The sequence below is a fragment of the Chlamydotis macqueenii genome, chromosome 5 (genome assembly GCF_036417535.1).
Source record: "Chlamydotis macqueenii isolate bChlMac1 chromosome 5, bChlMac1.mat, whole genome shotgun sequence".
NCBI lineage: Eukaryota > Metazoa > Chordata > Aves > Otidiformes > Otididae > Chlamydotis > Chlamydotis macqueenii.
In genome coordinates this window covers 3258732-3360388 of record NC_141560.1, presented here as the reverse complement: position 1 = coordinate 3360388, position 101657 = coordinate 3258732, and the positions used below count along the sequence as shown (strand labels likewise).

Below are 101657 nucleotides of genomic sequence, written 5' to 3'. Positions count from 1 at the left end.
TTAGCCATATAAGTGTAAAAAAAAACGTTAGCCATTAGCCATATAAACGTGAAAATATTGTTGCCTGTCTTGTTGTAACTGTTCTACACCTTGTGCTACCTGTTTTGTCTCACAGGGATGGGGGAAAAAAAATACAACTCTTGCTGTTAAAAATGCCAGGGAGATGCTGTTAAGCAGTGTGTTTCCTGGTAAGTCTAGAGTTAATCTACTGTACTTGTCTGTCAGCTGAGAATGCCCAGAGTAATCCAATTGGGATAATTAGAGGTGGCCAGAAGTACAGGCTAGTACACAACTGTTTCAGTCCAACATTTAAGGAAGTTGGACCCACAGTGCAGTCGGTCAGTCGGCATACACACCCTTCCAGGTGGCAATCATTGTAAAACAAAAAATAAGGCATAGTGACAGCAGCCCTTAACACCACCAACACCTTCACCTCTACGTTTTTATGTCCATTTCAATGATTACTCCAAGGGGGCACAGAAGCAATGCACACATGGCCGAATTCCAACCTCGTGAGGTGCTCTGTTCAGAGCTCTGGATTAGGTACGCCACGTCACACGCCTAAAGCGGCACAGGCTGAAAGTATATTGGACAGTTCCTGTCTATGTAGAAAGGGGAACACGTAATTCAACTCTCTCCAAGGGTTACAGAGAAGGTACACCAGGATAAGTAGATTTAAACAAGTTTTATTCATAAAGTGTTTGAGGGAAGGGAATTCACCGATATAAAAAAGTCAAGACATGAACTGACTTTCTGCTAACCCGTTCAGGCACATGTATAAATTCAAACCATAATTGCTCAGAGAACACATCTCCACACATGTTACTTAACCTGGGCTGTAATGAGTATTGTCTTTCAGAATTGTACAGAAAACACACTGCTGTAGCCAACTTGCAACTAGTGTTATCAAATTACTAGCTACACATTACACAAACACCTTACAGTGATAATCAAGAGGTACATATTTTTTTTTCTCTTTCTTTTTTACCTTAACCCAGTATGACGTGGGCAGTCAATCACAAATTACATGGTTAATTTAAACAGGCTTGTAGTCGAGCTTGGACTCCAGCTTCTTAGAATCAGCCACTTTTCTAACAGCTTTCATGAAGTCTTCCTGAACCACAAAGTCATGATCGGCACGGATGGCAAACATACCTGTGAAGAATAATTTAACAGCAAGAATAAGTCGGTGCTCCTTGCAGCAACAGTCAAGAGGAGACAGTACATAAAGATTCACTCAAATTCAAGTGAAAATGGAGCCAAATTACACTGTCTGCACCTAGATTGTTACATGCAGCTCTTGGGAACACGAGTAAACGCCAATGAGGTCACCCTTCTGAAGCAGGCGATCACTAAAGAAATTTGTAACTTGTTTTATACTCTGAGTGTGTAGCTACTGTGTTACTCAGCCTTCCCACGCAGGCAATGGATTCCCTAAGTGTACAATGGATTTATAATGTGGAAAAAGCATAAAATAGTATTAACTCTCCAGTCATCCAGTTTCTGAGACTTGGATTCTCTGCGAAGATGAGAAAAATGTGTATCATCGCTGTTTCTGAAATGTATCCAATTCTTCTGAGACAGTACGACAGATGTCACGATGCTCAGACATAAGTGGTTAGAGCTCCAGCTCAGAAATGGTACGGCTGTTCTATCCCCGCATCGTGCTGAACCTGAACTACCGAGATCTTTTATGCAACACGTCACAGGAGAGTGCCCAAATCCACCTAACTCTGCGCGGATGCAGCTTGTGTACGGCAGGGGTTGCTAGCAGGTGTAATGTCACATGAATGCAGTGCCACTGCTCCTAACTGGCAGCAAATCCCCACCTATCAGCTGGACTGGTTCACCTGCAGACCTTGTCTGTAACCTTAGAGGGAGGACGGAAAGAGTTCTGCATGACTGTAGAGGTCATGAGGAAACTTGGAAGAAAGAAAAGGGGTTTTGTTGAGTTGTACCATCAAGTTTCAGGGCGTATCACTGTGCTGCTGCTTATGTTAACAGTCCAGACACGTGTGACATGCTGTGAAACACGTAACCGTTTGGGCATTTTGCTACTCTCCACCGAGAAAAAGCTACCTAGCCCTTAAGAAAGGGATACAAAAAGGGAGCATCAGTGAAGCACCATGTTCCAGCAGAACTTTTTTGACCTCTTGATTTTAATCCACTGACAGACGTATCAGAGAAACAGCTCGAACGTGCAGCATTTACCAAGACTTAGCACGTAGAAATTGAGTTAAGAAAGTACCTGCTTCAGTGCAGACATTTCTCAAGTCTGCTCCGTTAAAGCCATCTGAAAGCTTCACAATTGCTTCATAATCTATTCATAAAACATGAATGCCAATTAGAAATAAATTCACACTTCCCATTATGGATGCCAATGAAATACACATCCAGCTAACAAATAAACACTTGACTTTTATTTCAGTGCAAACAGGTAGCTGTCCACTAGACTGATAAATTAAATTAACTGAAATCATCAGCTGTATTACCCTTTCCATTAAACCAGAAATGTATTGCAGCCAAAAGCTCGTATTATGTAATTAAATCCCAAAGTTACTAACTTGTGGTTACACGCATCAACGTGAAAAGCAAGAAAAGCTACATCAAGGCAATGCTCTTATCATTTAGATGATATAAAAAAACCCAGAAACCTTATCTCCAAGCAATCGTAACTCAGTCCCTTTCCACTTCTAACTGCATCTTAAAGACATTTAATATCCTGATACTAAGCCTGATAATTTATGCACATATATTTACTAAAAAAGTGTCTATGGTTATCGTTTCTAGAATCAATTTCTTAAACACTACGGCTGTTGAGCCTCCAGCAAGTTCTGATTTTTGCAGGGCTGCTTATTAAAATAATGATCAACTTTCTGCAAAGCTTTTCAAAACGGTTTACCTTCTGTACGGAATTCAAAACATCTGAACCGAAAGTTTTCACCTTAATAATCAAAATCCCCCCCCCTAGAGATTAGAAATTCTTCAACTTTATTTTAATTCTGTGTAGCACAACGTGCTATAAACAAGTCTCCTCATAACTGGAAAGTAAAAAAACAAACAAACAAACAAAAACAAAAAAAACACACCACAAAAAAAAGTGAGGGGACTGAGCAATGTCAAACATCACAAGGTTTCCAAGTTTAGAGTTTTCAGTGGACACCAGTACTACAGCCACAGAATCTCATGCTGGAACCTGGCATTATCTTAGGATTTTAAAGCAATTCACACCCAACCTTGTCGATAAGTTCTGGCCTTCCTTTCAGGATATCAAAGCTGAGCATCACAGTCTGCCCACATGTTCAGAAATACAGCTAATACCCATCTGACAGCTCACCTTGCTAAATGGTGTAAAGGAATGATCCCACCCCGCTTCCAGTGCCCGAAGATACAGAGAAAAAGGATGAAGTACTTTACCTCAGTTTCACTATTTGCTTTGGAGCTTCTCCTCTTAGCCTATAGTCACACGCAAGTCTGTTTAAGCCAACACTGCTGCTAAGAAAGGCAATCCTCATCCCTCTCGCCCTCCCCCAGCTCATCCCCGCTCCTGAGCCACCCCCTCTATTGAGCCGCAGCTGTTTATGCGGCCAGATGGTGAAGGAGATCAGTTCCACTGCCCAGACCGTGCTGCCTGCTCGCATGAATAGCTCCTGGCAGCACAGAGGCGGGGGCGGGCCGCATGGGGCTGGGAACAAGCGGGCAGGGTCTGCGGGGCCGTACTGAAATAAAAGGCGGCCCACGTCATTTTAAAGGCAAATCACAACTAACAGTTTTCTCGAGGAAAGCTCAAAGCGTCGCTGTGAAACTAAGACTCTGGGCAGCTCAGAGTAACAGTTATTAAATAAACCTCCGTTTTCTCTGATAGACACTTGTCCCCCTTCCGCTCTGGAGAGAGCTCTTTACTCCACTAACCAAACAGAAGCTTTGTTTCAGGCAACAAGGTTTTCATTACACCATCTCCGAACTCCACAGTAAGTTTCTCCACGACTTTTAAAGACTCTTCACTGTTTTCAGACTTCTGCAGTAACAATTTTTTCTTTGGAGGGGCTACTGAAAATGCTGTTTACTTGCATTAAGCTATTCCTTTAGAAACAGGAAACTACCTGATGAGAATCACGTTAATTTTCCAGTTTCCAGCTGTGCTCCAAGGGTTTATATTCATTCTTCCTTTGCAAAGGAAGACTTAGCGACAATACAATCAGGATGTATTTAAAAAAAAAAAAAAAAAAAAAGTAGAATTCCAAGAGAGTGAAAGTTGTCTGACCAGTGTAAGAGCAAGAATTAGAAGGGCAGAGTCATCATAACAACTCACCCTCCTCACATTTTACAGACAGAAGTAGGAAGAATAGCCAGGTAGCTTCCTACTTACCTATTTCACCATGTTTAGTGATAGGACCTGCATGAATCTTCAGGATGTCTAATCTGGCTTGTTCATTTGGTAAATCAATATCTAGAAAGAATTACAGCTTTAATAAAAACAAAAAAACCCACAATTCATATGGATAATATCCTCCTTCCAGCCACTGTGGAGTAGTAACTCACGGATTTTTCTATCCAGCCTTCCAGGCCGCAGAAGCGCAGGATCCAGCGTGTCTGGTCTGTTGGTAGCCATGATCATTTTAACTCTGTGCAGAGTATCGAACCCATCCATCTGATTCAATAACTAATAGAAAACAGAAGTTTTTTGGGTTTTTTTTGTTTGTTTGGTTTTTTTTTTAAACAAACCAAAACCTCCCTAGTGTGATCTACTGTATTTATTTTCTCTGTAAGTATTTTCACCAAGATGTAAAAATGGTAAAGATAAATCAGAAAAAAAAAAAAAAAAAAAATCTACAAGCCTTCTCATGAAAGGCCACAGCTCCTTGCAGATTCTGTAAGCAATAAAGGAGAGCTTAAGAGAGATACTGAAAATGCTTCGGCCAGTGGAAAAGATGCTGAGCAAAGCAGAGCTCAAACGTGAAAGGCTTGGCTAAAACAATCAGGCAGTGAAAACAGTGCAAGTACTAAAGGAGCTGACACATTTTGAGTGCATTGCACAAAGTCCAGGACATTCCAATTAGACTTGGAGAACAGCCTCTAGAATACTAATACCCGCATACGAAGACATTTCATTGTGAAGACTCAAAGTAATTGCTCTTTGATCACAGTGATTTAATTCTTTATGTAAGGCAGACACATTGTTTTGAACCGGGCAAACTGTTTGCAAACATAGGCCGATGAAGTTTCCCATTAGCTTCAGAATTCTTAATTGTCACCGGTGGCTTTAAAATTCTCTTCACACAACCCAGTTTACCAGAGCAATTAGTACAGAAACAGAAATACAACTACTGCGCCTAGTTTTGAAAATCAAACTGTTATCAGTTCTAAAATTTTATAGAGTATGTCTTTGGGACTAAAAGAGGCAAACCTCACCTTCTCTTCTTTAAGAGAGGGCTCTCCAAACCTTCAAAGAAGGTCAAAGCAGCATCTAGTTCACTTTTAGCTTAAGATTATGAACTCAGAAAAAAATTACACCAGGCCAGATCATAATGTAACAATTCACACCTGTATTATTATTTAACGTGGACTGTACAACACGGAGTCGGGGTTTAGACACTCACCTCCATCAGAGTCCTCTGAATTTCTCTGTCAGCCGAGGTGCCTTCAGAAAAACGACGACCACCTGCAGCACACCAAACGTGGTAAGTGACAGTACTTTATTTTTGCCTCCATATAATATTAAGCCTGAAGACAAGTAGGTATCCCTTTTAAACTGGAGGGAAGGAAAGGTGGTGTTTAGAGTTAAATGCACACTTTCTTAAAATGCTTTTTCGCGTAGTCAAAAATATCCAAGTGAGATATGAACAGGTTTCCAAGCTAGCTGTAATAGCTTCAGGAGGAAGGTGAACCACTTGTTCCGTTATGTTTCTCCCGAACAAACATGCATGCACATTCTCTTTTGAGAAGACAGACTGTGGCTTTATAGCTGATTTCAGTGCTAAAAGGAGACTCTAGCCATCCTCCAGGCCATTAGCCTTACCGATAGCATCGATCTCATCCATAAAAATGATACAGGGCTGATGATCTCTGGCATAATTGAACATCTCTCTGATCAGTCGAGCGCTTTCACCAATGTACTTGTCCACTATCGAACTCGACACCACCTTTTGAAAGGCAAAAAGACAGGTGAATGAAGAGACTGGAGCGCAAACAGAACACGCACACAAGAGTAAAATTACACTACCTTTAGGAAGTTGCAGTCAAGCTGGCTAGCAACAGCTCTTGCCAGAAGTGTTTTCCCTGTACCTGGACAGACAAGAAATTTAAGCTGTTTCGCTAGTAACGCAACATTGCATGCTAGCAACTTTAAAAAAAAAAAAAAACAAACAAAAGAAAGAAAAAGAAACAAACAAGGCTATTGCCGCAGTTCGAGAGCGACAACTAAGCATTCATTAACCCTTTCGTGAGACTCACCAGGGGGGCCGTAGAGCAAGCAGCCTTTTGGAGGTATAATTCCCACACGTTGGAATAACTCTGGGTTTGTAAGTGGCAATTCTATTACCTGTGAAAAGACAGATCAGAGACGGAGTTTTAAAATAGATCGGCAATCCCAGAAAGCTAACGATACACTTGCCAGCCTGGTTTCTTCCAGATACCTGTGTTCTCATCTGTACAGCACATCTTGTAAGAGAAACAGGTAAGTAAGAAAATGCCAGATTGATCTAAGGGATCGATCCACAATGCTGCCCTTGTTGTTCAGACTTCAGCTCTGCGACGGCTTGTTTTTCTCGACACTCTTTGCTCAAACCATGTTGTGCTACTGTCATAATACACCATCCCAAAGGAATTCCAACAGCTTTTGCGCAGAATTTGAGTTTGGTTTCTTGGTTGTCAACCCTAACTATACCCTCCCACTTGATTTTATGGCATTCCCTTGGCCTAAAGGGTGTTGGATCCTCCAAATCATCTTATTTAGGGGATTTTCTTAATTTTTATCTCAATCCAAGCTTCTGTAGTATTAGAGATAAGTTATAACCCGGTTTGAGAATTGGGCTTTGATGTTTCGAATAATCTTTTGCTGCTACTGCAAGGTGTGTGCAGAGCACACAAGTGATCTCTGTTACAGTCAGCTGGCTCACAGCAGCACAAATCTGCCTTCAACCCTCGCATTCCTGGGCAGGCTTGCACAGCCTGCGGCGCTGATGCCCAAACTAACAGGATTACTTCGGTACGAGCGCAGCAGCACCCCTCAACCGCATTGCTGCTCGCCACAAAGGCAATTACAAAGCTGGAAAACATTTAAACACCACTGAAGTTATCTTCCAGGATAGGAAAATGTAGTGTAAGTTAATGAAACATGGAAAGCACTCATCTGACAGGATCCTTTAACAGTCTGTCTCATGATGGTTTAGGAAAATCACCAGTAGAACATTTTTGCACTGAAAAACTTCACTCAGAACATAAACTACTGTTGGATAAGTGTTTGTGAGACGTTGGATACCTCTCGCAGCTCTCTGATTTGTTCTGACAACCCTCCAATCTCGGAATATGAAACATCCCCGGGATCTTCGTGAGACATATTATAAACCAGTGGATCCACTTCCCTTGGCAAATATCTGGAAAAAAAGAGTTGAGTAAGTATTTTTCATTCTGCAAGACACATTTATAAGAGTTATTGCAATACATTCTAAAGCAAGTATGAAAATGATTTCTTCTCTTCCCACCTTGATAACAAGATAAGTATGTTTGTTGAAAAAAAAACAGAACAAACCACAAACCCAGCAAATTTTTTAAAGTTTTAAACCGAAGAAAAGTTTAAAAAACTGCTGAAAACGCCGAGTTGCAACCGAATTATTTTTTTAAAAGAACAATCAATTTCTTTTTAGACCATATCTAATAGACACATAAGTCTTCCCTCAAAGTAACTCTCCTTACTTAAGCACTGCTTTGCACAGAACATTTGCAAAACATCACAGAACCGTTTATTCAAACCCTTCTGTAACCTGCTTAGAACACTATTTTCCCGCTTTATAAGATGAGCAGAAGAGCAGTTGTAGAACAGAAACCTACCTCATAATAGTCAGAGTGGTCATATCCAGAGCAACTCTTGTCCCCGGCTTCAGCTTACTTTTGTCGAGCTAGTCAGAAGAAGATATTTCTGTTAGAACCACGCTCCAAAGCGACGTTTGGTTTTAATCAACATGTTTACTGTAGAATGTTTGCTAACATTGAAAGAGATTTTGAACAGCAAGTCACTAACCTACCTCTGCCACTTTTGAAAATAAATACTGTTTTCTAGACTTTTTTTTTCTTTTTTTTTTTGCTGCCCACTGCTGTCAATCTGACTGGATTAGTGAGAGATCTAATCCTCCCCTCTGCTCAACACAGTGCAGAACCAGCTGCTTCAGAAGAAGCAAGCGATCCTCCTTCAAGGACACATAGAGCAGCCTGCCCATCTGAGTCTGAACTTGCCACCCTTCTCCTCAACGCCTTTCTCAGTTCTGGACTGCCAGAAAGGGTGAATAGATGTTCCCAACCTATTTTCTCCAATCCTTCCAGCATTTGCACATTTTCACATACTCAGTTATATCCTCCATCTTCAAAGTCAGCCAGCTTGAGTTGTTATTATTCTTTTGCTATCATTTACCTCAAACGCCCTACTCATCTGTCTCAGCAGTTTTTGTCTGCTTATTCCATTTTTATGAGATTTTTAAATACAATAGCAGTTCTATTCCAGTCCACCCTGCTAAATTCTGCTAGGATTAAAACAACTAACTTGCATTTTTCACTTTGTTTTTAAGAAACGCGGTCTACGAGAGCAGTGTCACCTCTCACACAACACAACATTGAACAACGATCACAGAGATCACCTCACCACTTGAATTTCTTCTCTTTTTTTTTTTTTTTTAAATTACTCCATCTGTATTTGAAGAATATGAAACCTATTTATTCTGAGCTTTCCCGACGTGGCCTCTGAACAACAGAGATTTTGACAACTGTTGGCAAGCACTGCCTGAAGCTTCCCACCGCCCCCGCTGCAGGAATTTATAAGGTCCCTTGCCCACGTGGGTTCTTTAGTCTCTGGTAGTGTCTAGGATCAAGCTGTCACTCCTCCCTTACTGGAGTCACTAACACCACCTCTTTTCAGCTGGCTGATCTTAAGAAATCTGTAAAAGCTTGAAATTCTATCAGATTCAACATTGCCCAGTAGAGTTAAGTTATTCTGCAGAAAAAAAAAACAAAGAGAAACCACTTGACCTTGACTTCCTTCGGAAATGCACTTTTGATAGAGAAGTAATTTTGTTTCAATCTAAACAGCGTCACTCCCCTTGCAGCACAGCCACAAGGACTTTGATCAAAAACTAGTTCTTCCAGTCTGTGAAACACTCCACGGGAAATTATTTGCCTTGATATTTTGACATTTTTAAAACAATCATGGATACGGTTTTTTCGTCTCTGGTATCAAATCAGGGATCTTTTAAGATCAAAGAATGTTTTTACCCAAGAACAAACCGCAATGCCAGACTCATCCAAGCACAACCTATTCCTTAACATTTATCTCTGTTCCAACACAGGGCATCAAGACTACCTCGTGTGCCCCAAAGGGGAATTAAGGATACTTATTTTCCAGGAAAATATTTTCTTCATGCCGGTGAAAGAAAATAGTGAGCTTGCACCATGATATCTTGGAAGAGATGAAGCTTAAAATTATGTATTTAAAGAGCATTTGAAGACTAGCAATTCTTGCAGATGCTTTATACAAGCAAAACCATATCGCATCGGTATGCTTGAGGAAAGTCAAGGAACTCTGTACATATACTACATGAACTAAGACACTTACTGGCATCTACATTTCCCAAATAGTTTGCTTCTAAAAGAAGGAGATAAGGTCCATCCTTACTGAAAAACAGACCCTCCACTGGCTGAGTCAACACTGGAGGAAAAGACTGGCTGCATGAGTTCTGCTCAATGCTTAACGCTAAGTAACGTTAATTGTGGGACTTCCCCGGAAACTCCTCTGACAAACAGAAATCCCTCCTCCCGCCCCTCTTTTTAAATTACAGCAGACTCCTCACTCTGCTATTTCTTCACTGCCTCTTGGCTCCTGCAGCCACCACACCACTATTACAAACAAATCATCTAAACAGAGCTGGTTAACTTTTGTATGTTGGAGTCCCACTCTGCTATTCTTCAATTTAACTTCCACATCCAAACCTTAAGCTAGAACAAGCAAAACATTTGCAAGTTAGTCTTGCAAACATTTTCTTTCTTTACATAGAATCAGTAAGGGTTCAAAATTCTGTAATGAGCATCAATTTCTCTTCAGAAAGATAAAGAGAAGAGCCTCTAACATCAGTACCACATCTGTGCTCCTTTTACTGAAGGAATTTCTATCTTTCAGAATTTCCATAACATAGGATAATTTGCTATAATCATGATGTGTTAGATAACTGTAGTTGCACTTCTTTCTCCACCACAGAGGAATCAGTTCCAGATGCACTCAGAGGCCACAGCTGTTAAAAGATTTTACGCCTATTTGTGCATTAAAATAATGGAGTAAAATGCCTCTCAGGATACATGATCCTTCCCTGGGGCCGCTATTTGCTGTTCAGAGACACCTTACAGCCTCACATTTCATACACATTCTTCTTGGCTTCCATTTCTCAAAGTCAGGGATGAGTATAATAAAATCTAAGCAGAGATTCACTTTTGCTCCCCTGATGATTCTGCAGTGCTGAACACTTTCAGCAAGTATTGTGGTTCCTCCTCAACGGGCAGCTTTTAGCCTGTCTATGGGTTTTAATTACCGTGAGTGGGTCACATTCAGTGCTCAGTTAACCAACAAGCCTTTAAACCATGTCTGCAATAGACTGCTTTACTTTTTTTATTAAAAAAAAAAACAACCTCTAAGTGGTTGTTGCTGACTACAGCAGATGGATTATGTTGTAAGCAAGGTTCTGTATTAAAGTGTTTAACTTCCACAGAACTTGGTGTAGGTAAAAAAAAATTGTCATCCTGCGGACTAGAAGCGTTTGGGGTTTGTCTTTTTGTTGTCGTTAAGATCACTTAGGACAAATAAAAATCCCTCAAAGTGTTTAGGACAGAGGCCTTGCCTACCATCATTATTTATCGGAGTGTAAAAGCATTAGAAAAATACACATAAAGGTACATAGTTACCGAACATTAAATCTAAAGCTCAGCACTATGACAGTAACCGCCACATGCCATGTTCACAACATAGCAACAGAGACCTTACACGGATGATTAATTTTCATAGTGATCATTAATTTTCAGAAAGTTCCACATCAGGCAGAGAGACAAGAGCTTCAACTCGACGATAAAAAAACCAAAACACATGCAAGGTTCCAGGAATGTTGTGGACTGCTTTGTCTTTACTAGGAATTTACACTACTGCCAGCTACGAAGGGAGAGGGCAAGCAGATAAAATAGCCATAAACATCTTAAAGAAGAAAATACTTAATGCCACTAAGGAGCCGGTTTATGAAAAGCCATGCTAACACTCAAGACCAAAGCAAACTTTTAATGAACATTCGCACAGATCAGCTACCTGACGACGACAGCCAACCACGTATCTTGGTCCGTTTGTAGCCTTCACGATGACTGGAGAGAGAAGATCAAAGAAAAAAAATCAAATTTCCTTAATTCACTGCTCTGAATTGTGCTTCCGAACTACCCAGTACATGATATTTCTCTAATTCTTTAATACTACAAATCTTTAGCCAAATTTTAACTACAAAAGCTTATTTTCAAGACCTCAAAGCACGGAACAGTCCAGCGTACTTACACTTCTCTTCTGTTAACTGTTTAAGAACCTCGCCAACAATCTGCAAAAGAATAAATACAATATTAGCCCACAGATAAATTACCATTGCAAAACAACATTTAACGTGTTTCAGGACACAGAAGGTGACTGTCAGCTTTGAAATTCTTTCTCTCGCTTCACGCTGCTTGTCAGTACTTTTATTTCTTCAACACATCTCTGTCAACCTGGACAAACACAGAAAACCTCTCTAACCCATGTGCCTGGTGTGTCTGTTCCTGATGGTAAGGTCCCTGACAGCCAGACTGCTCCCACTTACTCTTTCTTGATGCCAAAAATTACTTAAATGCTACTTCCAGGCAAGTTCACCGTCAACCCCCCACCGCAGGCTGCTATGACCTCTTTTCTCTTACGTACCTGCCCGACACTCTGCAAGGCTTTGAGATCATTTTCCGATTTTTCGTATTGCTTGGTGAGCTCTTTCAGCTGTTCCCTTACTAGGAAAGGAAAGGAACACAGAAGTTTGCCAGCTTTCAACCCCAAAAGCACTGAGGACCAGGCCCTTTTAAAGCAGAAAAGCAGCAGGCAGAGATAAGACTGTGGGAGATCTGCACACCCGGTACGTCATCCTCCTGCAAGCACAGCGGAGCCCCCGCGGAGCAGCTCCAGGGCCTGCGCACCCTCACCACAGTGGTGTCTCTTATTAGTGAAAACACTCTGCAGAAGGCAGCTAAAAACCCAATGCAGGAGTTAAGAAGCTCAAATTCAAAGGTATTTGGAATTTGTACAGCACTGACAGTTGCAAGGGGGGGACATGCCACTGCCAGAACGATATAACAGAGGCCGCTTGCAACAGGGAAATAAAAGGCTGACAGAAAAAAAAAAAACCTTAGGGGGGGAAAAGGCTGAGCAAAAAGGATCGCCCGGCTCGATGTGGAGGCGGCAGGGCCTGACCCCCCCCTCCCCCGCCCACCTCCTGACACGGCTGGGGGTCCCAGGCTGCCCCCGGGGAAAGGAAAACAACCACGGCGCTTGCAAGGCCCTGCCGCCGGCAGCGCTCAGACCTGGCCCCTTCCCTCCTCCCCTCAGCCCGGCCGCCGGCGCTGCCCCGCGGGGCCCGGCCAGGCCCATGACGAAGCGCGGGCAGCGGCGGCCGGGTTCCCTCAAGGCTCCTCGGGCGCTGAAGCAGCAGCAGCGGCGGCGGCTGCACCCTCCCCTCCGCCCCGGAGACGGGCGCTCACACTCCTTGAGTCGCCCGTCGATCTCTTTGTGCTCCAGCAGCTTCTTGCGGTAATCCTGCAGCGCCTTGTCTCTCGGGTCCGCCATGATGAGCAGCCGCCGCTCATAGGGAATGCCGGGAAGGGCCATGGCCGCCGGGGGCAGGGCCGGGCCGCGCGCCCCGCCCCGCCCCGCCCCGCCCCCTTCCCGTGCGCGCCCCCGCCCGAGCGCCCGCAGCGCCCCCTGCCGGGGGGGGGGGGGGAGAGCGGACATTGAAGCGGGCGAGGCGCATGCGCGTTGTGAGAGGCGCGAAGATAGGGCGGGGCCCTGCGCGCCCGTACAAAGTACGTGTGTATATTTATCTATATGTGCCTATACGTGCGTATAGCCGCGCACCACAGCGTCTGGCGAGAGTAACAGCCAGGCCGGGCCTCCTCAGGAGCCCCCAACGCCCCCTCACCTCCGTCACTGTGCCGGGGTTCCCGGTCAGAGGCCTGGGCCTAGGCCGTCCAGGAGCTTTGGAGATGCCAGCGAGGAAGACAGGTCACTGGGCCCCAGCCGAATTATAAATTCCAGTAACTGACTCAGCGAGGATTGGTTTTCAGTGCTGACTGTTCACAGATTAAGGACCTGCGGGCACCAGACAACCAGGATGCATCTCTTGCGCAGCCAGAGCCGGGGCAAAGGGCCTGTGGGTCTGTGAGGAAATGGGGCATGAGTGTGGGCCGAGGGTGCTGTGGGCCATTTCCCGTGCCCCCGCTCCACGCGCCCTCGCCCTCCCGCTGCGCCCCATTACCAGCACCTCCGTGGTGGGCCTGGCTGCTCTGTGCAGGCCAGGGAACACCGAGGGCCCTGCCGGGAGACAACCAGCCCCGGCCGCATCTCTCCTCCGGGACGCCGGGCTGCTTTCTGTGCTGGCAGAGGAGGCAGAACTCGATCCAGCACCCGCACCGCAGTGCCAGGCTGCTGCACAGAGCCCCTGGCTCTCACCGATGGCCAGGGCCACCTTCGCGGACATGGGCTCTCAGGGTAGGGCCACCCCATCCTGGCACGAGTGAGTCACCGAGCAGCTTCCCCGGGCCACCTCCCCGCTGCTCGGCGAGGATCCGGACGCCCTTCCGCAGCGGGCAGCCCCGCGGGCCGGGCCGGGGCTGGCTCCGTGCGGCTCAGCTCGTAGCCGGCGGCGGCCGCGCCCCCGGCGAGGGGCGGTGCGCGGCGCGGGGCGGCTTCTTCAGCCGGCGGCGGCGGCGCTGGCGCGGTGAGATGGCGGCGGAGAGCGGGGTGCTGCTGCTGCGGGCGCTGGGACTCGCTGTCCTGCTGCTGCCGGTGGTACCTCACGGGCCGCCCGGTGCGGCGGAGCGACGCTGCTTCTGCCAGGTGGGTTCGGACGGGGAGACGGGACGGGAGACGGTTCCCTCTCTGCATGGGGTTCCTGCCCTCGGGGTGCGGACCCTCCCGTGAGCACGGCTGCGTGCAGGTCTCCCAGTGCTTCGACTCCTCTCGGAGCAGCGGACAGCCTGCTGGGAGTTGCCTGGAGGAAAGGGGCTCGGAGGGTGGCTTCTGCCCGCTGAGCCCTTGCCTTCTTAACTCTCCCTGCCCCTAGCAGGGAACGTGTTCCAGCTAGGGGAGCAGTTCATCCTTAACCACCCTGGTGCCTCTTGTCGCATGTTTCAGGAACGTGTGTTACTAGAATGTCTGGGAGCTGCCTCACCTCTCTCCTGTGCCTTGCTGTTCCTCCCGACTCCGCTGTCCAGGAGAGAGTGTGGCTGCAGCAGGCACCTGCTACCCTGCCGTGTGCAGGGGTGAGCTGGGCTGTGCTGCTCGTTAAAGCTCCTCCAGGGTTAATCAGAGAATGGTTTGGGTTGGAAGGGACCTTAAAGACCATCTTGTTCCAACCCCCATGCCTTGGGCAGGGACATCTTCCACTAAAGCAGGTTGCTTAAAGCTCCATCCAACCTGTCAGATTCTCCTTGCTGATACGCCAGGTGTGTTACTGTCTGGCCCGGCGCGCTTGGTGCACGTTCTGTTGATGTACGGCAGTGAAGGAACCGGGTATAGTCAGCCAGGAGATGAGACCAAACAGCTGGGTTTGGGGAAGTGGTTGCTCTAAAGACTCCTTTTGACTTAACTTTGCACAAGCCCATTCGCAAGATCAAAGAGTGAAGAAGGTAGAATGTGTTTAGTGCTTTATTTTTGTTGCATTTTTTTTAAAAAGGAAGCTATTGCAGAGCCTACTCTTGCTGTATTAAAAATCCAGTGCTTAATTGTGAGTCAGAAATTGAGAGTAGAGAAAAAAACAAATGCAGTTGTGCACTTGGCTTTAGCTTTGCCTTCTGGGTGGCTCTTGACACTTCAGCTTCATGTGGAAATGGTAGATACAAGCTATGCTGATAAAGAATCAAAACCCACACGTTTTGATTCTATATCTCTGCAGGCTTTCTGCTTGTACGCTTCCTGCTTGGTAGTGAAGTTTGTCGCCTAAGGATTGACATCTGAGCCAGGAGCGTGGCATGGGATAAGAAGCCCGAACCACAAAACGAACTGGCGTTCTGGCACTGTAATGGCTTGCAGGCTTTTTTTTTTCTCTTGGGTAGGAGGAACTGGCATTGTGCTTCTTACAGCGTTGGTTTGTTGCAACGCACTTGTTGTTTATGGGGTAGCGTCTGCTTTGGTTTGGTTTTCAGTACAAGTTTTCAGGTTCAGGATTTTTCCAGGCTTTGTTGTCTTCGGGGAAAGTCTGTTATGTAGGGCAGCATTTCCCAGCCTTACTTACCACTCAACCTTTTAAAAACACACCCGAGGGCTGCCTCTTCTTTTTGTAAAAAACAATCTGCTGATCATCTGGTGCGGAACTGGTCTGGTGGTTTGTATTTACCACCAAATGAAATACAGGGCAAGCCTTAAATGGTATGTTTTACTCTCCTTTGTTTGTATACTTGAAGGCCTGGGTACAGCTTTTTATTTCCTCCTTTGAACCACCTCTTGCTGTCTCAGGGGCCTGTTAGATTAAGAAACCTTGACACAGGGTGAATGGAAGAGCTTTGCCTTGTCCGTCAGCTCGTGTCGGGACAGCTGACACGCACCACTTCTGAGAGCGCTCGCCGGAGCAATATTTCAAATGCTGACTTAAGCTGGCCGTAATTCTGGAATGGGTGTTGCGCTCTTGTCTGTCTGCACTACTGAGAGCAATGCTTCACCTGCTTTTTTTTTTTTTTTTGACTGTTTAGCTCTTTGTTTACTTAGAGAGGTTGCTAACCAGTCCTGAAACTTTTATTAGAAACATCCCTCTGTTACTAAAACCACTTAAGTTTCACACACCGTTTCTGCTTTCCGATGTATCTCAGTAGCGCTGAATAACATTTTGATATCAGAGTTCCCTTGAACTTTACAGCCAGGTCGTCCCCCACCCAGATATTCCTGTTTGCAGTAGTGCTTTAGTCAGCCGTGAATCAATTCTCTGTATTCCTAGTAATTATTGCTCATTCACTGTTTACAGACTGATTTAGCTGCGTTAAGCACAGGTGCCACGGGTGTTCGGCAGACTGGGATTTTGCTTAGGTTTCCGGTCTGGCAGAGGACTGCCTTCCTTCGGGGGCATTTCTGTGGCCAGTACGCTGCCATTAGGGGTGAGTCTGGGCACTGAGAGTTACCTCGTTGTTACCTGAACAGATTTTCAAGCCGTTCTTGCGTTCTTGTTGAATTGATGTTCACCCAGCGGCCTTTGGGGCAGGAATTCATACCTAGCGCTGTTCCTGGTCTGTGTCAGGAGGTAGCTCCCAAGTGCGAAGCAGCTGCAGATCCTTTACTAACTGATGCTTGGAGGTGCCATCTGACAGCACTTCGGCCTCTGCACTTTAACCTCACAGAGCCATCCTGAGGCTCCCGTGTGGGGTTTGCTTCTGTGTGAGCTCTGGAAGCCCCAGTCCTTGTTTTCTGGGCTAATAGGGGAAGAGCACCTTCCAGGGCTCATGGCTCTCGTCAACTGGCTGCCAGCTACTTGCTCCAAGTGTGCTGGCAAGGACGAAGGGGAGACCTAGCTGGACTGAGCGTCACAGGCACAAGTCACTTGTGCAGAGTGACTGTGAGGAAGCTTCTGCTGGGGCAGCAGGGAAAAAGCACTGGCTTGCCATCAGCCTAGGACTGGTGTGGCTTGTCGACAAGAGGAGGCAGCTGCCTCTGAAGGTGGTACAGGCTAAGAGCTCGCTACAGGCTAAAACTCCTCACCCACTGTAGCATTCTCTTCTTTGTGCCCCACTGTAGCTGCAAGTGGGAGATGCAGAAAAGAGTTTGCCTTCTTTCCTGCCCGGCTGTGCGGTAGAGGGTGGTGTATGGGTCTGGGACAGAGCATGCAGCAAGAGAAGAAAACCCTAAATCCACTGCCCAGGGGACGTTTCTGTGACACTGGGGGTAGCAGAAGGAGGTGGGGAGAGACAGACCAGCAGTACAGGGCACAGCTGACTGCCAGGAGCCTGGATGCTAAAGGAAGATGAAACAAAAACCAAACCCAAGGATTATGGAGAATCCACGTGTGGCGGTGTTTCAACCTGCGTTACGCACACAAGGCGGGTACATCGGTGTTAAGGGATTGAGAGCGGCGATTGCGGAGGGCCATCCGAACGCCTTCCTCGGTGCTTACTCAGCAGCCGGAGCCGCTTGTGTTGCGTCTGTCCTGGCGGCTCCGTTGCATCTTTTCCCGCTGGGCAAACCCAGCCCTGCCCGTCGCTCTCATGCCAGGCTCTCACACCCCTGCTAGGTGGAGCGGATCCCATCGCTGTCGCTCAGCTCAGTGATTCACCGATGCCAGCAAGCACGTGGCACTTATTTGGGACCGGATCAATTTATGTTTCGTCTTAAACAACTGTTCTAATTATTACAGGATGAAGATGTAGATAAATATTTTGGGGAGGAGGAGGGAAAGTGTTTGAAGGCAGCGCCCATTGCAAGCCACGTCTGACACATGCTGTAGCTCAACTGCTGTGACAGCAGGAATTGCGGTCCAAAACAAGTGAGTCTCTGGCTGCATACGGGGCTGGAGGAAACGGGTGCTGCGTGGCAGGCGGTCATGGAGCAAGAGGGAACGTCTGGGGTGAAGAACATGCCCTGCTGAGTGGTCTGATACTGCCCGCTTCCCTGTGTCTTAAAGCGAGTCAGTGCTGCTTGGTAGTAGCATCACTAGGGCTTAGACTGTGGTCTCTGAGGAGACTTGGCTCTTGATCTGTCTGCTGTACTCCTTTTGCCTCTGAATTTTGGTAGGTTGGGCACATACGGGTGGTGTTGCCAGGCCTGGCTGAGTTTTCTGTCTCAGCGGCCTGATGGCTTAGGAGCAGGAAGGTAAGCCGGCCAGCGATGCCTCATTGGCCGTGTGCAGGTTAGGAAAATTGCCCATTTCTGCACAATCTGACTGAAATCCTTTGCGGAAGAAGTTGTTTTCCCTGTCACTCAAGCAGAGCTCGAGTTTTCCCAGCGCTTCCCCTTTGCCTGTGCCTCCCACATAACCGTGTTTTTGGTGGCTGCTGGCATCGTGGCTGATCTTCCACCAGGGCTTTTGTAAACCGCGCAGCGGCTATTTGGAGATCTCCGAAGCACGAACCCCCTCTGCTCCTCAGCGTTGTAGGAGCATCTGCCGTGCTTCACCATGGATTATTTTCAGGATGGTGTTTTGCCAGGTTGGTTCTGGCTTGAACTGGTCGCTAGCCGTAGCAAAGACAGGCCTGGCGCTGATGGTGCGAGCTGTTTCTGTGGAGGGCTGGCTGGGTGCTCCGTGTTACCTCTGCCAGGGATGTTATTCCCTTGGAGGGACGTGTTTGTTTAGCATGGATACAGAGAGCAGCTGAAGATTCTCCACAAATCTTTTTAGGCCGCTTTTAGACCCAATCTATAAGCTGCCTGTCTCAAAGGATGCCAAGTTTCCAGGAAATAAAAAAATGTGGTTGTTTGGAGGGGGTTTTTTTTTGTTGTTGTTGTGGTTTGTTTGGTTTGTTTTTTAAATTTTGAAACAGCTTTCAATTGAGTAACTGGATTAGCAAATTGGTGCTGGTTTTTACAAGGGTGATTCAGGTTAGTGGAAAGCTTAATTGCGATGCTGTTAATCTTCATTACCATGCACAACGCATGACAGAATACGGGACATGCCTGAGGATGAGACGAGACGGTGGGCTTCAGTGTGACCAAAAGAAATAGAAGTGAGCCTCCAAGTGATGGTGTGTTGTGTTGGTTTTGTTTAGTGAGGGGGGGCTACGGTGGCGGCTTCTCGCTAGAAGTTTTCTCTTTGGACTCGGACAGGCCCAGGATGGACCCGCTACTGGCCAGGGCTGAGCCAATTGGTGATGGAATATTGAGTGGTAACACCTCTGTGATAAGGTATTGAAGAAGGGCGAAAAAAAAAACAAAAAAGGACGAAGTGAAGAAGTGGAGGCAGAGAGGGGAAGGTGCGAGCCCCCACGCTGGGCAGGGGGAGGCCTGAAGGAGGCTGTGGCCCGTGGAGGACCAATGCTGGGGCAGCCGTTCTGGAGGGACTGCACCCGTGGAAGAGATGAGCCACGAAGGACTGTGGAGTAGGGGTGGGACCCCACAACGGAGCAGGGGAGGAATGTGAGGAGTTCTTCCCCTGAGGAGGAAGGAGCGGTGTAAAGTGATGTGTGATGGACTGACCGTAACCCCCATTCCGTCTTCCCCTCTGTGCCACTCGAGGAGGGGGAAGGAGGTAGAGATAATTGGAAAGGGAGTTAAGCCCAGGAAGAGGGAGGGGTGAGAGGAAGTTATCTTGTTCTCTTTCTCATTATCCTGCTTTGGTTTTATTAATAATGATAAATGAATAGTTTTCCCCAAGTCGAGTCTGTTTTGCCCGTAACGGTAACTTCAAGGATATTTCCCTGTCCTTATCTCAAACCTTGACACTTTTTTCTTATCTTGTCTTTCTCTGTTCCCTCAGAGAGTGGGGAGAGCGAGAGAGAGACTGTGTAGCTTGGTCCCAAGCGGGGCTAAACTATGATGTGCATTAACAAAAACGGTTTGTTCAAGTGGAGTAGGGCATTCTGGCAGGCTCTGATAGATTTCCCTTTGCTCCTCCTTTGGTCACTGTGGCTGAGTCCAAAATATCGAGGCCTTTTTGAAAAAAGCTTATTTCCAAAATACTAATTCCTGCTATGGAGCAGTCTGGGTCTAGAGCCTGGATTCCTTCCCCCGCTGACCAGGGTGGCAGGAAGAAATTTGCACTTCCCTTTCAGGTGCTCTATGCTTAATCCAGGCTGTCCTTCCCCGTTTCGTGTGACTGTGCTCTGAGGGCAAGTGCTCCATTTCTGCCTTCCTCCTCAGAAGGAGGGCAGGGCGTTTCATTTCCGTGGTAGTAATTTAAATGGTTTTATTTAAGTTGATGTGTAGCTCTTGCTGAATTATCTGAGGGCTCTCAGGAAATGCGTCAAGGCGGGTGGCTCATGTTCCTCACGTGGCCCTCTCTCCTCACCCTCATTGCGAAGGCTGGAGTAGCGCCTTTGCCTTGGATTCAGGGAGGCTTTTTCTTGAGGCTTGCGGGATTTTCCTCTCGTTTGCTGGGTCTGACTGCTGTACCTTTGGTCATCTGCTGCCTCTCCTGCAAGAGGGGGGCTACCTGCTTCTGTTTGCTGTCCCTTAGGCTGGTTGAGTGCTTTAAAAGCAAGAAAAGGAGGAGCCCTTTAAGTACAATCCAGCGCTTTCTTAGGTCTTGTGCATCCCCCATCTGCCTGCTCCTGGCCTTCCTTGGGGAGCTTTTATGCAGAAGGAAGGCAGAGACTGGACATAAGCCCCTACAACAGCGTAGCGTGGGGTACATCATTTCTGTGCTCTCTGCTGCCAGAATTTTGTAGGCTTTCTGGGACAGAAGCAGCAAGAGGGTTACTTGTCGTGAACTGTGGCAAACATCCCATTCTTTGCTTCATAAATTAACGATATCAATTTAAAACTGATCTTAAACCGGGGAATTTATCTGATACTGGGAAATGGCAGCTTGCCACGTGTTGTGTTGCTACATCAACATCCAGGAAAAATCCCTGGTGTGCTGTTGAGAGTGAATGAGTAGTAATGCTTGGTTTTGGCCAGGGTGATTTCCCCACGTACTCGTCAGGGGGTGTGGGGGAAAGCAAAACTACTTCTGAGTTGTGCGACTTTGTCATCCAGACGGTAATCTACGTGTCAGAAAGCCATAGCTGAATTTGTGCTGCCTTTTTTTTTTTTTTTTTTTTTCCTTTTCTTTTCCTTCAGGGCTTGCACACAGCCTGTTGAGTTGTTCAGGATGATGCAAGAAGTATTGGCTTTGTACATCAGATTCAGAACAAATGTTTTCTTGCCAAATGGCTCTCTGAGGCGAGGAGAGAGACAGTTGCAGTTGCTGTGGTTCTGATTAAACCAAACAAATGGCGGCAGTGGAGTTGATTAACAAGAAGGACTTCCTTTGAGCGCTGTAATCTTCGGTAGAGTTGTTGTTGCCCAACTGGTCTGCTTATGCAAACGCCAGCTCTCACCTGTATGCCATCCTGAGGGAGCGATGTACTGGGAAGGCTGGTGTGAACCAGAACCTGAGCCAGCTCACAACTGTTTCAGCAGCCGCTATCCAGTCTCTTGCTGGATTTGGGCCTGACAGGAACATCTGTGATCCATGTAACTGTTGTCTGATGTGTTGCTTTGTGGTTTTTCCATGTGTGTGACACAGTCTAGTTGAATGTGTCTGTCACCTCTGCTTTCTAAAGAGATGGAAGTGTCCGGCTGATGCCTGTTACTCTGACATCAGCGAATTCCAAAATATCAATGTATGTTAGAGGAAAACTGCCTGTCCCTACTTTCCTGCCTGCCGCCAGGAAACAAGCACAGAACGCATCCTAAAGGATGCATCGAAAGAAGTTCTCTGCCAATTCAGCACAGTCTGGTTTAATGTTGTTTAGTTCTGGTTAAACTTAACTACTTGACTCACTGGTAAAAGGAAAGAAAACTGTGAATTGTTTTATTGCCTGCAGTGTTAAAAAGTACTGAGTTGTTTGGGTTTTTTTTTTTTTGTTTGTTTGTTTTTTTAATTCAACAGGTTACTGGTCATTTAGATGACTGCACCTGTGATGTAGAAACCATTGATGCCTTTAACAGCTACAAGCTCTTTCCTAGATTGAATGAACTTCTGGAAAGTGACTATTTTAGATACTACAAGGTAAGTTTCTCGTGCAAGAATTGCATTTATTTTGTGTGCTGCTGGTTTTGGGTTTGGTTTATTTGTTTGTTTTTTAAACCTCCTTTGAAGTTATTGCTGATCTTTTAAATCAAATATCTACATTTTAATCCTGATCTTTGAAGAGCTGCAGTCAGTAAGTGGGCCTCTTGTGTTATCAGGAGAATCTCACAACATGCTTATAAGAGGCATGATTTTAAAGGTATTTTCTTCTGCATTTTTACCTGCTGCACACAGATACTGAACAGTGACTGTTGCCTGATTGTTTCTGCAGACAAAACAAGTATTTATTCTTCTGTAAGAACAGTTTAAAAACTGCACTGCACTGCAAATTAGAACAGGTCTATAGATAAAAGCAGTGGGGTAGAGCTGCCTCTCCGTGCTCCCTCTTTCCCCTAAACCCACAAAGTCTTGTTAGACGTTAATTGTTTAGGAAGAATGATACCTGATACCAACAGAAAAAGACTGGGGTTTGTTAAAGAATTTGGTGTTGTTTCCCCTTCCACCTTTGGGATTTGTAACAGAAATATTATCATTGGTCTGAATGAAGCATGAATGGAGACATCTGTGTGTGAATGCACTGGGAGAAACAGCAAAGCAAGGGTTAAAAGAATAACCTGTACTAATAACAAGGACACGAGCGATAGCAATCAATCTGGTAAACACCAAGGAATTATTTGTTCCCCGAAAGGCTTGCACACCAACAAGTCCAGAGCCCGGGTGACTTGGCAGCAGAAGACCTGCGCTCTGGCCCCAGCACGTCCTCTTCCTGCTCCTCTAACGGGGAGGCAGGCTGTAGTCCTAAGGTGCCCAAAACAAGGAAACAAACCCAATAGGTAGCAAACATCCCCCAAGATTCATGGAGAATGAAATGAACAATATTCTGAGGCGGAAGGTTGCCCCGTAGTAACTGTTGGCTCCTAAAGGCTACAAATCACCTGGCCAAACCCAGTTTGTCATTGCTCACCAGGAGCCTGAGGATGCGATTAGGAATCCGTGGCCTGCGTGTCCTGTCTTGTGTTGCGCAAACATCCCTGGCCAGGCTGCACGGGCGCACACATCGCGTATCAGAGACAGGTGACCGAGTGTGATCAGCTTTGTTTAAAATAAACAACGCTGCTTCCGCTCTCACTGCACTCAACCCTGCACTAAATTGTGTTGCTGAAGTCTTACACGACACCGCTGAAGATGTGTGTTGGTAAACTGGTGTGGAAGCTTGGCTTATTACACAGAAATGTTTAATAAGGTGATATGTTATTTGTAGGTAAATCTAAAGAAACCTTGTCCTTTTTGGAATGACAACAGTCACTGCGGAATCCGAGACTGTGCTGTAAAGCCCTGCCCGTCTGTAAGTACAAAATCTGTTCTTTTCCCTCTGTTCTATGTTTGTTTTTTGCTGACTAAGAGGAAGAAGCAGGCAAACCATTTGCTCTTCTCATTATTGTAACTACAGCAAAACTGTGGCTCTGATGGAGCTTTCCTAGGTGCAGGAACACTGGTATCCGTGAGAAAGACCAAAATGCTACATTCTGAAAGCTTAAAGAAGGGCTAGGCTTTTAATAGCTGACCCTCCACAAACAGCCAAAAACTTGTCCTGGTCCCTCTTTTATTTTTGGTATTGGTGAGATGGGTTTTGGGCAAATCCACTGTTGTTACCAGGGGTGCCTCTTGTGTTAATTGCCAGAATATTCACCCTGTTGGCCCATGAGTGACATTGGGATTTGCAGTTTTGGCTGATAAATTTGACCAGGCCCTTTCCAGCCCTCTCTGGAACAGCTACTTGTGAAACAGCTCTTTCAAAGTCCAATGTTTCCCAGTACAAAAGCAGACACTCTTGTCCCTGCATCCTGGATTAAAGGTATTTGTTGACTGAGCTAAAATAAAACATCTTGACTGCAGGTGTCTGCCTGAAAAGAAGGGGAAGAGAAAGTTGGTTGCTGGGTTGATTGAAGTGGTGAAAATGCCACCCAGCTCCGATTCCATAAATTCTGAGATGCATATTAAATTCATTTGTCTTCTCCTCAGCCATCAACTACCCTACCCCTCAAACAAGTGTCCTTTGCTTCTCTAGTCTTCAAAAAGCACCTATTGTGGACCCAAAATGGAATGATGGTTTTTCTTTCCCTCCCCAATTAAAATAACCCAATTTTTTTTTCCTTAAAACAGGTGTTTTTGTTAGTGATGACGACCAAAGGAGCAATGTTACAATTACATTAGTATTAGCTAAAATTATTGTTATTTTAAGAACTGACTGTGTCACTGCTGGTTTTAATTATTTTGATTTAGGTTCATTTCATTCTGAAAGCAACAAAAATAACTCTTATTCATTGCTTAATTTTTCTCTTCCTGTGCTATTTGCCATCATAGTATTTGCTCCTGCAGCGTGGAAGTGGTTTTGTTGCCTTCCTACTGCTGGAGGAAATGGAAGTTGAGGAGAATTTAGAGCCTGATTTTCTTCTGCGTACTGCTCGGGTTGTGAGGGGCTGGCAAGCCTGACGTTCCGTGCTGGGCTGGTAAAAAGGAGGTTTTTGAATGGCGTTTATCAGGGGCTGGGAGATGTAATATCTGAGGAGAGGCGCCTGGGCTCCTGCCAGGAGCGCCGACATCAGCCGGAGACGGGATGTCAGACGTGGGCTGACCAGAGGCGACTCCAGCTCCTCTGAAGTTTATATTGGCTTCCCCAACCTCACGCTGGGGCAAGCAAAACACAACCTGACGTAGCGCCCGTGGAAGGCTGCTGCTGACCTTTTGAGAAGAAGAGTCTTGCGAAAAAGCAAAATAAACCACCAAGAATATTGCTTAACGTTAGTCTGTGGAGGAGCCAGAAATTAGATGTGTTGTAAGCTGAGCTGAGCGCTTTGATTACTTTCTAACTTCTAGAACCTGTGGTAACCTTCCTAACCTTTCTCAAAGATTAAGCGGAAGGGCCATGTCGGCCCCACGTGTAACACGCACTCAATTTTGTCTTTCAGGATGAAGTCCCTGATGGAGTCAGATCTGGAAGCTTCAAGGTAGGCGTGCCTGTGCGCACAACATGACACTGCTTATGGGACCAGTTTCGTGTCGCTGCAGCTGATAAAAGCTGCCTTAATCAGATGGGCAGTATCTGTCAGGACGTACTTTGTGGCTGAATTTTTACCCTCTTCAAGTGTTTGGCATGCTATAGAGCCTTTGAGGTGGCTGTCCTGAAGTCAAATATTCCCCTCTACTAACGTAGAGCAGTTTAGGAGACTTCTCCAAGAGCTGGTATGGTCAGGCACGAAACATTCCTACGGCAGTGCCAGAGGCTGCTGTGAGTCTCTGCAACAATCCTCACAGTTGCATAAGCCTCTGGATATCTGCAGACATCCTGTGGAAATACGGGGTGGGATGAATCATAAAAGTGTTTCTGATGCTTAAACTGGTTAGTGCATTAAAGGCGGAATTATAACAGCAGCAAAACTGCTTTTAAATCCTCCTCTCTCCCCACACCTTTGTTTTTTAACCCAGTATTCTGAAGAAGCCAATAACCTTGCTGAAGAATGCGAAGAAGCCAAGAGACTTGGAGCTGTTGATGGCTCTTTGAGGTCTGAGTCCTTTTTCCACAGTCCTTACTTGTCTTGAAGGAAACCTAGTATCCCTGCTCTTTCTGATAGTCTTTTTTTCCCACTTTCTTTGCAGCAAGGAAACCCAGCAGGCAATGCTCCAGTGGACACGGCACGATGACTCTTCAGACAGCTTCTGCGAAGCTGATGGTAAGGGACCTGTTTGATCTGACAAGTCTTGCAGTGGGATTTTAAGCACCCCTGCAGAACTTCCAGGCCAATGTGTAATATTTCAGCGAGCCTGGAGCACATATATAGCGTTTATTCTCTTGTTTTCCACTCCCCCTGCCCTCAGTATTTTGAAAGTAATAGGGTTGGATCAGCCTTGGGAGATGTCATTTTCCTTTTAGAAGTTTTTGTGACTGACCCAGTGCACTGCTTCGCAGATATCTATTCTCCTGATGCAGAGTACGTGGATTTACTCCTGAATCCTGAACGCTATACTGGCTACAAAGGACCAGATGCCTGGAAAATTTGGAACAGTATTTACGAAGAAAACTGCTTCAAGTAGGTGCTTTGGGAGACGAGTTTCACAAGCCTGCGGGTGCTGGTTTTTGCCGAGGAGCCGCGTGTGCAATGTGGGCTGTCAGAGGAGGGGACGAGCCATGTGGCTGGCCCGTGAGGCCCCCTTGGGTGCTTTTTGGACCACAGCTTTTTCTGTTTCTAGGTCTCCTTAGGCTATTTGACTGCAGAGAAGTAACTACTTCTGCTGTGCTGTGTCTCTGCGGCAAGGAGACAGTCACTTATTTACATATCTCATTTATTTTTTTTTTTTTTTTTTTCCTCTTAGACCTCAGAATGTAAAAAGACCTTTGGCATCTGGTAGAGGTGAGTCACTTATTTATCTCACCGAGTGGTTTAATAGTGTACTGATCCTAGCTCCAGGAACGGTAACTGCTCTCTGAGCTTCTTCTGCTGAATAAGAAATATGTTGTAGCTCTTGATCCAGTGTAGATTTTAGGGCTAATGCAAGGGCATCTGGAAGGGTGGCTTTCTTGCATCCGTGAAGATGGAAGTGTGATCCTCCACTCCTGGAAGAAATGTGAGCTTTGGAGCAACTGGGAGCAGGACTGAACCCTGAGCTTCTTTCTGGGTCCCTGGCTTCTGTACTCAGCAATGCCAAACCATCTGTGACGGTCTGAAATGAGAACCTGGCTGGGATCCCCTGTGGAAACCACCCAGTAAGAGAAACTCTGCCCTAGAGGCTCAGGCTAAATGTGTAAATGAAACCAGGGGAAGGCTTTGGAAACATAAGAACTTCTTGCCCAAGGCTGCTGAGAGTCCCCATGACTCCTGGTGCCCCATCCTGCCCAGACATCTAGAACGTCATCGATCTCACTCCCTCTTCCTTTGACCTGGACACCGCTCCAGCAGTATGCTCTGAGGCGGTCTCTGGATTTTCCCTAAACTGTGTAGGTGCTTCTCCCTCTTTTGCTCCTTGTGCAAACCAGTGGCGCTTCGGGAGCAACACTGGTGAAGGAATTGTGGAATGTCCTTTAAAATATCAGTGCTTCCCTTCAGCACCTCAGTTTAGGGCAAGATCTGAATGAAATAACACCGGTACGTTGAGGGGAGAGGGAAGGGCTGCTGTTTTGCAGATGAGGAAGCAGGAGGACACGTCCCCTGTTTTCCAGTCTCTGCTTCAACTGTGCGGTGGTTTTATTTCCTTTGCAAATATTGATCCCTCCTGCGTTGGTCAGATTATTCAGTAGCATTGCTCATCTGGCGTGTTCACCGTTGCAGTTTGAGATGATGTTTTCTGTGTTTAGAACATTTCTAAACCTCCCTGGAGAGGCTTATTCTCTTGTCAGAGCAGATTAACAAAGCAATCTTAATGCTTGTGCTTTGGAGTTTAATTTTGGTCGTGTGTAATTTTTATCTCCTTTTTTTTTTTCTCTCCCTCTACTACCCGTGCTTTTTTTTTTTCATCAGGAGACGATGGAGGTGAGTGGCACTCTGGTTTTCCTGATAACAGAAACAAATGGAGCGTCTTTATCGTGCTGTCACAAGCTGTACCATTAGATAATGCACCTGGTTAGCAAAATCAGAATTTAGCTAACCAGGCAATTCAGAACTTTGTCTTGAAATTCTGCTGTGTTCGGGACCCCGTGGAGAGATCCCTCTGAGCTCCTTGTCCCTGAGGCCAGCCCAGCCTTGTGCAGAGGTCTTAAAAAGCACTGCAATTTTAAATTTTAAGAGTACGAGCCCTGTTTGAAGGGAGTCACTGAAGTGTCGTAAGCCTTCAGGAACAGGACTTGTAGTTTTTTTTTCAGTGCTTGATATTGCTGCATGTTTTTATCTCCAAATCCACATTTCTGTTCTCCAGATTACTTTGAAGTATGTAGTAGGGGTAGTGTGATTGTACACGCTTGGTTGCACTGTTTTATTTTATTTCTACTAAAAATACCTGTCTCCCCATCCTGGCCAGAAGAGAAGAGTGATCCATGATCCTTGTTTCCCCTTACGTTGTGCCGTTCTGCAGCGCTTCTGCCCCCCTGGCCCTTGCTGAGATGGGTGGGAAAAGACTGTGTGCTGTGTTTAGCTGGTGCCACACTGTGTTGCAGAAGCAGTAATCAGAAGGGTGGGGAGGAAAACTATTTTCATGCTCTTCTAACGCTCCTTTCCCTGCTTCTGCAAACTGGAGTGGGCTGAGGTCCTCTGTGGGCTGGTTTTGGGGTGTCAGGCTTGGGCAGTACGCTCCCCTCTGCTGTTGCCCTCCCGTGCTGCAGAGGGGAGGGTACTGTCCTGTCCCATTCGTGTATCGAGCCCTCCTGCTGCTGCAAAGCACCTCAAACTGACGTGCTTGTTTTCCTTTTGTTTCCAGGGCATACGTTTTACAAGTGGCTGAAAGGTAATCCATTTTCTAAACTTGATTACTCTTCCTGGGATGAAAGGAAAATGGCCAGGGAGTGGGTAGGAGTTACCTGCCAGGCTCAGGTGGGATTAGCTTTGTCTGACAGCCAGGAGGGGAAAATTCAACCTGTGCTTTCTGTATCTTGAAATACCCTTTTCTTTTCAGGTATCTGTGTAGAGAAACGAGCTTTCTACAAACTCATTTCCGGTCTCCACGCAAGCATCAACATCCATTTGAGCGCCAGGTACCTTTTACAAGGTAAATGCCGCTTTCTGCCTTAGTTCTTCTGCATCAGTCCTAACCGACGCTTCTGGGGCTCCGCTGAGTGCTAGCTGGAGCCCGTTCCTGTGGGGTTCAGGCCTTCTGTGCTCTTCTCTTCCCTCCCTCAGCACACAGGTTGTGCACGCAAGGGCTGTGGCGCGCCGCTCCTGCAGCGTGGGGTGCAGGTTCCGACTGACTTCCTGACGGGTTTAGTCGTGGTACCTGTGGACCAAGCCTACCACCTTTTATTCTGCTACAGCTTACAAAAATCAAGTACAGATGTAGAGATAGCTGCTGGAATTTGGATAAGTAGTTTAGATTTAACTAAGTAATTATACTGAAGTCTCTACAGCCTACATAGGCCTCACCTTGATGTGAGTTAGACTGCGTTAGAGTTGGGAAATAGCATAACAGACACATCAAAGGCAAGAGGTGAGTTGGGAGTCTGCAGAGAGGATTAGGAAAATCAGGTTGGCTACGGACTGCCAAGTAAGTGTCTGTGCTTGGCTTGTGTAGCAAGGGATAGCTTCTGCCAGTGAGAGGCTGCAGAAGATGATCTCCGCTCTGAGGCGTTCCTCGGCTGAGCTGGGATCCACGCAAGGACTCCCATCTGCACGTGCCGTGGTCGCCCTGCAGAGAGCCTACATCAGCTCGGAGTTGGGAAGGAGTCCTTTTCTGCTGGGCTTTGCTGATTTAGAAGATAAAGCTTCTCTCATTTTCTTTCATTTTTATCTGTCAGCTTGACATGACTGTGTTATCTTCCACTACAAACTTCATGTAATCCTAAGTACATGATAGGATGCGCAAACAGAAATAATCTTTGTGAAACCGATGGGCTTGATAATGGAAAATGGAGGCCAGTCTCCTCCGATCCGCGGCTGCTTTTGTTCTCTTGCGTTTCCACAACAGAAGGAATTCTCTTAGTATGTCCCTGTTCATTAGGGAGCCTCCCAACTTCTGGCCCCCCATGCTGCCTCCCAGTGCCGCGTGAGCAGGAGGCCTGCACTGTCCACCTCTGCAGACCCTCAGACCAAAGCAGAGACCTCTTCCCAGTTCTGCGGTACGTCGGTGGCTTTTGTGGGCAGGAGTGAAGGAACGAGGGGACCTTCACAGTCTGTCTGGTACATCCATCCAGCCTTCTTCACTTGCAGGCTGTTGAGCGATCGCCAACTTACGTAGAACTGCTCACCTGATGAGATGCTCTTCAACTGATTTTAAATGTTTTAGCTTTTGCTTGTGAGCCTGGGTGATGTTTTAAACCAACTGACAAAGCTCTGCGGCAGTTCTGCATTGCAGTTGGGGTAAAAGCATGCCTCTCTTGACTCCTGAACAATTTACGGTCAGCGGAAGGGCTGTGACTGTTGCGAAGCTTGGATCTCCCTGGTCAGAGACGCGTTTCACCATTTAGCTTGGGATGGTGGGAGGAGCTGAACCAGAACCATACCCCTGCGCCTCATGTCTTTGGTTTTTTTTTGCTCTTAGATACATGGTCAGAGAAGAAATGGGGCCCCAACGTTACAGAGTTCCAGCAGAGATTTGACGAAGTCATCACCAGAGGAGAAGGTCCCAGAAGACTGAAGAACCTGTATTTTCTCTACCTGATCGAGCTGCGGGCCCTTTCCAAAGTGCTGCCCTTCTTCCAGCGCCCAGGTTTCCAGCTGTACACGGGGAATAAAAGTCAGGACGTGGAAATGAAAAACCTACTGCTGGAAATTCTCCATCTGGCCAAGTAATTACATTTGGTACCCGGGGAGAATGGCTCTTTCAACCCTGGCATCTCTGAGCGGGCTTAACTTTTTGCTTAAAGCGCCTGGAAAGGCAGGTTCTGGGTTTGTTCTTGTAGGGGGACAGAGTGATTTGTGCAGTAGGGTGGTATTGCTGGGAGCACGTTGGTATCTGTATTCCAATTGCAAAACAAGGTAATTAAGCTCACAGTTTAATAATCTAGGCTGCCTGTTTGATTTAGCAGAATTGGATTTAATAACCGCCTATGTGTCAGCCCTGAAACCGGCTGCCTGTTTGACTCAGCTGTGGAATACCAGTCCTGGCTTTGTGTTTCTGACTGGAAAAAAAACCCTAAACATGCTGGTAACAGAGGGTTGGGCTGTTGGAGTTTGGAGTAAGAGGAATGGAAGATACCGGAACCACGTGGAAATGGATGTCTCCTGATGCGATCAATGTTTGAATTTATCTTGCCACGCTCCCGTACCTTCAGCGCTTACGTCTGTTAGAGAACAGATACAATTGCTTAGAAACGGTAGGGCGCTTGCTGAAAATGTCTCCAAGGTGAGATGCAAGCTAAAATTGAAAGCCTCCGAGAGGTTTAAGAAACAAGCAGCTTGCATTTAAAATCCATCTAGCGATGTCTAGTGTCTTAACACCTTTCAGTTTCATTCGCACACCTAGCCAGATACCTCTGGATTCGGACTTCGGCCCTCCAAACAAGCCGTGGAGAGAGAAAACTCTTTTTTCTTTCTATTTCAGGTCTTTCCCGCTGCATTTCGATGAGAACTCGTTCTTTGCAGGGAATAAAAAGGAAGCCGCTAAACTAAAGGTAAGCGGGCAGCCCTTCCCTTTGGGGCACGTGGTGCCTAAAGGGTGTTCTCGGGATCTGAAAGGCACCCCAGTGCGCGCAAGGTGCCGGGTCAGGTATTTCCGATTTGTTTTCTTTTCTGCGTGGTTTGGATGGTTGTGGGTAGCTGTGGCGGTTTAGCCCGGATCACCACACAGTTACTCGCTCACCCTCCCCCTACCCAGCGGGACGGGGGAGAGAAATTGGGAAGAAAGGAAAACTTGTGGGTTGAGATAAAACCAGTTTACTAAAATACTATAAAACTACAAAAATAACAGACTATAAGAATATTAATATATACAAAATGTACAATGTACGGTTTCTCACCACCCGATGTCCCAACGACCGACGCAGCCCGTCCCGAGCAGCGATCACAGAAACCACACCGAGCAGCAAGCAAAGGGGGGAGAGCGAGCCAGCAAGGGAGAGGGAACGATGCCAGCGAGCAAGAGAGAAGAAAAGGGTGCCAAGGGTGCCGGAATGGGTGCCAGAATGGAATGGATGCCAGAAAGGAATGCCCCCTCCCAGGGGCAACCCCCACTTACATGTTGAGGATGACGTTTATGGCACGGAACACTCTCTTTGGCCAGTTCGGGTCAATTTTTCTGTCCGTCTTTCGCCCAGCTTTCCACATCTGCACGTTAACGAGACCTTAACGAGACTTGGAAAGCCAGACAGCGTCCTTGGTCTCATTCACAACAACTTGTATCATCAGAGTGTTTTTATCAACGTTCTTCACACACGAAATCCAAAACACACCGGCTACTGAGAAGAAAATTAACTCCATCCCTGCTGAAACCAGGACACATATTTAAGAAGGGGAAAACAGGAAAAAAAAAAAAGAGAAGAGAAGATGTGAAGAAGCTGAGCAGGGGCAGAGGCGCAGAGGGGGAGGCGCAGGCCTCATGGGCCTTGCAGGCCTCACCCTCTGGCCTCTCGCCAGGCGGCCAACTGGGCCCGACTCAGCCAGACCCGGCTGCAAGAAGTGGAGAGGAGATGAGCTGGATGATGCGAAGAGATCCTGAGAGGCGTCTGCCTGCCTGTTGTGAAGAACTTTTCTTGTGAGAGGAACGGCTGCAGACACCAAGGTCAGTTCAGAAGGAGGGGGAGGAGTAATGCGGCTCCTGGCCAAGATTCCCCTGCAGCCTATGGTGACGACCATGGTGGAGCAGGTTGTCCCCCTGCAGCCCATGGAGGTCCACGGAGGGGCAGAGATCCACCTGCAGCCCATGGAGGACCCCGTACCAGGGGAGGTGGAGGCCTGAAGGAGGCTGTGGCCTGTGGAGGGCCCGCTGGGACAGCCGTTCTGGAGAGACTGCACCCCGTGGAAGAGATGACCCACGCCGGAGCAGTTTCACGGAGGACTGTGGCGTAGGGGTGGGACCCCACGATGGAGCAGGGGAGGAATGAGAGGAGTTCTTCCCCCGACTATGAAGCAGAGGCGTAAAACATCGTGTGATGAACTGACTGTGACCCCCATTCCCTCTTCCCCCCCGTGCCGCTCGGGGGGGAAGGTAGTAGAGATAATGTTAGGCTCAGGAAGAGGGAGGGGTGCGGGGAGGTTATCTTGTTCTCTGTCTCATTCTCCTGCTAATTTTAGAAATAAATGAATAGTTTTCCCCAAGTCGAGTCTGTTTTGCCCGTGACGGTAACTTTAAGGATTTCTCCCTGTCCTTATCTCAAACCTGGAGCCGTTTTTCTTATATCATCTCCCCCTGTTCTCTCGGAGAGTGGGGGGAGCGAGAGAGAAACTGCGTAGTCTGGTCCCGATCGGGGCTGAACTACGACAGTACCTACAGGCCGTAGCGTGCGCCTGCAGGAGAGGGGGGATTGCGGCCGAGGACCCCACTTCAGGAAGCGTTTCGTTTCCCTAACTCAGTCCCACTGAATTTAACCCCAAGTCCACAATTAATACGTTATTAGGTTTGGATTAACACATGGAAGTCCTAATTAGCGCACAACCACGATCAACTTGAATGTCTTTTCCCCCAGGAGGAATTCAGGCTCCACTTTAAGAACATTTCGAAGATAATGGACTGTGTTGGCTGCTTCAAATGTCGCCTGTGGGGGAAGCTACAGGTGAGCTTTGGCGGGAGCCGGGGAGGTGTCTGGAAGCACCTCATCCGGTGGGAGTCCGGAGCGCGGATGCAATTGGGAAGCGGGTGAAGCCGCTGCAGCTGCGCCCGGGGAGAGGGGAGGGGGCGCAGAGCCTCTGCCGAGCGAGGCTGAGGGCGCTGGAAAGCTGGCGGTTCGGCGAGATGCGCGCTGAATTTTACGCGCGGTCAAATCCGGACAGGAAGCCTCTGCTGGGTGGCTCCGCTATCACGGTAACGCTAAATAAATAAAGCGGCCTGGCTCTGTTCTACTCCCTTCTCTGGGCTGTGCTGCGTGAAATCCAGGTCTTGCTCTGTGAGGATGTCGAGAGGAATCCTTGCAAAGATGAAGGAGGGAAGTAAAGCGAAACGTGCGAGTCGGGCCCTGGGTGTCTCCCTGCTGTTAAATGATCCTGTTTATCCTGCACAGACGCAGGGCTTGGGTACGGCGCTGAAGATCCTCTTTTCTGAAAACCTGATAGAAAAGATACCTGAAGGCGGCCCTTCCTACGGGTTCCAGCTGACCAGACAGGAAATCGTTGCCTTGTTTAATGCTTTCGGAAGGTTAGTTTGACACTTTTTTTTCCCTCTATTTTTACACAAGCTGCTGTGTTACACCCCGTTTAACCTTAAACAGTCAGTTCGCATCAGTGGTACTGGTGTTAACTCCTGCTCTGCTCGTGCTGTCTCGTAAAGAAGCTCTCGGATATTGGATCATGCTAACGTGGAATGCAGCCTTGAAACAATTTAAAACAACTTCTTGATAACTCTTCATTTCTGTAAGGAATTCAAGGAAGCACTTGTATCAAAATACAAAGAATTTGGTAATTTTAAAGAAACTTTGTGACGCTGACCCCAGACCGGGGTTGCTGTCTTGTTCTGTGCTCACTGTAGAGCTCTCCTTCACGCTTCTCGCTTCCACCGGTTCCTTCCCAGATCTGTTTGCAGCGGTTGCCTTGAACAGGAATCCACCAGTCCAGCCCCTGTGGAGAGCTGGAGGAGGAGTTTTTGGCAGAAAGGGAGGGTAACCAGGCCTTGAGGAGGGGGAGGAGATGGCAGGACGCTCCAGTTACGCATTCCCGCTTCGTGGTGTTGACAGACCTGGAGTTTGTGGCCGCTCTGAACGTCTGTGTTCGGAGGAAGCTGGGGGCTGGCAGGCAGAGAGCTTTTTCCTTTTCCTCCCCTCTCCCCCTCTGCTGCCCAGCTGAAACCTGGCCCTGGGCTGTGTGAAAAGCCTGGGGCCAGGCAGCTCTTTCTCAGACTCCGCCTTCATCTCCCACCTACCTGGGTTAGAAAAGCCTTTTAAAACAGACCTCCACCTTCTTGCTTGCTGTCCACAAGTGATTTGGGTTAGTCAAAACCTCCTCAAAAGGGAAATTTGTCCTGGCTGGGCAGGGCAGAGCTCTCCTCTACGGAAGAGGCGCTCACAGGCCCTGTCCTCGGAATCCGATCTGGCATCTTCACTGACGCTCCGGGGGCAAAATGCATTCAGCAAGAAAATCAGGTAGGTGATTAAAAAAAAAAAACCCTTCAGAAGAAACACGCTTGTGTTGCAAGGAGACTCTGTGACCTGCCTGCGCAGCTGGTAATATTATGGTCTGTTTCTTGACCTCTCGTTAATGGGTTTCTCTGATCACTGCTGAGCTCTCTGAAACATCCTGTTCCACTGCGTTTGCTGTAAAGAGAGACTGCGAAATTAGTGAATTCTGGTTGTAACCAGAACCTCATTGAGCTGAAATCCTAAATTCTCTCTTCCCGAGAGCTGCTCGAAGCGTTACTGGATCGCAGTCCCTGTCTCTTGAATTTTAAGTAAGGTGCGATGCATATGTTGCTCTAATATTTCCTTTTTGCTTTCCTTGCACGCAGGATTTCAACAAGCGTTAGAGAACTGGAAAACTTCAGGAACATCTTAAAAAATATGCGGTGAATTCACCAGAGAAAGAGAGACTTACAGTTTTACTGTTTGGCTGTTCTGGGTCCTCTAAAAACGGACAAACACCGTCATTCCGTCACACTCCTCACCACCACACGGTGAAGACCACGTGCTGGGCCTCCTGGTCCCAGCTGATTGTAACCTGCTGATGACAAATATTTTGTACAAGGAGAAAAAAAAAAGCTATTTTTTTTTGTATAAAAGGTAAAGTTTATTTTGTATATTGGAAGAACATTTGGAATGACTCCTTTAAATATTGTGTATTATTTTGATGGATCAGACTCACCTCCACCTTCCAAAGGCAAAGAGATAAGGGCAAAAACTCTCCTGCTGAATAAACTTGGGGAAAATTCCTTGTCTGCTGCGTGCTTCCAGCCTTCCTCTTCCTGGTGAAACTTCTTCTCGTGGCGACAGGCTCTTGATGTGAACATCTCTGCTGCAGTTAATTCCCTGCGCCGACTGCGTGTTGTGGGCTTCAGGGATGGCTTGGTGAAGGCGAGGGGAGATGAACCGAGCGGCAGCAACTCACTGGTGGCCACCTCGTGCCTCCGTCTTGGCTAGAACCTTGTCCTGCCGCCTGGTGAGGAGGAGGAGGAGCGCCTTTTGAAAGGTGGTGCCGGGTTTTGGGGCTCATGGGGGTGGAGAGGGTGGGTACATGATGAGGAACAGCCCTCTTGTACCTGCTCTGCTGTTGGGAAACAGAGGTGTGGCAAAAAATGGTTCCTGAAGGACCCCCCCTCCTCGTCCTTGGGGAGCCAGCAGTTGACTGCACCCCAATTCTCCACAGGACCAGAGTTACAGCCTCTCTCGCTGGGCCCCCCAGGCCTTCCCATCCCTCCCAGTTTGTTAAAGTGGGTTTGTCCTCTTTTGGGATCCGCACCAGTAGCCGGGCAGAGCTAAAAAAGGGAAAGGACGCACCCGCCGCGGGGCTGCTGCTCCTCAGAGGCGGCGCGGAGATGCTCGGTGGCTGAATCTTGCTGCTCCAAGGACGAGCAGCGGGGGAAGTAGGGCAGAGAGCTGCTGCGGTAGGGCAGAGGGGCTCCCCCCACAGCAAAGGTCGTGGGTCGCACAGGGATAGCGCCAGCGCTGCCAGTGACAGACACCCCCAGTCCAGCGAGGGGGTGCCACAGCCTCACGCTGCTTTTTCACCTCAGAACGCGCTCAGGAAGACGCGGTGCGTGCCCCAGCCAAGCCACGGCGAGCTCAAGGCCGCACAGATAAACCCGTGCGAGGAAACGGCGAGTTCCTGAGCTGGGGTTCTCGGCTCCTCCGCAGCTCAGCGCCACGGAGGAGCCTGGAGGGACGGCGGGGCCCGAAAAAGGGACACAGCATCTCCTGGCCCATCCTGGGAGCCACGCAGAAGGCAGCAGCGAGGTGCGGAGGACGCGGTTTGAGCATGTTGTACCTCACGGAGCTGGCGGGGAGGAAAGCCGCTCTGCCCTCCCCAGCCCCAGCGAACCGCAGCGGCGCCGGCTCAGACGCAGCCCCGGGAGCTCAGCGAGGAGCAGCTTCACCCAGGCCACCAGCCCTGGGGAACCACAGGACCACGGCTGGAGAGCAAAACGCAGCCCTGCCTCCAGCAAAGAAAGGTGGGGTTTTTTGTTGTTGTTTTTTTTTTTTTTAATTATTTCAACATAGTAGTGCTCGGTTACAGTTTAGTGAAGAACAAATAGGTACATTCATTGGCCACAGCTTCCTGTTGCAGCCAGCTGCTGCCTGACTGCAAAGCCAAAACACTGTTAAACCCTACCAAAAAAAAAAAAAAAACCCACACCAAAAAAAAAAAGAGAAAGTTTAATGAAAGGCAACTATGCATTAAAAAAGTCATTGTACTTCTCAGCTATAAATTACTTCGGTAAAACACGGGACCGGCCCCAGGAGGAGCGGTCAGAGTTTTGAAATCAACGGCCATCCGTACAAACGAATAAAACCAAAAACACTTTTGCCAGTCACTCACAAGGACGTTAGCGACGCGCCTCACTGCCCGGCCTGCCATCCCGACGCCAGGAAGCTCGTGGTGGTGGTGGTGTGTGCTTCAGTGCAATATGAACAACGAGCCTGTAGCCCTTGAATTTTTTTTATTTTTTAATTTTTTTTTTTTGCACTACACTCCTTTCCCTCCAAAGAAAAAAAAAACTTAAAGTGCTCCTAGTGCTTTGGAATTTAAGCAAGAACAGGGGCCACTAGCGTCACTTACTGTCTTTGGTGACTTACGGGAGAAGAAAGAAGGGCAACGCACCCGCTCCGGGTCCTTCGTGAGCTTTGCCGTAAGTCAAGCAGCCACTGAGATGGAGCTCCCTGCTTCTGCAGCCCAGCCGAGGGAAGCAACGTCCCTCACGCCACGCGCGGTGGAGCAGCCGGGAGAGCCGGGGTGCAGCCCTCTGCTTCAAGTGCAGAGGGAGGCGCTGAACGCTGGTGAGCCTTCTCTAAAAAGCAGCAGGAGTTGCTCCTTTTTTTTTTTTTGGGCCAGAGTGAAGCAAGGGAGGAGAGGGAGAGGCTCACAAGGCAGCGCAGGAGAGCACACAGGGTGTTCTCGCTGTGACAAGTGACATCCAGCTCAGCGCAGGCGAGGCAGGTGACGGGGTGACACCGGTGAGCACACAGGGGCTGCCCCAGCGCCTGGGGGTTCCCTCACGCACAGCTGCGGACACCGAGGTGGCCTCAGGGTCCCCTCCCTGCACCAGACCCCAGCCCTGTGTCCCACAGCATGGCACCACGGGGCGTGCTGGTAGATCCTTCACCCCAGCTGGGTCCTCCAGTGTCAGACTGGGGTTTGAGCAGCAGGAACAGCTCGAGGCGGGCTAAAAGCAGTTCCAGTTCAGGTTGGCACTAGCTGTGACAGCGGAGCAGCGCCTCCATCCACGCCTGTACCCAAAGCTGCTTTGCTCATCCCCACATCAGGCCCAGGGATGAGCCAGGAATAACATCCAGCCTCAGCCCCAAGAGCTCAGCGGAGCCATCGGCCGGGTCAAACTCGGCTCTTTTGGTTGAAGAGAGACAGAAAAGCTCCCAGACTGACCCAACGTGTGCACCACTACGCCCTGCTGACACAGCTACTGCGGCAGCGGGAGGACTCCAGGCCCACAGCCCTGCCCCACAGCAGAGGAGGGCGAGGAGCCCAGGGCCCAGACCTCCCCAGTGCTGGCAACCACCCTCCACAACCAGACACCTCCAGCACCTCAGTGGGACCCCCCCAGTTCACATTCACTACAGCTTAGAGCTCCCAGTGATCTGCTGAACGCTGTTTAATACTGAGGGGCGAAGGGGAGCCCCGCCACGGGTGAGGAAGAGGAGGGAGCAGGACTGCGCTCACCACCCACCGGTTCAAGCAGCCCTCGTTTTCCACGCGCTTTGGGCCACGCAGGTTCCCGCACGCGCGCTCTTGCCGAGCCAGCTCCAGCTCTAAGCTCTCCCCGAAGGCAGCAGCCTACAAAATCTTGTCCCCCCGACTCCACAGCGGCTGCCGTCCAAGCCAGCCCTCTTCCTTTTGCCATAAGCTAGTGGGTTGGTTACGACAGAGCGATCTTAATGCCAAGTAGGAGCACTTGATCTCACCCTCAACAGGCCTCCGCTAGGATACGCCTTGAGCTCAGCTTTGAGCCCGCAGTTCTAGGTAGGACAGTTCAAGCAACCAGGCGAAACGAGGAGCGGCAGTCAGAGCAAGACCACACTCAGCCCAGAGGCCCGAGCGCCGCCGGGCGCGAACGCGGCACAGGACGCTTCAACATTCACCGCAGGAGGCCCTGCCCGTAACGCGCTGGCTTAACGGAGCTTCGCGCTCCCAAGTGAGTCAGGATGCAGAGTACTTCACGGAACACGTCTTTGCAGGAAGACAGTGCCTCTCCCAGCTATGGATGTGCAATTAAAAGAGTAACTAGAACAGTCTCAGACCAAGCACAGCCTGAGCAAGATTCGTTCCTTCCAAGTGTGCAGATAAAAGTGCAAATATGCATTTGATGTTTCTTTTTCTAGTGAGGAAGCTCTGGTGCATTTAGCTGCCAACATCTTGAAGACCAGACCAAGGAAAAAAAAAAGCTTCCAGAGAGTTCAGCTTCACTTTGCTACATGGTACCTTAAAGTCACAGTTCTCTTGCTTACTGCCTGCAGCCGTCGGCTCAGTCCCGCTTACGGCTGCGGCAGGTAGTGGAATGTTTGTGTCGATGAGTTAGATGCTTCGGGGAAGAAGGAAAGAGAAAAAAAAAAAACAGGTTACAATCCTATACATGAATGCCACTTCTGGGAAGAAAGGGAGCTCACAGCCTCTTCAGTTCTGCGGTGCGGGGCGGGAGCTGTGGTGATTATTCATCTCCGAGCCGCCTGCGGCAAAGAGCAAAGGGGCACTGTCCGCAGCTGTTGCGCCGAGATGGGGACCCACCGCGTAGCTGTCGTTCCCAGTCAGGGACCCGTAGCAGCCAGAGCACTGAGGGGTGGCCAAGCTGGGAGGAGAGACACAAAAAGCAGACACAGGCTCAGAGATGAGTAATTTGGCTACAGCTAATCTCCACTGCTAGGAAAGACTTCCGCTCCCAGCACGGATCACGGCTATGGCAGGCAGGCACAGCATCTCCAAGGAACCTGGCCTTGACAAAACCAGTACAAGAAAAGCACCAGGCCCAGCAACGCTGGTCAAGAAGAACCAGAACCTCTGAACCCCTCACTAAACCCCTGGGCAGGGTCAGGGCTGTGCCTCCCCTTACAGTTTCGCAGGGGACACCAGACCATCCTCCCCCACACCAAGTGTTCCTGCAGAGCTTTGTCCCAGCTGGCTCCCAGGGACCACATCCCTCCCTGCACTTCACCACCTCTCACTTTCCAGTGGAGAAACTCCTCTGGAGGTCATTTAAGAGCCCTCTGCCCCCACAGCTGAGGCAGGATCCTGGCCAGGTCAGGCCTCCTGTCTGTACCCACTGCATATTTCTACCTGTGAGCACCTGGTCACTTCTGTCTAATAAAAACAGCTCCTTGTAAGCTGCAGAAGGGAATTTTTTTTTTTTAAGAGCAGAAGCCAAGAGCTCTGTTGTTTCCACACAGGGCAGCAGAACAGCAGCCGTGCTTGCTCTTGCCCAACAACGCTTACCCTCCTTCTCTGGCCCCAAGCCGCGACAAGTCGTCATCGCTGTCGTAGCGCCTCGGATTGTCAAAAAAGTAGGCTCTGGAGCTGTAACTGTGACTATTGACCATCCCCGCTGGAGTCTGGCAAAGAGAAAGGAGTTAGGCCAGAAGTGAGATATTTAACAGGCTTCCTGAAGGCCTGCCCCCACCCCGCAGGCACCTTGGGGCTCCTCAAGCTACAGCAGCTTGCTCAGACCTACCAAGTTCTGACTCAGTCTCTGAGCCCGGAAGAACAGCACCACGAAAGTCGTTGGCACCAGCTCCCAGAGGAAGAGGACCACTCCAAACACCACGTACTCTTCGCTGCTCACTTCCACGTGCATCTGTGGACAAAAATTAGAGGTCTCTGAATAATTCTAGCCATCAGCAGAACGACACGGCTCCCAGAGCTGGACACAGCACACAGCTTGGAACTGGGAACGTAGAAGTCCCTAAACCAGACTAGTGACCCTTACCTGACTGCTGCTACCATTTTTAGTGAGATAGTTCTCCTCAGCGTGCGACCAGAGTATTGTTAGCTCCCTCCCCACACCACCAACTCCTTGTCCACGGCCACACCTTGCCTGCGGGACCACTGCTTTTCTGCTCTAGTTGACTTCTTCCTCCTCTCCCCCCAAAAATGGGCTGGCAAGATAAAATTGCACAGCACAACAGGGAATCCCTCCTGAAGAAGCAGCCAGACAGAGGAAAATTCAGGCTTGCTCTGGTGAAGAGAGCAAGCAGGGCTTCTGAAGACAGAAATCCGGTTCATCTGGGGATCCAGAGAAACAGACACCCCCACACAGACCCCTTTTCCCGACACGCGCCCTCACAGGAGGGCAGAGGAACCGCCTCTCCCTTGACCAGCTCTGGATTGGGGGTGACAGCCACTCACCTTGTCGGAAAGGTTGTCCCAGCCGTAGTTAAAAGGACCAGGAACACTGTCTGGAGATATGGCCACAGCTACCAGGTTATAGCAAGCCCTTGAGGAATACAGGAGAGCGACTACAGATCCCACGAGAATAGCCTGGCAGACAGACGTTCCCTGCAACGGGGAGAAAAACAGCTTGAATACAGACCTTCCTACCAAGCTGGGATGAAGCTGTGCAAGCAAGGGTGACCTAGAACATTTGCACATTGTTGCTAACATTTGTCTAGAAAAAAAAAACCCTAAATATTGGAGGTGGGCAACTCGGAAGAGGCAGAAAGGACCCACCACCTGAACCCCAGTGCTGCTGTGGGACAAATCAGGCTTCACTGTACAAAGCAGCGTGCTAAAGGGTGGCTAGATGTTGTGGGATCTCTGCCTCCCGCTAGCTGTCCTGTGCTGAAGAGCTTTCTCCACGATGTTTCAGACACAGTGCAGTCAGAGGGGTTGCTGCATGAGGCACCTGAAGGTCACGGTACCTACCTTTCCTGGAGAGCTAGCCACGGGAGAAGAAGATACTTGAAGATCTGCAAGCATCTCAATTTCTTTGCTAAGTAAATGGCTTCACGTGTGTAATAGCTACCAGTAGGTACCCAGTCAGTGAGTGGGCAGACAAACATCTCAGCAGCTGACTCGCCTTTGTCTTTAAGCAGACAATTTGCTCAGGGAGCACATCTCACTGACCTGCTCCACACCCAAGCTATGGGTATGCCAGCTCTCTTGTCCTAGCTTCACAGCGCTTGCTCAAGACTGTGCTTTGGAAGAGTCCGTTAGCAGCACTTTGATGCTGACAAGTCCCCGTGACACCAAAGCTCAAGAACACAGCCTGCTCTAGAGCTCCTGGGTACCCAGGAGAGCTCAGGAAGAGGCAGAAAGGCTAGTGAAGCAAGTTTCCAGCCGACAAGGACCACAGTACAGGATCTGGCAGCAGTTCAGTGGCACAGCCTCCTTTCTCAAGTGTCAAACAGCTCAAACCTTCCCACCTTCAGCGGTGGAGGCAGCCCCTCCAGCCTCGCTGCACTGTTTCCAGTCAGCAGGTTCACAGCTGGAGTTCAGGAGGCAGGACAGCCTTTGCAGGCATTTGTGTAACACTTCTGCTCATCCCCACCCTATTTTTGCAGCTCCTCCACAACACAAAGACAGAGGATGCCTCCAAGGCAGGGAAGGGAGACAGCATTTGAAGGCAAGAGACCTTCACCAGACACTCAGGTGAGTGTTCAACCTGAGAGCAGGCTTCTCCAGCACGTTGTAGGAGAGCAAGGCCCCACAGGCAGCCTCAGGCTCGCAAGGAGAGGAAGCTGTGTCCATAAACCAGCGCCGGGTGAACTTGATAGGTTAATCAGTGTCCAGGGCCAGTCAGAGCTGGAAACCCAGCCCGTGCAAGCAGGGATGTGAGCAGGTTCTCAGCTCAGCCACACACCCTGGATGCTGGGCAGCCACCGATGCTCTCCTCTGCTTAAGAGACAAAGTTCTCCTACAGAAAGCCTCAGCTTCAACCTTGACAGCACAGCTCTGGCCGCCTTCTCGGCTTTCCTCTCTAGAAGAGGGGGCAGTAGGCTGCAGGCACTTGAGTGGCCATGCAGATGGCCTGCTAAAAAGCAAGGAGATGCCTCCAGCCAACGCAAGGCAGTTGTCTGGATCCAGAATGTCTTTGCAGCAGTGTCTGCTGCAAGGTGGCTTGTCACCGTCTTCATCTGCTTCCTGAGGGGGGATGGAGCCATCCAACAGCCTGCAGGAGCTCCACACTCCGGGCAGCGTCTCACCTGAGCCAGGCATGAGAGTGCTTTAAGCCCATGAGTGAGGGCACATTGGAAATCAGGTCTCTGCAGGAGACCAGAGCCCCACCTTCTGACACCTGGAAGCAGCGATTCAGAGCACGTGGGGTGAGGAGCTGTGCTACTGGGAAAAGACAGTAGTTCAGAAGTACCAGAGCCAGGCAGCTGGCTTCCCCGAGCCTGGCTCTGCTCAGGTGCTCAAGTTTTTCCTACAAATGTTTCCAGGCTCATCAAGAGACTGCTGTCTGCCCCTCTCAACGGGCCAGGTCCCCACAGTGGAAGGAGTATTTGGTGAGAGTAGCTGAGGTGCCACCAGGCCAGCATTGCTCTAAGCACACACAGATCCAGTTGAGGATTCAGCTAGCGATTGCGCAGTTCCAGTGTAGCTGACAATGCGTTTGCCTACCTTAGACTCGAGGTAGACGTTCGCTGAAGACATCTTTCCCAGTTTGCACATGCAGCAAGCCAGCGAGATGGCACAGAGGATGAAGAGGCTGTCGTTGACAAGGGCACGGGCCAGGACTGTCCACCTCAGCTGGTTCTCCGGAACCTCGCCATGGATTAACATTGCACAAGTTAAGTTCACAACTAAGAAGAGGAGGCTGGTAAATATGGAGCCCAGATACAACAGGACCCTGGAGAGATAGTAGGAGAAAAAAAAATTGAGTTCAAGTCAGACATTTCTGGGGTCATTCTCCACCACCCTCCTGTCTCATTAGGCAAGAGGACCTCCCAGCACACCCAGTGCTTTTCTTGCTGTGAAGATCAGCCATTCCAGCAAGTTTCAGTGCTTGTATTGAGAGCCCCAGCCTGCAGAGTATTTGTTTGAGCTGCTCTCGTAATGCATGAGCAGTGTAAGTAGTCATGAGTTACAAGACTCATCTTCTGACAGTCAGGTTCTTATCTTGCAGATTTTAAGTGTTGCTCGAGCTCTGCATCAACTTCAGTCAATAAGCTATGAGTCATCACAACCACTGCAACTTCTTTATTGGAAGCCACTGGAGCTTGCATTTTCCACCATGGGTTTCCCTGGAAATGGCTAGGAAGCACCTGGGCTGCACAAACACAGGTCCCACCTACTGCTCAGCCCTTATCCTGCAGATCTTTTCTGGGGTGGGACAGCTTAGAATGACCTCAAGAGCTCTTCTGGTTTGCTAGCAGCACCAGTACTGGGATGCTGATGACAGGGACGGAGGCATGCACCTTGTGCTTTAGGTTCCTTGGCACCCTTGGAGCTCCCAGTCCTGCTCCCAGTCACACTGGCCCTCTGTTAGAGCACAGCCAGGAGTGGCGTCAGCTCTGCTCACTCGTTGGGGTCTGAAGCTCCCGCAGCACAAGTTCACCTCTAAGCTAGCTTTGAAGGTACTGTTAGGAAAGTATCACTTACTTGTACTTGTTGAATTCAGCTGCACATTTCACTTTGAATATGACCTAGAGGAAAGATGTGCACAGTGTTACTTAACGTGACCGACAGTTCTCCTTTGAGCTTCGTAAAGATACACACAACAGCGGAGCCAACGTCCAGTTGCACATCCTGGAGGACTCTAGATGATCTGTCAGCACCAAGTCTCGCACTGGACCCACTTACAAAAAAAGACCAGTATTATTTTTGTGAGAAGGACTTAACACCACACCTAAGGACTTCAAGAAAAGCAGGGAGTTCAGCACTCAGGAGTCACTAAGATCATTCAGAAACACATCTGTTTTGCCCAGTGTTCTACGCCGCATGTTTTAGGACCTCAATCACGCTCGATTTCCCTGTCACCACTTCAGCTGCTGTGCTTTAGCAAGACAAATAGCTGACCTAAAATAGCCCTCTGGTATTGGATTATGGACCCACAGGCTGTAACAAGCATTTGGAGCTCACAGCTCCTCCACCCTGAAGACATTTGTGGGCCAAATACACCTGAGAAGTAGCTCCGAGATGGTAGGAAGTCCCAGCCTCCCAAGCTGCATGACATCAGTGATTTACTGACGGTTTCACTCTTCAGAGCAACACACACCCTGTCCAAGAGCGGATCTGGGTTCTGCCAATCTCCTCACCACACATGAAGCCATGCCTGCACCCCTAGCCATTGGGGTTGGGAAGGTTGGAGGAGAACCATCAGCTCACGCTCAGGCAACCCTACAGCGCTTTTTTTTTTTTCCAGTATAGCAGACAAGCTTCCACATCCCTTTGGGCTGGAGGGTGGCTCGCGCTGAAGCACACAGGGGCAGGACTTCCAGCCTAAGGAAACAGGGACAGGTCAGGAAGGTGCAGACACACTCCCAAGTCACAGCTCAGACGCGAGCACAGCGGTCCTGCTGCAAGAGGACAGGTGCTCACGCGCGGTCAGGACAAGCGGCAGGAAAGCAGCACGCTGGTAGAGGAACTGGGTTTTGTCCTGTGAAAAAACGCAGATCCTGGTACAGACAGGAAGGATCCCAGAGCTGAGGTCACATTCAGTCTCAGACAAAGCTCACGTCCTGACTAGAGACTTCAAAGGAGCTTGGGAAGAGGTAGACAGCAAGCCAGCCAGATCCAGCAGACTCGTGGTCAGCACAAGGCCACTGTGGGATCACTGCACAGGTGTGGAGGTTCAGGTTCACCGCTTCTGCAAGGAGCCCTCCCTGTCAGCTGCCAGGCTGTGGCTGCAGTGAGGGGTCAACTCATCTCTTAGAAGACACCCTTAGTCAGCTCTGCTTTTCTGACGGGCTTTCTTGGCTCCTGCCTTCCAGTCAGCACTGAGGTAGCAATGGCACTCAAGCTTCAGAAATCAGGCTCCTGCCAACAGGATTTCCAGAGACACTTCAGGATTTGAGGGTTGTCTGGTCCATTACGGTAGCCTCAAGCATTTGAAAGCCCTCCCACAGGAGATCAAACAGCTTCAGCAAGCCTGTTCTGAGAGCTGGTTTCACTGTCTGGCTCCTCTCCTCCAGTCTGAGGGAGGATGAACTCAAGAAGATCTTACAAGTGGGGAACAAGACACCGTGGAGGTATCCCTCGCAGCAGAGCAAACGACAGTCCCTGGCTTGTACCCCAGCTGCTCACCGTGGGCGAGAACAGCCCCTCAGCTGAGCAGGGAAATGCCACTGGCTAACAGAAAGACGATGCTGGCTTCCACAGCTGCAGTAGCCCCACACAAAACAGTCTCCCAAGACTCTCCCCTACGGCCTCGAGCCCTGGGGCCTAAGGGACACAAAGCTATCTTGGGGTTAAGAGTGCAACAGCAACTCGAGAGTAACTTCAGGAGAAGGACAGGCACTCAGTTTACCGTGGTTTTCGTTACTAAGAGATGATAACTCATCTGAAGGTTGCTTTTTCTTCGTAGGGACTGGTCAGTAAGCGACACCAGTAGCATTCACAGCGTACCTTTAAGTTCTTATCCTCAAGACAATCTTGCAAGCCTTTCAGCACTGGGCTAGCTTTCAGTTGTCTTTCTGGAGCCACAAATCCTTTGAGCACTTCACATCAGCCACAGACTCGGGAAGAAGGCAAGGCCAAGAAGAGCAAAGTCCCCCGTGATGCTGGAGACTTTTGTTTTTGTGATGAGAGTGGATATATTTCACAAAAATGAATGCCTTGCTTATATCACTGAGCCTGGGAAGTGAAGCTGCTAAGGGCATGTTGTCAGGGCATTGTTTGAGAAACACATCTGCCCTCAGAATGCGTCACAGCTGCCAAGAGAAGATGACAAGTGACAGACCGCATCCCACGGCTGGCTCCAAGGACCACTTTCAGCACCTATCCAAGCCAGGACCTTAGCCCTAACATTGAGCCTCAGCTAGCACTTCAGCTTGGTTTTGATACAGCCATTCACAACAGATCCGAGATATCCAGGAGAGCCAGAAGCTTGGCACTGTCTGAGGGAATCAAAATCTCTTTTGCTCCGTAGAGAAATCACGAGTTGGGCTCTCCAGATGCAACCATGTCCTGCCTTGACGTGAACACAGTCCTCACTCAGCTGCAAGAGCATCCACAGACAGATTCCCTCTGTCACCACGGTCACTCAGCAGCGAGTATCGGAGCAGAGCACAGACTATTTTGGGACTACACCCCCCCATAACAAGTGCTGAAGCCCCCACCTGCCCCTCTGAGGAAACACTGGGACGATCTGTGAGGAGGATCTCTCACCATCCCCACTAACACTGACACCCTGTGCCATCACAAACCCAGGGTGCAATGTGCGTGTACCCTGATTTCCTGGAATAGCTGGTCGCTGGCATGGCCACCTGTTCATTTGGGAACCACCAGCTACTGGATGGAGCAGTTTGGAGTTCAAGTGACCCTTTGCCAGCTGTCCCCCTGAGGCAGAGGGCACATGTAGGTGCCTGCTAGAGAAGGAAGGTGGAAAAGTGAAAGAATTGATGGAGGCTGTTCCAGTTTTCCCACAGAAGAAGGCAGGAAGATGCAGGAGAGCAAGGACAAACAGCTCCCAGGCTGGATGCTCTTTCCATGCATGTCTGCTGCAGTGCAATTAGAGCAGCAAAGGATGAAAGAGGCTGATGTCATCTAATCAGATGCAGCACTTAAAGAAACCCAGACAGGTTAAGGGTTACGGCCACACCAGTCTGGCAGAGCCTCACCACTCCAGCAGAAGGCCTTGCTCGTTGTTGCACGGAGTTGCTGACTCCCAAGTGAGGCAAGGATGCCAAGTGCTGGAGAAGGTCTTTGAAAGGGTCAACGTGGAGGTTGTTGTGGCTACATTTCCATCTGCTGTGCTCCTGACCACGACCTGGGGGAAAGCAGCAATTGGGAAAGGTAGCATTACTCAAGATGTCTAGCTGGCAGCAGAGGAGCAGTTCCAAAAGCAAGGCAGGGAAGCAGCTGGGTCGGATATCTGAGCCACGGTTCTGCCAGTCTGAGGCAAGACTAGGAATGGATCTGAGGCGTTTTGACCCGATATACTGCGGACTCCAGATTTCCTGGAAAAGGAGCTCATGTGTTACAAGCTGAAGCAGAGAGGAAGAGATGCTCCCAAACAAAAGGCACTATGCCTTTTCGTGTTCCAGGTGGAAACAAGGCAGTGAAAAGAGAAGCTGTCACCACCAAATAAGCAGCCCACACGCATTTTGCCAGGCCTCCACGTCTCCTCAGGAACCCCAAGGGACAGGAGGTGATAGGAAGAAGATAACCTCTCCCCACAGAAAGGAGGAATACCAGGTAGTTTCATGAGTTTGAGTTTCAGCCCCAGAACAGCCTGGAGTGCAAAATAATGCTACCTGTTCATGAGTATTTGTTATTTCCTGGACCTCTTCGCCCCACCCAGCACCACTTCATCCTCAGCTTGCACCCAGCCTGAGGAGCTCCACAAATCAAGCAAGATGAGCTCAAACAATGTAGTACAAGCCACATTTTCCTCCACTGCTCAGATGCCACTTCTCCAGCACCTCCACAAAGGAAGCACTGTGTACAACGACAATCAGCCAGGCCTTCAGCACAGCAGCAGCCCCTGCTCTTATCAGAGGACGTGTCAGACCAGGGTGACACCCTCAGAGCAGCAGAAGCCCGGTGCTCTCTTACAGGTTGCTACCAACTGGCCCTTGAAAACTGGGAACAGACTGGCCCTCTGCAGCAAGTTCAGCTTGAAGTCACGCTAGTAAACATAGCAGTCATCTCCAGATCTCAACCCACTTCAGCTCAACTGCTGTGGTTCCACCACAGCTTCTCTCCTTCTCCCAGGTAGCGACAATTCTTGTTTAATATGCCCTGAGCCCCCTTACTACAACTCCTGTGCTTTAAGAGAAGCACAGAATACAGCCAAGCCAGGCACCTCTCAGTTAGCTACGAGCACGACACCCTTCTGTCACGAGAAGGGTGGGCTGGTTTTCAACCCGATATCCAAGCAGAGGACAAATATCACTACTGGGCATCACTTCTTGCATTAAAATGGAAGCCAGAAAAGCGCCAAAGGCTTTCAGTCCATCCAGCTGCACTCTCCCCAAACCTCTGGAGCTGCAGGCTTCACCACCTTCCACCACTGCGAGATCACCTACAAACACCACGAACTGCTGGACACCCATTCTGCTTGCGACAGCCAAGCATCAGACCCTCTCTGTAACTAAGCATGCACACCCATTTTAATATTTTATCCTTCCCCACTCTAGATTCTGAGCTCTTATTTCCTCAGACAGGATTTCCCTTGGCTCTAGGTCTTCAAGGAGAAAGAAACAGGGTATATTCAGCCAGAGTCCACTGAAAAAAAAGCAGATATCACGGGAGGAAGGGAAGCCTGAGAACCTATTTTAATTTACTTCGCCGTTCTTTAAAGGAGCCTTTTAACAAGGAGGATGTTAAGTCTGGTGACTTAAAGAAAAACAGAAATCCAGCCACTTTGTGGTAGCAGAATACAGGATCCCTTGCTCAGTTTGCCTTTCCAGGAACACAAAAATACCTATGGTTGGAGCAATTGGTAGGTCAGGCTCCCTTTAACAGACAAGATGGATTATGCACACTGCAAATCATTTATTTTGCTGCCACTCCATCGGCAGCATATCTGACACCAACAGCTTGGAAAACAGGCAGTTTACCCCAGCTTCCAGGTGTTTGTGGCGGAGGGGGAAGAACCAGAATAGCTGAACAACCCAATTGCTCCAAGTCTCACGTTATCACGTGAACGTTGGTGTCCTCGGGAAAATGAAATCATAACTCCCATCGGTGACACATCGGAGCGATGGAGCGATTTCACTGTGCGTTAGCGATTCCTTTGTGAGGCTGGCGAACAGCTGAGAGCTGCAGAGCAAAGAATCTGAACAACAACAACAAAGCTGGAAGGAAAGTACTGCCTATTTACGAAACAAGTCACCAAACTGGAAGGCAGGCGAGCAAAGGGCTGCTCAGGAGAAACTGGAGCAGAAACAAAATATTCAGGGGAGGAAGGGGAGGGGACAGCCAAGGCTTTAAAAGATAAAGACTAGTGAAAGGACTAGAGAAAGGAGGATAAAAATCACAAAACAAGTGATGGGAAACCCAGAAAAGGAGGAATACAGCTCAGCAACAACAACAAACAGCTCCGCGCTGTCCGGGTCGCGATCATTGTGCTAGGAAGGGGCCCACCTCTCCAGCCCCAGGCTGTTGTCTGGGGAGGCAGAGGGATCTCAGGGTTGGTTGTTTTTTTGTCTGACAACAAGCTGCAGAACACGAAGCCCGGTTCGCAGCGGAGCGGAGAGATGGAGAGAAGGAGGGAGCGCAGCAACAATAGCAGAAGAGGCTCTGGCTGGTGACGTAATGGTTGGCATCACTCCAGGCCAGAGCAGCCCCTGCTGCTGCCACTTTCTGGTCCCCTTCGGAGAAGGGGCAATCAATTAAAAAGATGCAAAACAGTCGTGTGTGTGTGTCCCCCCCCCAAAGAGACCCCTGCCTCCCGTGGCACTGCCACCCCTCAGAGGGTCGCAAAGGGGAAAGCCCCACCCGGGAGCAGGGCACATCTCTGCGCTCCCCAACCCCAAATTCAGGGCACAGGCCCGCCTTTCCCCCCCCTCCACACCACCCCATGGGGGGCTGCACCCAAGGCAGACCCCTGCACCCCATTGCAGGGATTCAGGGCACACTTTTTGCTCACACCACCCCCCCTCCATCCCACCCCACCCCCCCAAGCCTGGATTTAGGGCATAATCCCCATGCCTCCCCCCCAAGCCTGGGATAATCCCTGCATCTCCCCATCCTGCCCCAAAGCCTCTATGGAGGGCAGACCTCTCAGCACCCTGAGGGTCTGGGCACACACACCCCCCCAAAAAACTCCCCCATAAGCCTGGCTTCAGGGTGCACCTCCAAGTTTTGGAGGGGGGGGGGGGGAGTGAAAAGGAGCCTTCAGCCCCACCGTCCCGCAGGGTAGGGGCCTGATGCGTCCCTCATAAATAATAATAATTAAAAAAAAAAATAAAAACAACTTACCTCGGCGAAATAGAGGTTGAGGAGGCAGAGGCTGGAGAAGAGCAGGCAGCCGGGCAGGCAGTAGAGGAGCCAGTGGGCGAAGGGCTGCTGGAGGCGGAGGGCCTGCAGGGAGTTTTGCAGGTAGAAGGAGAAGAGGGTGGTCCTGAGGGCTGCCCAGAGCAGGCAGAGGAAGAGGCAGAGCGTGTGGTAGCTCAGCCGCCGTTGCCGGTAGTAGAGGAGCAGCCAGAGCTGCAGGTAGGCGAAGAGGAAGAGGGCGGCGTAGAGAGCGGTGTGGAGCACGGTCAGCCCCAGCTCCACCGCGTAGGGCACGGCGGCGGCCCCCTCGGCCAGGGCCGCCCCCTCGGCGAGGGCCGTCGGCGGGCTCATGGGGTAAACGGCGAGGCAACGGCCCGCCAACGGTCGCCGCGCCCGCCCCTTCCCCTCAGCCCCGGCTGGACACCCCCATGCAACAAAGGGGATTTCTCCCCCCCCGCCCCTCACCCCTCTCTCGCCCGCCCTCCTGGCTGCGCCGCGCTCCCGCCCGCCGCCAAACAACTCTCTGCCGGGGACAATCAGCTGAGCTCGATGATTTGAGGCGCTCGCTCCTGCCAGCGCGCGCTCCCCATTGGCTCCCCGCCGGCCCGCCCCCACCTCGCCCATCCGCCTCCCCGACTGGTCCTCGCCGCTTGTCACTCACCGCCGCCCCCGCTGGGCTCCCCTTTGCTTCTTAGGTTGCCGCCGCCGCCCGCCTCTCCTCTCTTTCCCGCCCCGCCTCCCTCGTGGGGAGGAGCGGAGGCACCGCGTTCCCGCCCCTGCCGCTTGCGGGGCCCGGCCGCGGGGTGCGCGTCGGCATTTGGGGTGGGGGTGCCAGCGGCTCCGGGGGACCCCACAGCAAGCTGGGACAGCCTGGGGGGCGGTGGGGTCCCCGCAACAAAACGGACAGCGAGCCCCCGCCGTGCGGGGCCGGGTCCCGCAGCGCTGCAGCCCCGGGAGCGGGCGCGGAGTGGCTGCGGGGAGCGGGGAACGTTTCGGGGAGGATCTGGGCACCCACGGGAAGCCTGCGTGGGTGTGCGGGACGAAGCTTTTTGGCATCCCGGATTCTCCAAGCTACCGGACGGCTGGGGCCGGGGGGGAGGCCTCGGGTGCCGGCACGCGGGGACGAGGACAGCGGCCCGGGACACGCAGGTGGGTGACAGCCCTGAGCCGCCCCGCAGGCGGCTGGGCCGTGGTCCGCCAGCACAGCGCCAGCTGCTTCCCGGGCATTTTGGGTTTGGAGGGGCTGGTTCGGCAGGGATGGACTAGACGGGGGGCCGCGGGGCAGGAGGAGTGGGTGACACTGCGCGGGCCCGGCTGGGCGATTGGGTGCTGGGAAGTGGGGCCTGGAAGTGAAAAGGAAAGGGAAACTCTCCAGGAAGTGACAGGAGATGGGACGGCGTGGGAGCATGGCTGCAAAAAACCCAGGGGCAGCAGGCCGGGATGCGCTTTGGTGTCAGTGGCTTCCCACCTCCGCACCGTGAGATCCCTGGAAACATCCCAGGCCAGGTTGGATGAGGCTCTGAGCAACCTGATCCGGTTGGAGATGTCCCTGCTCCTTGCAGGGGGGTTGGACTGGGTGGCCTTGAAAGGTCCCTTCCAACCCAAACCATTCCATGATTCTGTGCTGCTCCCACAGCCATCCCTATCGGCGCCCTTGTCCCCGGATTGCCGGCCCGTATCTCGCTGAAAACCAGACGCATCCAATTCAGGGAGGTCGGAGGCTGGAGGAGAGGAGCTCCGTTATCATCCCGCACGCCGTGCCAGATGTGCCTCCAGTCTCGTGAGCCGCCCCGGCATGGATTTATGCCGCGGGCTGATTATGCAGCGATCTGCAGCATCCTTAAAACGCAGTGGGTTGGAAAATGCGCCTGCCTGTGTGCAAAAGGCCTGGCTTGAACCAGCAGGAAGGCTCTGTTTTCTGACTGGGAAGCGAGAACTCTGAGAAGCACAACTCTGCTGCGGGTCCCGGCATTGCAGCCTGACTGGGAGGCTTGTCAGGGCGTCCAGTGCAGGTGGAAACATCTTCCCTTGGGTCACAGCCACAGTGGCACACAACAGGAGGGTACAACTGTAGGGGCCTCCGAATTGCAGGTTGCAACCCCTGCCTCCTCCGCAGGCTGCTGGGGAGAAGGGACAGGCGGGAAGAACCAACAGGTATCTTGGTCCCATGTGGAGAACAATCTCAGCGCTGTCCCTGCTTCAAACGCTGGGGAACTGCAACTTTTTAACATTAATAAAGTCAGCCAGGTCAAAGAACTTGCCTTTGGAAAACTGGGAAGCTGGCTGATGAGCTCCCTGTTCCAGAGAAACGGAGTAGTGATAATTAACTTGACTTGTCTGCTGATTAGGAGAAGGCTGGTGCTGGCCATTTTTTTAAAGGTGAGCAAGGAGGAGGAGGAGCGTGTAGTGAAAAATACGCAAAATAATGCAATATCTGGTAAGGAAGTGTGATTATTGCAGCACAGCCATAGGATTCCATAAAACTAACAGACAACTTCACTCAGGGAAAAAAAAAAGACCTAATTATTGCTTGACATAAGCAATATTTCAACAGTTGTCAGCAGTAAATGTCAACAACAGGCATGTGACTTGGGGCTGCGTGATCTTTTGATGAATTAAAAACTCGCAGGACAAACCTCACCCCCGCCTTCCTCTCCAGGCAGAGAAGTGGCCACAGGGTGACACTTTCACGTAGTGGCTTGTCACCGGAAAGTCAGCGTCATCCAGATACGCTTTAGTGCAATCTCAAGGATGCTTTCTTAGGCCCTGAAGAACTAATTTATCATCTTTTCAGGAGAAAAAAAAAGAAATTTGCAGACGATACAGCGGTTGGAACGGCTTCTGTCTCCGAACAAGCTGGCTGCGAGCAGGTTGGATGGATGCGTTTGGGAAGGGTCTGCTGGTTGGGCAGTGACGTGTGGCTGGAGGGATTCACGTGGATCTGCAAAGCAGGAGGCTGGAACAGAGAGCTTTCCAGGGAATTTTTCTGGATCCCCTAAAGGAAACCTATGTGCAGGAAGACCCGTCAGCGTTATGCTGTCCCTTGCATTTTTCAGCAGCAGGCATCCAGCCGTGCCAGGAAGAGTGCTTCAGCCTGTTCAGCTTGCTGTAGTTAAAGGATTGAGACAACCCTGTGTAGATTTGGGGGCTGTTTTGTGTCCTCTTTGCCAGCAAATTTGGGAGGGCAGCGCACTGGTTAACTGCTGCCAAAAGGGCATGAAAGGCAGGCGAGCACGCTGCCAAAAAACTGTACCAGCTGGGTGCAGAGTGAACGTCCCGCTGCAACAAAAGGCCTGATCTGTGTCAGTCTTCACAGGAGAGGCTGAAGTGAGTCCATTTAGGAGCATCCTAAATGCTCCTGGAGTAGAAGCATCTACCTAGGGAGTTAAAACTAGCCAACAAGAGTTTGTGCCGGGTGTTTCTGGTGTATTTGGTTTCACTTTAGGTCATCTGCAGTGGCCTTAACCACCTTGCCTGGCTCCGTCTTGGAGGCAGGACCTTGAAAACATGATCCAGGTCTCGCATACCATCTATGCCGTGCCAGGCTGCCCCATGGTCCATGGGTTTAAGGGTTTTCCAGCGGTGACGCAGAGCTGGTTCACACCTCCCTGGTATTTTCACACATCCCTGTTAATCCTACGAGCAGCTGCGGTACAGGGTTCTGGCTGTTTCCAGCCCCATGGTGTTAATTTTCCGTTGGTGGAAAAGAGTTGACAGAGGAAATAACCTAAAAGCTGAATATTTGAGTCTTGAATTGGGCACAGAGGGAAGCTGCTGGGCAGGACATGAGAGGATATGAGTAGGGAAGGGATGAGCACACATTTTTGTGAGCACGGAGAGGAGCGGAGTCGAGGGTGGTGGGACAGGGTGAGGGGGCGTGGTGGGGCAGATGGGACTGACTTCGGGAGACCTGCAAGGAGGGAGCAGCAGTCACACAGGGATGGGGAGGGGGCAGAAAGTGGATGTTGAAAAAACTCCAAGAGGCAGAGGAGGCATGACGAGAGATCAGGGCTGGGTAGAGACCGGAGCTGTGTTTGAAACTGCTGGCACCCTCCTCCAGGTATAATGCCGTGAAATCTTTGAGTCACTGGAGGCTGCACCTCTTGCATCCTTGACAGTAAGCTGTCCCATTTGACCTGGGCTCGTTCCCACATGCCAGGATTGAGTTTATTTTTCCATCTTGCTGTAGCCAAGTTTGTCATTTAATAAACATCGTCCCCCTCCGCCCCAGTCTCTGTCCCCCCAGAGGAACAGAGACGAGGGCAAAGGACCAGAAATGCCTAGCACTTCCCCATACTGGCAAGGAGAGAACTGGAGATTTTCAGATGAAAAGAAAAAAATTAATCCCTTTCTCAGCTCTGTCTTTGTTCCTTTGTGCCATTCGGGCCCGACTCAAACACCACAGCTACGTGAGAGGGAGCCTGTGAAGGCTGATCCTGCCTGTCACTAACTCCCCGCTCTTGGAGCAAGGCAGAGGGGCTTTGCCTGCTTGTTTTTGGGCGTTTGAGCTTGGGCGCGTCACAGAGCAGCGATAGTGAGCTGACAGGGTGTTGAAGGGTATGACAGTCCACGGACACAGGGACGTTTGTTAACGAAAACAGCTGCAGCTCACGATGTGAAGCAAACAGCTTTTACATGGCTTCAATTCCAGCTTTGTCTCTTTGTTGACCAGGGACCAGCCACACTCCAGTACACTCAGCAGCAAAAGGCTGCGGAGGAACCTGGCATTAAACAGGTGAATGGAGTGAGAAGAAGGTGTTTTCTCATCCTGTAGTGGTTGTCCACGTGAAGCTCTCCTGAGCCTCTTAATCTGCGTAAGAAGAGTTAAACAGCCGTGGCAGGGCAGCCTGGGCAGGGCTGCTGGTGAACCCTGGCAGCATGTTGCATGCTTGGTCTTTGCTCCGTTCTCTGAAGCATCTCACAAATTTCCTTGGCTTCTCTCCTCACCAGCTCCGCGTGGAGACCTGGCGTGGAAGGGAGACTGCCAGGACTGCCCTGCAGCCTGGCGCGGGTCACGGGTTTTGCTCCCATGCCACCAGTGTCAGGATGACATGGGGCTGGGACCGAGCAAGGTGTGACAAGCCCGAGGACTTTGCACAAACCGCTAATAGAGAAGAAGAACAACCCTAAACTGAAAGCACTGAGGGCCCGTGCACTTGCAGATACTGCTCAAGGAAAGGGAATCGCCTTTACTGTCATCTTTACGGTTTTCTGAATCACCTGCTATTCTAATGACTAATTAATTTCATCCTTGAGATGTTTGTGTCCCATTTGAAAATTACAGTCGTGCTGCACCTACTTAAATAGAAGACACTCATATATATGTTTGTGTGTGTGTATATATTTAATATATATATGTTTTTGGTTTTTTTTTCCCAGTTGTGACTCTCCCGTGCCTGTAGCTGATAGTAGCCATGCCAGCCCAAAAGGACAGATGGGTTTCTTCCTTCTCTTTCCTGCTCTTCTATACTTCCTCCATCCCAACATGGGGAGGTGCGAGGGTGCTGCAGGAGCTGAGCCCCCAGCAGTATTTCGGTAGCCTGCAAGCCGGCAGAGCATCCCTGGCTTATTTCAGCCGTAACGGTATGTGTTTAACAGTACGCGTTTACATCAGCCTGGGTTTTCAGCAAAGGTTTGTGTGAGGGTGTGTGTGTGAAAGTGGAACAATGAAGAGGCAATTCTTGAGATTTTTAAACTCAGAGTAATTTTGAAGAGCTGGTCGAGCTCAGCTGGCAAATCTCTGTTTGCACAGCTCCAAGTGCTCCAAGCAGAGACCTCTTGGGGTGGGATCTTTCCTGACTGTATCCCCAGGCACACGCCTTCAAACCTCTTTGTTAATCTTCTGGATGATTTTCTGGAGGTACCATGGAAGAGAAACCCAGCCTCCTAAGGAGCTGTCCTCTCAAAGGGGCTGGGTTTCTCTTCTGTGGTACCTCCCAGTGAAAGGGGGATCCCTTGCATGCAGGGTAACTAAGGGCTGTCAGGAATTAGAAGGAGATCCTTGGCCTTGCCTTTCTTGTTCTGCTCCTTCGTGACCCCCAGGTGTGGTTTCCCAGAGACATCGGTGTGGGCTGAGACACCAACACAGCTCCCACGTCAACACTGAGAGGCTGGGTGCCTTTGAAAGGAAGGAGGGGAGACTGCAGGCATTCACATTGTCACCTGTAATTAGTTTTGTTTCAGCAGATACTTTGCTGTTTGAATAAGAGCAAGACCACACTGTGTCAAGCACTGTCTCGGTGGGTGGCAGGAGGATGATCTTGACTCTGAGGACTTGCAGCCCAGCACAGCAGCACCCGTCCGACAAAACCAGTCCCAATCCCTCTGTCTCCCCCAGCCACATCCCTGCAGGCACCTCTGCCGGCAACATGCCACAGCTCCCCGTTTGCCCTGCTCTCGTCTGCTCAGATGTCCCAGGGATGTGTGCGTGGGGACCTTAGCGTGCTGTTACCGTGCCAGAGCACAGACAGCGCTTGCCCTGAAGGTGCTCTCATCTGCCTCATCCGTAAGGGGAAGGGATGGAAACCAGCTTTTTTTTTTGGTGTGTTTCAGTTTCTCCTGTTGTCCAGCCCTTCTTGGAGCAGATTGAGAATTCGGCTGAAGCCCTGCAGGACTATGGCATTTCGGTGGTGAAGGTAAATGGGAACAAGGAGCAGGACAGGCTGTTTCTGCCAATTATTTCTGCAGGGCTTCCTGCAGGGTGGACAGAGCCACCCTGGGGACTGACCCCACAAGAAAGGAGATGTTGGCAGACCAGGGCATTCCATTTTATCCCTTGTCCTGGCCTTACATTTGCTGCTTGGGGGATTGCATCACACCTTCTGCCTGCGGGACGCGGGCGGGTTCCTGTGTCCCAGAGAGTCTCGGTGTTGTGCCTGTGTCTCCAAACACGGCGAAGCAGAGGACTGGCAGTGCTGTGGGTCAGGCAGGAGTGGCCCTGAGCTGCTCCTGGCCTTCCAGTTCAGCCCTGGTAGATGAACTTGTGCACTTTGATTTGCATTTGTAGGTTTAGGGGACATTTAGATACTCACATTTTTCCCACAGATTGGTCTTTTTCGTAGGCAACCCCACTTATCAGGCTTAGCTTAGCTCCCAGCAGCTGCATGGGGTGCGTGGAGTTGCCTGGTCACTGCTGTGTACCCATGGGCATGGCACAGGGAAGAATACGACCCCCAGCCTGCTGCGCAGGAGGGCATCAGCCTGCACATCTCACTCAGAAGTTGGGACTTACCTGATTCCTTCCATGGCTCCCTCCTGCCAGTTCAAACTGCAAAGAATGGTGGATGGGATTGGTTCACTTCTTTTCAATTCAGTGCAACAGATATTTCATATAAAGCTGAAACTTTATGCAGTTTTAGGTGAGGGAATTACAAATTCAGGCAAGTGTAATTGGATTATAAGAAGTGCTTATATATGTGTGTATATATATTTAATTTTCCCCAGATACAGGCTGAGTTTAGTAAGCAAGCAGCGATCTGCCCCTTTGAATATGCTGGGCAGATCATAAGATCTCTTAATCCCGTCTGACCCAAATCAAGCCAGGCTGAGCTGGAGAAGTGAAATACAAACTCCAGTCTCCGCCTCTGGACTCCATTTTATTGTATTTTCCCTCCCAGCAGGTTTGGAAAGGCTGTGTTTACACTCCTGAACGGAAGAAAACTGTAGTGCTCTGTGTTTGTAGTCAATTGTGGAGCTGAATCTTTAATTACATGGTTTCAATGTCTAGGTGAATTGTCCCAAAGAGGATGTCTCAGGATACTGCGGAAAAGAAAATACGTTAAGGAAAGCCTACCTGTTCAGGTGAGGGGGGCTTTCTGGGCACCACACTGTGATTGCTTTGCAGTGCAAATGTTTAAAGGAAACGCTGTCAGTGATCAGAGATGTCTGTGTAGGAAGAGAGGAGCCATGAGGACAGCAGTGACATACTGAGTTTAGCGAAAAGTACCCCTGAAAGGTCCAACAGAGGCAAAGTAGATGCTTTGTCCTCAGTGAGAAGCCTCCCATCCTGCCCCATGTTCCTCTGAGCAGCTGCTACATGAAACCACGAGATGAATCCTCCATCAGTGTTCTTGTGGCCTCCTACCACCAGGTCCTCTAGAGTTACACTCAGACCATTAGATTTTGGTTCTAGTCCTAGAAAGAAATACTCTTTCATGCTCCTCCTGTTGGTGTGGTTAGCTCATCTGCCATGGATACGAAGGTTTAGCTCTTGGTCTCTTCATGGGTTGTCAGCTGGAAGCTTCTCCATGTATGGGCTCGGTTCTCATTGACCCGCAGAATCATTTCCTCTGCTGGTAAAGGTCTACTGGGTGATGCTGGTATATGGAGACCTTCTGTCAGTCTGTGCTAGGCTTCTCATCAAAGGTCCCCAGAAGCTGAGTGAAATGGCAGTGACAGAGGTGACTTCACTAAAACAGCATTGCCTGGACACCCAGTCCTACAAAATCCCCAAATTCAATCCTGACATTTTCTTTCCAGCCATACCTGCCAGCAGAAATCTGGAAATATTCAGCGTAGTGAAAATTAATTTATTGTGTGTAGCTCATCTTTCGTAGTTTCTTTGATGATACTCTTTCTTCCCTCCCCAGAGGTAACATGCTGATCAGAGAGTTCCCCACCGATGCCTTGTTTGACGTGAATTCCATTGTTGCGAACGTTTTATTGTAAGTACAGACCAGATCCATCTCCATGAAATAATTTACTTTCCATTTTTACTTGTTGATACAAAGTTTTGCATAAATACAAACTCCACGTATTCCTGAGGCTGCTCTCAGCCAAGCAGAAGGCTGCTTCTGCTTGGACCTTGTTAAATCTGTGGACCCTGTTAAATCTGTGCCCTCGAGGTGACTCACCAGCACACATCTGGGCAGCTGTATTTAGCTGCGGATCTTCAATCTGCCAGCAAGAAGCTGGAATTTTACCTTGTTTTTCCCGTCGTGGTTATGTGGCTGCAAATTCAGTCTTAAAAGAAAGCAGTTGCTAATGAGATTTTTCTGCCTCCTCAGTGCCCTGCTCTTTAATGAAGTTAAATATGTTGAAACCCTGGCAGATCTTCAGAACATTGAAAATGCGCTGAAAGGGAGGTCGAACATGGTCTTTGCCTACGTGCCAGCTACTGGGACAGCAGGTATTAACACTCAGCTTTTCGTCTTTCCTCTCCTCGCAGAGCCTTTTTTACTGAGGTGGAAGGGAGCTGGGTTTCTGACCCAAAATCCTGCAAATGGAGGATCAAGGAAACCTGAAAGGGCCACCCAGGCACGAGTTCTCTACCTCTATATGTCTTGCTGTCTTTCCAAAGGGATCAGTTGCACCGGGAAAGTTTTGCTGGGAGCATAAACTTTCAGAGGTGGACTTGCGAGGGAAAGCAAGCCAATGGTTGCTATCTTAAAGAGTAAATAAACCCATAGGCAGATCTCTGGTTATGCAATGGAATGGATTCACATACACCAGTCTTTACTGGGGATCAGCAACTGGGTCCAGCTCCAGTTACTCCGTTACCTTCACAGTGTGTCTTCAGACAGCTGTGACTTTTTACCCAGAGTTTCTGAAAGCCTGGGCGTTGATATTTACAACTGGGAAGGATGAAGAGGGAGATCTGGAGGGAGCTGAGATGAGTGCGATCTTACCTTTCTCTTTCCAGAGCACAGAGCTGTGATGGAGGCGGCTTTTGTCTACGGGACCGTCCACCAGTTTGTTCTGACAACTGAGGCAACGCTGTTGAAAGACACTGGGTATGTCCAAACACACACCTGCCAGGTAGAGCTGCCCCCCTGCACTGTTTGCTCTGCTCTTGGTTTCTCTGATTCCCAGGTCAAATCTGGGATGGTATTAGGACGTTATGCTGAGGGTGGACAGTCAGATCTGTTCTGCTTTTCCAAAACCAGCTGCTGCTTGTGTTCCTGCACTTGGACTAGCCATGCCATTTTTGACTGTTCATTGAATGGGATTTTGCAGGAGATGAGTCCACTGTCTCCTTTCCATAACTCACGGATCAAACCTTGGCCGTGGGTTTTCAGGAGGGCTGATATCACAGAATCACAGAATGGTTTGGGTTGGAAGGGACCTTTAAAGCCCATCCAGTCCAACCCCCCTGCAAGGAGCAGGGACATCTCCAACCGGATCAGGTTGCTCAGAGCCCCGGCCAACCTGGCCTGGAATGTTTCCAGGGATGGGGCATCCACCGCCTCTCTGGGCAACCTGGGCCAGCGTTCTGCCACCCTCATAATAAAAATATAGCTGATGTTACAGTCTTAAAACACTCAGCCTTGTACTTTGATTATCAAGTCTGGCCAACTGAGAAGGGTGAGAACTGCTACAGTGGGTCAGAGCAAAGCCCACCCAGATCCATACCTTACCTCTGCAGTGGCCATAGGTGCTTCCTAAGGGATATGAGGATGTGGATGTGTGTTGCCTGCAGCCTCTCATCTTCTGGCAGTCAGAGGCTTCGGGACTCTCAGAGATGGGAGCTGAACCTGTATCATGGTGTTAACAGCCACCAGAATTTTTTCAACACGTTTTTACTTCACATCTCCACAACTTCTGGCAGCAGCGAGTTCTGCAGTTCACCTGCATGAGACACCATGCAGGTATTTGGGACTTCTCACCCAACGGCTTCACTGGAGCTGGCCCGCTCAGGCCATCTCCTTCCCGTGCAGGAGGAGCTGCATTAGAAGGGCAGATCCTTCAACACGACTTGCTGCTGGTGTGACCTACTGCAGTCGGAACACTGAGGGGGAGGCAAGTGGGAATATCGCGTACCATGTTGCATCTTCAGCAAAGCATTTCTGTAACGATTTGCCCGCTTTCACAGGTGACACCAGGGCAGGAACTAGAGTGGTCTTTTCCCTAGGTGCCATCCCGTCCTTGCAGAATCGTGATCAGGGACAGCATTTTGTGGCTGCCACTAGGTGGCACGGTTGTCATTTGGACAGGAATTGGCTTCTTTCTGCTTAAAGCAGAGAGGACACCAGCAGGCCATCTCCTTAGCTGGTGAAATGGTGGTAGCTTCGCCAACGTGAATAGCTTTCAGCCAACCGGGGCAGCAGGCTTTGAGGTCTTAATGCTACACTCTACCCTTCCATAGGGAGATCTTAAAACCCTTTGCAGAGAAGATGATCCCTGTTTTAGAGGTGGGGAATGGGTACGTAGGAAAAGGAACATGACTTCCCAAAGTTAACCTGCAGGCCAATGCCGGTGATGGTACCAGAGCAGGAATGACCAACCAGGGAGCCATCCAGGGAAACTCCATCTCACTGCTTACTTTGGCACAGCCGAAACCAGTGGCAAACATGGTCGTTCTCTTGGGGCATTTTAAAACCCTGTGGTGGATATCTAGTTCAGCATGGGCTTTGTTTTCTCTCTCACAGCAGCGATGAGCCCGATGTGTCATCTGCCCGGCTGTTGTTCTGCCACTGCCAGCGGGCCACGGACCTGGCGCAGCCCTGCAAGAGGACAGCCATGAGGCAGGCTCTGACGATGCTCAACATCCACCGGCACCTCAAGCTTATGGGTGCTCCTCTGGTGGTATGATTGGGAAAGAGGGGCCACTGGGGCTGTGGGCATGAGGGCAGCTGCGGTGGATGTGAGGATGAGGGAGGTGTGAGCAGAGGACAAGGCTGAGCGTGAGAATCTGCCCCTTCCCCGTGAAGCTCCCAGGCTGGGTCTAAGCAAGGAGCGGGCACGGACCTGGATGGGAGCGACACTCCATTGTGCTGCTCAGCTTGCTTAGACCTTTCCAGCGAGCCCTCCCACCAGTGTATGCTCCATGAGTGGGAACGGATGGAGGTGCCCCTGGGAATTTGCTGGAACATATAGAAAAGAAAAGAAAAAAGAGAAGAGGAGAAATAGAATAGTATAGAATAATGTCAGTTGGAAGGAACCTACACTGATCATCTAGTCCAACTGCCTGACCGCTTCAGGGCTGACCAAAACTCAGAGCATGTTGTTAAGGGCATTATCCAAACGCCTCTTAAGCACTGACAAGTTTGGGGCATCGGCTGCCTCTGTACGAAGCTTGTTCCAGTGTTTGACCACCCTCTCGGTAAATAAATGCTTCCTGATGTCCAGTCTGAACCTCCCCTGGCACAGCTTTAAACCATTCCCACATATCCTAGCCCTGCATACCAGGGAGAAGAGACCAGCACCTCCCTCTCCACGTCCCCTCCTCAGGAAGCTGTGACGAGCAATGAGGTCACCTTCAGCCTCTTTTTCTCCAAACTAGGCAAACCCAAAGTCCTTAGCTGCTCCTCTGTGCTTCCCACAGGAGGTTCAGCACCCTGGGGAGTTTGATATCAGTCATCAATGTCTTGGTGAGCACAAGGGACAGAAAATTCCCTCCTATCTCCTCTTCCCACGGGGCAGTGAACTTCAGCGAGCCTCCAGTTCCCACTGGTGACATCTCTTCCCAGCTGAAAGGGTGGGTAGATAAGCTGGGAAGTGCCTCCTTCAGCCAGCCTCCTGGGTTAGGCCCACGGAGGGAAGGCACTTCGTTAAGCAGCTCCGTGCTGTCGTGAAGCAGCATGTCCGAGGCAGGAAGGGAGAGGATGCCAGCTCTTGCATGTTGCTGCCAGGGTTTCAAACTGCCCCAGGGGATGGATGCCAGGTAAATAAAAATTAATGGAGATTTGACATCTGGAGTTGCTAGGACACAAAGAACATGCATAATGAAGCTCGATTTTTTAACAGGGAGGGTCATGACAGGTTGGAACAGTTTTGTAGAATCACAGAATCATAGAATGGTTAGGGTTGGAAGGGACCTTCAAAGGCCATCCAGTCCAACTCCCCTGCAAGGAGCAGGGACATCTTCAACTAGATCAGGTTGCTCAGACTTGTGTGGGTTCTGCTTCAACGGATGTTTTAGAGTTGGGGTTGGAGGCTTTTTCGCAAGGTTTTCCTTATTTCTGTGGCTGAGGAACACATGGTGGCTTGGGCTGTGCAGGAGAAGAGCTGAGGTACCTTCGATGATGTGGAGATGTGCTGCAGTATAACTATTGTCTCCTCCAGACAGAGGTTGCTGAGGACCCAGAGAAGGTTTCCACAGTTCATTTACAGCTTGGGCTACCACTTGTGTTCATCCTCAGCCAGAAAGAGACCTACGAGGCTGACAGGAGGACAGCAGAGTTTGTGGCCTGGCAGCTCCTGGGGAAAGCAGGAGTTGCCCTTTTATCCAGGTATTTGCTCTCAGGTGTTTCGAGGTCCTTGCTTTTTGTGGTGTTTCCGAGCTCGGTTACCCCCCCGCCAGGATGATCGTCAGTGGGCTTGTTCACGTTTGTATGAGAAGCAGTAAAATGAGACAATATCCTGCGAGAGGATGTCACGTTTAAGGACTTGTCCAAAATCAGATCAGTTTGGTTTCACACTGGCTGGAAGTGTAGAAATATTTTAGTCTCTTGCTGACTTGGAAGTGGAAAAACGGTCAGACTAAGAGAGATTTTGGAAAGGAAACTTAGCACAAATGGAAGGCGTGTATTTTGCCATCAAATTAAGGGCAGAAGGAGATCCAGTAAAGGAGGTAGACACTGGGTGCTAGGTGCTGGGATGCGATGGGGGTCTCTGCTCAATAAGCAATGCCTCCTCAGTCTATGAGGGCTCTCTGAGTTAGACCTGCCCACTTGTTCCCCCGGAGGACAGGAGACAGGCTTTTGGCTGGCCATAGGACAGCTGTGCTGTGGAGATCTGGCTTCCTCTGCGGTTGACCACCCGTTATTTATCTCTGCTCCATGAGCTCAGGAGCAGCCTGCGTACACCAGGCTGGCTTGTGTTTGCAAATGCTACCGTGGTGTCTTGCCAAAGGAGGCGTGCAGCCCCTCTCGGCGTGGTTGCACGGCCTTTGGGGGTGTCTGCTGGGTCACCTTGCACATTGCACAATCTAATGTTCGCTTTGTATTTTGGAAGGGACCTCGTAGATATGAACATTCTGCGTCAGTCAAACGTCGCTCTCAAGACACCAGATGAGGTTAGATGCTGGATTTCTTTGTTGTACAACTCTTCTTTTTCTGTCTGGGCGTGACGCTCTTGCAAGGTGTTGGGGTGTCGCTTGGCTCCGTTGTTATTTGACAGCCTCCCCAGAAGCTCAAGGGGAAGTGTCTTTCCCTCGATACACGCATGTATTTGGAACAGCTTGACTTTGGTGCTGCAAAGCAATTGTGCCTGCTGGTAAAAATAATATATTAAGTTTATCTTGGGTTCAAAACGTAGCGTGACATCTCCATTACACATTAAGGCAACACAAGGTTGTGAACTACCTAAAGTAGTAGTCCAAGTGCAGATTCTCCCACAATTTGGACTTCTAAAGGCCCTTGCCCTTGTAGGGAAGGCATTCAAAAGATGAGAGAGGAAATGAGTGTGAAACTAGGAGCAAGCTAAGAGCCAACAACCAAAGGTCTGTGCTGAACTGATGTAACCGCGTGCCTCTGGCAGTGATCTGGGAAAAGGGCAGGGTACGAGTTAAACGAGGTTGATCAAGATGAGCTAAACCCTGGAGGGACCTGACCCAGCTTGTGAGGCAAGATGGAATTTGGTGCAGACAAATGCCAGGGAGCACATTTTGCCCCAAATTACCTGAGCTGTCACACTTGTGATTGCAAAGATACAGGATCAGACCTGAAGCTGAGTGTCCCCTGAGGGCTTCCCCTGCCCTGGTGAGAGATGTGCGTGCTGTGTTCCTCCTCTTAGAGCCAACGGGAGGTGCCGGCAGTTTGCAATTTCTCTCGGTTCATTATAAAATTCATTTTCTCTGAAGTGCCTTTCGCTGAGACAGTGCCAGAACTAGTTTTAAGCCAACAAGGTTTCATTTCTGAGAAATACATTTTGCTCTTTTCTTTTGTGGGTTAGCAGCCGGTGTACACTTGGGACTACTCTTCTTGGTTGAGCTCCATGATAGAAACGATTTTTCGTGCCGGTTTCCCAGGCTGTGATGGGCTGCTCTGACCCAGCCTGGCCCCTCTAGAGAGGAGACAGCTGAGTGGACCCTGTACCTCCCTGCTCTCATTCACTGTTTGGCCACTGGGCTTTTCTTTGCAGTGGTGGATCCATGTTCAGATGCTGGGAGGTGGAGCAGGTGTTCACTTTCAGCACTCCAGGCACAGGATCACATGTAGCTACGATTTCTTCCTGACAAGTGAAAAGTAGGTCTGGAATGAGAAAAACTCACGCGCAGGTGAAATTGGGCCAAAGCAACACACCCTAGAAGCTCCCCTGTTTGGCAGCTTTAGGAATTTGTTGACATACTCCAAAAATAAGGAGTTGGGTGATGGTGCCCCATCAGCCTTGAGTTTGGTTTGTGGATGGAATAGGCGGAGGGCGATGTTTTGCTTCCACCGATTTATTCTGTTTTCTTTAGGGAGTGCCAGTCAAATACCTGGTCTTGGAAGACACTGATGAAGTTATAACCCTGGTGGAAGATAAGAACAAGGTTGAACAAATCCAGCAGGATGAGGAGGAGGATGAGGAAGATGAGGAAGATGAGGATGAGAAAGAGAATAACAACCAAGGTATGCAACTAAACAGTGAAAAGCTGATTGTTATCACATGGGGCGTGCAGTCAGCATCTGCTGGACAGAGGCAGGCATATGTTAAAGCATTAGAGAACACTTTTGCAAATCCAAGACAAACCATCACAGTCACATCACAGTTGTACCAAGTGGCTCTGCAGATCACTGGAGTTTAGTGACAGACAGGCAGAGTTTTTAGGGGAAACACCACGGAAGAAAATCAGCAGCTGTTAGAGGAGCAGTTGCAGAGGTGCTGCATGAGGCACAGGGGTTCTTCTGCTTGAATGCATCCAGCTTCGGAGGCGTGAGGAGTTTAAAATGCACCCACCGCTGTCTCCTCTCCAAGCATCAGGTGAAGAGCCTCAGAATTATCAGTTCCCTTGGAGAGGTTTGAGATGTGTTTTTGTAAGAGCTGTTGCAGGCTTGCCTTCCCCAGGGAGAAAACGCTGGCCCTTGCAGTGCTTCCTTGAAAGCACATTTGTTTTCCATACAGAATTGTTTTTTCTTTTCCAAAAAAAGTGGCACAGGATCCTAGAGGAGCCAACATGTTTGAAGAATACCGCTCAAATCATAGGGCACAACTGGTGTGAGGTGGCGTAAGTGCGTTTCAGTGAGTTTGTATGTCTGTAAGTGAGCGTGTCTGTGCTTTTGCCTCCGCTCCTCCGTATCAGGCGGTTACTCACCCCACTGCTGACAGTCACCGTGTCTGCTGAGAGGTGCTGGCTTACGAAAACGTGCTGATGGGGTGGCACGGGGGGGCTGCAGTTCCCTCCTCCCTGTGCTCATGCACAGCTGTGGATCCCTTGCAGACATTCAGGATGATCAGGTGGTGGAAGCAGTTTCCAGGGACAAGAAGCGAGAGCTGCCCCTGGAGCAGATCCTTGCCCTGACAGAGGAGACCTTCCACTCTGCCCTCCTGGAGACTGCGCGGACAGTGGTGCTGTTTTATGCCAGCTGTGAGTATGAAACATGGCCTGACGGTCCCTCCTCGAAGCTTGCGCTGCTCACTGTGCTTTCCGTACCGTGGTGATCCTGTCGATAGGTTTTTATGATAAGTGCCACATCCTGCACCGTGGGCCTCCACCCACCGTTAGCAATCAGATTGTCAGTTCTTCTCGTTGACTGATGCTGTTGAGGACAGTGTCTCTTAATACAGAAGATACCAATGCTCATAGATTTTTAACCTTCATTTTACAGGGACTGAGTGTAGGACAAGAGGGGAAGCTGTGGTAGCATGGACTCATGGGGCAGCCTGGACAACCTGGTTGCTGCCTGCTGCACAGAAGCACGCAGTCTTATTTCTTTCAAGACTTTCAGAGCTTAAAGCACCTTAGGATGCAGAGAATCATAACATGACTTTGTCAGAGAGCAAGGTGGGGCTGGTCTGTCACCTCTGTGTCCCTCAGGGTTGTGTCTCTCCTGTGTTTCAGGGGAGGCAGTGTCCCTGGCAGTGCTGCAATCTTACACGGAAGTGGCCGATCACCTGAAAGGTAAGGTGCCACAAATCTGAGTGCTTTACAGCTGCCATGCACCTGCCCTGGTGGTAGGAACCAGAAAACTGTGAAGGTATTGGTGATACCTCACTCCTTCACCCAGAACTTACTCATTTTTTCTTCCCAAACTCTTAAGGAAGGCATATTCACGTCAAGTTGCTTAGGAGGAGTCCTTTGTTTCCACAGTGACTGCGTGATGGATGATGGTGATGGTGGTGATGATGATGGTGATGGTGATGATGATGATGGTGATGTTGGTGGGCACAATGACTGCGTGATGGATGCCCAAGAGCATGGGGAGGATCAGGGCAGAGCACCAGCTGCAGTGGGTGGGCTTTGGAGCGATGAGGGGCAAACAGCAGGCACTGCAGCCTGCGTCACAGAAACAGGGTCTTTTTTTGTGCCCCTCGGTGCTAGGTCCTCTACAGAGCAAGCAGACACACAACATGCTGCACAGCAAACCAGTGTCCTGGGTGGCACATCAGATCTCCTGCCCTTGAAGGTACTTGGTCTGGAATGGAGTGGTAATTGGCCCTGGTTTTGGTGGAAGGCGTGACAGACAGGTGTAGGCAAGCTGAGATCCACTGGGGCGGGACGGTGTCAGAGAAAGAATTTACAATGATGGTGCCTTCAGGGCCTGGAGACTGGCTTAATTGCATGGGAAGTCTCACAGGCGGCCACAGAACTCTATAAATAACACGTGACGGTGAAGAATCAGCAACGCTTAAAGACAGCACACATTGGGTAGTCTGCTAGTAAAGACAGGAGGGACTGGTCCTTCAAGAAGGTCTGTGATATCTCCAGAGCAGTGTAAGCTGCAATTCAGCTTCATTCAGGTCTTCAGCCCCATCCCTAGTTAGTGGAGAGAGGTGGATTCTTCTGCACATCCATCATTCTTCCATGGGCTGAATCTCTTCTAGAGATGCCTCCTCCTTCCCCTGGCTGCAGGAGACACTCAAGCGTCTTCATCCCCAGCTCATTTCAGCACAGAGGGGAAGTTACATGGATCTGGGCCAGAGCTGTTCTGGCACCCCTGGAGATGGCTGATGCCTTCTCTTGTTTTTTTCTTCTTCATCAAGGCTCATTTCTCCTCGTGATGGCACTCCGCTGGGACTGGGCACCATGTCCTGCAGGGTGCAAGCAGGATTCAGGCTGAGCTTTCAGCAGAGAGGACGCGTATAGAGTCTGCAGAGGACCCAGCCAGCTTTCTGGGAAGCAGATGCAGTGGGAGTTGCTTACAAAAAACTCTCCTGGGAATGCTGCGGACAGCGCTGTGGTTTGGATGAAAGCGGTTCTGCGTTCAAAGTTTGCATGAAGGGAAAGTCACCAGCAGCTTTGATCTGGACTGAAATCCTGGGAATAAACAGGAAAGCTCAGGGAGGTTTGTTGTTGTTATGGTTGTTGATGGTTTGGGGTTTCTTTTAGGCTCCCCAGCAGTTAGATCAGCTGGAGGAGGAACCTGGGAGAATCCATGGATGAGACTCTGCCTTTTCCTGAGCCAGTGGCCAAACCTTGGCTGACTGCACGCAGCCAAGCTTTCACCATGTGTTTCTTGAATCATTTGATAACAATCTCGGTACATGGAGGCAGCCACAGGCAGATTCTCAACAGAGATTATGAATTGTTTGGGGTCAGGGCTTTTCCTCTCTGATCAGTGAGATCCCACCAAAGACTCCCAGGCCAGATGTGACCTGTGGAATGACTCCAGTCTGCTTTCCCTGCTGCGGCCTCAGAGAGGACAGAGAACGGCTGTGTTGGTGGATCTGGAGATCCTTTCTCTCTGCTGCTGAGGGAGCCTCAGCTGCAGGCAGGGCTACCAGGGGAGCAGGAAGACCTAAAGAGATGGAGGTCCCTGGGCTCTCAGCTATGGCCAGGATGAGGGAGGATACACCAGTGCAAGAGGCAGAGGTCTGGATCAGGAAGAAGAGTTTGAGCTGTGCAGGACTGAGAATAAAACATGGAGTACGGCTTTAGGGCAATCTCTCAGCTCCCCAAGAAGTGCCGGTGCTCCTGTCTGCTCTCTGGGGTGGAGCTTTCTTGCTAAGGGCTGAGAAGCCACGACCAGCTGTCTGAGGCATGAATCACCTGCTCTAGAGGCACATTTTGGGTTGCAGAACCGGGTCCAACTTTTTATGCCAATTCTTTGCGCAAAATGGCGCTGAGAATAGGCTGTATGAGACCAAGCGCGAGGGAATGGAGGAGACTGGAGACTGGAATGACCCTGTGAATCATCCAGTAACAGATGTTCAGCAGATCAGCACAAAATTAAGTTTATAGCCCCCCAAGTGTTTTCCCTTTGTTGAGAGATACAATCTAGCAAGAGATAAAGAGAAGCATCTCTGGCTGAACCGAACACGTTTTCTGCTCTTGCAGCAAGAGCGTGCCGTTCTCACTGCCACTGGACCTACCTGCTGCAGCTCTCGTTTTCCTGAGCAAGGTGTGAATTTGTGGAAGCAGCAGCCCTGGGACGGAAGAAGAGGAAGTGTTGTGGGTTTGTTAGTGAGGAGGGGCCTAAGGTGGCAGCTTCTGTAGGAAACTGCTAGAAGTCGCTCCCCTTTGTTCAGTGGACTTGGCCGGGCCTAGGGCGGACCCGCTGCTGGCCAAGGCTGAGCCGATTGCTAGCAGAATGTTCCGTGATAACGCCTCTGCGATAACGTATTTAAGAAAGGGAAAACAGAAAAAAAAAAAAAAAAAAAAAGAGAAGAGAAGATGTGAAGAAGCTGAGCGGGGGCAGAGGCGCAGAGGGGGAGGCGCAGGCCTCGTGGGCCTTGCAGGCCTCACCCTCTGGCCTCTCGCCAGGCGGCCAACTGGGCCCAACTCGGCCAGACCCGGCTGCAAGAAGTGGAGAGGAGATGAGATGGATGATGCGAAGAGATCCTGAGAGGCGTCTGCCTGCCTGTTGTGAAGAACTTTTCTTGTGAGAGGAACGGCTGCAGACGCCAAGGTCAGTTCAGAAGGAGGGGGAGGAGTAATGCGGCTCCTGGCCAAGATTCCCCTGCAGCCTGTGGTGATGACCATGGTGGAGCAGGTTGTCCCCCTGCAGCCCATGGAGGTCCACGGAGGGGCAGAGATCCACCTGCAGCCCATGGAGGACCCCACACCAGGGGAGGTGGATGCCTGAAGGAGGCTGTGGCCTGTGGAGGGCCCTCTGGGGCAGCCGTTCTGGAGAGACTGCACCCGTGGAAGAGATGCCCCACGCTGGAGCAGTTCCACGAAGGACTGTGGTGTAGGGGTGGGACCCCACAACGGAGCAGGGGAGGAATGCGAGGAGTTCTTCCCCCGACTATGAAGCAGAGGCGTAAAAAAACATTTAGTAATAAATGAATAGTTTTCCCCAGGTCGAGTCTGTTTTGCCCGTAACGGTAACTTTAAGGATTTCTCCCTGTCCTTATCTCAAACCTCAAGCTGTTTTTCTTATATTATCTCCCCATGTTCTCTCGGAAGGTGGGGGGAGTGAGAGAGAGACTGCGTAGTCTGGTCCCGATCTGGGCTGAACTACGATAGGAAGTGAAGGTGAGACAGTGCTGAGTATTTCTTAGGTGTGTCACCACCCTTTTTTGCAAAGAAGAGAGGAAACCATTATCTAAGATGTGCGATATACTGTGGTGAAAAACAGTTCTGCTTCCTTCTTCTGTGCTTGTGGAGTCTTCTTAACCAATGACTTCCAAAGACAGGAGTCTGAAGTTGTGGTTCAAAGGCATGAAAATCACCTGGGTGATTTGCAATATCTGTTCATAGAACCTAAATCTGAAGTAAGGATTTAGGAGTCCGTTGTGTGATGCTGTCCAGGTAGTTGTTTTTCACTCCGTATTGGATTCCTCCTCATGAAGTGCAGCACTATAGAATCATAGAATAGTTTGGGTTGGAGGGACCTTTAAAGGTCATCTAGTCGAACCCCCAGCTTCATGCATAACTTACTTGTCTTTCATCTGGTAGCCTTTGGACCTGCTCTTCAAGTGAGCTATTTCTAATTCCAGTCCTGTCCTCCAACTGATTAGATGTTTAAGGGGTTCTTGATTTTTCTTGTTCCCTATAGCCTGGTGATTTGTCTTGTCTTGGTTTTGTAAGACCCTAGGACAGAGGTTGTTGCTGTTGCTCATTTTGGTAGCACCTAAAATCGCAGAACAGTAGGATCCTGTGTTCCTCTTTCACCTTTCTTTTCATCTAGCAGCTCAGCAGTGATCACAGGGCTGAACACTCTGTTGCTGAGTTACTCAACTCCTGAAACTACTGCTTCTTCAGTAATTAATAATATGGCGCAGAGTGGGATAGGAGAGTGATCGTCCTGTACAAAATGTTCCTCAGGCCAACTGGGGCTTTGGAGATCATGGTCACTTGTGGTACATAATCCCCCAAGGTAGGATCCAAATACTCGTATTTTGGAGACCTTAGAGCAGCCTTGCTACTCAGTTTTAACAACACATCCAAGCCCTGTTTCTATGTCATTATTTTTCAGAGTTGGGCAAGACGCGAGCTTATGTGGTAACAGATGATGAGAACCAGCCACACTGGATCAGAGGTGTGAAATAAATCCAGGGGCAGGCTTTTAATTTGAGATCTTATTTCAGAGCCTGGCGAATGACAGAAACCATTTCTGCTCTCGTGGGGTGTTTTGACAACTCCTGACCGAGTGGAATTGCAGACCCTTAGCTCCGTGCTGCTGCTTGCTTTTTCTGTACATGAGTTTGACAGAAGGCAGGCCAGCAGCAAACTCCTCACGTGAGCTGCAAAGCAGAACCTAAAATGAGAGTTGCAGAAGACGGTCCAGTGGGATGCCAAGGGACAGGGGGTAGGAACACGTGCTAAGGTCACCTCCGCCTTCACCCTTGGCTGTGGAGATGTCTTGCCTGTCCCCGGCAGGCGCATTTCTAACCTATGATTAAAATCCTTCCACAGCTTCTCTGCCAAAAAGACTCAGCTGTGCTTGTTTCTCAGAAGCTGGTTTTAATACCTAGGCCAGCCTCCCTACCTGGGGATGGGTTGCTGCTCGTCTTTGCCCAGCTGGCAGCAGAGAGTGATCTCACTTTCACCTCTGAAGCAGACTTTACATATTGTTAGATTTTATTGTTTCTTTCTTCCCAGCAATTTCCAATCAAAAGAAACTCAGTTCTTTGGATTTTTCCTCAGGAGGCATGTCTTCCAAACTTCTCCCAGCTCCAGATTCTCTCTCCTTTGCTTACACCTTCAAAAAACATGTTTTCCAACCTGACTTGCTGGGAGGTCTCACCGGGACAGAATAAAAGAGCATAATTTTCCTCCTGTATCTTGCAGGCACTGTTGAGAGTTCATTCCAGAATGAGCTTTGCCCTTTTCTGCAGCACTGATGGTATCTGTGCACCCTACTTCTCGTTGCAGGATGTTGCTGTTATTGTGCTTTGCCCTTCAAATTGCTCTCTGCCCCTCTGGGCTTGGGATCATTTGCAGGCTGGATGTGTGTGTTTTATTCCGTCAGCGAGGCCTTTAATGAAAACAGTGATCAGAATCAAACCAGGACAGACAGAGAGGAAAGCTTGGCTGTATTCCTCTGCCGTACTCTTGAGAAATCCTCATCACCTGCACTGACCCCAGTTTCTGAAGGACACCTTGCGATGGTCTGCCTCCATGTGTGTGCTTGTCTCTAGGTTTCATCCCGTCTTTCCCACGTAACTCTTGACTCCTATTCAAATAAATTTAGGGAAGGCATGAAGATATCTGAGATACGGCATTCCTGCAGTGGGCATGGATGATGTGTGGCCTGAGGACTGTACGCAGCCCTGCTGTCGTTGGTCAAGCCTGCAAGTAGAAGGCAGGTTAGGTGAGGCTGGCAACCAAAGGGTGGTGGCTAGTGAAGCTGATGATGGTTCCCCTGCCAGCTGGTTAGCACGGGTTTAGCTGTGGACCAGCAGCAGCATGTGCTGGTCATCGCCCAACCTGCAGATGAAAGAAAGGCTGATACGGACACACTGGAGCTGCAGGCAGTGAGTCTTGGGCTCATGGGCGTGCAGGGAACCAACCTTCATTTGTTTCACTGCTTGCAAATCCCTTGGGTTTGTCGCTTTGGTGAGATCCATAGAAAGCTTTTTTAGTAGTGACTGCTGGACTGACTGCTCTGTGATTCCTGAGTGCTCTCCCTTTCCCTCTCCGTTACCTGTGACACCGAAAGCTCGCTCTTAAGGTCCTAAAGGTACCTGCTAGTGGCTTGGAGATGAGCAGCTGGCATAGGGTAGGGTGAATGCCATCAGACTGCCACCCTGTATTACATCTATCTTGCTTAAGTCTCCTTTAACAGCTCCGTGCTTTAGGTAAAAGAGACACTTTTCAATACTGGGCACCTTAGTAAATGAAAAAGCCTTGAATGCATCAGCCTTCTCCATGCCAAGCTTTATCTTCCCTCTTTCCTGTGAGTGAGCGCCTGCGTAGTTTCTTTGTCTTGGCCTTATTCCTAAGGTATTTCCAGTACCTTTCCTTATGCCTTTTATGCCCCTGGACAGTTGCCTCAGGGTTTCATGGTGTCCCTTTGATTAACCAGCCAGATGTGGTTGTCTCTGGGAATTTTCTTTTGAGAAGTGCAAGCTACCACTTCCCTGAGTTTATTCTCTCCGTGGTCTGTAGTTTGGATCAATCCACACCTGCTGGGGTATTTAATAGATTCACCGGCTGGAAAGAGTTACTATTATGCTCAAAAGCTTAAGGCATATCCATGAATGATTTCAAGAAGGAGATAGCCTGTACTCAAAGGGTTTGTGTATTCAGGGCTGGATTTTGACATCCTGCCCCCAACAAAGCAGCATTTGACTCCAGGAATGGTCCGGCAGCTTCTCAGCGGTCGCCCACCTGGATTCACTCCATGTACGTGCAGTGTGTTAGGATCCAGCCCTGTAGAATGCACTCCAAAGGAAATAGGGGTTCCGGCAGCGTTAATATGCGATAGTATCCAAAGAAGCTCACAAAAAAGTTCTCTTTTTCAACCGTTTTTTTTTTTTTTGCCTGTTATTTATAGGTATTTGTTTTCCACTTTAGGAACTCAGGGGGTTTTGCTGTCTCGAGTAAACTGCTGGGACTGGCCTGGCGTTTGCGCGAAGGAGAACGTCACTCAATTTCCTACCATGAAGATTTACGAGAAGGGAGAGCGATCAGTGATGTACAATGGCATGTGGGGAACCGAAGAGCTGACCAGCTTCATCATGCTGTGAGTGTCCCCCCGCAGGAAGACTGGCACATCTGCTAGGTGATCATCATGGCCTGTGTAACGGAACTCTGTTTCGGAAAAATAATGTCAGATCTGGTTGTAGACCTGGTTTGGAAATTAGCTTAGTAACTTCTTGTGCTTTTCAATGTTAGGGAACATCTGTTCTTGCACAATGCATCCATCCGTTGTCCCTGTCCCTCTCTCTTTGCTGGAATTCCTTCTCTGTTATTTTTAATGGGGGTCTCAGAGCAACCAGTTTGGCTCAGGGCTGTTCCCTCTTCCCCATAACCAGCTCCAGTGCCTTTCTGTGACTGGGCATTGCCTTTCCTTCCCAGGCGACTGATTTTTGTCTCTGATGAGGCGTAACGGTTGTCATATTAGGTTGGGGTGTTGTCTTTTCATCCCAAAAGTGAAGAAGGCGGCAGCCCACATTGTTGCTTTGCCTTTCCATAGGAGCCGAGTTTCCTGCCCTCTGAAGCTGGCCACGATTGAGGAAGCAGAAGGATATTTAAGAGGAGAGTTTCCACCTGAGCTGTCATCCTATCAGCACACGTCGATTCTAGGAGTATTTAGCACAGCCATGAGTGAAGGTCAGTGTGGTATTTGTGGGTTAAGCAGTCAGCTTCATTCCTGGTGGGAGAGGGATGATTCCAGGTGCTTGGAAGTTCCTCTGTGTTTCATTTTCCCTAAGCATGGCACCACCCTTTTTATTTTTGTAAGCAGAAGACCACAGGTGATTCCAGATGTGGCACCTAAGGTCTGTGTCCTGGCTGAGAGGACATTCAGCAGCCAGGTGTTTGCTACACCCAGTGTGGCAGCATCTGACAGCCCACAGAGACGGAGACATCGTGCTTGGCGCAGTACAAAACAACAGTGCCCTTGGTGACCTGTCTCTGCAAAGAAATTTTTGCAGATTTAGCAAGCCACGATTTGTGTGCTGCTTGTCCCTGTTGTATCTCCTGCCTCTTACCATGAAGACTTTGCTCCGTCCTCTTTATAACTCCCCTTCAAAGTAGTTGTAGGCTGCCATTAAATCCCCTCTTAGCCTCTGACTGAACAAGGCCAGATCCATCAGCTTTTTTTTTAAAAAAAAGCAAAGCAGCAATAAAGTAAAATACAAATTTCTTACATCAAAAGGAATGAAATGTGAATAACTCAATGAAATCCACTTGTGGACTTTGAAATAGATGGGCACAGCCCCGGAGTGGTGGCATCAGCTAGAAACGCTAAGCAAAGTTGCTGGAAGGAGTATTCTGAACGTGTTTGAATTTATCTCCAAAGCTGTTGCTCCAGTATCATTCGTTGCATGCCGTGGCTGTGCTCCAGTGTCCATTAGGTTTCCACAGCCTTTCTGAAAGACGGGAAAATTGACCCGAGAGCCACAGTGATTTTTCGTGTGACCATCATATATGTTAAAAGGGAGAGGGAATGAGGTCCGTCTGGAAAGGGAACATCACGTCGTGCTTCAGTCAAATTCACAGTGGAGAGCTAGGACCTTCCAACCCCACGGTCTCTCCGTTACCAGCTACCCCTGGGAATTACTGCAGTAAAAAAGGGAGATTTTTCTGATCTTTGTGAAGATAAACATGTCTGACTCTTTTTTTCATTTTGAAGCTACGTTGTGCCTGTAAAGTTTGGTTAAATGCAAATCAAGCTACTTTCTTAGGAGGTCCAGAGAGTCTCCAGGGGTAAGAACAAAATAAAATGTCTGGAACCAACCAGAAAACATCTAGACTGTGTTCACCGAGCCAACTGACAGCTAATACGCCTGCCTGATTCTGGAGGGCGAGTCTGTTAAATATAGCAGAAAATCTTCTTGATCTCAAAAAACTTCTTGATTTGTTTAGCTCATTTCTGCCTGGTTTTCATCAGCTGAGCTGCAAAATCTCCCTTCTGTTCCACGTATTCCGCTCTCTGCAGTAGTGGAGCCTGGATTAACCCCATGATAGGACCTCAGGCAACACGGGGACGATGAGAGGGGTTCGTGGAAGGAACCTGCCTGGATCTGGCCGGACGTGCGAGCTCAGACTCTTCCCTGTATAGAAGTTAATTTCCTTCTGTGCGAACAAGAGTCTTAGAGTTCCAGACTGCTCTGTGCAGAGCCCACAGGATTGCCTCTTCCCTCAGGGCACGCTCAGTTTGCAATCTGGAATGGCATCTGCAGTCTCGGGTAACTCAGCCACAGATGCCAAGGGAGATGAAGTACGCGATGCTTTCACCACCCGTAACCTGCAGGGTTTTCGAGCGTCGTGCAGAACAACCTGAGGGAACAGAAAACTGGAGCCAGCTGTTCTGGCACCAAACCCAGGCCGGAGTCAGGGAAACCACATTGCTGCTGTTATCAGCCTGCAGACTTACCTGGAATTTCCAGTGATTTTCTCACGGCAAGAATTCCTGCTGTAACCTGAACCAGCAACGTGCCATGTCATTGCCATTTCTAGTTAAGTGAAACAGAGCAACGAGATGTCCAATTAAATAAAGCCCTGGATTTTTTCCAGCACTTAGTGAAGAAGTGTTAAGAAGCCCTTCAGTAGGTATGTGCTAAGAGAAGCTTTGTTGGAAAAATCATAATTAAAATTTATGACAAAGAGCTGAATGGTATTACTAGGGCGATGAACGAGCATTTTCCTGGAAACTTGGAGACCTTATAGGAGAGAAATTTGTTTGCTATGCAGAAACTGGAAGCATACTTGGAAGTAAGACTCTGTCCTATACCCTGCAGCAAATGTTTAAAAATACACCTGTCTTCTGCACAGCTCTGGTACCATCGTAGGTCTTGCCAGCGTTGGTGTAAACCAAGTGAAGAAGGCATGGAAAGATGCTCCAGGTGCTGCTGGAGGGCATGGTTGCATGAGATGCCTTCTGCTAGAGAGGTAAGGGGTGATGCTCAGATCCTGCCGCCGAAAACTCTGCAGGAGCTTCAGACCCTTCCTCATCTGGCAGTTTTATTCCTTCTTGTTCCCAAATCCCACAGTGAAGCTGGGCTTGTGCAATTCACGGCAGCTGTCGTGGAAGGCAGCCGGGATTCCGGCTCGAGGTATGTGCTGCAGCGCGTGATCAGGCCCTGCAGGGAATTAAAACCGTGCTCTCAGTGGGAACTCATTTTCTAGGGGTTTTTTAAACAGCTTCTTTAGAAGTGCTTCGTGTCCGTGTGAATTTGGGAGTTTCTTGCACAGAGCTAAGAGACCGTCACTGTGAGCTGCTGAGAAATGAAGACTGGTGTGTGATTCTGGGTCTGGCACAGTTCCCAAAATAGGGAACATTTTGGAAGTGTGGTAGGGAGGGAAGATCTCATCAGGAATGACCCTGGTGAAAGGAGTAAGCCTGGACTCTGCTGAAGGTTGTCCTGATTTAGGAGAAAATTTGTGCAGCCAGGGACGCTGCAGGGCAGCACTTCAACACAGGCTTAGGTCTTGAGTGAGACTTTAAAGTTAAATGCCTGTAGAAATGCTCTCCTGGGGAAGTTTGGATGTGAGCCTGCTCTTTCGGTGTCAGGCTGTGTCCTTTAGTGGCATGCTCACAACGTGCTGGAACGCAGACAAGCTCACAAAGGGTTTGCTGGTGAAGTTCTCTCGGTGATCCTTATCAGCTGGTCCTATGGGTTGCTTTTCTTTCGACGCTGATAAAATCAAGTAACCAAAGACCAAAGAGCTGGAAACCAACGTCAAACCCATCCAATGGTGGTGGTTTCTCTACATCACAAGATAAACCAGCCAAGCTGTGTCATCAGCTTTGTTGTACGTGTGTTGTTTCCTACAATGTCTGAACCCTCCATGAGCCACTCCTTTAAACATCTAAGCTTCCATTTGGAGAGGAAAACAGTGTAAAGGAAAGTTTGTGGTCCCTCTGGTTCCAGGGGAACACAGTGGAAAATATGGCTTTGAGTGTAGCCGGAAAGCAGGAGGCAAAGAACCAAAAAGTGACCAGTTGTGAGCCAGCCTCGGTCTACTGAGGTCTGAGTCACCGGTCCCAAGAGCTTGGGCTGGCCATTTGTGATATGACGGTGAACATTATGAGGAACACTAAATAGCATCTGAGTGAGATCCTATTTACGTTATAAAGCAACATATACCATGGCTGTATCTGAGATGTAACTTGAACTCTTGGTAAAACCTGACTTCTCTAAAAGAGTGCGATTTCTCACTCTCCTTAAGTTGGAAAGACATTTTTTTTTGTTGCTTTCAGTTGCTCAACAGAAAGGGGGAAGGGTGGGGGTGTTGAAATCTGGCCTGTTTTCACCCTACCTTTGGCAGCGGCGGTTTTGATCTCTGCTCTATAACTGTATTTTACAAGCTCACGGAAGCTCATGGACCCAGCTGCCTAAAACTGTTTTCTAAGGGCATAAACCAGCTCTGGAGTCAGCTTCATTTTGGGGCTCTGCTCTCAGTCTCCCAGCACGGATAGATTGAGCTGTGATGGATCGAGAGAGGCCCAACCAGGTTCTTTCCTCCTCATCCTCTACCTGAGCTTGCCGTCTCGGTAAGGCGAGCGGTGGAGCCCAGCAGCTCCTGCACGTGGGTTTATGCTGAGCTGCGACGGCAGAGGTGCTGCCCTCTCTTTGCAGCCACACAAAGCGGTGAAGCACGCCGTGCCTGCAAGGAATTTAGCTTTTTGATCCTCCCTGTCCTAACTGGATGCCTGCAACAGCCCCTGCCTTCTCTGAGGAACTGGATAAAACCAGAAGGCGCTTGGGGGAGAGGCTGGTTTATCTGCTGGGCACTTAGCGCTACTCCAGTTAAGTCATCAGTAATTTCCAAAAGGTCACTGGGATTTATAAGGTTGCTATTTAGGCGTATAATTGGTCTCCTGTTTCTAAGAACACTTATGGACTTTGAGTCCTTAAAGACATTTAATTTTCCATCAGTGGCCTCTGTCATGCAGATCCTGGAAACTGAGTGCCGATGGCTGAAGAGCAAACACTGTTCTCATAATAGGAACTTTCTGATCCTTTCGGCTGCTGCCAACTCCTCCTCCCGTAGCCTGCGGCCCTGAGACGCATCCATTTCTCATGAGCCTCTAATCATAGTTTTGTTCTCAACTGACAGTTTGCTCTGGGAGGCTGTTATGTATGCAGTCGGCGATTTGGTTTCCAGGAGGAAGCTGACACTTCTCTTTCTGTTGTTTATGTTTGTCTCTCTTGTCTTTTTTTTACAGCCAGGGAAGCTTTCAAAGAGGCAGGAAACGTCTTAAGTGGCCACGTAACGATGGGGATGTATTTTGAAGATGATGTCTTGGCTTTGTAAGTTGTTTCTCTTTTTCTTTGGTGAGAATTCAAACGGATCTGCATTTAGCGAAAGCTGATGCCTAGAGCAAGCGTCACTGGCCGCGCTGAGTGTTCAGCAGCAGCTCTAAGCAGCTACGGGTGACTTAGTCCAGTATGGAGACTGGTCAGGACACAGCCAAAGGGAGGTGTAGCCCTGGCTTTGCCGCTGATTTGCAGCCTATCCATGGTCAAATCATTTAGCTCTGTTGAAATGAGCTGAAATTTCCCTTCCTGCTGTTCACTCTGGGTGTTTTCAGTCCTCCAGCTGTGTCAGCCCCCCTGCATCTGTTGGGTTCCTCCTACAAACGGGACCCAACTTTTATGGAGGAAAACACAGGTTGAAAAAAATGATACCCGCTAGCTAGGATCAGTGTGTGAGGAAGGAAAAACAGTTCTGCCCTTCCCCTTCTCTTTCCATCAGGAAGAAATGATGAATTGTTACTGGTCTTCTTCTTTCCTCAGTCCCTTCTCCTTGCTCTGATGGTTGCCTCCAGTTGCCAAGAGCAGCCAAAAGAGAGGCTACTTGTGACTACTTGCAGGCTTTCTTGGCTAGCATTGGACTGGGCATTGTGTCTGGGTGCTGGAAAATGCTTTGAAAGCCCTGAAATAAATGCTGTCTTTCCGTGGAGCTGCCTTGATGTGGAGCAGACGGCCTTTCTGCAGCACTCCGAGACCCTTTGGTCTGATCCAGCTTCCTGGTGGGCACTCACGTGTGGCTGTGAGCTGTTTGCAGCTGCCAAGGATGGGGAAGAACCTACCTCTATCTTTTCAACAGTTGATCTTCCCGTGGATCTTTTTTTTTCTTGAAAGATGTGCTCACCCATTTCCCTCCCCTTGGCCAGAGCAAGACATTACAGCCATTTCCAGACAGAGTTTTGGGGAGCTGCATCCTCTTTCCGGATGAAGAGTGCTGGAAAAATATAGCAGCCTTCCTCCTGCACATGTGGTAAAGGTGAAATCAAGGCTTTCGTGGTCAGTTGATTGAATAAGAGCATCAATTGTGGCCCTACCTTTAAGCCAAATTAGAGCTAATGGGATCTGAGTATGTATTAGTCTTAATTGTGTCATTAAGGGGCAAAGTGCTTTGGATTAGACTGTGAGAGATGCTGCAATGGCTACAAATGCAGCTAGATCCAGAGGGAATCTTCAACTTGTCATGGCATCTAATTTTCATCAGGAATTAGCTATCAAGGCAGAGTTAAAAATCCCAGAAGGTCCTTGACCTGGTTTCCAGGTGTGGGTTTAACAGCCAGTAATGCAGCAGTGAATTATTTTCATTAGTTTCGTATAGATGTGATGCATCTCTAGCGTGTCTGGTGAGGCATGAGCGCTTTTGTGGTGTGTGTGGAGAATAAAAATGAAAGTACCTTGGTCGAACGCCTCTATTCACCAAACTGCTCAAAGCATCGGCCGCAGTTGGGTCTTAGAAGCAAGGCAGTGCCAGGCTTGTTTGTTGCTGGGGCGGGCGACCACTGGGCGATAGTGGGTACAGGAGTCACACCCAGCAGCATCAGGGTGAACAACCTGAACCCCCCAAGCTGAAAGACTTTTCTCCCCTAAAGATCTCAGCCCAACAGAGGAGGGCAGGGTGATCTCACAAAACCAGATACAGATAGAAAAAGCCTGTGTTCCCTCAGCAGGGACATGCAAGAATACACCTCCGTCCTCCTGCTCCAGCCGCAGTCTGCGGCGTGTTCCTGTTTAGTTGGAATTGTTCGTAGAGTTTATGTAGATATTCATTCTGCCAAGTTTGGATTTTGCCTCTGATTTGTGGGTGAAGCTACTGTAGATGGTCATCTTCTCAACTGTAAGTAGAAAGTAAACACTTACAGGAATTCCTTATGCAAGAGCCAGGCTCACTTCCCTTCTTAATAAAAGAAAAGCTATTCTTGCTAAATGCTCAAGGAGGAAATGTTTGTGGCTTCTAGGTCACGGAAAGCTGAATCCCCTCTTCCCAGAGAAAAAGGAATACAAAATACACAAAGAATGTTGTTAGCAAAACTGTTTGCTCAGCAAGCACCTGCTCAGTTGGTAACTAATGGAAAAAAAAAAAAAAGTTAAGGAAGAAATGCCTTGAATGAAGTCATTTATTTCTCAAATAGATTCCTGCCAAGTGTTTGTTTGCAGATGTTTTTGATTTAAATGCAAGTCTCATGTTACCCATCGAATGCCCCTGCTATATAAATAGAAAGCTGTTGTAAGCAACAGTACAACCACTCGCTACCAGTGAGATGAGACGTGATTTCAGGGCGGCTATAAGATGGGGAATTTGTTGGTTTTCTGACAGTATTTAAGAAACTTCCTTATCAAAGGCTGCTGAACAAGTTGATCTGTTTAAACATCAGGAGCAAGAGTCCTTACCTCCTCTGAGAAGTCATGAAGCCAGAGAGTCTCTGTGGAAATTAGAGAAGTTCAAAATCCCTGAATTTAAAAATTTTCTAGGGTTTTACCATTCTTAATTGATTGCAAATACAGGTTAATTTGAAAAACAAGAGAGAGGGAAGTTGAAGACCTTCCTAATAGATCAGAGGGTTCCCAGCCATGACCAGAAGTGCAAAACTGAGCTTCCTCGACTGGGGGAGCTCGGGAGTCTGGGCAGAAAGGAGAAAGCCTAGCTCAGGGCTGGGTTTACAAAGATAAATTTAAAAAGCAGAGGTAGTGCAAAATGAGACTGAAATAGCTCACATAAATCCAAAACCAAGTTTAACAACAGGATTCCAAACATTTGAAGGCCTCAGGGAAGTCCAAGGTCTTTCATTGCTGCTGCTCTTTATCAAGACGTCAGTGCAGATCTTAGGTGCCCCTTAGAAATTTGCAGTGAGTGTGTTATTTCCAGAGAAGTAAGTGCTGTGATGGAGGAAGTGAAAGACCTGCGTATGAGCTAAATATCATGAGCTAAATAATAACATGTAATATCTGCAGTTCTCTCCACTTGCTTTGTTATTGATGACCTAAACCACCAAACACCCAGGTTTTCAAAGGAAGTTTGAACAAATCTCCATCCCGTTCAGAGCTGCTTATTGAAGTGTCCAAACTGAACTTGCCTGAGCAAACCATGGAGGGAAGTGCAATAGATTGTAACATGACTTTTCTATGAGCTGCCTTTCATTAAAAAGAAGTAGTTTGTTCTGCAGTAGGTTGCATCTGTATTACATCTTTCTCCTATGGAGAAAAAAAAAGAGATGGACTAGATGACTTTTGAAAAGGAAATCAAAGGCTTTACACCTCCACAAACCAAAATGTCCTTACACCTCGCTCACTTCCCCAGAAATTCTGGTGTCAGTCACTGAAAAATTGACAGCAGCCTTTGAAAAATGAACTACAGACACCCTGCAAAAAAACTGTTGAGGCAGCTGACTTCCTCCGTCACGCCCTTCGTCTGGGTGCTGACATCTGGAACCTTCAGGACTGAAGTTCCTCACACTTCCAGAAAGCTGCTCTCCCGTCTTGGTGTACCCCCTGCCCTTTCATTGCTCAGACTTCTCCTATTTTTGCTCTTTCTACCTTCTCAGCTTTTCTTTAAATACCCTTGAACCCTCTTAACCAGAAGAACATTGGAGAACAAAGGATGAGCTGGTTTCTCCACCAAGAGTATGTGTGCAGGCTGTGTGTTGCTCTAGCGTGGGGCTGGACTTCAGCAAAATCGCCTGTGTTCACCAAGCCAAAAGTCAGATCTCCTGGAGCTTGTTTTGTGTCGGTTGGTGTCGCTTGGGTGGAATCTAGGACCTTCTCTTTGCTATGGCTTGGGAGGCAGAGTGAAGCTCTGGGTGGATATTTGCACAACCTGACCTTAGGTGTGAAAATGAAAGTCCTTGTCACCATCCCTCTTTTTCAGATCTCGTAAATACGCCGTGTCTCCCCCCGCCCTCCTCCTTGCCAGGAGGGGAGGTAGGAGCGTGGAGGGCATTGCTTTGTCCAAACAGAGCACGCAGGATGTGGTGGAGATGATCAGATATGAATTGCTGGACATTTTTGTAAGTGAAAAAAAAAAGAAGTGTCCTTTTTCCACTGTGGTCATTTGCAGAAGCACTGATTATAGCGCGGAGCTGTGCAAAATAAATGCTCATTGTTTCTATCATGCTGAGTTACGTTTGGTTTTAAATTTTATGGCTTGGATCAGACATTCTGGACAGAAATCTGCTGCTTGCTGTGTGGTCTCATGGGAGGAGACCCCGGGAGCCAATGGCCCGGCTTGTGCTCGTGGTCAGAGACCTGCTGCTGTGGTGGCTTGGCCTCTCGCAGGGTTTGCTCCCTGCCTCCTGCACATGTCTTTCACAGACCAGTTATAGCCGTAACACGTGGAGCTGGGCCGAGCTGGCCGTGCTTCTGCCTTCTCTGCTCACACCCCTTCATCTCAGAGTGCGCAGCTGCTCGTACAGACTTGGCTTGCGATGGGCAGGGTTGGGCGTAGACATCTCCAACATACACGGAGATCCCAGCACCCACACTTGTTTTCGCGCTGCTGGTGTGCAACATGGACCCTACAGCCTTGCTTAGCCCCTGCACCCCTCGTGTAAGAGCAGAAAGTCTAATTTGCTCCTGTTCCCTCCTCCCCATAAACCTCGTCTTCTTGTTTGGATGTCTTGCAGCCAGAAATCACTGTGCAAAACCTGCCCCGCTACTTGCAACTCAGAAAGCCCTTCCTCATCTTGTTCAGCGATGGTGACATCGGTCAGATGGAAAGCAAGGAAATGCTGAAGCTGGCGAAAGGAAGACCCCAGCAAGCGTTTGTGGCTTGCTGGTTGAACTTGTGAGTGTGTAAAAACCTCTTTTCTCCTTTCCATTAGCTCGCTCTTAGCATTTCAGGGCAAGAAAAAAAAACGACTCTGCAATTACTGAAAGCACTATCTAGCTGGTAATATAATTATTCGGTCTGAAGTCATCGTGAGTTGGGAGGTCAGATCATTTAGCGATAATTCGTTATGCGTTCTGGGCAGCTGCAAAATTGCACGACAAAGTAAAATTAGTAAATGTTGAATGGGTTGCAGAAATAATTTTCAGTAGAGTAAAATGTTCTCAAAGATATTTCATGGTAGCTTGACCCTGGCGCTGGGTGTTATTTGTATTTTTTGTCACATGTGGGAGAAAAAAAGTAAATTTGCCCTCCTGCAGTGTCTTATGGTGATTTTTCCACCGGCAGTTAGAGGGAAGCACAACAGGGCAATTACTGGTTGTTGACTGGGGGAAAGAAAGTTTTCAGAAGAAGGGACAGCCAGAAGAAACCCTGTAAGGCAAACTTAAAAAATATTCAAGAAACAAAATGAATCCGGGAGCTAAGAAATAGAAAGTTGTAGGAAAGGAAAGGAGATTTTTAAAAATCTTCCCCTCCCTAGCTGCTTTTTCAATTTTTAGCCTCTGTTTGTTTTGCCCAAGCCCAGAGACACCTCACTGTCTTAATCATAGTGTGCTTTGAAGTCTGGAAAGCGCCTCGCAGTGTGGGCTGAAGTTTAGCTAACGGGGAATGCACGTGTTTTCAAACAGAAGACAATTTGTTTGCCAGTAAAGCACAAGAAACGCGAGCCCCTGGAACTTCCCCACCTACACATCTGCCTTTGCTGCTCTGCCTTTCTGAGAAAGAGCGAGCTGTCCTTTGTCAGCGCAAAACTGCATTGCAGAGGGCAGAATACGGCTGTTGGCTCGGAAAGAGTAGCATAGTCCTAGAGGAGAACCTCATTCCCATGGCCAGAGCCAGCTCAGACCTAGAGCATCGCGCTCAGCCTGAAAATAGTGCCGGAAGGACTCAGCATCTTCGTGTGCTTGCTGTGCCTCCATCTCGATGTCCTCTTTTGGCTCTCTCTGTGTCACCTGGGGAAGTTGCCATCCCAGCTCCTCAGGCTGTGGGAAAGCACCCAGCAGCTGCCCAGGGGCTGAACACAACCCTTTACATCAGCTCCTGCCTTTCCAACCCCTGCGGGCTTGCTGCAGCTGTGGGGCGGTGGCAGCAGCTGGGCTGGAGGGAACTGGTAACTCTCTCTGCAAAGAGAGGCTAACCACAGCGGGCTGCAGGATCTGTCCTGCTCCTCTCTCACCTGTTCTTCAAAATTCATGGTGGAGAACGTTTCACGCTCTCCTACAGTATTTGCCCCAGCTGCTCTTGCTTGAGGTTTTCTTTAGACGTCTAATCTGCTGTCTTCTCCCTCTCCGTTGGACCCTAATGGCTTGCTTAAGGCATTGGGCTTACAAATAACGTGATGAGCTTGTCCCTTAGGCAAAACTGTGCGGTTTTCTGGATGTGGTCCAAGGGCTTTGGTGCTTGCTTGACTCACAGTCCCGTTGTGCTGCCAAACCACTGGTGAGCAAGTTAAATCCCAACAGGAAGAAGACTCCGGTGGGACGCGGGGTCCTGAAGGCGTACTTCACCACCATGCCTTCTCTGCCTGTTCTCGTCTGGGTGAACCTTCATGTCGGGGGTCAGGTATTCAAGTTCCCGTCGGAGCAGCCCGTCACTGAAACGAACATCTTGTCTTGGCTGGAGAAGCTAAAAGCAGGACTGGAGATTCCCAGCAGTAAGTGGACACGCATTGGTAACGTTCCTCAGCACGCACTGTTAGCTCCGCTCCGGTCTGTTTATGAGAAGATGCTACGTGCAATAAATTGTCTGCCCTGGAATTTAATGATGGAAAAACTAGCTATGCTAGTTTGAGCTGGAGAAGTACAAATAGTCCGGCCAGAAGAGAATACCCGCACTCACGAGTTTGGTTCGGAACTGTTTAATGTTCAGAGCCAAGTGGGAATAGTTCTGAATCCACAGCTCTGATAATCCCCAAACCTGGCTGTGCTCTCCGGTTACTGCAAACAGACCTTCTGCAACACAGCTTGCTGATAAAATATCTCCTGACTCTCAGGTGTCAGCCTAAGAAATAGCTGCTCTTTAGGCACCTTCCAGCATTTTTTTTGGACAGGAGAGGATGAGGAAGCTGGTGCTTTGCTGTGGTCTTTGGGACATAAAGGGTTGGCTTGTGCTGTGAAGCTTTTCACTGCATCCCTCCTGCCTTGACAGGCCTGATGGAGCTTTGGAGGAAGGCAGCACAGATGTGCCTTCCTCATGTGTTGTGTGTAGCCGTGGGATGCTACAGGGATTCTACAGGGATCTTGGGAATTGCTGGCTGCCAGCCTGCTCCAGGCTCCAGAAAGGCGATGGGGTGACTCCACTTGATGTCTGTGAACTCTAAAATGAGCTTTCCAAAGGAAGTGTTTCCAAAAGCTGGCGTCAGCCTGGTGGGGTAGGATGTGTGGGCTCTCGCCGGAGCTGAAGACACCATTTCTGACCCGGTGATCGCTGTGAGAACCCTGTGAGCCGGCCGTCCTCCCACGCCTCTTTCCATTGTCACTGCTAAAGGCACTTGGCTGTCACGTAGGTCCCTAGGCAGGGAGCTTAGTTTTCAGGGGTGTCAGAAGGGCAAGCTGATGGCTGAGCAGCTCACTCCACAGCCAAGGGCTGTGCCAGCCACCACAGCCTTCTTCCTCAGGCTTTTAAGTGCTGCAAACCGTGTGATCAGTCTTAAAAGCGTAAATTAACGAGCGTTCTCATGGGACTGCTTCCTCCTCATACAGACAGCAGTCTCCCCTCCCTCCTAATGGTGTCTCAGTAATGCAGTCATTAACAGTTATCTGAGACCCCAGTGAAGCATCCACCCACTGGTGAGCAGATCCCCACTGTGACCTTTGCCGTGGGGGTGTCTGAGGACGGAGGACCCCCGTAGCCTTTCAGGGAGCGGAGCCTTGGCCAGCTCTGGTGAATCTTAATGCGTCCCTGGCTGGTTTAATTGGGTGGTGGTTTTAGTTTTGGAGGAAAGGGGGTGATCTTTACGGAACGATCTTTAATTTTGTGTTCACTGGAAGGGCAAAAAAAGCCATAATTCCTTTGAAAGGGAGATGTCTGTGGAGTGGAGCTGCCTAATTCTTATTAGCATGGGACTGTGCTTGCTTCTCAGGTGCCTTGTCCGAGGAAGACTGGAAACCACCTCTCCCCGCTTACGACTTCCTTCAGATGATGGAGACGGCAGCACCCGAGCTCCCGCTCCACACCTCCCACCACCGTGGAGACTCACCGACGCGGCACCCGCCCGAAAGCCCGGGAGGGGACGCTGCCGTCCGGGAGGAGCCGTCCCAGGAGATGAAGGCAGAGAAAGTTGGGTCCCCTGGGAGGGACCTGCGAGGGACTGCCCCGAGACTGGCGGCAAGGGAGAAGCAGGGCAAGAGACACAGCGAGCTCTGAGAGCTCGGCATCTCCCTGCCTGGGCCAGTGAAGGATGTGGGACAGTGTCCCGAAAACCTGATCGCTTTCCCACCCCTCTGTGAGCCTTTAGACCAAAGAGAGGAGTGCTTTCAGCTGCAAATCACTGGCGAAGGGACAAACCAGCCCCTGAGTCTCCATGTGAGTTCCCTGCTGCAGTGCGTTGGTCGTTCTGCGGTGCCTGTGGTTTCTGATGCCGGAAACGTGTCCATACACACCTTGACTCTCCCAGTTGCTACTGGGATTGCATTTCACAGCAAGCAGCGAGAGCAGATCTGCAGGGAGGCTGCTGCGAGGGAGCTCAGCTCACCCCGCTGCTGGGGGAGAGATGAGGCGAGCTCACCGCGCGCTGGAGGCTCGCCTGCACATCAGACGACGCTGAAAAAGCCAAATCAGCACAGTCCTGCTCTGCAGTTTCTATATGTCTCACACAGGTGCTTCAGTTGCCCCCGAGCAGGAAGCGGTGAGTGATTCCAGGATGAAAAGCGCATTTCTCTCGCTGCCCCGGTGGCAGTAGCAGCTCCACTGATGTGTGTCTGCAAGCCCTGCTCTCAAAAAGCGATTACATCTGCGCTGTAACCGTGTGGAGCTGGGAGGGCAAGCGTGCCACCCGCTCTGGGGCTGCTTAAATTTGCACCTCCTTGTGTTTACACTGGACTTGTGAACCGCATTTGTGAGCGTATTCATCCTCGGGGCTAAGAGGAGTATCTGGTTCAAGCAGTTTTGTTACAGAGCTCAGGTCATCGCGACAGCCGTGAACAAAAATCCACCAGCGAATCCCAAGGGGAGGCAGGTTGGAAGATGGCTTTGTTCAGTGCTGGCGTTTTCTTGGTTGCCAGCCCAGGAGGTTATTTGCAGCCTCGATTTTTCTTTGCTGTCAGTGACAGCAGCGGGGTTGGCGCTTTCTGAGCTGGGGACGGTGCGGGGAGTGAGTGGAAAGATCGACGCTTTGGAAATGAGAGGAGGGAGATGAAGGGCAAGGCTGGCAGCGCTGGGGACAGACCCTGCCGAGGTGGGATGGAGCTGCTTCACATCCGTATCTAGACGAGGAGATGCAGAACCTGGGGAAGTGGCTTTCCAGCCTCTGCCCAGCTCCTGGGGACAGCAAAAGGTCTGGCATTCCTTCCTGGAGGACCTGAGCCTGCAGACCGGCGTGGGACGTGGGCCAGGGAGAGCCGTGTGTTTGGAGGGAAGCTTTGTCTAATCCCACCCATGCCGTGACGATCTTCCCACTCCCTTCAATAAACATCTGTCCTCTTCCACAGCACCACTGAGATGTGCCGAGAGGGTCGGATCCCCCTCCTCACCACTCTGAAGTTACTGGGGAGGGGAAAAATTGATGGTAAGGGACTGCGGAGAGCGTTGTAAAGTCTTTCTTTCTCATCCTGCAAGCAGCCCACATGGTTGGGAGTGTTTTGAAATGCCCAGAAATAGACCATCAGTCCTGGGCGCTCCTTGAAGCCCTTAGCTGAAACACCATTTTTGGACTTAAAGACAGGCTTAGAGCCAAAATGTATATATTTAAAGTCATAAACTTCAGCATGCAGATCGGAGCCTGCCGTGCAGCTGAGTATTCTCAAGGGAAGGAGTGGGTCAGGGCGCAGACAGATCCTCCAAGCGTTCCCGTTGTTCCTCTACTGTATAAGGTCGTTATGCTGCGGGGCTCTGTGAGCTGGATGTCGTTCCTTTCCCGTCCCGTCCCTGATGACGCCACTGCTGCCGTTACGGCATCACTGTCCCACTTGGTGCAGGTGGAGTGCGTTATTTGGGCTTGTCACTGATGTCTTTAATAAATTCTGTCTCGAGTACAGTGAATCTGCGTCTGTCTTGGGTGCAGCACGGTGAGTGGAGAGGCTGGTATGGGACACATCCCTACAGTAATGTTCCCTCAGCCCGCCGAGCTCCACAGCAGAGGGATCCCTTCCTTCAGCAGGGTTTGTGCAAGATGTGGAGGGCTCCTGCATCGCTGCTCTTCTTGGCTGCGCGTCCTTTCTCAGTTGCAGCCCTTCTCTTGCGCAGCATCGGGGCAGGAGCTTGTCACTAGAGGTCAGTGCCACATCTCGGTTATGGCTCCAAAAATTGCTGCCTCTCCCAGCGCTGCTTTATTGATGCCGGAGCGTTGCCACCAAAACGACGAGGGGTTGGGAAGGGCTACCTGGTGGGGTCTTGTGGGGATGCTGGGGGCTGAGGGACCGTTTGCTCCCAGGGGCGGTGGCTGTAGCGAGCCTGAAAGGCTAGGGAGCCCCAGCTCTGCAGACTTCAGCCCCAACATCAACAGTGAGATCCGTCAGCTCAAGCCTCCCAGACGGGTTGGGGTACCAGGAACCCCGAGCCGAGCCCGGGCGCCTGCGGTGACACGGGGAAGAGACGTGTTTGTCTGTGTCCCGCCACTTCTGCCATCAAACTGGGTCACCAGCTGTGTTCGCTGGAGCTGCTCACTGTGAGCGTGGATGCCGGTCAGGGTCCTGGACCACATCAGGATGCACAGGCCTGGCTCTGAGTTTGTTGTTTGGTTTTTTTTAATACGAAATGTCTTTTTCATTGCATAGCACGAGCAGGCATTCGGGAAATCTGTCGAGGCACGTAAGAGCCTGTACAGAGAAAAAATATTAGGGATATTGGGGGCAGCTGGTGGTCTGCATCCCACGGCGTGCTCATTCCCTGGAGGAAACTCAGCGGGGTTTTACGGCCTTGAGTGAGAAGTGAGAAGAAGGAAGGAGAACTCTGGACCTGGGGGTGCAGCTGCGAGGGACGGAGCGCATCCCACCGGGCTTGAGGAGCGGGAGGTCGTCCTGCACGCACCGCTCGGCAAAGACGTGGAAGGCAGCCAGCGGTCGATCGCTGGGAGACTCCATGCCCGTCTACCACTTTCTGTGTCTCGGCGCGTGCTGGTGCTGCAGTGAGACGCGATCATATGGGCACTGGTGCCATCAGCTCTTTTTTTAACCATTTAACACTAAAATAGGTGTCTGTTTGAGTAAACCACAGATCTGTCTCCCTAGATGACCCTAGTGAGGTGCATGCTGAGCTGAAGAACTCGTAGTTTCCTGACAGATACGGTGTTGACTATTTAAGGCTTCAGACCAAACTCCTCTTTTGACGGTGCTTTGTTTCAGCAATGCGCCAAAGGTGGGCATTTCCACGTGCTTCGTGCGCTCTGGGAGCCTTTCAGAAGGTGTTTAGTGGCTGATCAGAAAATAAAATGATGATATAGATGAAAAAAAAAAAAGGATTATGTGCTCGTCCTGGAGAGCAAAACAATTTATTGTCTGAAACAACAGGAAATTTTCTACATGCAGTGGTCTGACTGATGTTTTGCCCTTCCAACCTTCAGCCCTTTGAGCAGAATGAGGACGGTGAAAGACGAGTCCTTGCGGTAGAAGGTGAATTTTCCAAATTAACTGGACCACCGATGGCCACGGTCCCTCCCAGTGAGCCTTGCTGCGTGGCCAGGCTCTCATCTGGCTCTGCCGTAGGGATACAGCCGCAGGACGGAGGAAGAGAAGGCTGTAGCAGGGAGGAGACCGGAGAGGACATTGCCCCCAGGAGGGAGATGCTGCAAGGCAGGAGCGAGGGCACGGGAAGGACAAATCTGCCAGCGATTCCTGGCAGCGCTGCCAGGATGTGAAGCAGGACGTCGACGCGGTGAGCTGGCTTCTGTCTCCTGGGCTCAGCGGTGCCTGGTGCTGCGTGGGTCTGGCAGGGCTGGGGGACGGTGGGGACCAGTTGTCCCATTCCAGGTGGTGGTGCAGCCTGGCAGAGATGCTTTCCCCACCCTCCCCTCCTGCAGGGCCCCGCTGGCACTGACGGAGCCGAGGCTGGGGCTGTTTGCCCGCGGTTACTGGGTGAGGCTGGGCTGCTGAGGCTTTTCTCGACTCACCTTGAGCAGGCGGACGGCCAGACCTCAGGTCACCTTGGGGGCATCCGGTTTTACAAGGGTGGTGCAAACCATTCCGGCACCCAAGGGCTGTGATCCCCGTGCCCTTGGTGTAGCCCGAGGGGGTAGGAGAAGGGTCCCACGGCTCGGCAGCGCCTGGGGTGGTCTGGCATCATCAGCGGGACGCCCTGCCCAGACCCAAACCAGCTCCCCGAGCCCACGTGATGCCCTTGCTGCCTGATTTGGGGCAGGAGCGGTGGCTGAAGCACGGTGGTGGGGTGCAACCTGGGGGGAATCTGGAGACAGGCACACAGGCGTTGGGCCGGAGGTGGGACGGGAAGCGGTCTGTGCCGTGTTGGCACGGCTGGAGGTGGCAGAGGAGCTGCGCCGGGGAAGGGAGGGTACAGGGGCAGGATGGAGCTGGGGCATGAGATAAGGGGTGCCGGCTGGGCGGGATGGGTTTCCTTGTTGCGTAGGGTGGCTCTTCCGCTTCGCACTTCCATTGCTAAAAATACAGCCGTGCTCCCGGTGCAGGCCCAGGGCAGGTACCCGCAGCACCCAGCGCCACGCTGCCCGCAGTAGCTTGCAGGGTGGCCGTGATGGGGGTCTCCATCCCTTCTGCCCCGTGCTCAGCATGGGCAGGGGTTGGATCTGAAGAGCAGCACTGGCTCCGTCCTCCTGGAGCCAGGGATCGCGATGGAGCCGGGATGAGCAGCCCAAACCAGCTCCTTACAGAATTCCTTCTCTGTATTTTCCCTTCCCAACAGAGAGGTGCTCCACCTCCAGCATCTCCTTCTGGGACTACACCCACAGATACTGCGTCCTGCTCTGCCCCCAAACTGGGTGATGCTGGTGACCACACAGGGACCTCACTGCTCGTGCCGCTGACCGGTCAGGGTGACTCTCACACCCAGTGGGTGAAGTCAAAGACCAGGCTGGAAGAACAGCAACCACAACAACGGACCATCCCATGGCAATGGACCATCCTTCACAGCATCTTTCCCTCTCCCCGGAGAGCGGGAGCCCCCAGGGTTCCACGGGACTGGGAAGGGCGTGGAGGTGGCAGGTCCCCCAGCGCCACGTCGCTGGCTCCATTGTTCATTGTTCCTTCTTGGCTCAGCGGAGCCGGCGTGGGGACGGGAAGCGATAAGGCAGGAGAGGGCATCGCTCCGGATCCTGCTCTCCGGCAGGTTATTTCCCCACTCGTCTGACCTCTCCTTAGGTAAACTCAGCTTTTTGCCTCCCTTCGAGTTTGCTTTGCTCTCCCACACTCATCCAGCACGGCACGGGGCCCAGGGAAAACAGCGCGGCTCTATTAATAGCCTGTGGGGTTGCCAAATCCCTTCTGCGTGTTGAAAGAGCGGTGGTGGCTGCAATACCATGATTCAGCCCTCGGTGGTAACACAGGGGCCGGTTCCCCGGTGAAGTTGTGCTGGGAAGGCTCCCAGCTTGGCTCCAGCCCTGGAGGGCGATGCTCTGCTCTCCGGTGGGACGGGGAGGTGGGGAAGGGCCTTTGCTCCATCGGCTGGGGATTTCTTGGCTTGCTTGCAACACAAATAGCCGTATCACTAAACTTGGTGGTGTTCCTCTCCGTTGGCAGCTGCCCGAGCTCACGGGCTGGACTCACTCTGCCCGTGGACTTGCAAAGAGTAAAAACTGGGAACCCCAGTGAGGGCAAAACCATGGACCCATCACTGCAGCTTCTGGCATCTTGGGGATGAAAGCCATGGTGTCCCTGGCCCAGCCTTGCTCCGTGAGTGGTCCTGTCTGGAGGAGAGTGGACATCAGAGCCTCTCGGCGCAGTGCATGGAGCATCTCCTCAGGCCTCTGCATGAGTTTCAACTCTTGGGGTCTTTTCTCCTGCAGCTTGTGAGTCACCCATGTTGGAGAGAGGGAGCTTTGGAGGGCTGAGTCTCTGGGTGACCCTCTCTGCACCCTGGACCTGCTGCGGGGAGATGGGTGGGAGAAGTGGCCCATGGGGAGAGGTGGGATCCTGGCCACGGAGGTACCGCGGGGCTGCGTGAAGGATGCTGCGGCTGGGAGAGCTCAGCTTTGCACCGCGGTGAGCGGAGGAGGGAGCCCCAGCTGCGAGCAGGGCCGGGCACTAACACCAAAACAAATATTTGGAGAGGCGGTTACTGCCCAAAAATAACTGCAAATGCTGTCGGGAGCAAAGCTGGAACAGCATCCGTGGGCAGCGGCCAGAGTCCCCCAGCCCGCAGCAGCTCCCAGCACGGGGGACAGAGGTAGGGCAGGGACACAGCCAGTGCCTGGCCATTTATTACCCTTCCTGCGGGGGTCCCTGTCCCCAAAAATCTGCCCAAACCTGAGCACAGCAGGGCCGGAGCCAAGGCAACAGCCCAGCCTCATCGCGGGGGGAGCCAGATGTGCTGCTGGCAGCTGCCCGCGAGCCGACCGCACAGATTTTCACCCCGCCGTGAGACGTCAGCTTGGGGTCCGGGTCACTTGGGAACTGTCTGAGCTCGGAGGGGACAAGGGGGTGACCATCCCCTCCCCAGTGCTCAGGCAACCTGATTCCCCGGGGACTGAGCTTCCCCTGGGCGCTGGGGTGGCTCACAGGGACACGAGGATCCCGGCAGAGTCGTTCCGACGGAGGGTTTCCACTGGAAAGCCAATGTGACAACCACAGGTTTCAACTGAGCTTCAGCCCTGTCCTTGCCGAGCACCCAGGTGGCCCCAAATCTTGGCCCTGAGTCCCCAGTCCACCTGGGGTGGGACACATGGGAAGAGCTGACGGTGGCTGTCACGGCTCCTAAAGCTCCGTAAAGCTGAGCAGGCAGCGGCGAAAGGCGCCCAGGACGTCGGGGTGCAATTCCTCACCGCTGCGATGTGCCCGGAGCCCTAATCCTGCCTCTTCCTGAACTGTCCCCAGCTTCCACGGCTCCCTCTTCCTGAGCCTGATGTCACAACCCATCTCCCAGGTGTGGGAACGAGCTAAGGTGACACCGGGCTGTGAACAACTGTGGTTTGACCTGCTGGCCACTGTCCCCTGCCGTGGTCCCCACCCTGGTGGCACTTCTCCTTCCTCCTTGTGCTGCTTCATTTCTTCTTCTCTTCCAAGGAGAGATTGAGCTCCTCACCAGAGCCTTCCTCACCAGGGATGCACTTTTGAGACCTTAATTATGTCCAGGCAAAAGCTGTGACGCCACATCAGCACTGGGTGTGACATTCGTGGTTGCTGGGTCCCACCCGGCTTTCGGGCAGCGCCGCTCCGTGTTCCCACTGATCTCTGTCCCCAGAGGATCAGGAAAACCCAGAATCCCTGAAGAAAAAGCCACCAGAAACCCAACCTGTTTGTCCGTCCTTGCTCCATGATTCGCAGTGGGGTTTGAGCCGGGACGTTTGTGGCTGTCAGCTCGGCCACGATGCCACAGCCTCGGGCGGTCGGACGTTGGAACAGGGCTCGGACACCGGTCCCGAGGGTCTTGGAGGTCCCAGCAGCCATGCTGGGGACAGGTCACCTTCTGCGTGGCACCCTCACAGGCCCTGAAGACACCAGGATGGCCATCTAAGGCTGTGTCTGCAGCAGAGACCAACAGCAACAGGGCAGGGCAGGACGTCCAGTTCTTTCTCCCAGTTTGCAACTGGTGGATGTGGGACTTTCAGCATCAGAGGCAGGAGCATCCCTCCCTCCCTGTGCCTGGTTGTAGAAGGGCTGGGATGCCTGGTGGGGACAGTCCCCAGTGCTCGGACTGGGCAGACGGGGATCTCCCTGGGAGCGGAGAAGGTCGGGACAACGCCGGGCAAAGCCGTGGAGAGTGAGACGGGAGGGCGGGCGCGTGATTCAGGCTGTGTCACTCCGGGGCAGCGCTGCACCGGCCGGAGGAAATCCCTCTTGATTCACAGCTTGGGAAGTCCTGTGGCTTTATCGGGACCGCGCTGACCCAGCGATGCCACCCCGCAGCCAAGAGGGCTCTCGGCGACGGGGCACGGCCGGACGCCGGCGGCTCTCCCCGGCTCTCCCGCAGCCTGGCCGCGAAGGACACGAGACACCGGCGGCCACGCACGGGTCACCCAAGTGACGCATGGGCTGAGTAACAGAGAAAGTTTTTTCACCAAGCGGGATTTCTCTCGTCCTTTCTCACAGCAAGGAGCACTGCAGGGTCCGTTTTAAGACCTCCACTCCAGCCGGGACGAGATCTCAGCTATTTTACTTCATCGCTGCCCTCCGATTCCCAGGGAATGGGAACGGCTTCACATCACAGCCCGGCCGTCCCCGGCTCCCCGTGGCAAAACTCCAACCATTCCCCTGGCAAGCCGTGTCCCGCGGTACCGGGGGAGCGGGGCCAGCTGGCTGCTCTCCCCAGCCTTTCCCCCGCGCTGACGGCCCCAGCGGCCCAGGGGGCTCTGGGACGACACCCCGCCACGTCCCCCGGCCCCGCAAAGTGGGTTTCCCACCCGTGGGTACGTCCCCGGCTAGACGCCGAGCTCCTTGCTGCGGGGCGGTGGTCCCTTTGGAAAGGGAAAGGGGAATTTAGGGGGGCTGGGTCGGCTCTTGGGGGCTGCCGACCATGTCTGCCCGAGGTTGCTCTGACTTGCCCCGTCCTTGGACTCGATCCCTAAATCCCAGCTAGCGTCTGCTGATGGAGACAAGCTCCAAAGAGACCTTCAGCGTGAGCCAACGGGACCAGCCTTACATTCCTCTCCCCAAACAGCTCCCAGAGCAGATCTGTGTTTTTTAAGGATGTGAGTTAAACCCGTTTAATCACAACCCTCCTGCTCTCCATTTCCTTTGGACCTCCTTGACTTTCCATGATTTTTTTTTTTTTCTTGAGCAACATCCCTCCGAGATCCTGAGGATGGTTGAAAATTGAGTCATCGGCAGCGAAGGACGACTTAGCCCTGCTCTCCTCGTTCCCGCGCCGCGGGTCTTCCCCGCTCCACCACGCTGCGACGAGTTGCCCCAGCTCTTTGCCCAAGCCCTTCCATCTTCTGCTTGAGGAAGGAGGTATTTTTCTTGGACCTAACGGTTAGATCCCCTCCGTTTTCTTGCCCAAATAGAGAAAGGTATTTTTCTTGTTCCTCCCAGCCTGCAAAATCCAGCTGGCAGTGGGCTGATGACGCTGCTGTCATTGTTTTATTCCCTGCAAATCTCAGCTCTTGCTAATTGCTCTTCGCTCTCCCGGCCGTTGCCGTCTCGCCGTGACCTCCGCCTGCCCTGCCGCCGATGTGATGATGCCCTTTGCACCGGGGCTGCCTGGGTTTTTCCAAACCGTAGCGGCCGTTGGTCTGCGTTGGGGCCCACGAAGCGGGGTTGGACACGCTGCAGAGCTGACGGGGAGTCTTCAGCCCACTCCTTGTCCCCCTCCATCCTGGATGTCCCCCCGTGTGCCAGCCCCTGGGATGTGGCTCCCTGTGGGACGCAGCCCTGTTACGGACCCCCTACGAGGACATGTCAGAGGCACTCTACGAGGGACGTAGACCCTCTGCAAGGGTGAGGACCCCGCAATGACCCCCTACAAGGACAGGGACACCACAGGACCTCCCTGAAAGGACAAGGATCCCCTATAAGCACAACAGCACCCTAGAGGGACTTAGACCCTCTGCGAGGATTAAGACCCCATGATGACCCCCTAAAAGGACAGGGACACCACAGGACCCCTCTGAAATGACAGGGACCCCCTATGAGGCACCCTACAAGGGGCTTAGCACCTCTGTGAGGATGAGGACCCCACAATGACCCCCTATGAGGCCAGGAACCCCTCTATGAGAACAGGGACCCCTATGCCAGGACAAGGACCCCACAATGGCCCCTAAAAGGACAAGGACACCACAGGACCCCCCCCCCAAAAGGACAGGGACCCCTATGAGGCCAAGGGCACCCTACAAGGGGCTTAGACCCTCCATGAAGGTGAGGACCCCACAATGACCCCCTACGAGGACAGGGACATCTCTATGAGGACAAGGACCCCACAGTGATGTCCCAAAACGACAAGGACGCCATGGGGTCCCCCTGCAAGGACAGGGACCTCCAAGGAGGGCACGGTCTGCTCTACAAGGATGGGGACCCCAAAGGTGTCCCCTGTGAGGTCCCCTGTGAGCACCGGGGGGCTGCCAGCATCAGTCTGCTCCCAGAAAGGCACCGGCGAGCCCGAGCAGGGGCAAAGGGCAATTAAATAAAATTTGAAAAATGCACCGGGCGCCGCAGCGCAAAGGCAAGGCTCAAAGCAAACAGGCACCCACAAGAAGAAATCCTTCCCGGCTTAGCGTGTCCTTCTAAAAACTCAGAATGACTTCAGAAAAATGTGAGAAAACATGAGCTGCTCCCCTGCGAGAGAGGAGAAAACAGAGCAAAGCAGCGACGTGAGGGTGTTTGCTGACCGAACCCGCGTCTTTGCCCCGGCAGGGGATGGGGACCGCGCTCCCAGGACCTTTGGGTGGGCTGGATGGAGATGCGGGGACATCAGCAGCAGACATCTCTGAGAGCATCGCTTCCGCTGCCTCGTGAAGATAGATTATTTATTATCAACTCTGCAAATCTTCGTGAGCCGTTCTAATAATTACAGCACATTCATCATAGTAATAAATAATTAAGAGAAGCAAGAGCCTCTTGCGTAGCTATTCGAGAAGCGTTTGGCACGGCGGGAGGCGCGGCTGTTTGAAGCCGAGCCCAGCTGCTCCGCGGGACGGCCGTAACTGGTGCTGGTGGGACGCACCGGCAGGAAAACGCCGTGGCCGGGAGGAAGAACTGACCCCGGCGCCCCGGCTTGAGCAAGAGGGAAAATGCTGAGCAAGCCGCCCCGGGGAAGGATGCTCGGAGGGAAGGATCTCTCCGAGGGGGTAACCGGCTGCTTGAACCAGCGGATGGCCTGCCCTGGATTTCCTGGTATTTGGTTTTGACTCCCAAACCCTTCTCAGAATTGTCAGGGGCTCTGCGTTTTGCTGTCCCGGGATGCTCCCAACCCATTCCCAGCAGCAGGAAGCCTCCAGCTCCCAGAGCGTCTTGTGGGGAGCGCTGGGGTTTCTGGGCTTTGTCTGCCAAAGCTTGAGAAGGCAAAAGGCGACAAACGGGGGGCTGGTGGCAAAATAATCCCTGCAGAGAAACCTTCTGAGCACAGCCATCTCCAATGGCCAAACGCACCAGGATAGAGCTGGGAAGACTTTCCCCTGCCCTCTCTTCCCTTTTCCCTTTCCCTTTTCTCTCGTCCCCGGTCTCCATCCCTGTTTGCAGAGCTGCAGGAGGCTTGCGTAGGCTTCATGCTCCTTCTTGTCCACATCATGGACATGGTTCCCGCATCAGAATCATAGAATCATAGAATCTTAAGGTTGGAAGAGACCTCCAAGATCATCAAGTCCAACCATCAACCCAACACCACTGTGCCTACTAAACCATGTCCTGGAGTGCCACGCCAACGCGTTCTTTGAACACCTCCAGGGATGGTGACTCCACCACTGCCCTGGGCAGCCTGTTCCAGTGCCTGACCACTCTTCCAGTAAAGAAGTGTTTCCTGACATCCAACCTAAACCTCCCCTGCCGCAACTTGGGGCTGTTTCCTCTCGTCCTATCACCAGTTATTTGGGAGAAGGGACCAACACCCGCCTCCCTACACCCTCCTTTCAGGCAGTTGTAGAGAGCAATGAGGTCTCCCCTCAGCCTCCTCTTCTCCAGACTGAACAACCCCAGTTCCCTCAGATGCTCCTCATCAGTCTGGTGCTCCCGACCCCTCACCAGCTTCGCTGCCCTTCTTTAGACGTGCTCCAGCACCTCAACGTTCTCCTTGTACTGAGGGGCCCAAAACTGCACACAGGATTCGAAGTGCAGCCTCACCAGTGCAGAAACAAGAGATGGTGATGGCCTTGCTGGGAACAGCCCCGAGGGACCAGGGGATGTTGGGGACAGCAGAGCCCTGGGGTTTTGGAGGAAGCAGCACCACTCTTGCAGGACACAAGAGGTTTCGGAAACCAGCACCTGATGCGATTGCTCCAAGACCCCAACAACTTCCTCCCGCAGCTCCGTGGACCCCTCGCCAGAGCCCCTCAGCCACGGCGGGGCCATCCCTGCCTTCCCCAGGCGCGGGTTTGCCGAAAAGCAAAAGTGCTGAGACCTCATCCTGGCCGAGCTACGGCTCGGTCCGGCCTCCGCAAGGCCCTAAACGAGCATTTCCCAGCCCCCCTTGGCTGAAAAAGGTCTTTAGCGGAGGAAATAACAGCTGCTCACGACAAATAAATGTTCTCTCGTGTATACACCCACTCAGCACGACAAGCTCCATCGCTCTCCGTGAGCCGCGCAGCCAAAACTCCAGTAGCACGAACGGCCGGGGATAAACACAGGCAAACCAACCAGCCCTGGAATGGCCTCTTGTAAACACAGTTGCTTCTCTTTTTAAGTCTGTTCAAAACGCTGTCTGCTTTGAGGTTTCACATCTGTCCCGGCCGACGCCATCTCCTCCTGCCCCCCTCCACCTACAGAGAGAGAAAACCTTGTCCCCGGCGTGGTACTGGGGATACTGGGCTCCCAGTAAACGGCATCCTTAGAGGTTTTTATCCATCCTGATTCTGCTGTGCTGCTTATTCGGCATCTTCTAGGTGGTTTCGAGGGCTGGAATTACAATAGCTGAGGAAGATCAGCGAGGATGCTGGGCCCGGAGCAGATTTGGGGACAGTGGTGGCGCAGTGAGCTCTGGGAGTTTCTCCCGGTGCCATTTTGGTGCCTCTGGGAAGAGGGTGAGGAGGTGGCGAGGAGCAGAGCCCTCCTCCTGGGCATCCTGCCTGCTCCCCACACCCCAACTGAGCAAAGAGCCGTAGAATCATAGAATCACAGGAGGGTTTGGGTGGGAAGGGACCTTTCAAGGCCATCCAGTCCAACCCCCCTGCCAGGAGCAGGGACATCTCCAACCAGATCAGGTTGCTCAGAGCCCCGGCCAGCCTGGCCTTGAACGTTTCCAGGGATGGGGCATCCAGGGACCGTTGGTCACTGAAGAAGCTGCCAGCACTAACGGTTCTCTTGGCGGCAGCCCCACAGC

The 101657-nt window shown here is 50.6% G+C and overlaps 4 protein-coding genes across 6 annotated transcripts; 2 read left to right on the top strand and 2 right to left on the bottom strand.

The window, feature by feature from the left end:
- Positions 1 to 670: 670 nt before the first annotated feature.
- PSMC6 (proteasome 26S subunit, ATPase 6) lies at positions 671 to 13143 on the bottom strand. Its single transcript, XM_086748366.1, has 14 exons — positions 13003 to 13143; positions 12179 to 12258; positions 11786 to 11825; positions 11549 to 11601; positions 8050 to 8117; positions 7481 to 7595; positions 6454 to 6541; positions 6224 to 6285; positions 6020 to 6143; positions 5601 to 5662; positions 4543 to 4663; positions 4370 to 4450; positions 2249 to 2320; positions 671 to 1155 (listed from the first exon to the last, which is right to left on the bottom strand). Exons 1-14 carry the CDS (start codon positions 13127 to 13129, stop codon positions 1037 to 1039), a joined length of 1212 nt encoding a protein of 403 aa, XP_086604492.1. The 5' UTR covers positions 13130 to 13143; the 3' UTR covers positions 671 to 1036.
- Positions 13144 to 14225: 1082 nt separating this feature from the next.
- On the top strand, positions 14226 to 35816 carry ERO1A (endoplasmic reticulum oxidoreductase 1 alpha). Its single transcript, XM_086748443.1, has 16 exons — positions 14226 to 14356; positions 22029 to 22148; positions 23431 to 23514; positions 25139 to 25177; positions 25656 to 25732; positions 25827 to 25900; positions 26137 to 26257; positions 26541 to 26578; positions 27683 to 27694; positions 28575 to 28601; positions 28770 to 28862; positions 30348 to 30594; positions 31350 to 31419; positions 33430 to 33516; positions 33961 to 34094; positions 35397 to 35816. Exons 1-16 carry the CDS (start codon positions 14243 to 14245, stop codon positions 35455 to 35457), a joined length of 1398 nt encoding a protein of 465 aa, XP_086604569.1. The 5' UTR covers positions 14226 to 14242; the 3' UTR covers positions 35458 to 35816.
- Positions 35817 to 38690: 2874 nt separating this feature from the next.
- On the bottom strand, positions 38691 to 51505 carry GPR137C (G protein-coupled receptor 137C). 2 transcript variants are annotated; one of them, XM_086749866.1, is made up of 7 exons: positions 51131 to 51505; positions 44645 to 44688; positions 43664 to 43892; positions 41450 to 41599; positions 40776 to 40898; positions 40541 to 40656; positions 38691 to 39899 (listed from the first exon to the last, which is right to left on the bottom strand). In XM_086749866.1, exons 1-7 carry the CDS (start codon positions 51494 to 51496, stop codon positions 39728 to 39730), a joined length of 1200 nt encoding a protein of 399 aa, XP_086605992.1. In that variant the 5' UTR covers positions 51497 to 51505; the 3' UTR covers positions 38691 to 39727. The 2 variants fall into 2 exon arrangements, with proteins under 2 accessions (XP_086605992.1, XP_086605994.1); XM_086749868.1 differs by having other exon boundaries at positions 38691 to 39594.
- Positions 51506 to 51989: 484 nt separating this feature from the next.
- TXNDC16 (thioredoxin domain containing 16) lies at positions 51990 to 90611 on the top strand. Of its 2 annotated transcripts, none has more exons than XM_086749595.1 (20): positions 51990 to 52294; positions 56525 to 56728; positions 57698 to 57780; positions 58872 to 58945; positions 59734 to 59808; positions 60151 to 60272; positions 60786 to 60876; positions 62515 to 62668; positions 64148 to 64314; positions 65039 to 65099; positions 66486 to 66636; positions 67446 to 67592; positions 68067 to 68126; positions 75129 to 75297; positions 75751 to 75887; positions 80452 to 80536; positions 84396 to 84534; positions 85150 to 85310; positions 86876 to 87066; positions 88495 to 90611. In XM_086749595.1, the coding sequence occupies exons 2-20, from the start codon at positions 56560 to 56562 to the stop codon at positions 88776 to 88778; spliced, it is 2520 nt and encodes an 839-aa protein (XP_086605721.1). In that variant the 5' UTR covers positions 51990 to 52294; positions 56525 to 56559; the 3' UTR covers positions 88779 to 90611. The 2 variants fall into 2 exon arrangements, with proteins under 2 accessions (XP_086605721.1, XP_086605720.1); XM_086749594.1 differs by having other exon boundaries at positions 62512 to 62668.
- The last annotated feature ends 11046 nt before the right edge of the window (positions 90612 to 101657 follow it).

What these genes read in the sequence shown, in the direction of transcription:
- PSMC6 (XM_086748366.1), bottom strand. Translation starts at nt 13,129, where the DNA reads ATGGCCCTTCCCGGCATTCCCTATGAGCGGCGGCTGCTCATCATGGCG. An exon ending in CTTGCTCTACGGCCCCCCTG is followed by an intron (nt 6,286 to 6,453) that starts GTGAGTCTCACG and finishes TTGTCTGTCCAG; the next exon opens with GTACAGGGAAAACACTTCTG. An exon ending in TTCAGAGGACTCTGATGGAG is followed by an intron (nt 4,664 to 5,600) that starts GTGAGTGTCTAA and finishes GTTTTCTATTAG; the next exon opens with TTATTGAATCAGATGGATGG.
- ERO1A (XM_086748443.1), top strand. Translation starts at nt 14,243, where the DNA reads ATGGCGGCGGAGAGCGGGGTGCTGCTGCTGCGGGCGCTGGGACTCGCT. An exon ending in GCTGTTGATGGCTCTTTGAG is followed by an intron (nt 25,733 to 25,826) that starts GTCTGAGTCCTT and finishes CTTTCTTTGCAG; the next exon opens with CAAGGAAACCCAGCAGGCAA. An exon ending in GCCTGTGGGGGAAGCTACAG is followed by an intron (nt 33,517 to 33,960) that starts GTGAGCTTTGGC and finishes TATCCTGCACAG; the next exon opens with ACGCAGGGCTTGGGTACGGC.
- GPR137C (XM_086749866.1), bottom strand. Translation starts at nt 51,496, where the DNA reads ATGAGCCCGCCGACGGCCCTCGCCGAGGGGGCGGCCCTGGCCGAGGGG. An exon ending in GCTGAATTCAACAAGTACAA is followed by an intron (nt 43,893 to 44,644) that starts GTAAGTGATACT and finishes CTATCTCTCCAG; the next exon opens with GGTCCTGTTGTATCTGGGCT. An exon ending in GGGACAACCTTTCCGACAAG is followed by an intron (nt 40,899 to 41,449) that starts GTGAGTGGCTGT and finishes TTTTGTCCACAG; the next exon opens with ATGCACGTGGAAGTGAGCAG.
- TXNDC16 (XM_086749594.1), top strand. Translation starts at nt 56,560, where the DNA reads ATGCCAGCCCAAAAGGACAGATGGGTTTCTTCCTTCTCTTTCCTGCTC. An exon ending in ATTGTTGCGAACGTTTTATT is followed by an intron (nt 59,809 to 60,150) that starts GTAAGTACAGAC and finishes CTGCCTCCTCAG; the next exon opens with TGCCCTGCTCTTTAATGAAG. An exon ending in AGGACTGGAGATTCCCAGCA is followed by an intron (nt 87,067 to 88,494) that starts GTAAGTGGACAC and finishes CTTGCTTCTCAG; the next exon opens with GTGCCTTGTCCGAGGAAGAC.